This window comes from Xenopus tropicalis, chromosome 2, assembly GCF_000004195.4.
Source record: "Xenopus tropicalis strain Nigerian chromosome 2, UCB_Xtro_10.0, whole genome shotgun sequence".
Classification (NCBI taxonomy): Eukaryota; Metazoa; Chordata; class Amphibia; order Anura; family Pipidae; genus Xenopus; species Xenopus tropicalis.
In genome coordinates this window covers 72,825,116-72,969,294 of record NC_030678.2, presented here as the reverse complement: position 1 = coordinate 72,969,294, position 144,179 = coordinate 72,825,116, and the positions used below count along the sequence as shown (strand labels likewise).

The 144,179-nt window shown below is 39.1% G+C and overlaps 3 protein-coding genes across 14 annotated transcripts in view; 1 reads left to right on the top strand and 2 right to left on the bottom strand.

The window, feature by feature from the left end:
• Positions 1-37,907, bottom strand: part of tmcc2 (transmembrane and coiled-coil domain family 2) — a 39,813-nt gene extending 1,906 nt beyond the window's left edge. Inside the window, exons 1-7 of one of the 5 annotated variants that reach the window (XM_012965585.2) lie at positions 37,844-37,907; positions 37,001-37,177; positions 23,781-24,368; positions 7,798-8,064; positions 2,976-3,667; positions 675-810; positions 1-201 (exon numbers count right to left, since the gene is read on the bottom strand). The exon at positions 1-201 is cut by the window's left edge and continues 1,906 nt beyond it. In XM_012965585.2, the coding sequence (XP_012821039.1) occupies positions 1-201; positions 675-810; positions 2,976-3,667; positions 7,798-8,064; positions 23,781-24,368; positions 37,001-37,111 (1,995 nt within the window). In that variant the 5' untranslated portion in view covers positions 37,112-37,177; positions 37,844-37,907. 5 annotated transcript variants of the gene reach the window in all.
• A 9,196-nt stretch (positions 37,908-47,103) lies between these two features.
• znhit3 (zinc finger, HIT-type containing 3) lies at positions 47,104-52,713 on the bottom strand. Its single transcript, NM_001045581.1, has 5 exons — positions 52,603-52,713; positions 51,705-51,736; positions 50,786-50,863; positions 49,483-49,545; positions 47,104-47,601 (listed from the first exon to the last, which is right to left on the bottom strand). The coding sequence occupies exons 1-5, from the start codon at positions 52,674-52,676 to the stop codon at positions 47,411-47,413; spliced, it is 438 nt and encodes a 145-aa protein (NP_001039046.1). The 5' UTR covers positions 52,677-52,713; the 3' UTR covers positions 47,104-47,410.
• An 11,710-nt stretch (positions 52,714-64,423) lies between these two features.
• Positions 64,424-141,925, top strand: dcaf6 (DDB1 and CUL4 associated factor 6). 8 transcript variants are annotated; one of them, XM_012964206.3, is made up of 21 exons: positions 64,424-64,546; positions 64,967-65,097; positions 73,251-73,312; positions 76,055-76,147; positions 80,514-80,699; positions 88,296-88,409; positions 89,972-90,107; positions 96,562-96,776; positions 99,121-99,214; positions 102,854-102,973; positions 104,391-104,594; positions 109,771-109,827; positions 118,482-118,593; positions 119,271-119,362; positions 120,946-121,159; positions 122,772-122,813; positions 127,174-127,312; positions 134,322-134,478; positions 135,293-135,381; positions 137,111-137,216; positions 140,108-141,925. In XM_012964206.3, the coding sequence occupies exons 2-21, from the start codon at positions 65,007-65,009 to the stop codon at positions 140,164-140,166; spliced, it is 2,382 nt and encodes a 793-aa protein (XP_012819660.1). In that variant the 5' UTR covers positions 64,424-64,546; positions 64,967-65,006; the 3' UTR covers positions 140,167-141,925. The 8 variants fall into 8 exon arrangements, with proteins under 8 accessions (XP_012819660.1, XP_012819667.1, XP_012819655.1 ...); XM_012964213.3 differs by having other exon boundaries at positions 64,424-64,769; positions 104,394-104,594; XM_012964201.3 differs by having other exon boundaries at positions 64,424-64,769.
• Positions 141,926-144,179: the final 2,254 nt, after the last annotated feature.

The following is a 144,179-nucleotide window of genomic DNA, read 5'->3' as shown; positions in this document are numbered from 1 at the left end:
TTTCACCAAGGGGGTAATAAAGCTGGCTGCTGTGGACACAAACACTAGTAACACAGCCATCAGTGCCAGAAGCACATTGATGAACTTGCCAAGGAGAGCCCGAGCATTGGCACTTTCTACTCCCTCCAGCTGAACCACTTGTTGTTGCTGCTGCTGTAGCTCAAGTTTAGTAATTCGGGTGAGACAGGATTCCACTGCTTCCTAATAGTTATAAAGACAGAGAGGTCAGTATATGTTTAAAAATTCAGATAGATAGTGCAGGCTAATAGTACAATTTATTGAAATTATACTTGAAGTCTTTCTGCTTTCAAGAGAATCTGTGCAGAAAGACTTCAGCTCCCAGAAGTTCCCAGAATCTCCCTTCACAATGGAACAAGGTGACGAAAGGTTTGCATTACACTTTGAGCCTAAAGGGAGTGGGAAACTGGTCCCAGAAACACATGGTTTCCTTCATTCTGTAGAATCAGCTATGTCTGTATAAAAAAAAATAATTTATCTTTATTTATGGAAGTTTAGATAATGTTAATGTACCTTTCCATATAAGCCTAGTTAGATAAGGCAAACTGAGGCAAGGGGGGTATAAATTCCCTTTGATGTGACAAAATTGTTTGGCAGAAGAAAAGTAACTCTCGAAGAAATATAAAACTATTTAAGAAATATGATGGATTTCATACCTGAATGTCCCTGGCTCGTTCATATGATTGATAAGCTACTTTTTCCTCCATGCTTGCAAGCTCCTGCTTCAGCAGAGTCATTTCATTCTGGTGAAGCTCTGTCAGGTCATTCAGCTGCTCTTCCAGTCGTTCATACCTTGTGGATAAGTCAACATGATTATGATTTTGTTCAAAGATCAAAATACATTGCACAGTCCCTTTGTACCTAGCACAAATGTTTCTATTAAAAGACTATCTTGGGATGTTGAATCTGTGAAGGACACATGTTGCATGTATTCTCCAGAAATGCATATTACTCCATACACACACACAAATACTGCCATGCTCAGTTTTCCTATTTTGCAAGTCCAGAGTGGCTAGGTCAAACTGCTTGTATGGGACACTGCTGAGCTTGTAATCACTGTGCAAACAAGTAGCAACAAGCCTGGCAATAAAATAAAAAAAAAAAACACCACATATACTAAGCAAATGCAAGTAAAGATAAGACAGTAAGAATCAGAGGAAGAAATAAAATGAATGCAGTAAATAACATAAGAGCTCAAGAGAATTAAATTGAAGTATGATGCAAAGTATAATAACATTAAGGGGGGGGGGGTAAGTGGTAAGTGAATATCAAAAAACAGGGAGATAAAAAAGATCAAAACATAAGAGAAAATGGCAGAATTCAAAGTTGATCTGAAGAAAAAACTGAAAAGCACATGGATCAGGGAAGAAGACAGAAATGAAAATAGAAGTAGAAAGGGGACATGCAAGAGGAAATGGTAACATAAATTAATGACGGAAATAAAAATAAGGAAGAAAGAACAAAAAATAGTGAGAAGGGAGGGCAGATGTGAAAAGTAACATGGGAAAGAAGAGATAATGGAAAAGGAAAATCAAAAGGATGATAGAGACATGAAAAATAGAATAAAAATGAGGAGGCAGAATTGGGAGAACTGAAGAGAAAGGAAAATGGAGATACAGAAAAAATAAAAAGGTTTCTTTGATTATAATAAATCTGAGCTGTGGTGTGAGGGTGTAAGCTTGACATTTGTATATTATTTTAACCCTCAAAATGAATAGTGTCATAGACTCTATTTTCTGTCAAAAAAGATTATGGGAAACATTTTTTAAAGGGTATATAGACCCAAAAAAATAATTGATGTAAAATTACTCATGGTGCTTTTCTGAGCACTTTTGCATTTATATTCTATTTTTAGCAGTTTCTGAGATATTGCTATTTACAGTGTAGCAATATATATACTGCGAATATCAGACTTTTGGCAATTCAAGGGTTTACTGTATACAGTCAAAGAACATGCATAGACAGGGTTGCTAATACTTTGGGCCTTTAAAAACCTGGCACACCTTGCAGTATGTTTGGTATCGGATCTGTTATCCAGAATGCTTGAGACCTAGGGTGTTCCGATAAGGGGTTTTTCCATAATTTGGATCTCCATACATTAAGTCTACTAAAAAATCATTTAAAAATGAAATCAACATATTTTAAAGCCATTAAGATATAATGCACTGTTGCCCTGCACTGATAAAGCTAGGGTGTTGGCTTTAGAAAGTCTACTATAGTTTATATAAATAAGCTGCTGCGTAGCCATGGAGGCAGCCATTTAGTCTGAAAAAGGAGAAACGGCACAGAAAAGTGTGCCACATTCTATTCTACAGAGCTTATCTGCTATATAACCTGTGCCTTTTCCTCTTTCTTCTTAGCTCTGAATTACTTCCCTCATGGCTACACAGCAGCTTATTTATATACACCACAGTATTCTTTATAAAGCAAACACACCAGTTTTACCAGTGCAGGGAAACAGTTCATTATATTTTAACGCCTTTTTAATGTTTGGTGTTACTATTCTTTTAAACTGGATGTAAAAAACAGGTTAGTATTAATATATAATGCAAAATCTAGCATATGCAAAGATAGTTTGTCCACTACAGTTAAGAGCTGAATCGTCAGGTATGCAGGTAAAAACAAAGGAATTTTTTACCCCTGTCTGACGATTAACCACCTTCAAAGGCACCCAATCAAAATTTTCAGTTCTGCCCAATCGACAAGACAACCGATATCCAAGGCTTTTACTAATATTGATCACCTCGTCTCCCACCATACACGCACTGATTATCGCAAGAAACTTTGTTTCATCCGATAATATTGGTGTGTATAAGGCCACCTTTACACATATCAAAAACTATTCAAAACTGATTTTATCACCAATTGTAGGATACTAGATGCTTAAAATATTTGTCCTATCTGAGGATTTATCTAGGTTACACACAGTGGGTTCATGCCAGCTCTGAGTTACTTACCTGTAGCGTTCTTCCTGAAGACACTGTGTCATATAGTTGTAATCCCGCTGCAACTGTGATTTTAAGTCTTCCATTGAGTCCTCTATGTGGCTCTGACCATCTTTGATCTCACATAGCTCCTCAAGTATCGCATCGAATCCCCCATGATGTCCATGATGATGAGCATCCAGAGTATTAGACCTGGGACTCCCAGGCCCTGCTTGTCCTGCCCCAGAGTTACTCCCTCCTCCAGCTGACCCAGAGGTAGCACTAGAACACTCATCATCGCTGCCATATTTGGGGCTAGGTGCTAGTGTGGCACTTCCACTGAGTGCACGGTTTCCACCTTGTCCCTCCCCATCCTCTTCCAGACCATCCTTAAGATGAGGAATGTTGTCAGCACTGCCAAACTTATTGCGGATTAGGCTAGCAAATTCACGGGGCTTTGAAACCACTGCAGTGTGAGTGACTTGAGACAGGCCAGAAAGTCCTCCCTTCACACCCTCCACCACACCTCCCCCAAAGCCACTGATGCCTGCACGCACATTGGCTCCCACATCTTTTAGACCTTGTTGCATATCTCTTAGTACATCTTTGGGCTGACGGGAAATGCCATTCTGCTCAATCTCCTTCAACTTTTTGTGATAATGCTCCAGCTTTTTATGCAGCTGGGCAATAGTTTGAGCAGACTTTTGATTCTTCTTTTCAAAAACCTAAAGGATTAAGAGAAAAAGGAATCTTGTTGGAAAATATGCTTATTTCAAAGCTGAATAATTTATTTGGAAGAAAATGACAGTTTAAGCTATAGCTTAAAGGAGAACTAAACCCTAAAGATGAATATGGCTAAAAATGCAATATTTTATATACTTAACTGACTGCACTAGCTTAAAGTTTCAGCATTTCTTATAACATTTCATATATTAGTAATGATATAGGTCTTTACAGTTGTCACAAGAGCTCTCCATCTTGGATTCCATTAGAACTGTCCAGGGCAGAGCACATGATCAGTGTGCTCTGAGCAGCTGTTGAGAAGCTGAGGTTAGGGGTGTCTCAAATTATAAAGCAGAAAATGAGGCTGGCCTGCCATAAACCAATGCTACAGGTCTGATGCTAATTGCACTATAGAGCTGCCAAGTAATGTGGATCTGAATGAATTACTAATCAGCATTATAATGTTACATTTGTATTTTATATGTATACAGTATATTGTGACATTATATTATATATATATTTAGTATAGAGTGAGTTGGTCCTTAAGCCCAGTAACTGACAGCAGCACAGAGCATGTGCAGTGAATCAGCAGAAAAGAAGATGGGGAGCTACTGTGGCATCTTTGGAGGCACAGATCTTCCCTGCTAAAGGGCTGTGGTTGCCTTGGGCTGGTACAGAAGCACAAACATAGGGACACATGCATCAAAGTACGACACGTCCGATTACTAAAAATTCGTATTTTTTCTAAAGTTTAGAACTCTTGCGTATTTTCTACAATACTTTCGTTAATTTGTACAACTTTTCCGCACTTTGCAACAATTTGTGCAACAAAATCGTATTTGTTGCAATGAGTACGAAAGTTTCTTAATTCATTCAAGCTTCGGTATCATGACTTTCCTTGGGCCAAGTTGGAGCTGCAGAGTGCCATTGAGTCCTATGGGAGGCTTCCAAAAACATGCACTGAAGGTTCAAAGTCAGAAAGTTTTTTGCGCCATTTACGATCGCTTGGATACGAAAATTTCGTAACTTTCAGATCATACCACAATATTTTCGGATCGTAAAGTTCGTAACATTTTCGCACATCAGAAATAATCGTTAACTATACAAATTTTCACAAATCGTACTTTCAAAGAATCTAAATTCGTACAATGATAAATGAGCCCCATAATGTAAAATATTTCTAGCCCTAGTTCTTTCGTTAAGCTTTAGTATCCTTTAAAGAATATAGAATAAAGTAAAGGTCTTTGCCTATTTAGTAAAAACAGAGATTTAGAGGTTAGATGAGTAAGAACAACGTGAAGTTGGAGCTGCAGACCTTTCTTCTTCCTTTGACTCTCTTCATTCACACCTTTCTTCTTCCTTTGACTCTCTTCATTCTAACATCCTAACTGTCTCTTGTCCTAATCAGGCTACCTCTGTCTACTACAGCACACTCACCACTGCCCTCAATGAGCTTGCTCCTGCCAAGACTAAACGCGTGAGGCCCAAACCACTCCAACCCTGGCACACTGCTCATACCAAATCCCTCCAAAAACAGTCACGTGCACTTGAGCGCCGCTGGCGCAAATCAAGGTCAGAGTCAGATTTCTGCAGCTACAAATCTGCTCTGCTCTCCTACAACACCACCCTCTGCCAAGCTAAACAAACCTACTTCACTGCACTTATTAACTCCCTCTCTAAAAAACCTGCACAACTCTTCTTTACCTTTAACTCTCTGCTGTCCCCTCCTCCGCCCCCTCCGTGTGCTTCAGTCACTGTTCAAGCTATTGCTGAGCACTTTAAAAATAAAATTGACACCATCCGAAGTGACATTGCACAACTAAATCCCCATAACCATTCCCCTCCCTCCCTACATGCTACCCAGTCTCTTCTTGGCTCCTTCTCCCCAGTGACTGAAGAGGAAGTCTCAAAACTGCTGTCTTCCTCCCACCTTACTACCTGCCTGCTTGATCCCATTCCTACCAAACTTCTATGCAATGCCAACCCCTGTCTTATCAAAGCCTTAACTCATCTATTCAATCTCTCGCTCTCTACTGGAATCTTTCCCTCCCAACTGAAACATGCAATTGTATCCCCTATTCTGAAAAAACCCTCCCTTGATCCCTCCAATCCTACAAACCTCCGATCTATCTCTCTGCTCCCATTCATCTCCAAACTGCTTGAGCGCCTAGTATACAACCGACTGACGCTATTCCTCTCTGACAATAACCTCCTGGATCCCCTACAATCTGGTTTTAGACAACAACACTCCACCGAAACTGCTCTAACCCGACTAACAAATGACCTTTCGGCTAAAGCCAAAAAACACTACTCGCTACTAATACTTCTCGATCTCTCTGCTGCTTTTGACACTGTGGATCACCCTCTTCTACTCCAGACTCTCCGCTCTCTTGGCCTTCGTGACACTGCCTTATCCTGGTTTTCATCTTATCTCTCAGATCGATCCTTCAGTGTCTCTGAGCCTTCAGGCTCTGTCCTGGGCCCCTTACCATTTTCTCTCCTCACTTGGCAAACTAATCAATTCTTTTGGCTTTCAGTACCACCTCTATGCTGACGATACTTAGATCTATCTTTCCTCTTCTGATCTCAATCCAGAGCTTCTAACTTGCGTCTCTTCCTGCCTGTCTGCTATCTCCACTTGGATGTCCCAACGTTACCTTAAATTAAACCTCTCTAAAACTGAACTGGTTCTCTTTCCCCCATCCAACGCCCACATTGTTCCCGAGGTATCTATAACGGTTAACAATTCTACCATCAACCCATCTTCCCAGGCCCGGTCGGCCTTGGGGTTATCCTTGATTCTGCCCTGTCCTTCACTCCTCATATCCAATCACTTATCAAATCATGTCACTTTCACCTAAGAAATATCTCCAAAATCCGATCATTTATCACCCAAGATGCTGCCAAAATTCTTATTCACTCTCTTATAATATCTCGCCTGGACTACTGTAACTCCCTATTAATTGGCCTTCCCCTCCAAAGACTGTCCCCTCTCCAGTCCATAATGAATACTGCTGCCAGGCTCATACACCTCTCCAACCGCTCCTCCTCTGCCATGCCACTCTGCCAATCCCTGCACTGGCTTCCCCTACCATCCAGGATAAAATTCAAACTAATGACTCTCACATTCAAAGCAGTTCATAACTCTGCCCCCCCCTACATCTCTGAACTTATCTCTAGGTACCATCCAACCCGCTTATTACGCTCCTCTACTGACCTGCTCCTCAACTCCTCTCTCATTCCCTCCTCACACGCTCGCATTCAAGACTTTGCAAGGTCTGCCCCCCTTCTCTGGAATTCGCTCCCACAAACTGTCAGACTTTCTCCCAATCTCTCTGCCTTCAAGAGATCTCTAAAAACACATTTATTCAGAGAAGCTTACCCTAATCTAGTTTAGCAACACCCTGTGCCACACCTCTCACAACTCTGGTAATGCCCATTCCCACACCTTGAGTCTTAACCCTTCTCCTTGTAGATTGCAAGCTCTTTTGGGCAGGGCCCTCTTCACCTCTTGTATCGGTTATTGATTGCTTTATATGTTACTCTGTATGTCCAATGTATGTAACCCACTTATTGTACAGCGCTGCGGAATATGTTGGCGCTTTATAAATAAATGTTAATGTAATGTAATGTAAGAACATCATGCAAGCACTTGGCATTCAGTTGTCACTTGGAAATATGCAGACTTTGTTTCCAAGTGTCAGTCACTTGCACAAGCTTTCATGTGATGCCACATTTTAATACATGCGTTACTTGACCTTAATATTTGTACTAACACAGATTCTTTGAAGGCAGGTAGAATTTTATAAACCCTGCAGCAAAATAAACTTTTAATATGAAAATTCAACTGTACTGAATTCAGTGTTAATGTTATTTTTAATTATTCATAGCATCAAATGTAGCGGAAAGATTGTTTGTATATTTCTCCAAGTCAAGGTTTTAATGGATTAAAATAATTCAATTTAAAGTAAAAAATGCATTCTTTTGGCCTTGTGGTTTACTTTTTCTATTTTATTTTTGTTTGTCAGTCAATACCTTAATGCCCAACATATTTGCCTGCTCCTACTTACATATGCTTCAATGGTGCACAGTTTGATATTGCTTAAAGAGTATGAAGAAGCTTATACTGTACCTGCTTGATGCGAGAGGCCTGTTGGCGGTCTGCGTTATTTGCCAGTTTCAGATATTCAGCCACATTGTCATCTCTTGCTTCCTGCTCAATTTTGATCTGCTCTGTGATTTTTAGGATCTTCTGATGCAGATGATCCATGGCTGCCTTTGTGCGTTGAGGGTCAGGTGCTCCCTCTGGGACTTCCAGGCTGATGTTTCCCTCTGAGCCTCCATGAACTGTGCTGGGGGGCAGCCCTAGGGTGCTCAGATCCCCTTTGTCGAGTTGTTGCTGATTAAAAGAAGGGGCAAGTCAGAAACAAAATACAAGTTACATAAACAATATAAAATAAAATCTATGACAGTTAATACAATTAATATTCCACAGCGATGTGCTAAGAACATACACCTTCGTATTAGCCCCATGCCCAGTAAAATTTACAATATAAATCTCTGTCACATATACACACTATGATCAGGAGCCAATAAACCCTTCTGTATGTTTTTGGGAGAGGAAACTGGAATACCCAGATCAAACCCTCACAAGTACAAAAAAAACATCCAAACTGATTGCAGATAGCTAACTGACATCGAACCACAGTGCTGCAAGGCAGCAGCTCTTAACACTGGACTACTGAGTACATTTAACATCACATCCAGATCCAATAAACAAAGAATGCTTCTGTAATAACTCCTACAGTTGTGCCCGTAGATGCTTGTTGTGCCAGTCCACACTCTGATGCTTTACATTCTGTTAGTGCCCACCCACCACTGGGTCTATGAATGATTGTTAACTTTTATAATGTGATGCTCTCACACTGATATGTTGGGGCAATTAAACTTTCCCTTTAAGTCCTTCCACTATTTTCTACTTTAGTGAAACACTTAATCTGCCAGGTATGCGCCTCATCTCATTACCCATAAGAAGCAGTATTACAGTGCAGATTTGCATATGCATAGTTTTTAATATCCCACTACTTGCAAAACCTGATGCTTACAGAACAGTAAAAGCAGCTGGACTGCTGTGGCATAGCATAAAAACAATGTAAAGGCATATTTAGATTTGAATGCATGTCAAAATGATATAACCTAATAGCCACCTGAATTTTTACAAGTGACAAAAGATTTCAGATAATGTTTTAAAGTGATACCTATTAGGTGAAATTGGAGGGGGTGGCCTGTGGCAGAATGATGAAAAAAATATGTGGTGGTCAAACCTCTTGCAAACCAACAAATTCAAAGCTATCACACTACCTGGCTTAGTGTTTTCTTCATGTGCATGCCACATTTTGTCATTATTCGTCAGATAGCAGCTTTGCAGCGAGGGTGTTTAAGTCAACACTGGGGTTACTGAACTAAAACCATAAGTAATGTGCAGAAAGACAGAAAAACAGTGAGCTGAGGAAATTATTGCAAATTTTAGTGACACTCGGAAATAAGGGCTGATGTTTCTAAACTTCCCCTTTTTGCCCTGTCCTGAACTGAGGAGCATGGATTGGTGAATAACAACCTATATTACCCCCGTCCCTCGTGTAACACAAAAAGCCACAGTCTTGGTTAACTTAAATCTGTTTTTAGCAAATGCCCTATTTTTGTCTAAGAAACCAACCTACAGAATAAAATCAGGCAAGCTTTTATGCAAAAACATAGATTAAACAAATTATTTGCATCCTCCACTATTTCTGTGTTAAACATCGTTTTTTTTTCTTTATTAATAGCAACTGTTCAACAGTCCCTGCACCAGTGGAGCTTACAATCTAAGCTACCTATCACATTCACCAATTTACCTGCCTGTATGTTTCTGTAAACATTCATCCACCCATGGCATGGTTTGAAAAAATACAGGTTACATGCCACATAAACTGATGGCTAATAATAAATAATAGTAATAGATGTGCCAGTTTGTCTACCACTGCCATAGACAAGCACATTACCACATTTAAAGTTTTGACAGAGATTTGCTGTGTTAATCACTGTATAACCTCAAATATACCTTCTATATAAGGTGATAACGTCAAAGATAAATCAATTTTTGCTAAGCCTGTGGCCTGCGCCTCTCCATACTTACACTCACTCCTAGCAGAGTGTTTACAAGTTGCATCCTCCCACTTGCAGGCTCAGTTGGGTAAATTTCAGTTAACTGGACATCTAAAGGGTTGGTACACAGGGCCTGTCCTAGTACCATTACAAAAGGCAACTCATCCTCTCCTTCCCTCATTTTGACATCCGTATCAAGGAAGTAGCAGAGAAATAACAGAATATTGGTGCAGCAGAGTAACAGGAATAGCTGGGAGAGTAAGAGTGGGAGGGAAGTGACTAAGGATATCAGTATAAAGAGAGCTGCAGAGAGAGAGAGAAAGGGAATGATAGACTAAAGGGGGATTAAAAAATAATTAGGGTATACAGTATAGAATAAAGTATGGAGGACATTATGTAGGCACAAAAGAAGCTGTAAGTAATAATAAATACAACAGGAAAGAGGGAACGCAAAGGAAAATGAATGAGAGGACAGGAAAGGAACAAATAGACATAAAACATGGATCAAGCTGACCAAAGCTTAAAGTACAATTTGGTTATGTATGGAATGGCTAAGGGAAAGCTAAAGGAAGAAGGGTGCACCTACAGTAAATGCAGCTGAAAATGACACAGATTGCAATCTAGCATCAGGTCAGCAGCTCTGTGAGAACTACCCCAAGGACAGGGAATGAATACTTATCCCATCATGCCATAGCAACCAATGCTCTCTACAAATCAATAACTTATCAGCCCCAGGGAAACACTGGACTGGACAAACAAAACTAGACTTTAAGATCAGTCAGATATTTATGCCAACAGCAAAACCAGCAAGAAATGTTAAGCCTATTGCAAGCAGACACTGGGAATGGGGATACATGTTCATTTATTGGGTGACAATAAAATAATACTAACAAGCAAGTCATAAAGCCTCCAGACCACATTAAAAAAGTTGGGATGTAAATCACCCTTAGATTGACAGAACATGAATTTTATCACAGGGGAAAAACAAAATTCAGAAACCTCCTTTTTTACAGACACAGGGTTAGTCATTAAATGTTTTTTTACTATTACCTAGTGCTTCTTTGGGTGGGAGGAACAGGTACCAGCAACCTACATGTTGCTCACAGCATTGCCATGTATCTCAAAGAACACTAGGCAAACATCTCATTATCTGTATAGCAAATAATAAAGCAGCCCAGAGAGATATGTCAGACGCTGATACATTTTGCAAGGAAAGCAAAGTTCTTAATGTCTGTGCAGCATAATTTTACAAAAATAGCTTAGAGCACTTTCACAAAGAACAAGGGCATTATATGTCCATAGTAAAGAGAATTTAATAAAACACAAACAGATGGGCTTCTACAAATGTACGTCACATTGCCAAAATTGTAGTCCTTTGTAGTACTATTGTAGTAAAAGTGTCAGAAGTCTGATATCCTTTTGTGTACAGCCACTTTAAGTATGTGAAAATCCTCATTTAAAGTCATGCAGAAATTTTTGCTTGTTGTGCCGTACTGGACTAGGCAATGCAATAAGGGCTATGGAAGGTAAAGGCATTTTGATCAACACCCAAAATGAAGCAATTAAAATGATGGGAATCTTTCCTGGCTGTCATATATCTGAAATGCAGCTCAGTTGTGTCTATACATGAGATTGTAAGCACTGCTTTGTAAGCATTGCTTTTCAACCCATCTACTTGATGGTCCTCTGCATGGTCTGATACTTTATAAATGCTTAATAATACCAGATTACATACATTTTACTACAAAGTATTGTGAATAATTCAAGGCACACACTTATGACACAAAAATGCACCAATGCTATAAAGTGTCTGAAAGTGTACCACCAAACAACACTGGCTAGTTAGCATATAAAAGCCTTCATTTTAGCGTACATTCTGTGCAACTTTGGACTTTTTTATGAATATAAGAGTATTTACATGTGTGTCTGTATGTGCACTTCTGTCTGCCTGTCAGTGAGGGTGAATCTGCATGAGGCTATGTTTATCTGCTGAATATTGGTGGTGGGCATACAAACTGTAATAGCAGATGTAAGGCAGATTAATGTATGTAATCTAAACTTTGATTGAAATCTTTAGCTATCTCAAAAAAAAACAAAACTGGCAGCTGAACATTAAAAATCAGAGCTTTATAATGCAAACAAAAAGTATCTAATAACTTTGAGCCTCATGCTATACAATGATATACATTACCATGTTGCTTGTCAGCATATCAACATAAAGACCATGTTATCAGGAAGTATTTAGTCAGAATTCTGATACTATTTTACCCAACCCTGATGAACAGTCATAATATTCAGTACACATTACACACTGTACATTTTATTCAATTTGTATCAAAGTGTTCAGCTTGGCAGCTTTTTCACCCCTGAATGAGCACGTACAATAATAATGTGTCAGCAGACCACGTGTGAATATTCAGATGTTACTAAACAACCACCGGCTATAGACAGGATCCTGGGAGTTTCAGTTTATCGACAGCTAAAAGCTGCCAGTTAGATATCTTGTATTTACATACATTTTAACCCTTAAACTGGGGCAACAGCCTTCCTGCTCTGCCAGCTAGCCATCCTCCACCACACACACAAAGCTCTGTGACCCTGAATCTGATAAAAACATAACAGCCACTGTCAATATTTAGAATAATCCTGCCTTACAGCATAACAAGCAACAAGAACATGGACAGCCCATGGATGGACAGCATGGACAGCCCAGCAAAGAGCACACCCTAAGCAACACAATACAGAACAGCAATTTATGTCCTAATCTACCAGATAAATACAAAATACAATGTACAGCACACCCTTGCACCCTATCCACCACTGCACTGTAAAAGCCTGCATTCAAAGAATATAAATATACTGTATTGATTCATCTGGACCATGTAGAGAATATGCAAAGCTGTAACAGCTGATAGATGCTTAAAGATTCAAGAATAGGTGAAACTCTATATATGTAGCTAAATTAGATTTATTAATTAACGCTGATTGGACAATCACGCCTATAAGGCAGACCCTTTATTTGCCCATTTCTGGTAGCCTAAACTATATAGTAAAAGGATACTTCTGTTGATAATAGTAGTCACAATAAAACAACCAGCTACAGTGCTTGGTCAGTCTTTCCAGAATAGCCAGTGTGATAGCTATTCAGCATGATATGTCCAGCAGCAGCAGTATCCCTATGACCCTAGCAAGCTTGCTCAGGAGTGGGGGCAGGCAGCAGCTGTAGAATGCTGATAAGTGCCCGTGTTTGAAAGTATTCTTATGCAGAGCTCTGCCTTCAGGATTCATCCTCATCCCAACCACCCCCCCAACAATAATCATTTTTGTTTTCATATGTGCAATATAATCTGACTTATAGCTCTAAATCTTGGATATTCGATTTATATAGATAACCTGTTCACTGCTTGTAGAAGGTAAGACCTGTGATTTACTAAAGCAAAAGAAGCAGGCGATAACCCATTCAGGACAAGATTTAATTCAGAGAGATATTTAGATATAGACTTCAAAGGAGTTTGCAAGTAATAAAACTCATGAGACCAGTTTTTCTTCTTGAATTGAATCTGGTGCATTATATTTTTATTTTTGCAGATTCAATACTTCAGTTTTCCATGTACACCAGTTAAGACTTAATGACATAAATCATTAGATATGTTGTTCTCATCTACTTAAATCTAGCTGATATTTTAATTCATATTTAAAGTAACGTTATAATAGAGAGGAACATAAGAGATGCTGGTTAAACAAATTGTGATGGGATAGTAAATTACCCCTTAAAAGTGAATAGCTATTGTCATGATATAGGCCTGTAAGGGTTAATCAAGCAGGCCAAGGTATCCCAAAATCTTCCAGAAAAGTGCCAGAAAGAGATATATAACAGGCCTCTGGTCACTAGGGTCTGGAACCAGCCATGTGTAAAGGCCTCACATCCTGGAATGCCCAACTCTAATCCCTAGCTGATAAGGGCCATGCCATGTGGGGGAGTGAAAGCCCACATGGGGGTGAATTAGAGTTCACATTGGGACCCATCATAGGTGATGTGGAGGTCACACCATAACCCAAACTCACAAACATTTATTGTCCCAGAACCCATACTATTTATACTAGAGGTACCAAAACCTGAGTATATGTTTCATTTAAGATGGCCTTTTTTACGGGTCCAAACATCGCTGGATTTGGGTTCTTGGTTTGTCAGATAGGAGTATCTGGGCAGGGGCAGGTCACACAGTAGTGATGTTTAGTCTGTATGGGACCGGTGGGATCATTTAGAATTGATGAATCTAATTTCATCTTTCTTGGTATCATTGGACCAGTCCATACACTCAGTCCATACACAGGAGGCCATAAAACTCCCATTGTATCCTGCTAATGGTGACACCCCTTGCATTCCTGAGGGAGGGGGGAGTGTCCAGTTACCTGATCCCCTGCAAACTGGGATAAATAGTCAGCTCTTCTGACTATACTCGGATATTCTGTGGAGGACCAATTTCTATTGGAAGTTTATCCTGTGGTTTCCCCTTGCCTCCAGGACTAGAAGGACTTTGCTTGGTATAGTATAGGACTTCTATATTTTTCCCTTTTATTTTAAAACTGTTTGTACTTGTTTTATCGTATGTCCTTTGTTGTAACATCTTGTTTTAACTTGCACTGTTATACTTTTTATAATATTAAATATAAAATTTAATAAGTTTGTCCTTGATGCTCTAAAACGTACCTAACCTCCGAGTGTGTAACTGTGTTGTGTGCCTTAGCCCTCTGTATGCTGTGTGCTGATTAACCCTTTGACTGCTGGTAAGGAGAGTGTGTGTGTGTCGGTTCTTTACATTAACCCTTTCTCTACCAGTGTGCTTGGCATCTCTCACCGCCAGGGTAAGAAGTATGAGAGTGGTGGCAGCAAGTTGTATATGAGTTTGTGAGCGTTGGTTGGTCTTTGGGGTGCTGTGATGCTAGTCTGACCTGGGTGTCAGGTGTGTGAGACTGAGCAGGGGACCCTCTAGACAGCCACGCCTAAAGTTACGTGCGTCTGAAGTGCCGTAATCGTGACAGCTATATAGTTTTTTTTGGGGTGATATTACTTAAGTTGGGTTGAAAAGACCAAAGTCAATCAAGTTCAACCCTTCCAAGTGAACCCGGCACACACATAGACCCATACCGACCTATCTATACACTCACATACATAAACTATACACACCAACATCATTACTAACTGTAAATTTTAGTATCACAATAGCCTTGGATATTATGCTTGTTCAAGAACAGGCCCCTTTTAAAGGCATTAACAGAATCTGCCATTACAACATCACTCAGAAGTACAACCTCACAACCTCACTGCCCTCACCATGAAAAAAACACCTATGCTTCAAATGAAGGTTTGAAGGTTCCCTTACTCTAATCTAAAGGGGTGGCCTCTGGTGCACTGATCCTTTTATGGGGAAAAAAAAGAACATCCCATATCTGCCTACAATTCCCTCTAATGTACTTGTAAAGAGTAATCTTGTCCAGGGCCGGATTTGTCTTCTGGGCACCTTGAGGCTGCCCCCCCCGCGCGCGCCAGCCGCGAGTGCGCATGCGTAAACCTTTAAGCTCCCATACGGAGCAGCGGGGAGAGGTTCCAACTGCTCCGTATGGGAGCCAAATTTAAAAAATCCGGGCCTGATCATGTCCCCTTTCAAGTGCCTTTTTTTCAGAAAAAACAACCCCAAACTAGTCTAACCTCATAGTGTAAATCTTCTGTTTCCTTTACCAGTTTAGTTGCACGTCTCTGCACTCTCTCCAGCTCATTAGTATCCTTCTTAAGGACTGGAACCCAAAACTACACTGCATACTCAAGGTGAGGCCTTAAGGTGGCCATACACATAACAATGCACTCGCCTGGCAAGGTCGCCAATTAATTAAGGACCTCCCCAACACACTTCCATATAGTGCATAACTCCCATTAAATTATTTCTACCAAAGTGCAAAACTTTTCATTTATAAAGACTGAAGGTAATTTTCCATTTTGCTGCCAAGTTTTCAAATTTAGTCAAATTTTTGTGCAAAGTGGCAGCATCCTGCATGAAACTTATAGTTTTGCACAATATAGTATAATCAGCAAAAACAGAAATATAACTTTTAATGCCCACCTACAGGTTAGTAACAAAAAGTTAAAAAGCAAAGTTCCAAGGACAAACCCCTGTGGTACTCCACTAACAACACTGACCCATTAGAAAATGTTCCATTTATCAGAACCTTTGCAATCTATCCTTCAACTAATTCTCTATCCAAGTAAAATATTATGTTCCAGGCCAATATTCCCTAATTTAAATTAGGGATGTACTGAATCCAGGATTCGGTTTAGGATTCTGCATTTTTCAGCAGGATTGGGATCCATCTGAATCCTTAAAATCATGTGACTTTTTGTCAATTTGGAAGTCAGAAATTTTTTACTGAGAGAGAGAGAGCTGTTCTCTTTAACCTTTCCTTATCATAATTTGCATTTGAAAATTAGGATTTGTACTTGGTTTGTTATTCTTTCGCAAAGGATGTGGGGTTCAGCCAGATCCTAAAATTGTGGATTCGGTGTATCCCTAATTTAAATATTTCTTTACATTTTTCATTAACCTTCTGTGCAGTACTGTATCAAATGCTTTAACAAAGTCCAAGTAACTCACATCCACTGCCATCCTGCTCACCTCATAAAAGATAAATAAATTAGTCTGGCAAGATCTGTTACACACAAAAACCATGCTGGCACAAACTAATAGTATTATAGTATAGTATCTGCAATGTATTTGTGTATTTATGTACCTTATTGCCCCTTCCAGTAGCTTCCCTACCACTGATATCAGACTAACAGACCTATTGTTTTCAGGCTGAGAACGGGACCCCTTTTTGAATAGAGGCACAACATTAGCAATTAGCCAGTCCCTCGGCACCATGCCAGAGCCCAACAAATATTTTAGTGAAGAGGTTTAGCAATCACAGAGCAAAGCTACCTTTACCTTTTTAATATATATAACAGTACTTGCAAAAAGCCAAATTTATATGTGGTAGTTTGGAGAACAGGGTCTACAAGACATTAGAGCAAACATTGGCACAGAAGATCTGACCTAACAGAATAAATTATGTTAGTTCCATTACCAGACTATTCATATTAACTAACAAGCATGCAGACAGGAAGTTCTACAGGTACTGTAAATAACCAGTACAACTATGAAATGAAATGCGTTTGAAGCACCATTTGACAGCAGATGTGGTCCAAGTTGCAAGCGCGCACACGCGGGGATGCCAGTAGTGGAGGGAGCGCTGTGTAGGGAGGGAGTGCTGGGAAATGAAGAGATTCCAGACTAGGGGTGGCACCTGCCTAACACCTCTTCACTGTTGCGCCCTAGACAAGTGCCTCTTCTGCCTACCCCTAGTTCCGGCCCTGTTGAACAGACATGCATATAAGGATTAAATTGAAGTAATTAACTAAAAAACAGAACTTGATATACACATAAACTCTCCTGTCTGAATGCGGCAGGTTATCTCTACAACAATGCTCTCACTTCTGCCTTTCACACACTCACTCCTTCCATCACCTGTCACACTATACTACCCCAGCCTTGGCACACTTAGCTCAACTCAATACCTAAGAAGATGATTTCTATCAGTTTTATGACATGAATAAACCTGGCTACCTCCACTTTAAGTTCATGCTTTCCTTCTACAACTCTCTCTCAATAGTTAAACAACATTACTTCTCTTCCTTAATCTCCTTTCTATCCTGAAAAGCCCCATTTAACTGTGCCCCCACCACCTCCTTCACCCACAACTGTACCTGCTTAAGACCTTGCTCACAAGACATCATTAACACAAAACTAAAATGGAACTCATAATAATTCCACCAACATCATACCTCTAATTTCACTCATAGTCATTACCATCACCTTTCAATCAACGAGTCCACAAGAATGAAAGGCTTCTCACAAGTTTCTACCTGTCTCTGGAACTCCCTGCCATGATCCATCACACTTCTTCCTTCCAAACTGTCAAACTCTCCCCAAAGACCCACCTGTTTAAAGAAGCATATATGAAGCATCCCTATATAATTAGAAATCAACGTATTTAAAGAATCACTAGTTGTTTATATCATCCTTTTGTCTTAAATGTTTTCTGTCCCTAGATTGTAAAATGTTGTGAGCAGGGCCCCCTGACTCTGCTTTTATTCTGTAACTCTTGTTTGTAATTATGGTAAGACACCTGTTTGTTATAAATGATCATAAAACACTGCATGACTTCAGGGTCCTGTCCAGGTACCCTGTGTTGGTTAGTAAAGCTGTGTTCACAGAACAAGTACAAAGCTAACTTATTGCCCTTTTCTGTTGTTTCTGTCACCTTCAGTGGTTGCTGCAGTGTTTGACTGCTAGTATCAGTGGTGTTTCAGTTGGGATGGTATGAAGTATGTATCATCCTGGATCAATCAATCAGTATGACATAACATTACATCTTCTCTTTGCAAGAAGTAGTGGTTAATATTATTCACAAATTAAATAAAACCAAGATTTTCCACAGTGCTTTGTTGTACATGATTTCCATTAGTCCCTGTCCCAGTAGAGCTTAAAGTTCCTATCACATACACTATTGTCAGTTTATCAAAAACCAATTACTCAGACTACAAGAACTGACATAACTTACAAACTTCATTCCCCAAGCATTGCAAGACAGCAGTGCTACCCACTGTGCCAACCTGCAACTCAGGTTTGCCTTGCACCTTATGAATAAGGAGCTGAAACTCTGATCTGAATACCCCAAGAGTGACCACCTCAGCTACTTTGATTTCCTGGTTCCTGTCTCCTTTGAACTGAACCTTCTTGTCATATGTGATTTGTTTAAAGGTGGGTTGGCAAAATATTCACTTAGTTCCACGTGTGTAGCATAATACACATCATTCTTTTACACTATAATTTCCATGGTGCTGCACATTTTTTGTCATGCTTCACACAGACTTCCATGGCACTAACCATGGCAAACATAGTAACAGCTACATTACTCAAAAGTTACCTAAAATGTACAATTTGCTCTGAATAACATTTAAAATCAATCACATTCATATACAAAGTATGGACTTCAATAGCAATACAAGCAGGATATCTGTATGTAATAGGATTTAATGTACCAACATGCCCTACGTAGTACAAATACATTTTTGAGTTTGCCAATAAGGCAATGCCTGCCTCTTACATACAACCAAAATAACAAGAGAGACACCCTACTATTCTTTAAAGTAATAACTAATGTAGAATCACAATCAGACCCCACAATCAGAAGTTTTAAATCCTTCACCAAGGTTGAGGATTAGTGAAACGAGAAGCTTCTGCTTTATATGCTGAACTGCTATAAGGAATTGTAACACAAGAGGGAGCTATAAATCCACAAAAGATGTAACAGTGACCACAAATAATACTGATCAGTTGTTTCCTTCAAAGTACAACGATACAGTGTAGCATGTCATAAGCTAGAAACAAAGCAAGGAAGGTGGGGAGGAGGAAAGGGGGTGCATTTTTGGTGATGGGTAAAATGGGGTGCATTTTTGGTGATGGGTAAAATGGGGTGCATTTTTTGGTGATGGGATGAACCCATTATCAAAAAATGCACATCTGTTCCAGTTTTCTGCCATATTGGGCAGGGAACTTGAACAAATGTGCATTTGTTGGTGATAGTCAAGTTAGGTAGCCAGTGACATCCTTCAGACTGGTCTACATGTACAGTGGTGTGAAAAACTATTTGCCCCCTTCCTGATTTCTTATTCTTTTGCATGTTTGTCACACTTAAATGTTTCTGCTCATCAAAAACCGTTAACTATTAGTCAAAGATAACATAATTGAACACAAAATGCAGTTTTTAAAGGAAGATTTACGTTATTAAGGGAGAAAAAAAACTCCAAATCTACATGGCCCTGTGTGAAAAAGTGATTGCCCCCCTTGTTAAAAAATAACTTAACTGTGGTTTATCACACCCCCAGTTCAATGTCTGTAGTCACCCCCAGGCCTGATTACTGCCACGCCTGTTTCAATCAAGAAATCACTTAAATAGGAGCTACCTGACACAGAGAAGTAGCCCAAAAGCACCTCAAAAGCTAGACATCATGCCAAGATCCAAAGAAATTCAGGAACAAATGAGAACAAAAGTAATTGAGATCTATCAGTCTGGTAAAGGTTATTAAGCCATTTCTAAAGCTTTGGGACTCCAGCGAACCACAGTGAGAGCCATTATCCACAAATGGCAAAAACATGGAACAGTGGTGAACCTTCCCAGGAGTGGCCGGCCGACCAAAATTACCCCAAGAGCGCAGAGACAACTCATCCGAGAGGCCACAAAAGACCCCAGGACAACATCTAAAGAACTGCAGGCCTCGCTTGCCTCAATTAAGGTCAGTGTTCACGACTCCACCATAAGAAAGAGACTAGGCAAAAACGGCCTGCATGGCAGATTTCCAAGGCGCAAACCACTTTTAAGCAAAAAGAACATTAAGGCTCGTCTCAATTTTGCTAAAAAAACATCTCAATGATTGCCAAGACTTTTGGGAAAATACCTTGTGGACCGACGAGACAAAAGTTGAACTTTTTGGAAGGTGCGTGTCCCGTTACATCTGGCGTAAAAGTAACACAGCATTTCAGAAAAAGAACATCATACCAACAGTAAAATATGGTGGTGGTAGTGTGATGGTCTGGGGTAGTGCTGGGCGGTATGACCAAAAATTCATATCACGGTATTTTTCAAAATTATATCGGTATCACGGTATTTGACGGTATTTTTTTTTCCCCATGCATGATTAGGTGACCACCCCAAACACCCGCCACCCGCACCCCCCCGCCACCCCAAACACCCCCCCATCCGCACGCACCCCCCACCCCACCCCACCCCAAACACCCCACCCCAAACACCCCCCCATCCGCACGCACCCCCCCCACCCCCCCATCCGCACACACCCCCCCCACCCCAAACACCCCCCCATCCGCACACACCCCCCCCACCCCACCCCACCCCAAACACCCCCCCATCCGCACACACCCCCCCCCCACCCCAAACACCCCCCCATCCGCACACCCCCCCCCACCCCACCCCACCCCAAACACCCCCCCATCCCCTTCACATAAGTCGGCCTGGCCGACTGATATCTGGCCTGAAATTGGCCAGATATCGATCGCCCAGGTTAGAAAATCCAGTCGGATCGGGGACCACATCGGCTCGTAGATGCGGTCCCCGAACCGACTGCCCCATTGCCGCGTGCAGAATTCAATATGGTGAAGGAAGGAGCAGCAATCACTATGTGATGATCGATTGATCGAGCCTAGCCTTCCTTCTGTATAGGAAGGAGTCAGGCTAGACTCGATCAATCGATCGTCGCATAGTTGATGCCTGCTCCTTCCTTTGCTGTATCTCCTTAGTTCAATTGAAAGGAACCCACAGGAAGCCAAGTTTTAACAGGTATTTTCTTTTAAAGCATTCAAAATATTAAGAAATTTGCAGGATAGGGCAGTTATTGGTGCAGGGAAGAATAGCTTTTTCACTTAAAAAATTTTAGTGTTACTTTTCCTTTAAGGATGGGGTTGTTTACTTGATTAGTAAGCCAATGTTTAAGTTGAGCATATTTTATCTTATATAAAAAAGATTCATGAAATTCTGGGCAAACAGTTGATAATGGAAGTATTTTTTTATTTTCTATTACCCGGTAGCAAGGTAGGTTTACTCTAAATCTGCCGTTTAAAAATATACCTACCTGCCAATATTTTGGTGTTAAAGGTCTAATCCAAGAAATAATACCTGGAGAAAATCTCAGCATATTATCAACTGCTGTTAAATTCTCTGTACAAATCAAGGGTAAAGAAGAAGGATTTGGTCTATGGGTTGGTTGTAATCACCATAAAGCTTGCTTTGGGCTATTAACTAAGGACTGTTCCAGTTGAATCCATTTTTTATTATTATAAAGATGATCCCATTCTAAACTTCTTCTTAATACAATAGCTGTACTGTAATTTCTAAAGTTAGGGAGGCCCACTCCTCCCCTATGCTAAAAGTTTTGTTTTATCCTGGGCTTCGAATTAGACCAAATAAAATTAATTATTATAGTTTTCAGACCTTTCATAAATTATTGTGGTATAGTTTGAAGCAAGTATAACACCCTGGGTAAAATATTCATTTTTGAACAATTAATTCTGCCGAACCAAGCTATGTATAGGAGTTGCCGTTTTTTTAAATCTTGTGTGATCTGAGTATTTTAATATAATTTAACTGAGTAAGATGGGACAAATTAGTAGGGATGTGTATTCCGAGGTGCTTTATTGCATCTGTTTTCCATTTGAAGGGGAAGTTCCTCTGAAGAGATTGCTGTACCTGTATTGTTAAGAAAATATTTAACGCTTCCGATTTATCAAAATTTATCTTAAAATTGCTAAATGTCCTGTATTCTTGAAATTCTTGCATTAATGAAGGCAGTGATACATGAGGTTCTGAAATAAAAACTAATAAGTCATCTGCATATAAAGCGACATGTATTTTTTCTCTAATTTATGCACCAATTTTTTATTGTTATTTTTGAGATTTAACTTTTTACATTAACACCATTATTGCCCTTGAATGATGCATTTTACCTATTTTACCTACACTGGCACTGGTTTCTGTAATGTTTTCTGCAAACTTTTGGGCCGGGCCCTCTTTACCACTTGTATTTCTATTGGTTGCTTTAGTTGGTTTTCTTGTATGTTTAATGTATACACCCATTTATTGTACAGTCTTGTAGAATATGCTGGTGTGTTATAAACACATGTCAATAATATCAATATTAATAATGTTAATATGTTATTTCTAAATAAAATGGAATAAAACAACATAAAATGGCTGTTTGGAGTTATAATGGGGATGTACAATGTAGCCACAGACAACTTGCTCGGGGGTGCTGCTGCTATGAGACGAGCTATTGCGCCCCCGAAAAGGCTAAGTGCGGAAGGGAGCCAGCGGGCGCCATCAAGTTGCCCGCCTCAGGCGGCTAGGACCCATGAGGCAGTGCTGATCTCACAATTTGCTTCCAGAGAGTTTTTGTTCTTTTCATATACAAAATATTTGGCTTATAAAAGCCAAATATATCCCATAGCTCCAAAAACACAAGAAACATATTTATGCCAGTTCTGGACTACCACATTTTTGTTTACTGTATTCTGGCCACAATTAAGCCACAATGTCATGAATATACATTTTCATGTTCTATTAGCAAATTTTCCACAAACAGAAAAGAAACAAATTTCTCTTATAATCTTAATCCAGTTTTTCTTTGCAGAAGCTGCATTTTTTACAACTGGTGATATCTGCTTCTCCAGGTATTTACTAAATATGCTCCAGAAATATCCTAGGTAAGTACAGCTCTGGGTTTTCTCTACTTGGACTAGGTTTTAATTTTTAAGTGTGAATATATACATATTCTGCCGAATGTAAACAATTCCAGTTATTCAGAAATGAGTCATCTGAGTCTGAATCATGTACATTGCACAGCTCAGGGGTGGGCAACTGGCAATTCTACAGCACTTATTGAAATGAAAATGTAATCTCTCTGCTAAAGGCCAGTAACCTACAAGGTGTACCTAAAGCATACAAATGCCCAATGCCAGGCCAATGCATTCATGTGTCCATGGCAGAGTGGGCTTGTCCCCCCCCCTTGCCTGGTGTGTCAGCATACACACTGCTGCTGTGATGCGCAGCAGTGGGAAGGGGTGACACATGTCGGTGTGGAGGAGTGTGGCGTGGGAGAGAAAACAGGGCAGAGATCCCCAGGAACTATGACTTAGGGCGTTGGCAGGCAGAAGTTGTATATGCCTGGTGCCCCCCACTGTTGCACCCTAGGCACATTCCTCTTCTGCCTACCCCTAGTTCCAGCCTTGTAAATGCCTCAGTTAATGTCACAAGATACCCTGTTTCAAATCTATATTTTGTTTAAGTCAAAATACCAATTCAGCTACTCACCTTTTCTGCTGCTCTGTCCTGGTCCTCATGTGCTTGCCCCCCAGCTCCAATTGTGTCACTGGAAGCCAATAAAGCAGCATCAGTGGTGGATGAAGATCTTGGGCGACCCTGGTGATGGTGAAGCACAGCAGCCAGTCCACCATCTAGTGGCGGAGGACGTCTTGGAAGATGGGGGCTCCCTCCTCGCAATGGCGGATGATGTTGATGGTGAGCAGTGTCACCAGGGCCACTTTTGCTCCGTCGACCACCTCCATGCTGTCCAGACCCTCGTTTGACAGAAGGACGGGAGCGTATTTGCTGCAGGACACGGTTGAAGGCAGTGGGTCTAGCAGGGAGATCATGAAGTGATACTGCATATGATACACGGTGCATCTCAGGAGAACGCTCCTTTTCATCAGCAGAATCGTGATCAGATGAGGAGAGTGGGGCGGCTGTTTGAATCTGGGGTGTTGAAGGACCTGGAGTTGAACACAGGACTGGGGGTTCTGATGCAGCCTGGTGATCACGCTCTCTGGATCTTCTTCGGCTGTGGAAAAGATGTTTCAATCCATGCCCAAACATAGAGCCTTCAGAAAGCTGCTGGATCTTCTGTATTATGAAAAATAGTAACAGGTTAATGCAGTGCTAACTTGCTTCAAATGTATATATTTCACATTGAACTGACGCAGAAATAAATACCATAAGACATTAAACACCCTATCATATCCGTTTGTCTCTTCATTAACCTGCACACAATAAGTACAGGAAACAAGATCACTGTATTTTTCCATGTCATTACTACACAACGTATCTACAAGAAATGAACATATGAAACCATACAACCTCAGAAAGCATAGTACTTTGATTCTTCTGCAATAAAAATGGACAACAGATGTATAACATCCTAATACATTTACATACCCACTACACCATGGTGGCTGTACAAAGTACAGGTACGTAATGGCAACAGAAGTGCCAGCAACCACTTTCATATGCCATAGGAGAGCACTACTACAAAAAGAGCTTTCTTCCTCTGGACTTTCAGAATGCACTTTGTTTAACTTTGCATAGCAAAGCTAAACAGCACTGCATAGATAATTATAAAAATTAACAAAAGAAAGAAAAACAACCAGAGCAATCCTTTTACCCCCAAGTCTTTGTGCTCTGAAATCCTGTTATCTGAGAATTCAGAGTGTTTACCACTGCTGTAAGGCAAAAAGAAGATGTCACATCACTTCCATAAAAAATTCACAACCCTTCTCATCAGCTATCAAGTTTCCAGACGAGTTTCTAGTCTGAGAGAAAGAAAGAAGGAGAGTGTGGAACAGAGAAACAAAGCATGTGTCTGGCCAAAAGTGCGTCAAATAACAAGAGACTCGAGTGTGGGATAAAGTAGCAGAAAAAAAGTATTATAAAAAGGGTATGCAACTGACACTGGGGACTGTTTTTTAATAAATGGCAAAAATGCATATTGGAATTTTTTTATAATTGATTGATCTTCAAACAAAAAGGTAGCTTTGTATCATGCTTGCATAGATCCCTTTAACAGCACAACAAAACTGTGAGACTAAAATCCAAGGTTTATACTGTATGTAACTAACATATTTGATAGCAACCTGATTTTAGAGATACTTTCATGTAGCTTCAATTGGACACAGATTCCATAGTTCTGGGGGATTTGTGTCAGATTGTTCAGACCCACACAGTTCTTGTTGTCAAAATCTATAATAGAAAATACTTGTAGCAAAGGCAGTTCTACTTATGAAAGTATCCAAAATCACTTTGTTATGGTAAGTGGCTTTTTAGGCAAGAAAGCCAATTTTTCCCAAATGTAGCCCACTATATAGGCTTTAAATGCTGCAACTATCCAGTCATCATATTCTTTTTAGACCATTGACCAATTCTCTCACATTGCTGAATGATATCATTCACAGGAATTGTTCTGTGATATTTCTATATAGTGCACTAAAACTCAAGATTATTTTAATGTGGCTTTGTTTTATGTAGGAAACATGCATAATAAATATTAAAACAACTGAAACACATTGTTTGAATAAGTATTTAATGGCCACACTTTAAAATTTTATAGAGTCCCTTTCTTCATAGTTACATAGTTAAGTTGGGTTGCAAAAAGACCAAAGTCCATTAAGTTTATTCCTTCCAAGTGAACCCAGCACACAAATAAACCTATACTGGTCTATCTATACTGGTCTCACATACATAGGGGCACATTCATCAATGTATGACTGAGTCCTAATACAAAAAATTTGTATTTTTTCTAAGTTTTAGAACTGTGTGTATTTTCTGAGATTTTTTCGTTAATTTGCCCGACTTTTTCATACTTTGCGACAATTTCAAAATCGTATTTGCTGCAACGAGTACGAAAGTTTTGGATTCATTCAAGCTTCAGTATCGTGACTTTCCTTGGGCCAGGTTGGAGCTGCCATTGAGTCCTATGGGACGCTTCCAAAATCATGCACTGAAGGTTTAAATTTCAGAAAGTTTTTCCCGCCGTTTACGATCATTCGGATACAAAAATTTTGTGACTATTGGATCGCCATTCGCAACCAATTGTTTCAATATGAAAATTTCGGATCTTAAGTATGAAATTTTCGTATTCAAATGAAAAGAATTTTCGTGACATTTGTGATCATCAAAAATGATCGGATTTCGGGATTTGGATTCGTACATTAGTGAATAGGCCCCATAAACTATATATACCAACATCAATACGAACTGTAGATTTTAGTATCACAATAGCCTTGGATATTATGCTTGTTCAAGAAATCCTTCAAGCCCCTCTTAAATGCATTAACAGAATCTGCCATCACAACACCTAGAAAAACCACCTACGCATTAATAGCTTTATGAATTTAAGGTAGGTATGTACCAGCATTACAAATTGTTAAAGAGTTATTTTAAGGAAGATTGCACTGGTTTTGGTTAGTCAGGTCATGCTTCTAAACTTCTAAAGTTTTCCTTAATGTGCATGCTGAAATGCTGAATGTAGCCTGACCTTACCCTGTATGGCAGTGTGCACTCAGTGGCATTTAAACAGAAAAAATTACCCCGTTCTGATATATGGAAAGGTTTTGTGGTCAAAGAGACCAAGAACATTTTTGGACTTTTTGGTTAAAAAAAATGTGGGGCACAACTCTAACAACAGCCAGTCGTGTAAGTAGCCCTATAAGTGCCTCACACTAGTTGGAGGTTTGCATGAGAAGTGAACAGAAAGCTCAGCAGTGGAGAGAGACCAGAGCACTAAAAAGAAAGGTTCCACAGAATCATGCAACACGCGTAGTCAAACAGGTTTGGGTTAGGGTAGGCAGCAGATGTTTAAGTCAAGGTGAGTAAAATAAGCAGGTAACTGTTTAAGGGTGAAGAAACACTGAGCTACTAGTAGCAGCTACTTGTAGTGGCTACTAAAATAGACAATATTGATCATTTACTGATAATTGTCTCCATGTGTATTTTCTGGTGTTTAGTAGCCATGAAAAAGTAGCTGCTACTACTAGCTCTGTGTCTTCACCCTAAAGGAAAACAATACCCCTGAACCATATAGGTTTCTATTACAAAATATATTGCATAAAACAGCTCATATGTAAAGCCCTTCTTCATCTGAATAAACACTTTTCATATAAATATACTTATTTAGCAGTATGTGCCAATGTGCCATTGGGTACTCTTAAACAGAATATTGCCATGTTAAGTAATAAGGGCTGCCCTCTGGGATTATACAATTTATGCCACACATACATGCTAGGTCATATCTGCCAATTAATGAACAAAATTCTGTATTTTACTCTTGCACGTCTTCCTGTTACAGTTAGAGCTGAATTATTTCTGGTCAAGTGCTCTGGGGGAGCACAGAAACTATCACAAAATGGTGGATTGAGGTAAAAGATGTAAAAGGGCAATATTTACTGATACTTAAATCTTTTGATTAAGTATTCATAATGGGGGTTTAGTTTTTCTTTGACAACAAGATACTTGATAGTATATAGGTTAATGGCATTCTTTCAAAGATGGCATTGATACACAGTAGAATTACACAAATCAAAATGACTATGGTGTAAATGCACAGCAGAATGTGTAATGTATTCCTTTGAATAATTATGCCTTGTCTCCAGATAGGAAATGTCTGATTACACAAATTCCTGTAAGGATCTTTACACAATCAAGAAAATACCAGACTTAAACTTTCAATCATACTTCTGTTTTTTAGTGTATCTTGCAGCATTAAAGTGGCTCAAGAACAAAAAGTGTGCAATATGTCCTAATATCACTCCACTTGACACTGTGCCACTATTTTGACAGTGAAGTCTACAAGCAGCATCTGACTAATTTAAGCAAGTTGGAGCAAAGCAATGCCCTGTTCTTTAAAAATTCATCCTCCCTACACTGAGCCATGGCACTGTTATATGCTCTGCAACCAGTTCACTGCATATTGTAAGGTGCTCTGCCAGGCACGCGCCACGCAAGATGGCGACACCCATGGTTTCCCGTTGACCGAACGCCAGTGCATGCCTACGCATGACATTTTCACGTTATGCTTTGGCGCCAAATTCAAAATAAAAGGTCACTCAGTACCCGGGTTCAATGCCCCATCACAGGTCTTTTTTCTGAAAGCTCCTCAGTGTGCCTAAATTGGTATTTCTGGTTGATCTACTGTTTTTGATTCTCTGCTTTGCTCTAGATCTGCTTTGCTCTAGATCTCAACCTGTGGGTCAGGACCCCTTTGGGGGTCGAATGACCCTTTCACCGGGGTTGCCTAAGACCATCGGAAAACACATATTTCCGATGGTTTTAGGAATAATTTTATAGTTGGGGGTCACCACAACATGAGAACCACTGCTCTAGATAATGCTGATTGCTGCCTGCCATGAATTCTTGCTTGAATATGACCTGAGACTTGGTTAACTCCTTGAATACTGCATATTTGACATCCTGAACCCAGCTTTCTCCTGACCTTAAACCCGGAAAAGGCTGTTTGGGACTTGACACGGAAAAGATGGCACCAAGGGCTCAAAGAAGGTGCATTTTTAACATTTACTACAGGCAGGGTGTAAGTGCAAAACATGAAAGAAATCCATGCTTGGCAACCATAAGACTTTATAGTAGAAGTCATCTTAAAATTTAAACCAGAGAGCAACATTTTTTATAATTCAACTTCAAAAATAAAAACAAGTTGCAGTGAATTTACAGGGTCAAGACTACTGTCAGTGTATATCATCACGTTGTGAAACTTCCTACTACCTTGTAACAAAGCAAGTAAGTTTACTGATTGTTAATTTAAGTATCCTGTTGCAAATAATAATCCTAAATGTTAAATTGTTGCAGTCTTAAAACTATCTTCCCCACTAGAAAACAGACTTGCAGGCTGAGCTTAATTCCCATTTTTGAATATTGAGATTAGATGAATTACTCTGGCAAATATAGCAGACTGCTGACCTGCCTTGCTTCATAAAGAAGCTGCCAGTAGTACTGCTTTTCAGCTTTTCAAAAAAAAAGTTACTGTGGGCTTAATATAGTGAACCTTTTCTCCTCATTAATTCCCAGTATTTGCCAGAACAAGCAATTCACTGTTACTTTAACACCACAGTACGCCACATAAAATCTTGTGTATGTCTAAAGCTGCATAATGACTTTATGCAAATGTGTCACAGCAACAGCAAACTTAATTTCTTAAAACCATTAAATAATACCTTCCCTTCTACTTCGGTTTCCTAGCTCAATCTTTATGTGCAAACTTTACATCTAAACATACAGCAATCTACATGCTGCTAACAGTGCATAAAACAAGACTAATACACCAATAATAATTCACATAATTAGATTTTGGCTGAAAATTTGGCTTAGCCAGCACACAAGATGGGATGCACAACACCAATTAAAACAAAAAAATTATATTTCGACTCCATTAAAACCACAGATTTGGCTTGATATGTTTCATGAGAACACACTTTATCAAATGCTGATCTGAAACGCATTCCATTCCCAATTATACAAAATGTCATATCATTATCATTATGCATTACAGTATACTAATTCCATACATCAGAAGTAATTATTAGGTATTTCCAAACACTGTTGCTCATTTACCTAATTAATAACAAATATTTAATATAATATGTGATACAGTTACATATTTTATACATATTTACTGCTGTAACAACACACTTAATACTCTCTACACAAAACAGCTTAAATCAAATGTCAAACTGAGGCCTAGTGGCTGATGAGTGCATAACGTAAAGATCCACTTTACCTTAGTATGCAGCTGCAAATCTGTGACTGTACTTGTGCAGGTTATGAAAGATTGAACCACAAAATATACAATGCACCTTTAGGCTGCATATTTATGCATACCTACTGCATGCAGCCATTTGTCAAGAGGTCACCAAACAAACATATTTTTCTCCAGATATGCAGCAAGCAACACTTCACAATAAGCTATGCAGTCCATGATCAGAAGGGAAAATCAAACCTGCAAATTTGGCCAATTTTCAGCCAGATATTGGTCAGGGAGGCTTGTCAGGGATCCCCATACAAGCTCAGATAAGCTGTAATTGGTCTGAAGGACTCGAATCAGCAGCTTAAATCTTCCATGTTTGGTCACTTTAAAACTACCCAGACTCTGTAGAAAGCAAATAAATGTTGGACATCTAAATGTCCCTTCAACGAGCAAAAAATATAATATCCACCATGAAACTATATAATACAACTGGTCTAGTGGGATGCTTAGTGCCTTGTAGTACATGCATTCCGATTGTTGCCTCAGTTTCTACATGCTGCATGGTTAATGTATTTGGATACCAGCCTTTCCAAAATCCTATTCCAAAAGTAAAGGTATAAATTATGAAGCTATAAAAACCTATACTCTTATGGGAAGGATTTCCACTATATTTTGGAACATTGTTGGATGGATTTGCTTCCATTCAACCACAAGAGCAATGGGGAAATGGCAGATGGAGCCTTTTGCTGCCCATAAGATTCCTAGCTTGTGGGAGGGTACAATGGTACAATATTTCGTATGGGGCTATGTTGTAATAATGCTGACACTGGGCAATCACAAGTCACAGAATCTTTATACAGGTATTGCATCTCTTTTATTTGCTTCTTTTTTCTCTGTAACAATAAAACAGTTCCAAGTACTTGATGGTAACATAAATCTATATTGGTTACCCGAAACCATGGTAAACCCAAAACCATGGGTTTATTTAATGTTTTTCAGAAGCCAAATTACAGATTATTTAGAAAATCCCAGGTCCCAAGCATTTTGGATAATTAAATCCCATATCAGTTACAAAAAAGAAACACAAGATGACTTTTTCTAAACTAATTATGCCTACCATGAGCATTTTTTTTCCACATAGATTTGCTGTGAAATTCCACATTTTGCCATTGGTGAATTTGTTTACAAAACTGCAGCAAAAATTTGGCCATACAAAAATTCACCAAGTGAGAAAGCGTTGTGTCTAATAATTCATGATCACGTCAAAAAAGTTGAAGTCGCTTCAAAAAAGTCACGCGGAAACCGGATTTTGTGAATTCTTCATCAGTTTCGGATATTTTTGGCAAAGTGAAACTGGTCAGATTCGCCCATCACTGATTCATCAATGATGAATGGACTATAACTATATTGGACTATAAAGGACTATAACTATGAATGGACTGGCAGTTAGGAAACACATAGGAATACATATCTCCAGTGAGTTAAATTATTATACAATGCAGTCCATTGTGCAAGCTAAAAACCTAATTTCAGGGTTGGTTGAGGTTAGTACTACCTCTCTGGCTTTATTTGTGCTGGTCGTTTAACAACTATCAGTAGATATTGTGGGGCTTTGAATGGCTGACACTACTGGGAAAACCTCTGTGTACACTGCAAAGCCAACCTGCCAACTCAGTATACCCCATTATGACAATAACCACTACTGTTTGAGCTTATTAAGGTGTAAGATGCTATAAAACTATTGAAAAGCTTTAAGAACATAGAAATGCACCTAAATTCTGTGCCAGCATATCAATACCTGAGTAGATCTAAGTGTGCTGCCAACCCCGTTAGCGAAGACAGAAGAAGCAGGAAAAAGAGGATCGCTCTGTGGTGCTTGCTGGAAGAATCCCAGCCTGTGGTATCAGACAAGTTAATGCAATCACTTGGGGGGGGGTGCCTAAGCTTTGGCACCCTCTAGTGATTGTGGTAAGTAGCAGATTGTGCTATCTTATTTTGTCTAGTACTTGCACCCACCATATTAACTAGAAAGAAGATTGGAGGGGACTATAAATAACTCAGTTTATCAGAGAAAATGATTTGCCTCTATTGACTGTTAAATTAGCAAATAAACCGATCACTGCAAATCTATAAAATTACCAGAGAAAAACAAGATCATTTTTATGTATAACTCATTGTAAGGCTTTCTATTTTGTAGACTTTGTAGCACTTTTACACCTTACATGTGTTGTTCCATAATTCCTCAATTTAACAAAACAATAGTGAACACACATCAAAAAACTTGTTGTTTGGCATCCATATTTCCAAACAACGCAGCTCTCCATCAGCCCACTTCACAGATTTCACACTATAAAAACAGCCAGCAAAACTTTAGTCTCTATCTGTCGTCTCTATGGAAACAGCTACAAAGCCAGATAAGTTCAGCATACTCTGATGCTTTGCAGAGTACTGTTAGTTACCGAGATTCATGATAGAAAGGTGTGGGAATGGGGTATGATCAGATTTGTGTATACTAAGGGGGTTAGGAGTTGTGTGGCTAATGCATCTATGCATTAATTAAAGAGCTTCATAATGTACCCTGTATTATCTACGTACATTAAAGAAAATGTGAATAAAAAGTAACTACAGAACAAGCAGACCCTGCCACTACTGGGAAGCCCAGAAGGTATAGGTGCTTTGTAAGGCACTGATTGATGCTGAGTACTTTTAAACATCCCTATGAGTGTGTTTTGCCCTTTTCCACAGTTCGTTGCTGAATAGGTATTCGATACTATGGAACTGCCCACTGGAGAGATTGCCAAGCAAGTGATTGTGGGGTCACAGATGGCAGATTGAACCCAGGGGCACTGCTGCTATGGGCTAAGCTGAGAAACTCACCTCAGACGGCAGCACCCGTAAGTTACCAGTGGCGGCAAAAGGCAAGGCTGGTAACTTTGGAAATTCTGTTTTTCTAGTGCAAGGAGTGCAATCGTATTTTCTGCACTAGTGATAAAGGCCTCCTTAGATGGAGCTGGAAAGGTAAGTACAGGGGTCAGAAAGGGGAGGCATCGTGAAAGCCACCTCACGTGGCATTAGGGCTACAAAGGCCCCTGTTAGTACCAGCCTTCTTTGGCACAGTGTGCCGCTCAGTTGTTCTCTGATACTATGGGAATTTACAATCAGCTTGGTCAGATGACTGATGCTTAGCACCCTTAAAAAACCCTTGGTGAATGTTTTGTCTTTTGCCACAATGTCTTGCAAAATAGTTTTATGGTACTATTGAATCAGGGGCATAATTATGAAGGAAGCAATCCGCACGGCTGCTGATAGACCCAGGAGTGCAGACAGTCCAGTAAGACCTTAATTAATGAGCAATTTCAATATATCTTGATAGGACTGATCAGTTCAGTCAGATGGGAAAAAACTGCAGTCTTATTCGTCAGATTGGGACAGGATTTGTGGTAAAATAAGGAAAAGATGGGGTCTCAAGATAAGAGGCCATTGATGTCTTAGTGGATGACAGAATGGTACATAAGAAGTTTCTTTGCATTTGGTCACACGTAAAAGCAAATGGTCAGACTTTCTTCTTAATACATAAAAATACCTTGGGTTCTGGCCTTGCCTGAAAATTTGATGGTAAATCACTAAAACAATTGGAAAATTTTAAAAAAAAACTCTCTGTATTGCAAACATTTTCCAGTGGCGCAATGTCATTATTATCAGATATTCAGGCAGGCCTGTATCCAGCATTGGCTGGTAAATTAGACTACTATGTTTACTAGCAAATAGATGGCATAACCAAGCTCAGCACCCTTAATAAAACATCAAACGGTTTCTCCTTTACAACAATGCCCTGTTTGGAGTCATCTCAGCAATTCTTAGAATCCCTCAAACCTATTTACGCGGTTTGTTGTGTTTGGACATAACATATAAAAAGCTGAAATCAGATTGGTCAGTTAGAATAAGGTGAGGGACCACAGTTAATTGTGTTGCTTTTTAATTAATTTAGAACAAAGCCCTATCAAAAGTCCCATGTGATATGGCACCACAAATTTTACCAACATACTTGCTGCATATAACTTAGCACCCACTGAGCTTTATAAAGCTAGTGCCTTCCTTTTATATGGTCTGTTTTTTTTTAATTATACTAAATTGTGCAAAACTACAAGTTTCATGCAAGGTGTTGCTGCTTTGTTGAGACACTTGTCTAAATAAAAGAACTAGGCAGTGGGTTAGCAAATGAAGTTTAAAGTTGATAAATGCATGGTGCACTTCAGTAGAAATAACATGCTAGTACTGTCTTGGATAGAAAAGTGCAATAACTTGATGGATGAAAATAAACACAGGATTTCTGGTCTCTTTTTTTGTAAACATGATGTTCCAGTGTCTGACTTCCTCTCTCAGAAACATTCCTAATTCCCGAGTCTGTGCAGTTCTCTCCTCTCTCACCTCTCCCCTCTCCCCTTCCCACCAGAATGCTAAGAACTCCCTCCCCCCTCCCTTAGGAATGTGTGATCTCAGCAATAACGGCTAGAGCTGCAGGCAGGAAGCTATTAAAATGGCAGCTGCTATCTTAAGCAAAGGGAGAAAGCTTCTAAAGCTGTTTATTCAGGTATGTTAATGGTTTCTGCAGAATAAATATATTGTTCTAGGTGGCACTAATGTGGCAAATCTATTGGCAGTAAAATGCCAAAATGACTTTCCTTCTCCTTTAAGATCTGAGGAACTAAAATGTCGTTGAAGCAAAAACAAAAAGGTACCACACTCCACAGACTTAAAAATAAATATTTTAATAGGCAAGCAAATATATAATTTTGCAATGTTTTAATGATCTTTCTCAGGGAAAAAACTAAGGAACATCGCACACAAATATGATGCAACAGGGGTGATCTGGAGGAGTTGAGCTTGATGGACTATTGCTATTTTTCCAACCCAAATTATCTACATAACTATGTCTTGTATTTGCCAGGCACAATGCAGCACTGGTGTGGGAGTGCCTTCCCATCTGGCTCTGTGCATATGCAAGTCTGGTGCTGCAGTAGGGAACAGTCAAATCTTATATGAAATAGTTGGTAACAACTGGTTACCCTGTGGTACTGCATGTTCACAATACGTGCATTTAAGAAAAGGGGAGGCAGAAATGTACTGACACCTGGTGATATGCCAGCCATTTTTAATCACTCAGTATGAAAAACATGCAATTACTTGAATCTACATTAGACAAAATCTACAGTGAATTGTGTGCATTGTGTCTATACAAAATATATATTATTTTGTGTGAGTGTGATTTGTTTTGTTTACATAGTTAGAACGCTAACATTCCCTAGCAAGTTGCGTGCACTTTTTGGAAACTAGGCTGCACAGCTGCAAAGACAGAGATGATGATGAGCATTAATTGTGCTATTTCAGTATATAAACAGTATTTATTGTTTAACATGAGTGCTGAACATTATATACTGATACTGGGGTACATTTTTTTCTTAAATGGACAGTAAGAAGTAATGAAAAAAAATGAAAAAAAAACATAGATTGTTCATGAAAAAAACAATAGACGAAAAGCAGGTTTAGCACAAGCCCTGAATTTATGTTGAACAAGGGTTCAACATAAATTCAGGGCTTGTGCTAAACCTGCTTTTCGTCTATTGTTTTTTTCATGAACAATCTATGTTTTTTTTTCATTACTTCTTGAATTAAGCAGGATAAACAATTAAACTGAAGCTACTTCATGTTTGGAAATTGTAGAATATAATGGTATTCTGGCCATTTAAGAAATTTTAGCTCAGTATTTGCATATTACAAACTAATAACATTAGTGGTCCTGTTAGCAGGGCCAATTATAATGCCTGTTTCAGAGGCAGGATAGGCGTTTTAATCCATGCTCTACTGAAAATAAAATAAGATTATTTATTTAACTCAGTGTTAGGCCTCGACTGAATAAAATAAAATTACTGGTGGCCACAAACTAAAAACTTAAGAGTATATAAAAGGCAATTAACTATAGCTGGTAAACAATAATTCAGTAGGAAAAATTAAACAAAATAACCATCCTTGTTTCTGTCCCTTTCTCTTCTCCCTCACCTTCTCTATGCATACTCCCATTTACATATTACGGCAATTAGCACAGAGGGGCAGGACTGTGAACTGGCGTCACAGACTATGTGATGAATTCCCACATTCTAGCAGGCTTGTCCAAAAAACTTTTTACAGCCGCTTAACTGAATATTATATAGATGGCAAACAAGTGAAAAAAAATCTCTAAACTTGATAATGTGGAGATCATATAATATACATTTGTTTAAATGTCTTTCTATCTTAACACAGTTTTCCTTGCAATTATATGTACTGCAACCAGAACAGAAGAAAATGGCATGGAAGAGAAAGAACAGATACCTCACAGAGAACGTAAATGCTGGCTGCACTATTATAGCTGTGGCAGAATGTTCAGTATCATAATTTCCAAGTGACAGAAAGGGGAAATATAAAATATCAGTACCTATGCACACTTTACTAGTGTGAATCAGGAAGTGGAATTTACACTTTAAATACACTGTAGGTATATTCTGGAATGAAATGCTTAAAAAACTGCACTTTGTCTAAACTTGTGGTTCCTGCAGACAGGATGTGCTGAAGACAACCCTGTCAGTCTGAAAGGAATTCTTCACTAACAAACCACAAATTATATGAAAATGTTCTAATGCTAACTCACCTAAATATATATTTTGGACTAAAACTCTCAGCACCCCCTAAAATCCTTGGGAGCAAAGAATCATACAAATTGCAAGTCAACAACACCCGAAGGGCTTCAGAATGGACACAAATGTAGTATGTGAAAAATGTCTAGTGCTAGAAGCAATACCATATAGAACAAAGCCAAAGTGTTATAAATATGGATACATCTCACATGTATGTGTAGATGCGGAATAGATGTAGAGAGTAATTAAAATATTAGGACACTATCCATATACATGCCTACAGCATAAAAATACCATCATGACAATCATTAAGAATTGCAGCATATCATATTTACCTTAAGATCTGGTGGCTTGTTGCGGTTGACGGCTGGAGGACCTTGGCTGACAGCTGTGCCAGCAGATCCCAGATCCCCTTGGGCAGGGCTGTCTGTGCCTCGCACCTCCATGGGAGTGAGTGGTTGGGCATCCTGTGCACCCAGTTCCTCAGGATGTAAGTCGTCTGACTTACTACGCTTCATATTTGAAGGGTGAGGATGGTGGGGTCAAAACAAGGGATAAAGAAGCAGGACAAAGGGATGTGGGTAGATAAGGGTGGGATGGTGGGAAGGATGAGAACAGGTAAAGGGCAAGGGAAGAGGGAGAAGGGTATAAGGTCAAATTAAATTAGCTATCACAAAAATGGCATCATTCACAGATAACCTGCTATACACACACACATGAGCTACACACAGGTATATGACTGTTCCTCACAGTGTTCATTTAACAGGACATCACACACTGTCATCCTGCACATTTCCACTCTCACAGGACACACAGAGCAGATACAAATCCTACATGATGAGCCTAATACCTTGATATACACACGCTACACATCCTACACCCAAACCCAGCACAAAGCGGACATACACCCAAACTCTCACATACGCTTACACACACCCGGGGAGAATCCATGACAAGAGCTAATACCTATGCTTTACAATCAACAAACCAGCGCACAATAATGCACCCTTACTCGGGGCGCGTTCCCACACTCATACTAAGCGCGCGCACGCTACAAGCTCGGCCAGGCAAGGCTGGGAGAGTAAGGTTAGTGAAGGGCCCCTCCTTTAATCCATCCTTCACGACAACCCCCTCCCCAGTCTCCCTGCTCCCCGAGGCCCCGGCATCTACGTCCGTACTTCTCCCTGCAGAGACTGGGGTGACCAAGACTCAACCAACCCGTATAACTGAGGGACGCCGCTTGTAACAAATTGCAAGAGCGGATTTTGACAGTTTGAGCCAATCAGACATCGGGGGACGGACCATTAGCCTTTTCAAGGTGGGTTGCAGCGCGGGGAGCTGTCACAGAAGGTGGTGCTGCAGGGGTTGCAATGTGCTGTGCTGAGAAGTGACCCGCAGACCAGCCCGGCTTTGTAACAATAATGCAATCTAGTGCTTCTGAGTAGGGCAGGACCACGCCTTGCTGCTAGGAGCGTGCAATTGCTAGCTATTCATTTGATAACTTTGTAGCAGCTTGGAGAATGAAGAGACACGTGCGCTGTACAGGATATTCAAGTGCTGTTTGTTACATGAAGGCTTTGACCGTCTATTTATTTTAGATGTTCGACATGAGGGCGCAAACTGTTCTTAAAGTCTTGCAGCCCATTTTGCTTTATATTTTCCCTTCCATTCATCTGTAAAGACATCCATTCATTCATCCATCAATAATAAATATAACAAAAGTAGCCGTCAGCTATTAAAAGTTGGTGTGTGAATTGGCAAGGGCAATAATGTTATACTAGGTCTAGAAACCCATAGCAACCATCATATATTTGCCTTCAAAAAGCAGACCAAAATGTTTACTGGTGCATATTCTGCATCAGATATAACCCACAGTATTTATTCCATAGTTCAGCAGCCATGTTCCTTTATATCTTTCTTACATTTATTTTACCCTAGAAAGCACTGTAAGAAGACATTTTACTGCTTCTTGACCCAACATAGTTATTGTGGTTTGCAAGGTAACATAAACTGCTATCAAGGTAACATAAAGCTCTCGCAAGGTATATTTCTCCTGTTTTAATTTCCTGTTTAACTGTAGCTCTGCATATTACAATTTACAACTCTTTCTTTTGGTATCTTTCAGTTATGTAGGCCCTTGCAGCAACAGAAATGTAGCTGGATATTCTAATTTTCTAAATAATTAAAACAATTATTTATAATTAATGAACTTTTCTGCACTTCAGTGTTCAACAATGCATGGTGATGTTGTGGGACCTGCTTGGTCCCAAATAGGTATATTTGTATTCTGCATTTATTACAAAATTACTCTGCAAATGAACCGTTTTTCTCCTAATTAAATAAATTGCATATGGTCAGTTATTTTTGCATGCATTATAGCATAGACCTAAAGCTGACAAAACATTTTGTATGTTTTAGAGAATATAACCACTAAATTGTAACCTTGGTGTATGCTTTGCATGGATTCATTTGGTCAAATTCTGATTCCAAAATAAGTAAGCGTTGTCAATAAATGAATGATGCATAAGTCAGTAGTGCTTGCTCTGATCCATTGCTCTGCATGCACTTTACACTTGGATTCTAATTACTCAAAACTCTTCTTTTTTTGTGTACATGTCCTACTTAAAATTAATCCCGCTGATGTTGGCCAGTGCTGACTCAGAACCAGGGGATCACACAGGGTTTTGGTAAGGGATTTCCATTATTAATTCAACAAAATTAAAATTTTCTCTGTACACATAAATCTCAGCAGGGGAGAATCAGCCAACCAAGAAAATGCAACCATGCCGGGGTTTATCAGCATATATAAAAAAATCTTGACATGGAAATGGTGGCTTAGCAATTTTAAAAATCATTGAATGCACCTGCAGATAATTGATAGCTGATAAAACATGGGACCAATAAATGTGCACTGATAATTTTCTTGTATATTTGCAGAAATTTGTTTCAGATCAGTAGCACTTTTATATACCTAATTCCTGCAACCCCCTTGTATGCTCTGCCACTGTCAGCCTGTACTGTGATTTCATTGGTGCATCAAAGAGTCAGGCAGAAGCTGATTTTCAATGTTTCTGTCTATGGCTTATCCATATACAGGTATGGGATCCCTTATCCAGGAACCCGTTATCCAGAAAGTTCCAAATTACAGAAAGGCCATCTCCATTTTCTATTTCTTTGTAATAATAAAATAGTACTTGATCCCAACTAACATATAATTAATCCTTATTGGAGGCAAAACAATCCTACGGGGTTTATTTTTGGGGTGATTTTTTTTTATATACAACCACACAACAGACCAATAACTTTTATGTTTATTGTTTTTATGTTTATGAAGCCAGTTGCTTGTTGTTTTCTGTGCATTATACATGGGGCCAAACTGTGAACCTCTGCACAAATACTATGTTCCTTCCCAGACATGCTCATTTGCATATGCAAAGTGACTGACACTGAATTCAGAGTTTGTGCTCTCACTATTATACACAGGATGTGTATGAAACCCCCAGTCTGCTCAGCTGACCTTTGCTTTGGTCAGTGTAATGCAAGTGACAGAGAAAGTTGTTTGTAGGATAGAATTCAAAATGTATTTTGGTTGGAAAAAGCCACAATTATCTTCTGAACTGATATTTTGGGGGATGGAGATATGGTAATATTTGGGAGTCTGTTGTAAACAAGTTATGTCTAAATACTAAGCTAAAGCTTGTTTTTATTGATATCCTGTAATATAATTTGTGTATAATAGGGCAGCACTAGTTTATATGTACCAATATCCATAATACACCTGTGTCTCTGTACCAATGGGATAATTCTTTGGTTCTACCTAGTTCTCTATGGAGGTTGAAGAAAAACTTATATGCACAAGAGCATTGACCAATGAGAATGCTAATTAGATTCCCAGCACTATAACAGCCATTTTGATATTATCTTACATATTCTTATTAGCATATTAGCTTCATTATGTTACACAGGAATCAGACATGGGGATAAAGGGACAGACTTGTTCAGTGCTGGGAAACTGTGCTTATTGCTTCCAATTCAAATTGAAGGAACAAAGAACAGGGAACATAATTTACACAGCTGGGATCTCATTGCAGGAGTATTTTGCATATTAATACAGCCTCTGGCTCTGGAGAGCTGGGAAAAGTTTTATTAAACAATGCAAAAAACTTTAAAACCCACATTACATTACATTACATGGCAACACAGAAACCAGTGCAGTCTGCATATTATGATTCTTATTATTAATCAGCTTCTATGGCAGGTATTACCTGACATGCTGTTTTGATTATTTACTACGATCCCTAAGCTTAGCCTTCCAACAGCAGCCCAGAGCAAACTGAGAATGTGCAAGCCCTAAGTCTTAAAAAGATGGTATAACAAAGTAACAAGATGGCGGCCCCCTCTGGACAACTTTAAAAGCATAAATCATTACTTTAATTAGGCGTCTCAACCTTGTGCATAGTTCATAATGTTTATGTTTATGTTCAGTATACAAAATATAGCATTTCTAATGATTTTCAATTTTAGACTTTAGTTCTCATTTAAGGGATCATATACAAAATTATGTTCTGGAGAAATGGTATTATGAGCAGTAATCAGCATGGCTTTATGACAGACAGGTCATGTCAGACCAATTTAATTGCTTTTTATGATGAGGTAAGTAAGAAGCTGGAGTGGGGGTGCAGTAGATGTGATCTATTTGGATTTTGCCAAAGCATTTTATACTTTTTCCTACAAACGACTGCTTTCTAAACTAAGGTCTGTTGGTCTTATTGAAGTTGTTTGCACATGGATAGGAAACTGGCTACAGGATCAGGTACACAGGGTGGTTGTTAATGGTACATTCTATACTTGGAGTAAGGTTCTCAGTGGGGTCACTCAGGGTTCTGTACTGGGTGCCCTTTTGTTTAACTTGTTCATAAAAGACTTTGGGGGAAGGTATGATGTATTAGTGTTTGCAGATGACACTAAACTCTGCAGCCCAGTCATTTCCATCCAGAAAGTAGCATCCTTGCAGCAGGATCTTAAGATTATAAAGATGATTTCGATTTAGGATTTGAAAGAGTTTTTTATTAGGCATTGTTTGTTAGCCATCTTGCAGTGAGGAAGGATTTTTCCTATCTGAGGCAAATTGGAGATTATTACTATATGTTACTATGTAAATGGAATATTCTGCTCTGCTTTCATTATATATGATAATATTTTTCTGCATTTTTCCACAGACATTGTGTATATATTTTTATACTAGAAACATGGCTGAATGTAATGAATGTACATGAAAATGTAGAAATACAGGGGTAAAATTTGTGCCTCCTGCCTTCTAAGCACACTCTTTTGTTTTTCCCACTGCTCCCTTACAGGAAAAATTAAATACTATAGAATCATCATGAAAAGGTTACTGTAAATGCTTTGGGATTAAAACCTAAATAAGACACCCAACTAAGGATGCACCAATTCAACATTGTGCTTGCACTTTTTGCAGGGATTGTGTTTACCCAAATCCAAGGTGATCAGTTGATCTGAATCCCAACCCATTAGGTAAAGCTCTAAGCAACTAAATATAACAGTATTTTGTTTACAATATATATACAATACATAGCAGATGCTGCTGTATATAGCTGTTTTGACAACATATATAGTGATAAAGAAATCTGCCTAACAGTCTTGGGTATCTGATAAGATTAGAAGATGCATTTACAATGTCCCACAGTGTGTGCAAAATGCAAAAAAAGGGACTTGCCCTTGTGCCCCTTAGTGCTCTTGCGCTCACTGGGGTCAAAAATTACCCCTTAGGTTTATTCTATGCACATGTAGACTCCTAAAGGTGGCCATACACGAGCAGATCCGCTCGCTTGGCGATGTCGCCAAGCGAGCGGATCTTCCCCCGATATCCCCACCTACGGGTGGGCGATATCGGGGAGCATTTAGGTTAAAAAAAAATAATCCGATCGTTTGGCATTATGTGGGCGGCAATGGGGCAGTCGGATCGGGGACCGCAACAACGAGCCGATGCGGTCCCCGATCCGACCAGATTTTCTAACCTGGACGATCGAGATCTGGCCAATTTCAGGCCAGATCTCGGTCGGCCAGGCCGCTCTGCTCTCCCCATACACGGGCCGATTAGCTGCCGAATCGGTCCAAGGGACCGATATCGGCAGCTATAGTTGGCCCGTGTATGGGGACCTTTACTCCAGGTAAGGACAAGTCACCAAGATTACAGCATAGGCATTTATATCCTTTAAATATAAAAACATGTCACACCAAAAGTGAAAATGTTTTAATATCTTATCTTGCCCTTGCATATGTCTCAGGCTCTGAGCCAAGAGGTCTTCTGTTTAGATCTGTTAAGAGGACTCTTACAGCACATACATTTAAAATACACACACACACACACACACACACACACATTTAAGAAAAAACACCACTTACATAAAGTAACCACTTACCTCTAATTAGCTTGGCCTATACAATCTACTATTAATCTATACAATTGTTCATTAAGTAAAAAAAGAAAACATTTTTGTATCAATAAAATTTTAACATAGTACCATAATCAACTCAAAATCTCAATCAAATTTCAATGTGTAAACTGAATCTGCCACCATAAAATGACAGCTGTTCATTTCAAATGATAAAAGTAACCACTTCTGTTATAATTTAGTTATCTCAGATCTTAACCATGCAGCATCCCAATTAGAACTATAGTCCAGTTAGCTCAGATACCTATCCACATTACAGTAATAAATGAAATTAAACATTACACATCGTTGGATTACAGTTAGCTTGACTAAAACTATCAAAGTATCCTATCCATTTAATTCCTATACAGCGTTTGATATAGAGAGATCCTTCAGGATCTCATGTAACTCATCTGTCTACTGCACCAGAGAAGGTTTAAGCAAAGTGGTCCTGTTGCAATACACCAGCTTTCACTTACTGTTTAATATCCATAGCATAGACATCCAGTGAAAACACTAAAAGCTTCCTCTGATTGTAGTAAATTGTACATACTTTTAAGCAGTTTCTGTGGCTAGCAAAATATAATAATTCTCTGGGACAAATATTCAAAAATTGTGACACAGAAAAAATGGAATCCAGAACATTCCCAGGCAAATAACACTGCAGAATGTTTCCATCTGTTTCCCGACATTCATTTTCATCCATGAAAGAACACTAAGGAGCATGCCTTACGATGAAAGTAATGAAAATATTGCAGGGCAAGAATGAGGTTCTTTCTTTTGTCTCTATGGAGACAACATGGCCAATGTACATGGCAAAAAGCAGATTGCATGGGGTCCAGCACATCTATGCAGGTGAAGACAGTAATATGAAGACAAAATCTTCCAGGAGTTTAAAGTCTAGCACTAAAAGAGAAACAGGGTGATAGGAAAACATTATGAGTCAAGAATAGGCCTTTAACAGGTTTGTTTCATTAACTAGATATTAAAACCTAGAAAACAGTTGAATATAAGTAAAAATATAAGTAAATTGTTAGGACAGGATTTCTGTGAAATGTCAGACACGGTCACATATGATCAAATGAAATGAAGAATGAGGCTTAGGAAGAGCAGGGTAGTTGATGTCTGCAGGGATGACGCATCTCTACTGTATATGAACAAAAGATTAAATAAAAGGATAGAACAAGAAGGGAATAAGGGTTTTAAAGCAGTGCTTACAGCTGGAAAAAATATATTGATCATAGCCCAATGTTTGTCTTCTGATACACCAAACTAGCTTAGTATTTCACTAAGTTCATTTCTTGAGTTTAGCAATGAGCTAGGTTCACAATTTAACATACAACTTATAAGAGAATATATTGATTTGCATGTTTCCTTATCCCTTTAAGAACTTTTAACATTTCAGAGATATGGCATCAGAAAACCATTACTACTAAAAAGTTGCAGCGGACACTGAGAATGTAGGAGGAGTTCCCATGGCAATGCCCACACTTTGTAATTATTCTGTAGCTTGATGACTCTGATGTCACACAGTGTAAGGTGAAAAAAAAGGACAGATAAAATAGTAAGTAATCATGTTGTCATTTGGATATTTTTGATGAGACTTTATATTAATACCAACTCTTTGAATAATAAGCTGAAACCTGCTTGTATAATATACAAAATGTTTTAGCAGAAAATGAAAGTTCATTTCATACAATATAAAAAATAAGTAGCAGTCTTGCTGGAAAGAATCTGTCCCTCTCAGAAGACACACAGCACCACACTTGGGCAGACTAATTCAGTATAAGTAAATGCAAGATAAACTCATAGGCCTCTGTAGAATCCATGTGCTCTCTCAAAAGCCGCAGCACCTCAGTCCCAAGTCTTTAGGGCAGTTAAGTGTTAAGCCGTGAAGTTATGGAATGCCCTTCTAGTGATGTTGTAATGGCAGATTCTGTTAAAGCCTGGAGGGGCCTGGATGAGTTCTTGAACAGGCATAGTATCCAGGCTATTGTGATACTAATATCTATAGTTAGTATTGATGTTGGTATATATAGTTTATGTATGTGAGTGTATAGATAGGCCAGTATAGGTTTGTGTGTGCTGTGTTTACTTGGAAGAACTGAACATGATGGACTCTGGTCTTTTTTTCAACCCTATGTAACTATATACTAAAAGTTAACTTAAAGTGAACCCTTTAAGTTTTGTTTATCCTTCAAGCCCCTTAAAGGTAAGCATAGAAATGGCATGGAGTTGGCTTATTCACATTAGCTTTTGGCCCCTTTTAGTCAGATCCCCCTGTAAATTCGACCATACACGAATATAATCGTACTAAATGTAGTTTCTTACTAATTTCGGGCCCAGTTATCATCCCGATAATTTTCATACCATGGCGATCAGTCGACTGGACAAGTTAAAAAATTCCAATCAGATAACAATAAAATCTGTATTTTGTATATAACGATTTCTTTGGGGGACCTACAATGCATATTGCACTTTCGTACAATTGGCGTCTGCCCACCATTTCATGTTCAGAACATCCTCCAATTTGTTATTTTTAGAACTTTATCCTACAATTTCATTCTGAATGTTAGATTTAGATTGTTGCATTTAAACATCAAAATCAATATTCGAAAGTTCGTTGTAATGTGTATGGCCACGTTTACCCTGTTAGTTATACTCTAGTTTACAATATATGAGCAGTTTTCCAGACATGAACACACAGAAATTTTATTGTTATGTAATGTTATTTCATAATGTATGGGATTTTTGTAGTCACTGCAGACCCTAAAATGACTGTATGCATAGAAGGGCAGTGATGTTGCAGTCAGTAAAAATGGTGGCCACAATGGAAGGAGAATATGTGGTAATTTAAGTAAAATAATTTAGCAGAGCATAAAACATTCAAAGAAAAAAAAAAAAGTGGTGTTTTAGGAAAGGGGCATTAGAACTATTAAAAACCAACCCAATTAAAATAGATATTCGCCACCCCCACAAAGCTCAAAAAAATGTATAAAAACACAAAGGACACATGCTGGCGTTGCGACAATGACTTAGGAAACCACCTTCACATATGGTATACATGCCCCCAACTGCAAGCATACTGGCATAAGATTCTAGAAACCATAACATACATAACCAAGTTTACAATTAAAAAAGACGAAATCTCTACCATACTACTAAACCTAATTCCCAAGAAAAACTGTGTAATACCTGACATACTTACCCAACACCTACTGAATGCAGCAAGAACCCTTATCCCTAGACACTGGAAAGCCAAAGAACCCCCCACATTCCTAGAGTGGGTATACCTAGTTGAAGAAGTTAGAAAACTCGAGGAGATAACCTTCACACTCCAAAACAACAGCACAATATATAAGAGAGTGTGGCAACCCTGGCTAACATTTATCAACAACTTTCATACACAAACCCGTTGACATAAGACCCTATAGAACCACTACTCTACAAACCAACAAGTCCCTGTTGACATGTTTTATTTTTTATATGCTTTTTCTCAAATGTGTTTAAAATTAAAAGTAAAAACTGTGTGTTACTCCTGACCTCACAACCTGTTTGTAAATGCAGACCATTTCAAATGTCCTTACCCTAATCCCTTCTTTTTTCTGTACCCCATTTTCTCTGAAAAATCAAAAAATAAAGAATATTTTAAAAAAAAAATAGATATTCGCCTTTTGAAAGTTCTAGGGACTTTGCAAAAGAAGAACTTTAATCAATTTAAAAAAAGATGCTTCTTTTAATTAAAATAATATGCTTACTCAGTGACACCCTCCTTCAGAGGGATAGAACATGTTGATGAGGCAGCAAGTAAAGCTAAACAATATTAAGGAAGCATTTTTTTTTTTTTTTTTACAAACTATTATAATATATTCTGCTTGTAGCTTAACGTTTTTTATATTGATCTATAGGAATGGAAACTGAACACATTAAAATGCATGGAATTACCATGCATGGCCAAATTATAATCCGGTAAATAAATACACTTTTTTTTATCACTTTTGTAATCTTATAATGGTAGATTCCCTGTAAGCTTTACAGACAAACAAAGAGCAAACAAAGTGACATTTTGGGTGCAAATAAATTGAGAGGTATTTCTGCAGTAATTAAAATCTTTTACCGTCAATACCAATCCTAACAGAACACTGAACAGTAGAATAATTTGTATTATTTGGTTTCTTCCACAAATATTTAACTAAATGATGCTTATATTCCTTTATATAAAAAGTGAATGCAACAAAAATCCATGCTCCTTTCCAATTTTCAGTTACACCGAAGTCCCTTCTGCTGCCCTCAGTCCGGGAATTTATTTTCTTTCTCTTCAGGTTCTATAATGCTGAGGCATCTGTCCGCAAATTCAACAAACAATGGTTCTTGCATATATTTCTTCACTGTATCCTCTCGTTCTTCCGCCTGATCAAGCTTGATCAGAAGTTCTCGGAGATGCGGATTTAAAAGCAAATGCTTCAATTTTTCAGATTCTCCTGTATGCAACAAAGTGGCATTAACAAATGGAATTATTCCATATTTTAATGCAAAATTAAAATGGATATTGAAGGGGGGGGGGGGAAATTTCCCCATTGCCATAGAAAAGGCTTAAAGTACAATTAAAAGTGCCAATTTACCATTTTACATAGGGTTCAAAATCTTAATATTAAGATATTATCCTGTTTGTGGAAGACCATACACACTATGGTCTGAATTAATTTTGTGGGCACATCCTCATTGTACCACACTTAATTAAATTTGTTTAGTGGATAGCACAACAACTTTTTCTGTTCTAGCTTTTATATAAAGAGCAATAATTTGAAAGTTTTAACCATTGAAAGCAAGTTGCAGGTAAACGTACACCCTATAAATTCCTTATCCAGACACCAATTATCAACAAAGATCCTAATTATCGCAAGGCTATTACCCACAGTCCATTTTAAAAAAATAATTTTAATCTTTAAAAAGAATTTCCCTTTTCACTGTAACAAAAATACGTTGTACTTGATTCTAACTATAGACTATGTGAAATCCTATTGGGTTTATTTAATGTTAAAATTATTTTTAGCAGACAAGGTATGGTGATCTAAATAATGGAAAAATCCCTCATCCCGGAAAGCTCCAAGTCCCAAGTATTCCTGATATTGGATCCTATACATGTAGTCGAATTATTAATAAATGGGATGATTCAAGTGACTGTAGGACAGGACAGATTAAAGGAATACTGTCATGGGAAAACTTTTCTCATTTGGTTTTTTAAAAGAATTTTTTTTTTATTTTTTTTAATATTTAATTGTTACATTTTACTAGCTATGTTCTTAATTTCTCAGGGTGCTACACCCATGTGACTTGTGCTCTGATAAACCAGTCAATCTTTACTACAGCACTGGAGTGACAGCCAATCAGAAAACTATGTGAATGTAACAAGATTGCAGCTACCCAACACCTGTATTACTAAAAGCACTCAACACTAAATAAGTCTAGCTTGTGACTCCTCCAGTCCATTTCCTACAGTTACATGGAAGTAGGACACAATAGGTTATCTGAAAGCAGTTCTTATGTGTAGCACTGGCTCCTGAAAGCTCAGAATCAGGCACAATACACATCAATATTAAAACTAAAAAAAATACATTTGTGGTTCAAGATTAACATTGTAAACAGAATAAAAAGTAGACATAAAAATAATGACAGAACCCCTTTAAGGATGACAGTTGGGCAGCTTGGATATATTGCAATGAAAAAAATTCCTATTTTGTTTAAAGGAGCGACCATTTTTAGTAGCTTTTGCACAAAATGTCAGTGTGCTAATTATATACACACACATATGCGTGTGTGTGTATAAATGCATACGATTTCTTGTCTTTGCCATTTAAAGAAGGCCCTCATTTTGGAGCTTTCGGGGGCAATAGGTTTCCAGATAACTGATCTAAAACCTGTATTAAACAAGATAATCCAGTGATCCAGAGAGCTAGTTGTTAGGCTAATGTCACACAAGGCATAGTCTTGACATTTTTCCTGTGTTCTGATGTGCTTTGCTCAGCTGTGTTTCTATACTGATTGGCAAAGAGGATATTGGTAAGGAAATACAAAACCATGCATTTTTTATGCCAATATGCACTCTGTGCGTCTGCATACAGAATACAATGTGCCTGTCAGTGCAGAGACATGGTGAAGCAGAGGGAGGAGCATTGAGTTCTCTATGTCTGCAGAGATAATGTAGATGGAGCTGTGCCTCATGTGACATAGCCCGAGCTATGTGGGAGTCAAAAAAACAATTGCTGGCCATTATTGTTTTTTGTTTCATTAGAAAAAATGTAGAAGGATGCAAGCAAAAACTGTCCTGCTCCTATGCAGTACATATATGCAGAAAATCTTACCAAGGAGCTTTAGCTTGTGCTGAGGAACTCTATCAGATTCATTATCTTCATCAATCAAATCATCTATTAACAAAAAAAAAAAAAAAGAAGAAAGGAATGCAAGAGTAACAAGATTTTTTGTAAATAAATGATAATCAGCTTCACAGTTAAGCACAGAGGAAGTGGTAATAAATGCTGATGCCCTATCCACTGTCTTATGGCTAATAGTGTCCAAGCTCACTAGCTCAAACAAAGGGGATGCAGATATCTGAATAAAAGGCATATCTTTCCAGAATGTTTTATAAGTCAGAAGCAATGTAAGGAATAACGGGGACAGTACTAAGAAATACAAGTGTAAGAATTAGTGGCTCATCACCTGTGTAAAGTGGGAGGGGCGGAGAGTAGGATTTGTGTTCAAAAACTAGGAACCAGGTGAGTGAGTATGCTTCTTTTTTATTTAGTTTACCAGTGGACCAGTATCTACTCTGGTTTAAGAAGAATGAACTTTAAAGAAGAAAGAAAGGTAAAAACTAAGTAAGCTTTATCGGAAAAGCCTATGTAAATACAGCCATAAGCACTCACAGAAACGCTGCACTGAGTTCTCTGTCAAAAGATTTGTTATGTCTGTTTTCCTCTGCCAGAGACATGCAGCTCTCTCCTCTCTCTCTCTACCCTCTCCTGCTCCCCCTCCCTCAAGAAAGCTAAGAACTCCCTCTCCCCCCTTAGGAATCTGGATCTGAGCCAATCAGCTGGAAGCTTCCTCATAGTCTTACAAACTGAGCATGTACACTGGTCTGGGTCTCTATGCAGGAGCGAGGCATTATGGGAACTTTCTTTACACAGCTCAGCGTTTTTTCTTCCTGTTTGGCTTCTGATCATCTGAACAGGTGAAATATGGGGAGACTTAAGGGCACTATTGAGACAACTGAAGGTATGCCTGCAGCTTGAGATTAACTCTTTATTAGCCTTTCCTTCTCCTTTAAAAGTTGCTTGTTACAAAAAGTAACAAGAAACAGGATAGGTCTGGAACCCAAAAAGAAAAGAATCCAGCCTACCCGTAAATATCTCATCAATAAAAAGATGCAAGACACAAAAATTGGTTACCAAGTTTATTTTATGAAACCATGCTGTAATACAATCCTTTTAATATACTGTATCTCTGTATATATTGTAAATATTGTAATAAAAGTTTTAAAACTTGGGAAAAAAAAAGTTGCTTGTTACATATTCTCTGTAAAATTGATAAAGTATTGTGTTTTGTGTAAAATACTGCTGTGCATCAAGTAGGTATCATAGTGGATTTGCACAATATATACGCACATACCTTCTCTAGGCAGCAATTTCTCTCCTCTGTCAATCTGTGTTATAGTATCAGCTGGGGTTGATTTCAGAGTACATTCCTCTAAAGAAATAAAAACATTATTGTAGTTTGACAACTTTGATAAGATCGTTTTATATTTATGTTGGAAGACAGTGATAACTGCTTCAGTTAGCAACCAATGAAGAAATAAATATTTACATTACATTGGCATAGAACTACAGAAGGGTAGTCAGGTTAGGACAGAACTGACTTTTATGTAACCAACTTTAAGAAAGTCATGGGAACAATAGAAATCCTGTTAGCTGCTGATCATACTTTTGTAGAGTGGCACTTCATATGAACATATGTCCATTTATGTACAGCACCGCTCCCACTAAATAGGGACACTTACAAGAAACATTATGTAAAGCTGTTTGAAAAATCTCTGCCTACCCACATGTTATGTGCACAAATCATTTTTCATTAGTATCTCTAGTTATAGTGGAAAATTGGGACATGGAGACCATAAATGTACTGTCCATTTCTTCCCTTACAATTTAATACAATGGGTCTCATTTACAAATGTAAAAAAGATGCAAACTCCATATTTATTATTATTTAACTATACCCCACAGTATGGGGGCCACACATACATGTGGAGGCAATGAACTACTGCGGGGGGCGGGGGAGGCACACATACATGTGGAGGCAATGATCTACTGCAGGGGGGAGGGTATTTGCTGTTTAGGCTAGTGCCACATGGATCAGATTCTCAGCTTGCAGATAAATGTGGCACTTTTAACAAACAAAGTAAAAAAGTAGCCACATGAATATATACTTAAAGATTTTAAGTGCAGAGAACTTTTTCTATATCTTTACACACAATGGACAATTAAATAGACAATTAAATGGTACAATAACTGGCAAAATCCAATATATTTACCTTTATGCCTCTTGCAACAGGACACAGAACAACTGTAACAAGAATTAAAAACAAACACAATAAACATACAGACTAGTACTATTCTAAAAAGGACCAAATATGCAATATTTATTTAAAAAAATAGTGTGTGGCTATGCAAAACTAAAAGTGATCAATTAAAGGGGAACTGCAGCTTCTGAATCAAAATTTCTTAAAGAGCCCCACACAACACAGAGACCCCTAATATGCCTTTAACTGTAATATGTTCCTTCAAAAAGTATGAACAAATAACATTTTTTATGCTGAAATCCAGCTGCAAACAGTTCTTCTCTGTCTGCATCATTTGAAATTGTCAGGGAAGGAGGGCCTAAAACACTGATGTTACAAATTGTAACAACTTCTCTACGGCTTACAGACAGCATGCAAGTACTACATAACCCACAATGCATTTTACTGTTCTGTCTCTTTCCTAATTGGCATCGCGTGTACAGGCAAAAGTGGGATTTGGAGGATGCAGGCTGAGGACAGTCAACTACTGTTACATTTTATTTGAGCCAAGTGAGCAGGAGAACAGGGGCCGGGGATTAAAAATCATGAAAAGGCTGCATATTTTTTTCAATTCAAGTATTTTGCAAAGTTGCTTGAAACTGTGTTTACTTTTCAAAAAAAAGTTGTGTTTGGGTGGGAAAAATGTACATAAAACAATAAAATAGTCATTTTCAGTAACTCCTGTGGTTGTCATGTAAAGACTTTTTTATTGTAAATAATATTCATACAGCTCTGGCTGAAAGGCTAATAATGCAATGTTTACAGGATGGGAGTAATGATCACCACAAAACACCTATACATTTTAAAAACAAAATGCCCATCTATAGGAGCTAACGCCGCCACAACACTAAGCAGGCGAATGGGAACTTACTATCTTGCTCTGCAGCCAGGACATCGGTACTTCGGCGTCACAGAATAACACACACAGCATGGCTTCAGAGGCATTGCTGTTGCTTGAGTGCAACAGAACGCAGGATCCCGGAACTTGTCCTCCACGTTAGATACTCAAACGTAGCGTCAAGTCCGGAGGAAGTCGTATTCCTGATCATGTGACCAAAATATAGGCGGGGCAACGTAATGTTACTTTGGGCTCAGATTACGTTTCTTGTTAAGGGATTTTCTGTAGCAGAGCGGTATAGCCTAGAAAAAAGTATTTATCAGTGGAGAAAAATTGGCTAATTCACCGTGACGATGAAAAGAAAAGTGTTCATCACTTCTCACCTCTCTGCCAGCTCCACATGAGTACCTAGGTTTTATTTTCCTACCCCCTGTTAATGGTGATTTTATGTTTTTTTAATATATATATATATATATATACACACACATATATATATATATATACACACACACATATATATACACACACATATATATATATATATATATATATATATATATATATTTATGTATATATATGCACACCGTAAGGGGCGCTGGTCTCCTTGAAATAAAAAGCACATGTTAAAACAAATTCATGTATATACTTAAGCCAGTGAAAGCAACTAAGGAAACTTATATACAGGCAGGCCTGGACTGGCAATCTGCAGATTTTAAAAGAAAGGTTATATGGTGCATTTGGATTGCCTGTATGAAAAATATGAGTAAATAAAGTTGAGGAAAACAGTTGGTGAAAAAGTGCAAATGTCAGTAAATATAGTTTGTCTCACAACTAAAACATCAGCTTGTGGGTTGTAGGAAATAAACAATACATTAACTAAAGAGTGAGTCAAAGTATAGGTAGCAGTGAGGTAATTATTTGGATAAAACTATATCTTTTATTAGAACATATAAAGCCTAACACGTTTCATGCCTAATGGGCGCTTACTTATGGGCTAAAGATCACATCCCCTGCACAGACTTTTTTTTTTAAAGTTGTTTATTTCAAAAGTACACAGACAATACACATGTACAACCTAACTTAAGGTGGCCATCAAATCAAATTAGGGATCAAATTATGACGATGGGTATAGGCATCCGTAGGTTCGGGGACCACATCAACGAGCCAATGTGGTACCCGGTCCGACTACATTTCAAACCTGCCCGATTGAGATCTGGCTAATTTTAGGCCAGATGTTATTCGGGCAGGCCCATTGCTAGTGCCCATACACGGGCCGATAAGCTGCTGAAGACCAGCTAGAATCAGCCCGTGCATGGCCACCTTTACAGTGGCAATCCAGGTTTTGTGAAATTAACCTCATAACACATTACTTTGTATAGAGTAGAAAAATTACAGTGGGAAAACACTTTCGCACGCATTATCATATGGTTCTCATGCCTAAATATTCAGCAATTATGGGGTTGTTCTAAAAAGTCACCAAGCATTAAGTTGTACTGTAAGGTTTTTTGGCTTGTCTAATGTCCAGTTGGCACCCAACCATACAGTGTCAAATTTTGATGGTGCACCTCTGGCAAGAATTTGTTAACAAGTGCCAGCCAGTTGGGCAAACCAGGGGAGGTAGGACGTATCCACTTCACGATTATAACTTTCTTAGCATATTACAGTATTGCTCTCCTTAAATTTCGAGAACATGCCTGGGTTACTACATTGTCCACGATTTCCAGAAGACACACCTCTGGGGATTTGACACTAGGTAAGGTAAGTTGTTCTGCTAGGTACTATTTGATATCAGACCATATTTGTCTATATGGACACATGTCCAGACAATATGTATAAAACCTGAGTTTATGTTGCTTAAGGGGGTAATGTATACTTGGTGGAGGAACTTAAATTGGATGAATCTTTCTCTGGTGGCAATTAAGAAATCATAGAAGTGGTTACTTTATCTCAATGTTTATCATCCAGTTGAGGGAGTATGCCATTCCATTTATTTTTATCCCTGTTAAAGGGGGAAAAGGATACTTTGAGTATCTCTTTATATTATTGTGAAAGTAGCTTCTTGGGTTTAGGGTCCCAAAGTCTATTTTCTAGTGTTAAAGGGGACCCGTCACCCTTTTCTATCAGGTTAGTCAAGCATTATAAACTTGATTGTGACATTTTGCTAGTAAGGAAAGCTTTGCATCATGCCGTAATCTTGTTTATGTGCCAAAATGGGGGACTTGATGCACAAGCCCATGCACTGGCTACACAATTAGATGGTTGGGATGGAGGGGAAAATTGAGGGGTATAGTGACATCTAAGAAGCACAATATATGATTGACAGTTGAGATTTTAAAATGCCTTTATAATGGGTATGGATGTGTTAATAAAAGAAGGAACTTGGGTTTCATGTTTAATTTATTATACAGCTTTTTAGTGACAGGTCCCCTTTAAGTTTTGGGACCCAGTGAGAGAGGCTTTCACAGCTGCTGGCAGAGAAGACAGAGAACTAATCTGGTATCTTTGTTCACCACCACCCTTTTAGGGCTTCAGACAAACCAGCAGAGATACAGACCACCTTAAAAAACCAGAATGACAAGCATCAGAAGTACCAAATATGTATCCAGAAATATATTTAGAAACATTTAACTGCCTCCTAGTTATCTCTTTATGGATGAACCAATGCGACTTCAAACTTTTAACAGTTCTACTGATATATGACCAATAAATGCTTTTAATCTGGCATTAGGAATATATTTGACCAGTCCCTATCCTTCTCTAATCATATTAATGCTACTGCAAAAACCCGCTTCTTTTTCCTTTATATTATTGCAAAGATAGGCCCCATTCTGTCACATGTAAATGCTAAAACATTAATCCCTGCCCTTATCCTATCCTGCTTAGACTAATGCAACCTCTTACTAACTAGTCTCCCAGACTTCTACCACACATGGTGGATACTCAGCTGTTGATAAACACAGGCTGATAAACTGCCCCTAGACTTAAAAATCTTACTGATGTGCCTGCACCCGGGGCCATTGCGTTTGCCTGGGTGCAGACACACAGAACAGATTTCATCATGAAACTGCATACTCAAGCATCCGCCCTGTATAACGGTGAAAGATCTAAAAGAAGATTTTCAGTGTTCCTGTAGTTGACAGTGTGCTCCAAAAGTAATGCCAGTTACACACAAATTCAGTAAGAATAACATGTAGCAGTTTGCTAGATTTATGTATGGATTTTTTAAAATAGTTACCATTATTTATCAGATGTCTGCTATTCTGTTTTTTCACATTGCTCTTGTATTTGTAAATGAGTGAGTACAAATAAAGTTTCTCTTTATTCCACAAGGGGACAGCAGAGAATAGTATTTTAGAATACAATTCATAGAACCAATGGTTCAAAACGTTCCGTTCTGTAAAGCATTTTTGTTATATACTGCATAAAGATCTTTGTATGAACTATGCTCATGAGACAAAAAAAACATAACTGATACTTCAAATATTCAGCTTTAAATAATGTTTTAAAGTTAAGGAGTGCATTAACTTATAACAATACGTATTTCCCAAATTCCAGCCAAAACTGTCTGATCTGCTTAGATGTACCAAGTGCATTTTGCTGCCATAGCTCTACAGTAGTATGCAGTCTTCTATATATTTGGTGTCTGCTGAACCCAAAGAGGTAATAGTATAATTAAAGAATAATAATAATCTCTTAGTAAGCACAACCCATAGCTTGGGTTGTCATATGACCAGTAAAAATAATGTGTGACCCCTATTTGGCTATGAAATAGTTAAATCCCAGGCTAGTATGGTTTAGAGCATGGGGTACATGCGACTTTCTTAGATAGGATGGGCCTTCGCTATATGGAAGAGACCATGGGAGAATACTCCCAGAAATAACTCTCCTTTGTTGGGGCTATTAAACTGCCCTTGCTTACTAGAGCTCACTATTTCACTTTTCTAGAAAGTGCTATGACAGACCTGCTGTGCTTACTAAATCTCATACACGGGGCCCTGTCCCCAACTTCTCCAGAGTGGATGGTGTCACTCTGGGGTAAAATGGCTTTTGGGGCCCATGTTCTGCTCCCAGGCTCAATGTAGCTTTGCACTGGAAGAGAGAAGGCAGCCAAACTAACCAATAGGGTATAAAGGATAGTGCAAAATTGATACACAGGACTCTGCCTAGTAACAATAGAATATGTAAAAAGGTAGGGTTTAAAGCCATAGGGGAGCTAAACCCTATGGGTCCCTACAAATGAATGACACCAAAGTTATTAATAGGGAAAAAAGCTAAACACAGACAATAAGACAACCAATGCTTTTGGTAGCAATAACATTTGCAAAGATATATGCGGAGGTAACTTTTTGTTAAACCCATAAGCTAAAATATGTTTAGCTCTGTTCATTTAAATTGACTTGTGATATTCTGCCCCTCTACTAGATATTAAAACATGCCCTAATTTAAGAATATTGGGGGATACATTTTTTTAAACTCAGAGAAGTTGCCAATGGCTAAAGTTGGAGTTAGCTGGCTAGCCATGAATTCAATTGAGGTGACAGTAGTAAAAGAGATTACACTTTTCTTCTTAATTGACAGAAATATAGGTCATGTAAATCAGTTGTTTTGGCTGTTCACCTTGTCACATATTAAAACCTGCCAGATTATTATGTTGGTTTGAAAAACCTAACATACTGTTCTTCGACTTCTGCTTATTCTTCCGCTGTTTCTTTTTATTATTATTCTTACACCCCCCATTTCTAAACGCTACTCCTCCTACACACTTCTTTGTTCTATAGTGGAGCAGGTTAGAACAGTGGGCAGAGCCAACAACAGCCAATCAAATTTTACCTATAGACTTTCATTAGTTTACATTTAAATGGCTGCCATTCTTTAAATCAGCGTTTTTCAACCACTGTTCCGGGGCACTGCTCTTGGCACCAATGTACTAGGGGGGCACTGCTGCTGGGCACCAATGTACTAGGGGGGCACTGCTCTTGGCACCAATGTACTAGGGGGCACTGCTGCTGGGCACCAATGTACTAGGGGGGCACTGCTGCTGGGCACAGAGTTAAATTTTTTAACATTTTCTAATGGTGGTGTGCCTCGTGATTTTTTTCATGAAACAAGTGTGCCTTTGCCCAAAAAAGGTTGGAAAACACTGCTTTAAATATTAATACTAAGGTCCCCAAACTTTGCAAAGTTAGTCACCAGGTAACTGCAGTTCAAGGTTAGGAAAAGTGGGTGGTGCCACCAACATGGGGAAATTCAACCTGCTGCCATTCTCATAGTATTAATACCAGGGTACCCAAACTCTTCACAGGGGACTGCACTTTTAGGTTTGAAAAAGTGGGTGGAGCCATTAACAGCCAATCAGATTTAATCTATTAAATTTTTTTTTGTTGAAATTTAAAATGCTGCCACTCTTACACTATTTACTCCAGGGTCCCCAAAATTAGTCACTGGATGACAATAATTCAAGATTTGAAAAAAGTGGGTGGAGCTACAGAACTTTAAAGTGCTTTCATTCTCACACGTTTAACGCCAGTGTCTACAAGCTTTTTACAGTTGGCCACTGGGGGATTAAGGTTAAAGTTAGAAAAAGTTGGTAGAGCCACCAACAGCCAATCAGATTTCACCAATTGAATTTCATTGGTTTATATTTATACTGCTGCCTTTCTCACATTATTTATGCCAGGGTTCCCAAACTTTGCAGCCAGTCACAGGTTGACTACGTTTTCAAGGTTATAAAATGTGGGCAGAGCCACCAATAGCCAATCACATTTCTTTAAAGGACATGTCAACCCCCCAACCAAAAATTTTAGCAGAGAAAAGCCTCACAGCACTGTTTAAATAACTGCCATTCCTGTCCCTCAGAAGCAAACTCCCCCTCCCCCCTCCCTTCAGAATCTCCTTGTCTGCCTGGCGTGGTGCACATGCCCAGTTCCAAGCCGTTTTAATGAGCATGCTCACTTGAGATCAATCTTTTCTCTACACAGCAGACGATTGAACTCTTTAACCACGCCCACAGCCAATCCTCCAATCAGCCGATCGCATAGGCAGTTGCTATACTAACTCTGCCTTTGTAAACAAGAGCTCTCTGCTCCCTCTCTTGGAACACGTTCTTCTGACTGCAGGCAGGAAAGTTTAACCTTTTCACCGCTGAATCTGATCTGCAAGTGAGTCTTGAAAGCTTAAACATTTGCTGAAATACTTAAAGGGACAGTAACACCAAAAAATTAAAGTGTATAAAAGTAATTACTATATAATGTAATGCTGCCCTGCACTGGTACAACTGGTGTGTTTTCCTTAGAAAGACTACTATAGTTTATATAATAAAGCTTCTGTGTAGCCAGGGGGGCAGCCATTTACAGGAGAAAAGGCACAGGTTACTTAGCAGATAACAGATAAAACCCCATTATATTCTACAAAATTTATCTGTTATCTGCTATGTGCCTGTGCCTTTTCTCCTTTTTCTCAGCTTCAATGGCTGCCCCTGTGTTGACATAGCAGTTCATTTATATAAACTATAGTAGCATTTCTGTTGCAAACTTACCAGTTTTACCAGCACAGGGCAACTGAACATTATATTTTAATTACTTTAAAACACTTTCATTTTTTGGTGTTACTGTTCCTTTAAGCAATCTACACTTCATTCCTGTTTAATTTTATTGTTGTTAAATGCCCTAACAGTTTCATTTTAAGGAAAAAGCTGTCTGTACAGCTTTGTTTAAAAAAGCAGATGCTTGAAGAGGTCAGGCACGCGCTCTCAATGATGTCACCCGGCAAAATGGCCGCCGGGTGACATGCAAAACGGAGCAGAAAAGAATGCGGTGGTGCAGGCTGTAGGAGGAGATTGAGGGAGCGGTTTAAGTGGTGGTAAAGTGCCCTATCCATTAGAAGTGAAATTAAAATTAGGGTTGACATCTCCTTTAATTGATTTCAGTGGGGAATTTTTAACTGCTGCCATTCTCACATGTTTAATGCCAGTGTCCCCAAACTTTTCATAGTTTGTCACTGGGGGACTAAGGTTAAAGGGTAGGAAAAGTTGGTGGAGACACCAACAGCCAATCACATTTCACCTATTTACTTTCAATGGTGAAATGTAAAATGGTGTCAGTCCCACAATTTTTATGTCCCGAAACTTTGCAGTGTTGGTCACTGGGGGACTGCAATTCAAAAATAGGAAAAGTGGGTTGGGCCACTAACAGATTTCATCCACTAAATTTCAATGGTTTAAAGTTAAAAAAAAGTACAAAAAGTTAAAAAGTATAAATGGTGGAGATATTCCCTATAGGAGCTTAATGTCTTAACAATTGCCTATCTTTCTTTTGAGAAAACCGCTGGCAAAACATGCATCAGGGCAGAGCTTGGTGCGGGTATTATTGCCTATAATAAGTCCCACTTGGGAGTTGGAATTGCAATTTATATATTTTTAATGTGAATTGTTCCCCTTGATTTTATTCCCATATCTGTTTTCCCTCTAAGGACCTGTGAGTTTGTGGTTTTGTTAGGAAAATGAGTTCTCTTAATTTAGTATAGGGAAGGTAAAAATTGAGACCGCAGCTCCAGAGTTCCTGCCTTATCTTCGCTTGTGGTATTCCCAGGGCTTAGGCCTATTAGCCAATTGTTACGACAGTAAGCTCCTATAGGGAATATCTCCACCATCTATACTTCTAACTTTTATCAAGATGGGAATTGCAGGGTGTGTTTTTTAAGCAGAGATGTTGTACTCTAATTTTCTATTTATTAAGTGATCAATTTTCTACAAGCACTTGTCACTTTATATTTATTGTAATTATGAACTAGGTATACTCAGAAGGTGATTTTTCAAATTCACTATTTTGAAAAATTAAGACAATTGTACATTGTCTCAGAATATAACGTCTACATCATACTAAAAGTTAATTGAAAGGTAAAGCTTTAATTTTTTTTGCAACTGTTCTATCTCAGCCCTACCTGCAATTCTAAATAAATCAATGTGGTCATGGCTACTCTGTCTTGTTAGAACATAAGGAGTATATTATAAGCTAGTTTATGCTGTGTCATGTATACTTTCTTCCATTTGGCTTCGGCTGCACAGAGTGCAGCTGGAGACCAATTTCATTTTCATTTAAACCCTACCGTCAGTCTGGACTGATCAGTGACTTGTACTCTTTAAGGTAAGATAAACTGACCAGCCAGATTAAAGACACTGTTATGGAAATTTGTCCCTGAAAATTATAGGTATTTATAATTATAAATCCTGGATATTACATCCAGGTCAATCCTGCAGTATCTTTTATACTAGTGAATAAGGTCATGTCAGAGCATGCAAACACCAGCCATGCAGGTCCATGGAATTACAGATAACAGATTCTATACCTGTACTTCCATGTCAATAGCTTAGATTCTGCAATCTACCAAAAGGGTCTTTCTTTACATTGTTCCTGTTTGTATGTCAGGTGCTTAAAAAGCGATAGACTAGAGAAGTGGATTAGGAAATTGGCTGAATCCATGCCTCTGGGCAAAACAAATCTGAATCCATAAAATCATGTGACTTTTTTTTCTGGATGAAAACAATTGGGCTGCATAGTTTTGTTTTACTTGCAAACACTGATATATTACTTAAAGGAGATGGAAAGGTAAAAACTAAGTAAGATTTATCAGAACAGTCTATGTAAATATAGCCATAAGCTCTGTCTCTGTTCTCTGTCAAAAGAAACAGGATTTGTTGTCTCTTTGTTTCCTGTGCCAGAGACACGCAGCTCTCTCCTCTCTCCTGCTCCCTTAAGAATGCTAAGAACTCCCTCCCCCCCTCAGGAATGTGTGATCTGAGCCAATCAGCAAGAAGCTTCCTCATAGTCTTACAAACTGAGCATGTACACCGATCTTGGTCTTAGTGCAGGAGTGAGGCATTATGGGAACTTTCTTTACAGAGCTCAGCGGTTTTTTTTCCCTATGAGGCTTCTGATAATCTGAACGGGAGAAATATGGGGAGACTTAAGGGCACTATTGAGAGAACTGAAGCCTGCAGCTTGAGATTAACTCAAACACTTTGGCAAAATCCAAATAGATCACATTTTCTTTAACCCCACTGTCCAACGTCTTACTACCCTCATCATAAAAATCAATCAAATTTGTCTGACATGACCTGTCTGTCACGATCAGTATCCCAAAACTCAGAACAGACTCCAAGGGTCCGGGCTCGGCTCATGCTTCTGCCTATAACCGCTGCCTTTCATGTCGGGAGGAGCCCTTCGCTACTCGGGTGCCGCCAGGACTTGTTGTGAGAGACCCAAGGAGAGAGTTCTGAGCAGGCACAGGAAGGTGGGGAACACTTTAGCGTAGTCAGGACGGGCCAGGGTCAGCAGTGATCGGGCAATGCAGTACAGGGTCAGGATCCAATAGAATAGTCGCTCAGGCAATGGTCGGTCCAGGCAGCAGGCAAGAATAGTCAGGAACAGGCAAGGTCAATACAGGCAGCAAACAAGAGAAGGTCAGGTACAGGCTAAGGTCAAACACGGCAGGAACAGCAAGAGAAACACACCCAGGAACTCACAGGAAGCAGAACCTACATTGGGCAAGGATTTAAAGCTAGAAGGGCCTTAAATATTTGAATTTGGCGCCATAGTGATGTCATATGCGTGCGCCGAACGTAGACGCTAGCGCGCATGCGCACGAAGGCACCGGAGTTTAAAGGGCCGCGCACCTAGGAAGAGCAGGCAGGCGTCCCCGCAACGGAGGAGGCAGCGGGCATCCCCGCCGCCCCAATAGACCACCAGGTACCTTTACACTGTCCTTCATAAAGCCATACTGATTACTGCTCATAATACCATTCTCCCGAATATAATTTTGAATGTGATCCCTTAACAAGCCTTTAAATAACTTGCTCACCACAGATGTCAAACTTACTGGTCTATAATTGCCAGGCTAAGATAATCCCTTTGTAAATGTGCTTTGGGTGTAGGATCCACTTCACTCATTGTTTTATATAATAGTGATACCGTTGCCTCCTGGTCATAAATGTCTTAACATGAGTCTCCCAAAGCACCAGTGCCTTGTCTTGTTTGGAATCAACAATTTAAGCAGATACATGCACAGAAGCTGCCTACTATGTTCCTCCACATGATTTATAATAAAGCAGTGGGCTAGTGGCACAGAGCTGTGCTTGGTGGTGGCAAGAGTTTTAAAATTGTAAAGAAAAAAGCTCCCTCTTTTTACAAAATGATATCATGAAAAACATTTCAACACATCAAAACATGTAAGGGTTGATTCACTAAAGGTTGATATTTCGAGCGCTATTTATAGCATGCATTAAAAATTTTATCGTGTCTAATTTTTCGTGTCTTAACGCACAATTCACTAAAAGTATATTTGCGTTAATTTAGACGCGATGCTGTTTGCGTTATTTAAGTTGCGAAGACTATTTTCGTGCGGTATTTGACGCAACGCGCGCTAATTAACGCAGCGTGCTACTTGTCGCGAGTGCTAATTCATGCACGTGTGCTACGTATCACGCGCACGCCAAATTAGCCATACACACCATTACATTCGTAAAAGTACTTTTTTTTTAAAATGACCATTTCCCTGCAAACTGGAGGATGCATCACTCTAGGGCCAACACATATTTGAATAAATCGCACTGCAAACTCCATATTGTGTTGCCAAAAGCTCATGAACTGTAGGTGTTAATTTTTGCATAGAGTAATGCGATATTTAGCGTGTCTAAGGGGCATTTACCAAAGCACAAATTCGAATCCCGAATAGCAAAAATTCGGATTGGAAACGAAAATTTCATGACTTCTTCATCGCCGTCGCAACTTTTTCCTATTTTTCGCGACTTTTTTGTCGCCGTCGTGACTTTATCGTATTGAACGATCGTAAACGGCGGAAAAAACCTTTCCGACTTTGCATGATTTTGGAAGCCTCACAGAGGAATAAATGGCACTCTGCAGCTCCAACCTGGCCAAAGGAAAGTCAAAATACTGAAGCTTGAATGAATCCGAAACTTTGGTACTTGGCGCAACAATACGTTTTTTGCGACGGCGACGAAATAGTCGCAAAAATACCGATCATTGCGAAAAAAACAGATTCGGACGCATTCAAAGCGTTCGTGCCTTAGTAAATCTCCCCCTAAGTGTTTGTGAATCATGCATTAGTATTATTTCTGCGAGCTAATTAACGCAATGCTTACCGCATTGCGTTAATTAGCTCGCAGAAATAATACTAATGCATGCGCTTGCGCGCTATTTAACGCATACGATATGCGACTTAATGCATGCGATAATACTTTAGCGAATCGCACGTTTTTTGCACATCAATTTTAACACAAAAAGCATGTGAGAAGCGTTATCGCACTTTAGTGAATCAACCCTGTAGTGTCCAATAAAGACAAATATTGCAGCATTATATCATTGCAGTTCTAGTCTGCTTCCATTAACATTTATACCTAAAACAAAAAACCCTTATTAAGCAAGAAGCCCTATAATGAGACTTCACTGGGAACCAAGGAGAAGTGTAGATGTGACAGCTTTTACCATCCAGCACATTTTAAGAAGGGAAAATGCACTCCTAGCAACACTTGTGCGTGGTTCCTATACAAATTAAAGCGAACAATGTGTAGAATTTGCTACATCTGTCATTATCTTTTATGTCATGGCCATCGTATTGCCAATTATAGCCTCACAAAGGAAAATAAGAACCCTCCCGCGTTTATGAAAGTCGCAAAAGTAAAAGGAGCTATATCCCACAATTTACTAAAAAATCTCTTGTGCTTTGGTTGCAACCAAATACAAACAGCCCGAACTCGAGCAATATTTTCTCCAACTAACTCTGCAGCTCCCCCACCCATTCAGATTCTGTAACTCCTCCTATATTACAGGTCATGGTGACGTATTGAGCTGAGCAATTCCATTTCCATCCTAGGCTCTTTTCTATTTCTGTCACTGCTACAGCTGCTGCCACTCATCACCTCCACCACAAACAAACAAACACGGTTCGCTGGTCGGAGAAGTGGGTAAGATACATGGCTGTCAGAGCGTCCTTTACCGCTTCCGGCCCTGTGTATTGCTCGCACTGAGCGCCTGACAGAACTTTACAGCGGGAGCCTGTAACAGGCAGAGTGGCCGCCTTCCTTTAAGCTGTAGTCGTGCACAGTTTTTCCCGATGAAGTCAAGCATCTGCGCTTTTGTTTAGTCACGAGTCGCTATTACCTTGCGCTAAGAAATCCGATTGCCATTGTAAGTAAACCAATCAGGAAGCAGAAACATAAGTGAATGGCGTACCACATCTCAGGCGCTACATAAGCTGTTTAACAAATGACACTGTCGTGCCATGCATTATTTGTATTATGGATACAGGCTAGTGCTAAACATGATTGGAGATCCATAACAGATAAAACAAGTAACTTTTTTTGTTTTTTTTAAATCCTCTCTAGTTGGACAAGCCAGCCTGAAAGGATATACAGGAACTGGACTATGTCACGGTGCTATTCTGGTCTAATATGGGATGTACGGAAACGCTCTCTTGGATTGAGTGAGCCCGATGTGGTCCGTAGCAACTATTTGGGTGAGTGTTTTTGCCAGGAGAAACAAAGGTCACACGCTAACGACTTATATAGGTATAACAACAACCCATGTTGAACCATATTTATCCAGACAAAATTGAAGAAGTTCCATATTTTGCCTGCAAATGCTTAGGGGGCAATTCACAAACAGTCAGATTTTTTTTCTGATTTGGATTTTTTTTTGTGCTAAAAGTCAAAGAATAAGAGTTTACTATGCGTCAAAACGGCTAAATAACTGAATCTGACAATTTGCCAAATAAAACCTGACAATATCATGTAGAAGTCTATGGCAGATGTCCCTTTTTTCCCTGGAGGATCCTTCATTTGGTTCAAAACTTTAGAGGTTTTGGATTTTTGTGCAAAAAAAGTAGAGGTTTTTATGTGACAATTAGAAAAGATTGCAGTTTTGCAACTTTTCTACAACTTTTTCCTGCACAGACTTTTTCAGTTCAGACTTTTAAGTATATTCGTGGAAATTAGTTTATTTAAATTTTTAAAAAGAAAAAAAATGAGGTTAGAGTTTTAGTAAATCTGCCCGTTAGTGTAATTGTTTCCTTGATAAAAGATTAAGCCATTGACTTTGGTTTAATCCTGCAAGTGCCAGCAGAATTTATAATTTCATTCACTCTCTTTTTTTGAGCATTTTGTTTTCTTTCTCTCTTCAGGGGCATTTAGCTTTATCAAGGAAAACTAGAAATAATGTTTTTAGAACAACCTAAGCTTTCTAAATCTCTTTGTGGTTTTGTGTAATTCAACTTCCAAAACAAGAAGCCTCTAAATGCCAATAATTTACCAATGAGGACACTCAGTAAATTGTCAAACTGGGAAAAAAAAAGATAATAGAAAAAAAAATGTAATAACAATGTAACACCATCTAGGTACAATCTAATAAAACATGTCACACAATTGTATGGGGTATCTGGTTGCTGTAGAGCGACAGGAACTGAAAGAGAGTCATGGCCAGGCTGCAGGTCCAGAGACCGTACTATAAAAACATTACACATATCATTAAAAAATTGTATACGTGTGCATGTGTGTGTACACTAACTGTGAGTGTCTGCAAACTCAGGCCCAAACCAGAATGCCCCCACCACGATGTTTCACAGATGGGATAAGGTTCTAATGCTGGAATGTAGAGTTTTTTCTTCGGCGTCATCCATCCACAAAACATTCTTCCAGTATACTATAATATATATATATATATATATATATATATATATATATATATATATATATATAATAAATAAAATAATATTTTTGGGGGGGTGGCAGTGGCTTTCTCCTTTCTACCTTGCCATACACACCATTGTTGTTCAGTGTTGTCCTAATGGTGGACGCATGAACACCAACATTTGCAAATGTGAGACAGGCCCTCAGTTGTTTAGAGGTCCCTTTGTAACCTCTCAGACTATTAGATACTTTGCAGTTGGATTTATTTTTGATGTTTAGTCACTTCTGGGAAGGGTAACAATGGTCTAATTACCCCCATTTGTACGTAATCTGTCTGACTGTTGATTGGTCCAAACTCTTTAGAGGTAGTCTTGTAACCTTTTCCAGCTTTATGAGCATCAATAATTTTTTTTCTAAAGTCTTCAGACATGTCTTTTGTTCAAACCATGATACACATCCACAAATGTGTTTGTGTGATCAGTCTTTGATGGATTCCCGTTTTTGAAATTCACACCAGATTGTCGTCACACGAATGAAAACACCAGACTTCGATTTCACCTTCAAATTATGATAATCCTAAGGATTCACTTACTTTTGCCACATGCATATATCTTAAGGGATAATTTTTTTCAATAAATACATGACCAAATATAAGACTTTTTGTTTCAATTTTTTTAGCCAAATTTTCTTCATCTACTTTTAGGACTTGTTTGAAAATCAGATGATGTTTTAGTTTATGATGTTTTAGTATAAAAATATAGAAAATTTTAAATTGTTCACAAACCTTTTTTTTTTTTTTAAGCAAACTTTCATGTAAATGATTAAATAGCTTGAAAATCCAGAATACCGCTATCCTCATAGTACTTTTTATGTTACATTTGCCTTAAAAAAATTGTATTAACACTATATAGGTATATTTACCTGGGTTTTACATACAGTAAAAGTTTTTAACATTAAAATGGATTTATACCAGCTTAGTTAACTTTTAGTTCAAGGCAATGTCTTATTACACAGAAAATGCAAATTAGACATCAACAAAAGATTTTTTTTTCTTTTTAATTAAAAAAAACACTTTTGGGAAATAGCAGTGCTGCATTTTGTAGCTTTTATAATAATGGTTTTCCAGGCAATAGACCCTTATATACAAGGGTTGGATTGGCCTGCAAGAGTACAATGGAATCTTGTTGTTGGCCCCACTTTTGTACAGTCTACCTTAGAGGCAATTTACATCAGTACCATTTAGCATATTTTATATCTAACAGTCTTTAGAATGGCCCCTGGATGTCAGCTTTCTGTTGGGTCCTTAGAAGCTCAGTCTTGAGAACTGACCTTTTTAAATATCTGCAGGGCTGTTTTTTCAGAAAGGACAGCCCTAGGCCCATGAACCAGCCATCATCTTCATACTCAGCCCTTGGTGAGCTTGTTTGTTTTGAAGCATCTAGGGTTTACATGAGATTTAAAAAAAAGAAAAAAAAAAAAGTGAAAATGTCCTGCGCGTCCAGTCCCCAGCGCTCCGGAACAAACAAGCAACTGCAGATGCAGCCTTGCTACAAATACTAGCCTGTGCATCTGTAATGTTTGCTGAGACCTCATTGTACTTTGAGATTAGTGATCAGTATCAGAACAGGTAAGAGAGTTTGTTTTAATATTAATTTGTTACAATTTAGGTGGGGAAAACTGTAAAAGAAGACTTGCATAGTCAAGATGGTATTACACTGCATAAGTCCTTTCAGAACTGACATCTGGACAGCAGGAATATTTTCTGTTAGCAAAGATATTTTCTAGTTCTTTAGTTCTGGTGTATTTGTGCTTGAAAATAGACTGTCATCTTGAAAAAAGTTAGATTTATGTGTGGGAAACCACGTTAATGGAGTAGTTTATATCCTTGTAGTTCTCTGACTGTATCTTTTCCTGTTAAAAATGAATTGCTCCCTGTGGAGGCAACCTCAGAATTACTATCAATATGTGCATAAACCATATAGAAATAAACAAGGGAATTTTGCACAGCTGGTACCTCAAAGACTTGCACATATATTTACAAGCATGTCTTTGCTTGGGTGGAGACATTATGTACATAGATGTATTCATAAAGGAAAATATACTCCCTTTGACATGATCCTATTTAGCTGGGGTTTTGTAGAAAAGATGCACTTTTCCACAAAACTACCTAAACTTGCAAATATAAATTTCCCAGAATTCATAATTTTACAATGGGACAAGATGAGGGAGGGGCTTGATCAGTGTGAGCCCAAGGCGGTGGAAAAAATTGTCCCTACAGGCAAAGACAGATTTTTATGGTTTCCTTTCAGTCTATAAATTAGGTATATCTGTGTCAAAAAAAAGAAAAACTAATATATTTTTTTTTGGAAGTAGTATTGTTTGTAATGTAGTGTTAAAGACCACTGAAAGTCAAAATAAGTGGGATATATTTCCCCTTTACAGATCTATTATGTAGATCTATTATATATCTAATATTTCTTTGAATATAAAGGTCTGGTCTGTAGTCTATTACATAGGCAACTTCACAGAAGACACAGCCGGCTCCTGCTCTGGAAATAGAATCAGTATCAATTTAAGATTTGTCTCTTGTAATGCTGTTAGCTTATAGAAATTCCCCATCCATGGACAGTATAATACCAACAATAATTACCAACAATACAAGGCATACTAACTAGGTAGTTCTATAGAAAAAGTATTGCACATGCAGGGCCGTATTTAATGTATAGGTACTTGAGGGGACAGCTTTCGCGGGGTGGCCCTCAGGTGCTTATACGGGTAAAAAAAAAAACCTGCCACCGCATATTTGCCTATTCTTTTGGCAAAGCTATGGGAATGGTCCTTAAGGTTCAAGTTGCTTCATTCTCAGTACCACACTTTCACTGTTTGGGTTGGGGTGGCACGAGGTGAGCATGCTGAGGGCTATTCCTAGGTCGGCACTGGGCCAGTTCATATGCAACTTACATAAATCTGCGGACAGATCCCTTTGTCTTTTTTTATATCAGTTCCCATTTCTTTAAAAGTAGATAAGGTTCAAGCAAAACAAAAAAGGAAGTAAGCAAAAAATAGTAGGGTTGCAAAATGTCAAGTTTTGAACCACACAGACCTTTGGTCTGTCCTGTTAAAAACTACCCAGCTCTGAAATCCAGACAAATCTCTGTGGACAGTCAATCCCCTTCCTGACTTGCCAAATACCTGACCCTTTATAGCATCATAGCTATAATAGCATATAACATCATAATCACCTCACCCTTGTGACATCACCCTGCCTTCATCTGTGTGTTTAGAAAACCAAAAAGGTGGCAACCCTACTCATGGTTTGTGACTGGAATTCTAGCTATCATAAAAGTAGATTTGTTATACTTTTAGAGATTCAGAATTTCAATTACATGTACAATTGTTGCTTAAAGGGCACTAAATAAAATAAGTAGTAGATTGGGTCAGATAAAGCTACATTTAGGGCTCTGGCACACGGGGGAGATTAGGCGCCCGCGATTAACTCCCTGTTCGCGGGCGACTAATCTCCCCGAGTTGCCTACCCCTGCCATCCCACCGGCGAACATGTAAGTCGCCGGCGGGATGGCAGACGCGGCGGGGCGATTTCCGGAAATCGCCGAAAAAGACTTGCGAGCTGATGCTTTTACAATAGATAATTATCAGAAAATTGCATTTCTTAAGCAACAAAGAGGTGCACTTCATAAGAAATTATTTTAGTTTTTGCTGTTATGTGATTCCACTAACAATAATACATTTAAATTCATTGCAATACAAATATACTTTTAGGCTATAAAACACCCCTAAATGTCATTATCCTATAACAGTTTTAGTAGACTGCCTGAATTAAGCTGGCCATACATGGGCAGATTTTAGCTGCCAATTATGGTCTTTCAGGCCGATTAGGCAGCTTATCTGCCCAAATAAGCCTACCGAATCGAGGACTGCTGGCTTGGACTGTTTGGCTCATTGATGTGGTCCTCTGTACGACAGCCCATATACCCGCTGTTTGAATTTTAATTCTAGGGCCAAACAATTGTATTAGCCCGATATTGCTCACCATAGTTTGCTTTTGAATCTGATGTTGGTGGGACCACAAAAATGGTGTAAAATGCAAAACAAACCGTAAAATCAGGGTATGTAAATTAAAGTTCTACTGTAACTGTTTATGCAGCTTTTCTTCATAAGCCCAAGAGAATTAGCCAATGTCAAAAGGGGGTATATTTTGCCTTAATATTCTGTGTCATGAAGCAAGCTATGGCTGTATATTGTACTACTCATCAATGTGTCGGACTCATTAAAAGTTGCTGGTTAACCATATTATACAGCAGTGTGTGTATCAGAAGCATGATATATTTATCTTTCTTGTTGTCATGTTGCAGGGTGTGCCTGGAGTGTTTTATAGTAACTGGCCCAGTCTCACTAAACGTTTATTGATATGATTTGTTTATAAAATTCAGTGCTGTCAAGTTTTGCGGCCAATACAAACAAGCAAAGTCTAAAAACAGTTTATATTCAAAGCAGGAAATTTGGGCAGAGGCCCCTTATAAACTAGGGGTTTGTTGCACAAAAATACTTAGGTTGGTTTATAGCAGTGAACCTAAAGCTCTCTATTGAAATGTATAGAATCGTCACCTAATCGCCTACCTAAGTCCTACAATATTGTCCGAAGCTGGAGTGGCAGGGGTGGAACTAGGTGGGAGTAGAGCAAGTGTGTGAAAGGCACACAGAATATGCTCTCAGATCACTTTGGATTTGAGTTAACATTTTTGTGTGAGTCTTTATTAAGTGGTTCATGGAGTGAACTAATATGTTTTAAAGTGGACCTGTCACCCAGGCATAAAAAGCTGTATAATAAAAGTCCTTTTCAAATTAAACATAAAACCCATACTCATTTTTTTATTAACACATCCAAACCCATTATAAAAGCATTTAAAAATCCCAGCTGTCAATCACATATTGCCTGAGGCATAGAGGCAGACAGTTACTTTCACTTTGAATTCAGAACTTCTTAGATGTTGCTGCACTCCTCACATTCCCCCTACCTTCTCCCCATCTAATTTTGTAACCAGTACATCAGGTCCCCCCATACTGGCACAGAAACAAGATTTTGGTAAGATACAAAGCTTGCCTTAATAACACTATCCACAAAATGGCAACTGTCTTCTCGCTGCAATTGTGAATTCCAAGGCTAAAGAAAATAAGATTAAAATAATTTTTATAGTGTAAGTGAAGGTTATTTTACTTGAAAACACAATAGAAAACAATTTGGAATTATTTCTTAGGGTGACAGGTCCTCTTTAAATTATAAAAAATAAAAAAATAAAAAAAAGGCTCTTTAGATAAGGCAAAGGCAGGGATGCAAGAAATAATGAAACCAAGGGGAAACGTGTTTATAGAGTAGGTGGGTTCAAGGTTTCAACCTTGATGATTAGTTGAACTGAAGAAAGGCCTGATAAGGAGACACCAAATATGCTGTTTGCACTAAAAAATAGGAAATTTGGGGGAAAAAATCCAACTGTTTGTAAATGGCCTCCCTAGGGCACTCTACTTAGAATATCTTGACAATCATAGGTTTGCTATTTATTTTTTATTTTGATGCCGTGATTGTTAATTTTTTATGAATTAATGAACTGTAGATTTATTCAGATGATAACTTGTATAAAAACTCAAGTTTGGAGAATAGATAATGTATTGATGATTTCTGGCAAATTACTTGCACATTTGCACAATTTTGTGCAACAAAACAAATTAAAAATGTATAGAAAGCATGATTTTATTTTTTCTGTACTTAAAGGACATGGAAAGGCAAAGTCACTTGGGGGTGCTAAAATATACGGCACCCCCAGGTGACTTAAATTGCCTACCTTTTACCCCTGCAGCACTTCCTGCTTCCGTGTGTGCGCAAGCGCAGTAGAGTGAAAAGGCCGAACTTTAACAGAGAAGTCAGCTTTTCACTCTACTGCGCATGTGCCTATCGTATAGTCGCAGCTAAACGAAGAAGGAAGGAGGAAGCGCATCGCTCCAGGTAACCCGGGCTGGTGCTGTTTTCTACTAACAGGGGCACCAGCCCGGGGTACAAGGTAAGGGATTAAAGTTACTTGGGGGTGCCTAACATTTTGGCACCCCCAAGTGACTTAGCCTTTCCTTGTCCTTTATAGTAATAAAGATATGGTAAATTATAGCTTTTTTTAGTGGGCCAAACCATGCCTAGCATGTTAAAGGAACAGTAACACCAAAAAATGAAAGTGTATAAAAGTAACTAAAATATAATGTGCTGCTGCCCTGCACTGGTAAAAGGTGTGTGTTTACTTCAGAAAGTCTACTATAATTTATATAAATAAGCTGCTATGTAGCCATGGAGGCAGCCATTCAAAGGAGAAAAGGCACAGGCACATAGCAGATAACAGATAAAACACTATTGTATTCTACAGAACTTATCTGTTATCTGCTATGTAACCTGTGCCTTTTCTCCTTTTTTCCAGCTTGAATGGCTGCCCCCGTGGCTACACAGCAGCTTATTATATAAATTATAGTAGTATTACTGTAGCAAACACACCAGTTTTACCAGTGCAGGGCAACAGTGCATTATATTTTTATTACTTTAAAGCTTTTTCATTTTTTGGTGTTACTATTCCTTTAAGAAGTGCAAAGGCATTTGAATTTATGCTTTGAAAGCATAAGTTCAATTTCAATTTCAGCAAATAGTCTTGACTATAGTATTGCTCAGAAAAAAAAAAAGCTTGTGTGCAGAAACAGTCCTGAGGTTTCAGTGGTTCAGCTATATTTAAATTATATACATTTCTTCCTGCAATAAGTCAGAAGCAGTATTTCAAAAGTTTTTTCTAAATGGGCACTGCTTCCTGTGCTTTTCTGGTTCTTTATTTATATTGTTCTGTATTTCAGTTGTTTTAGTGGCAATATAACAGGTGTGCTATTTGTTCCTTTTTGTCTTTATAGTTTTGTAACATGATATGCATTTTTTTTAATGTAGGAAGAAGAGAGTTTGTGCAAAGACTTAAATTGGAAGCAACATTAAACATTCATGATGGTTGTGTAAGTAACACTTACCTAGTACCACTATTTGCTATGGAATTCTTAAATATAATAATACAATGCATCAAAGTAATGCATCCTTATTTGTTCCTTCCATCATTTCTTAATATTTAAAACTGAGAGGATTTGATGTTATTGACGGGTGAAGAGAAACAGTTGTTACAGGGTGATTTTATGCACTTCTTTCAGAGTATGCTTCTCTATTTTAGAGCTCAAACTTTCATTTAGCATGGGTAATCTTCAACCAGACCTATGACAAATAGCAGTTATGGATTGTAGAATATAACTTTATCATAAACTGTCTGTAAAATAATATACTACAAGGTATCTTTCTTGGTCTAATCTTTTGCCTTAAAGGGCACCTATCACCCCAATATTGTTTCCCTTCTGGTGCGGGTAGCCCAGCGCTGGCAGGGTAGTTTTTTCCCTCTATATGGAGTGTGGGTTCTATTAGCCTGCACCTCTGGTGGGGGAATAATATAGGGGTGATAGATGCCCTTTAAAGACTCAAACACACCTCCTAGTTCTTACTACAAACTTCTGTGATTTCACAGTTATTTTATTCTGCTGTGCATGCTTAAATGTTAAGACAGCACTTGGAAAGCATGGAAATGGTAAGAAAAGTGGTGCTGTGAAGCTGAGTTAATTTCTCCCAAGCTCCTTTTTGCTAAAAAGAGTACCAACCCAGGGAAAAATAAATTAGACATTGGAATTTACTGAGGGTGTTTTACACATTCCATCAGTGAATCTTTCTTTTCTTGTCCTTTAAAAGTATTAAATCTGATACTAGAAAATTATTTATTTTACTCTTATAGTGTCTTTAGCAAAGACTAAACCCTAACTAAAGAAGTAGGGCAGAAATGTTGCATCTTCTTTTCTGCTGATTCATTGCACATGCTCTTCCTTCTCTCCGTTACTAATTTTAGGGACCAACTCACAATACTTTATTTATAAAATATAGTGCCACAATATAAGGTTGAATAGTAAATAATTCAGATTCGCATTACATAGCAGCTCTGAAACCAATGGAGTTAGCATCATATTTGAATAATTAGCCCTGTAGCATCAACTTATATGGCAGGCAAACCTCATTTTCTGCTTGATAACTACTATGCTTAAAGCGCAGGATTTGTTATATGGGCGCCCCGAGGCCACCCCCCGCACATGCACATTCGCTTGTCAATTTAAACTCACATACGGAGCAGTGGGGAGAAGTCCCTTTTTCTCTGTATGTGCGGCTTGGGCGGCATCGCTGACCCCAAATTTGTGCCGCCTTGGCCCAGACCTTTGTGGCCTCGCCACAAATCCGGGCCTGTATGCTTAGCTTCTCAACAGCTACGAGCGAGTGTCGCAGGCACTCCAAGATGGGGAGCTTCTGTGATAAGTTTGAAGTTCAAGATCATTGCTACTACTGAAATGCTGAAACTTTGGGGTGGTACATTAAGTACAGTATATAAAATATGGTATTTTAGCCATACTTCTTACAAGGGTTTAGTTCTCCTTTAAAGTAAAACAATTAGAATCAACTAGAGATAAAAAATAACTGTTAAAGTGCTCATGTGAACATAAAATGTTGTAGATCAGAGCTGTCCAGCTTCATTCCTGTTGACTAGATGAAGTCCATCCTTCCTGTTGGCTTCATAAACTTATTTATTTGCCATCAACATTTAAATATAATATGTACCAATATGAATTTTAAATAATTTCTACACTTTTGAAACAGCAATGTTCTAGATAAGTGCTGTCCAAGTAGCGGCCCGCGGCCCCCTCTGTGTGGCCCTCCACCTGTCTGGCTGCTGTGACTGCTTACCTTTGTGTAAACTTTAAATGGTATCAGTAATGAGATTAACTTGGCCCCAGCATGGTTTACACCTCAGGCTCTAAACCCCTGTATTGTTTAAACATGTAATCCCCTGTGTACTGTTCACACCCTCTAATCCCTGTATTGTTCATCCCCTGCATTGTTCACACCTCAGATCTGACTGTAAACTCCCACATTGTTCACCTGTTCACACCTCAGACTATAGGAGCAGTGCCAGCATTGTGTCACTGTATGCTTCCTGTGTGTGCCATACTATGCCTGCCCTATGCTGCCTGTGTGTGCCATACTCTGCCTGCCATATGCTGCTTGTGTGTGCCATACTCTGCCTGCCCTATGCTGCCTGTGGGAGTTGAACCTGGCAGGGGTTTGTTCTGAAAGTTTATTTGCATTTGGAATTATAATTATATGGTCCCTAAGGTATGTAATTATATGCTGGGTATGGTCTTAAAAGCTCTTGTGATAACATGGGTGTGGTTTGAAGTGGGTGCAGTTTTAACAAGGGAGTGGTCAAAACTGACTTCCATTAGCGGCCCTCCACCATGTAGGCCAGAAAAATTCTAGCCTTCAGTACCACAAAAGTTGGACTGCACTGTTCTAGATGATGACTATTAACTAAAGCTGTTACACAGAAAATGTAATATTATGCACAAAATTACATATTTTTTCATTGTCCATTTTTTTCCATTCCTGGTTTAATTGATCTGAAGTGTCCTTTGCGTACATGGGGTAAATTGTTTTCGCTGCTGTCCATTAAAATTAATCAAGTTAAACATTTTATAGATCTTAGTTTCTCTTAGTATTCCCACAAGCTTTGGTAATCTTTACAATCAAAATTTAAAAATAATACCTTTTGTGAGAAATGTGTGAGGCATATATTTGGGAGTGCTAATATATTTTTTCTTTTTTTGTTCTTGATACAGGTAAACTCAATTTCTTGGGGTAGTACAGGAGAATACATTTTATCTGGTTCTGATGATACCACTTTGGTTATCACTAACCCGTACAATAAAAAAGTAAGTTGATGGTGTTTATTTAGTGCCTTCTATATAAGTATGTTGTTACAATATTGGTGTGTTTTTTATTTATTTTTTTGTCTGTATCCTTGTATATTTTTTATATCAGTTTGTTCCAGCTGAGCATGAAGAAATGTACAGTACATGTACCTTAAAATATAGGCTAGCCACCACTGATTTTGTAGGTTACTAGTGGCTAAAATACCATCCACGCAATACAGCTTCTGAACTTGTTTCAGCAATCTGTGCCCTTGCAGTTTGCCTGGTGGCTCATACTTTTCATTGTAGTCATGCATAGGGCATGTACCAAGTAATAAATGTGTTATGTTGTAAAAAAGAGAATAGTTTGGTCCCAGGTTTGTTAAGATGACATATAAAAGATGTCTGCCGGCTTCAGAGCTGAAAGCAAACACAGTACAACAAAATGATGTAATTGCGTTTTAAGAAATCGTTTTTAGACAATATTGAAAGAAATGGCATGCTCAGATAAATAATGCATAATGACAATAGAAGAGGTGCAAATCAAAATATTTAGTAAAGTGCTTAGTGAAGGATATATACGATGAATAAAAGAAAAACTTGTTAAATTTGCCTAATGTAGGGCTGCATGTATTTAAAGGAATTCTAGTAATTGTATTATAAGACATACAACTTGAATGGCACACAGCCATAACAACATTCTTTTATTACGGTATTTGAAAATTCAACTTAAAATTAGAAAGGAAACTAGGAAAAAGTTTAAAATGATATGAAAATTCAACTACCCGATTATGCCTATCTATTGGCTAAATTGTTTAAATCAAAACGGTAACACTATGCATTAGAGCTGGGCGGTATGACCAAAAATTTATATCACGGTATTTTCAAAATTATATCGGTATCACGGTATTTGACGGTATATAAATAAAAAAATAAATAATAAATATTGGTGGCCCCCCCCAACACCAACCCCAGCCCCCCCCAACCCCAGCCCCCCCCAACCCCCCCAGCCCCCCCCGCCCCCCCAACCACAACCCCCCCGCCCCCCCAACCACAACCCCCCCAACCGCAGCCACAACCCCCCCAACCACAACCCCCCCAGCCCCCCCAACCACAACCCCCCAGCAGAACTTACCCAACTTGTAGTTCCTCCAGCTCCAGCGATGCGTCCTAGCGTGTGCGCTGACGTCACATGCGCGCCGACGTCACGTACGCACGGGCGCAACCCGGAAGTAACAGGAGAAAAAAAGCAGGAGGCGCGCATACCGGTATAGCGGTATGTTTAAAACTTATACCGTTTTTTTTTTTAAAACCGGTATACCGGTTAAACCGGTATACCGCCCAGCACTACTATGCATGACTGGGTCGATCCTTATGTTATAGAGATTTTATATATATATATATATATATATATATATATATATATATATATATATATATATATATATATATATATATATATATATATACCATAAATTTTTACAATGCACTAAACCATGTAAAATAGAAGGAAGTGCTTTTATTTTAATCTCTTTGGATTCAAATATGTCCATAACTGCTTGAAAACTGCGCTCTACCCAGACCTTATGCCAGCTTCCGGTTTAGACTCTTTAGTATGGGGCTGGGGCCGCCGGCCCTGATAGACTTTAGCACAGTGCAGTGAATATGCGGGGCTTAGCGATGTCACAGGCAGTCCCTTCCTGCTCTACTCTCTACCCCCCCCCCCCACTGGCAGCAGCACAAGCAGAGACACAGAAGAAGGAAACTGGGAGGGGTTTTCTGTTTTACTGTAAAGCCTGAGTAAAGCCTGTCAGTCTGTGACCACTTCCTGTGGGAGACTGAAGCGACACTCCCATCTTTCATTTTGCTGTGGCATTTTGCTGAGGTTGTGTATGCAGCTCTCATATAATGTCAGTTTTAGGAGCTAAAATGCTTTCAAAACATCTTTCTTTTTGCATTATTTCACATTTTGAGGGAGGATGAATATTTTAACTGAATATGAACTTTATATAAAATGTCTCCTTTAAAGGAATTCTGTTTTTCTGATTTTCATGGTGTACTTTTCATCTATAAATGACACTTTTACTATTTAAAATGTTATTCTTCAACCAGCAAATATATATATTTTAAGTTGTAATATTAGTGTGTTGGCAGCAATCTCAGGTCATTTTGCCTGAGCTATTGTCTCTCCTACTCCCACTGGAGGAGTCATGAGTAGGACTTGGATTTTTTACTATTGAGTGCTATCTTGCTACCTTCCCATTGTTCTGCTGATCAGTTTCTGGGAGGAAAGGGAAGGGAGTGACATCATTCCAACTTTGTATTGTATCAGCCAGCTGAAAAGCACTTGTGATCGCTTTTTTTGGCTTTTATTTACTTGAATTGGGAGCACAGATGTCCTTTTTATCCTGAAATACTGAGAGTGGATCTGTGGGAAAACTATCAATAATCAAGAGTAACTTGATTATTTAAAAACCGGTAAACAAGTGATGTTTGAATTGGAATAGTTCCGGTTAAAAATATTTATAATATTTATATTATTATATTATTTATTTTTTTTTTTTAAACTGACAATTTTTATTGGTTTTGTTTGTCATATTGCATTACAACTTTGGCAGACTGCCCCAGTGCAGTGATCTGCGCCCTCAAGACAGTTATTAGGTGAAATCATGAGTAATGATATGGATATGAAAACAAAAAGAAAAAAAAGGGAAATAAGGTAAATGAAATACAGTAACAAATAATGAAAAACAGTGTTGTAGCTGCTGGGACCTATTATTTTGGTAGAGTGGTGGCATATACATCTTTTGCTTTTTGCCAGTTTCTATGGTTGGGGGTATGCTACAATCTTTAGGCCCGTATAGCCATGAATAATTGGGGGTCGTTTTCACAGAGTAGCCAGGGTAGCCAGATTTTATCATAGGCTTCCATATCATTCTGTAGTGTATATGAAAGCTTTTCATTAGAGGCTATGCTGATTATTTTTGCTTTTAGAAGAATAAGTAAACCTTAGAGTAATTCTACTGATAGAAAAAAAATAAACAGCCTCCAGAATTACCTACCTTTGTCCCAGCATTCTGTCTGACCTGGTTCCTCAGTTGGAAGTTAATCCTTTCCTTTGCTTCCTTGTGCAGAGTGAAGGCCCGCCCCCACTTCCTGTTCAGGTCTCTCATAAAAAAAACAAAAAAAAACCCTGCTAATGCACAGACTGGCTCCTGCTGCCTCCACGCATGCCCAGAAGGCTCCCCAGGTCTACTAGAGTAGTCAAATTGAAGAGAGAACTCAACAAGAAGTGGGGGCGGGTCTTCACTCTGCACAAGGAAGCAAAGGAAAGGATTAACTTCTAACTGAGGAACCAGGTCAAAAAGAATGCTAGGACAACGGTAGGTATTTCTGGAGGCTGTTTAGAGTAATTCTACTGAAAGAAAAAAATAAGGTTAACTTATTCTTTAATTTCTGGCCTTACATGTTTTATCAGTTTGACAAATATGAACAAGGTTACTTTGGATTTTTACTCTGATGATTATGAAGCAAAATCCACTTGTTAGGGGAGTTAATTCAGCCCAACCCCATCAGCCACTGATCACATTCATGGTCTGCTATGGTGCTTATAAGTTAGATGAGGGAATCTGACATGAATGACTATATGTAACATTTTATTTTTCCCTGGGGACGGCATCAGAACGGTGTAAATTCTGGGAAAACATAAAATCGGGGTTTTTCTGTATTAAAATAATAAACCAATCCTATAAAATTATCTTAATCCTGATTAACACTTTCTAAAATCAGACAGAATATAATAGCTGAATGTGGTGCAACTTATAAAGCTGTGTATTTTTATTTACTTTTCGAATTTACACCATTATTTTGCTTCACCTTAGACTTCAGGCTGGGAAGATTCCTCTGACCTGGCCACACATCTGGATGGCCAGAACAGGCCCAGTTGGCAGTGTTTATTGGCCAGTGTATGACCTGCTTGTGTCACTCCAGTCCACTGGACAACAGAAGGAAAATATGAATTAATTAATGAGTAAAATGCTGTGTAGAACGCAGGGTAGTTAGCAGGAAAAACTCACGCCCTTTCTACTCAAGAATTTTACACTTTCGTGAACATGGATTTTCATAATGTAATACAGGGTTTAAGTGGTGATTTGTGCTCTATTCTCACAGGACTTTTTTTTACACACCATTTATAAGTATAACTCCTATAGTAGTTTAAAACATTTGGTAATTATTCTTTATAGTATATGAAATTATGATAATTCAGGGTGCATCAAATAGGCTTCTTTAACATTTAATAGTTTTCCATTATTCTGTGCGTCTTATGTGAAATTGTGAAATATTATTTTTATTGTAACACTAATACTTTTTTTTAATTTCTTTTAAGGTCCTGACAAGAATTCGATCAGGTCACAGAGCCAATATTTTTAGTGCAAAGTTCCTGCCTCTTACCAATGACAAGCAGATTATATCCTGCTCCGGAGATGGAGTTATATTTTTTACAGATATTGAGAAAGATGCAGACACAAACAGGCAATGTCAATTTACATGTCATTATGGAACCGCATATGAGGTGAGATGTATTAAAATATCTTCAGAGTTTGTTTATCTGTCTGCAAAGAAAGCTGAAGTACCTGTAACAGACCATGAAACAAAAACACAGTGCTGTCTACACATTATTTAACAACCATTTTAAAAAATAAAATTGAATTAGATACCCTGACTAGTATATAAAAGGCAGTGAAAAAGCATTGGATCTAATTATGGTACAAGTATGGGATCCCTTATCCGGAAACCCATTATCCAGAAAGTTCTGAATTACGGAAAGGCCATATCCCAAAGACTCCATTATAAGCAAATAATTCTAATTTTTAAAAATGATTTCCTTTCCTCTGTAATAATAAACAGTACCTTGTACTTGATCCCAACTAAGATATAATTAATCCTTATTAGAGGCAGAACAGCCCTTTTGGGTTTATTCAATATTTAAATGATTTTTAACAGACTTTCCAAATTACGAAAAGATCCTTTATCAGGAAAACCCCAGGTCCCAAGCATTCTGGATAACAGGTCCCATACCTGTACCATGTTTCTGGGTATGCCCCTGTGAGTAGTAGACTGGGAGGGATGAAAATTGGTTATACACATTCACTGAAACAAACTTTATGGTAGTGCTAGTTTTGGGACCTTGATTAAATAGCAAAGTCCAACTAGAAAGGGAAATTTGAGAACAAACTTCATGTTGGGTTGAAAAACATCAAGTCAAGTCACTGAATGAAATCTGATCTGTTGATGGCTCTGCCACTTTTTCTAAACTTGGACCACAGTTATATAGTAAAAACCACTGTGCAACGTTTGGGGACCCTGGTTTTAATTGTGTCTGAATGGCAGCAATTTAGATTTCACCTCTGAAAGTCAACGAGTGACATCTGATTGGTAGTTGGTGGCTCCGCCCACTTTTTCTAATTTGGAACTGCAGTTACCCAGTGACTAACTCTGCAAAGTTTAGGGGCCCTAGGATTAATAGTTAAAGAACGACAGCAGTTTAAACTTAAACCAATAAAAGTCAATAGGTAAATTGTGATTGGTGGTTGGTGGTGGTGCCCACTTTTTCTAACCTCGAGTTGAAGTCACCCAGTGAGACTGACAGCGTTTTACACTTCACCATTCTAAGTAAGTAGGTGAAATTTGATTGGCTATTGGTGGCTCCGCCCACTTTTTTCTAACTTTGAACGGCAAATACCCAGTGACTAACTCTGGAAAGTATACACAACCCTGGACTTAATATTTAAATAATGGCATCAAATAAACCAATGAAATTTAACAAAATGGCCTGACCCCCCCTCCAAAAAAAATGGTACGGTCCAACCCCCCCAACAAAATGGTACGATCCAACCCCCTTCCAATAAAATGGTACGGCCTAACCCCCTTCCAATAAAATGGTACGGCCTAACCCCCGCCCTCTAATAAAATGGTACGGTCCGAACCCCTCCAACAAAATGGTATGGTCTGATTTCCCCCTCCAACAAAATGGTACGGTCCAACCCCCCTTCCAACAAAATGGTACGGCCTGACCCCCCCTCCAATAAAATGGTACGTCCAACTCCAGTTTGTTGCCAGGGTTCCCAGTCAGTCAGTGGGTGACTACATACTCAATCCCATTTCTTTCATTGTATAGACTTCATATGTTTAAATTTAAACTGCTGCCATTCTTTAAATACCCAGTGACTAACTTTGTAAAGTTTAACAACGCTGGAATTAATACTTAAATAATGGCATCAGTTTAAATATTAACTAATTAAATTTAATGGGTGGAAATGGATTGGCTCTGCTTTGCAAAGTTTGGGGACCTTAGTATTAATATTTAAAGAAAGCAGTTTAAGTTTTACCATAAAAGTCAATAGGTAAAATCTGATTGGCTGTTCACAGCTCCGCCCACATTTTGGCATCCAACAATCATCATATTTTCATTCAGGCTGACCCCATGACTATGTGATTCAAGTTTGGGAATGTAGCCTCAAAGATCGGCAGCAGTTTCAATTTCCCCATAAAAGTCAATGGGTGAAATTTGATTGGCTGTTGGCCCCTCCCACTTTGGGGGTCATCCAACAAATGTCACTGTTTCATTTGGGGTGACCCCATGAATATGTTATTCAAGTTTGGGGGGTGTAGCTTTAAAGCTGTAAGTGTGGCAGCAGTTTAAAAATCTTCCCTGTCAAAGTCAATGGGAAAATTGGGGTGTTCGGAGCGGCTCCCCAAAAAGACGGGGGGGGGGCGGGATCGCTTAGAAAAACACAAGCAACCTGCTCCGCTATACGGTGAAGAAGTGTGGAGAATCTGGGTGTTGTACCCCTAAAACTGTAGGAGGAGTAGCGTTTAGAAAATGGGGGGCGCTAAGAAGAAGAAGAAAAAGCTGAAGTCGAAGAATAGTCTGTGGGTTTTTCAACCCAACATAATGATATGGTTTCATGACAGCCACTGTAACTAAAGATGGGACCGTACCATTTTATTGTTGGGGGGGTCGGACTGTACCATTTTATTGGAGGGGGGTTTCTGACCGTACCATTCTGTTGGAGAGGGGGGGTTGGACCGTACCATTATATTGGAGGGGGGTGTCGGACCGTACCATTTTGTCGGGGGGGTTTTGGACCGTATCATTTTGTTGGGGGGGGGTTGGACCGTACCATTTTGTGTGTGGGGGGGTTTTGGACCGTACCATTATATTGGAGGGGGGTGTCGGACCGTACCATTTTGTCGGGGGGGGGTTTGGACCGTATCATTTTGTTGGGGGGGGTTGGACCGTACCATTTTGTTGGGGGGGTGTCTGACCATACCATTTTGTTGGAGGGGGGTCGGATCATACCATTTTGTTGGAGGGGGGTTGGGCCGTACCATTTTGTTGGAGGGGGGGGTTGGGCCGCACCATTTTGTTGGAGGGGGGGGTTGGGCCGCACCATTTTGTTGGAGGGGGGGGGGTTGGGCCGTACCATTTTGTTGGAGGGGGGGGTTGGGCCGTACCATTTTGTTGGAGGGGGGGGGGGGTTGGGCCGTACCATTTTGTTGGAGGGGGGGGGGTTGGGCCGTACCATTTTGTTGGAGGGGGGGTTGGGCCGTACCATTTTGTTGGAGGGGGGGGGTTGGGCCGTACCATTTTGTTGGAGGGGGGGGGGTTGGGCCGTACCATTTTGTTGGAGGGGGGGGGGGTTGGGCCGTACCATTTTGTTGGAGGGGGGGGGGTTGGGCCGTACCATTTTGTTGGAGGGGGGGGTTGGGTCGTACCATTTTGTTGGAGGGGGGGGTTGGGCCGTACCATAGCATTTTGTTGGAGGGGGTGTCGGATTGTACCATTTTATTGGAGGGGGTTCGGACCGTACCATTTTATTGGAGGGGGTTCGGACAAAACCATTTTGTTAGAGGGGGGGGTCGGACTGTACCATTTTGTTGGAGGGGGGGTCGGATTATACCATTTTGTTGGAGGGGGTTGTTTGGACCACACCATCTTGTTGGAAGGGGGGGTTGGGCGGTACCCTTTTGTTGGAGGGGGAGTGTCGGGCGGTACCCTTTTGTTGGAGGGGGGGTGGTGTCGGACTGTACTATTTTGTTGGAGGGGGTGGTGGTGTCGGACTGTACCATTTTGTTGGAGGGGGGTTGGGCCGTACCATTTTGTTGGAGGGGGGGGGGGTTGGGCCGTACCATTTTGTTGGAGGGGGGGGGGTTGGGCCGTACCATTTTGTTGGAGGGGGGGGGGTTGGGCCGTACCATTTTGTTGGAGGGGGGGGGGTTGGGCCGTACCATTTTGTTGGAGGGGGAGTCAAGCCATACCATTTTATTGAAGGGGGGTCGGACCATACCATTTTGTTGGAGGGGGGGTCGGGCCGTACCATTTAATTGGAGGGAAGGGTTGGGCTGTACCATTTTGTTGGAAGGAGGTTGGGCATACAATTTTATTGGGGGGGGCGGACCGTACCATTTAGTTGAAAGGGGATTGGGCCGTACCATTTTATTGGAGGGGGGTTAAGCCGTACCATTTTGTTGGAGGGGGTTTCAGACTGTACCATTTTGTTGGAAGGGGGTTGCACCGTACCATTTTGTTGGATGGGGGGTTGGACCGTACCATTTTGTTGGATGGGGGGTTGGACCGTACCATTTTGTTGGATGGGGGGTTGGACTGTACCATTTTGTTGGAGGGGGTGTTGGACTGTACCATTTTGTTGGAGGGGGGTGTTGGACTGTACCATTGTGTTGGTGGGGGGGGTTGGGCCGCACCATTTTTTTTGGATGGAGAGGGGGTCGGAGTGTACCATTTTGTTGGTGGGGAGGGGGGGTTTGACCGTACAATTTTGTTTGGGGGGGGGGGTCGGACGGTACCACTTTAGGGGGATGGGGGGATGATAATGATACAGTTTCCTGACCCTCTGTAACTAAAGATTGGAACATTAGCAGTTCACGGTTATTCACTTTCCCCTCCAGACTCACCCTGGCATCAAACCAATAAAATTCTATAGGTGAAATATGATTGGCTGTTTGTGGCTCTGCCCACTTTTCAAAACTAAAACTGCAGTCCCCTAGTGACCAACTGTGAAAAGTTTGGGGACCCTGGGGTTAATACTGTGAGAATGGCAGCAGGTTAAATTTCCCTATTGAAAGTCAATAGGTAAAATCTAATTGGCTGTTGTTGGCTCCACCCACTTTTTCTAACCTTGAAACGCAGTTACCTTGTGCCTAACCCTGCAAAGTTTGGGGACCCCGGCGTTATTTCTGTGAGAATGGCAGCAGGTTGGATTTTCGCCAAGTCAATAGATAAAATCTGATTGGCTGTTCACAGCTCTGCCCACTTTTGGGCATCCAACAATCCTCTTTCATTCGGGCTGACCCCATGACTATGTGATTCAAGTTTGGGGAGTGTGGCCGCAAAGCTGTAAGATTGGCAGCAGTTTCAATTTCCCCATGAAAGTCAATGGCTGAAATTTGATTGGCTGTTGTTGGCCCCACTTTAGGGTCATCCAACAAATGTCGCTGTTTCATTCGAGGTGACCCCATTATTATGTTATTCCAGTGTGTGGGGTGTAGCTTCAAAGCTGTAAGTCTGTCAAAGTCAATGGAAAAATTGGGGTGTTCGGAGGGGCGCCACAAAAAGACGGGGGGCCGGATCGCTTAGAAAAGCACAAGCAACCTGCTCCGCTATAGGGCGAAGAAGTGTGGAGAGTTTGGGTGGTGTACCCCTAAAACTGTAGGAGGAGTAGCGTTTAGAAAATAGGGGGGGGGAAGAAGAAGCAGAAGAAGAATATGAGTATGTTGGGGTTTTCAACCCAACACAATGAAGTAGATTTAAATTTGTCTTTGTTTCTCTGAGATTGACCAGCAGAAATGACTGACCAATTGAAGGAGAACTAAACCCTAAAAATGAATATGGCTAGAAATGCCATATTTTATATACTGAACTTATTTCACCAGCCTAAAGGGTTATTATCTCTGTATCAGCAATGATCCAGGCCTCCAAAGTTCTCACATCTTGAATTTTGTATCTGCAAAACTCACATGCTCAGTGTTCTATGAGCAGCTATGTATATAGCATATCGTGTGTGGGTCAGTCCCTATGCTCAGGTAACTGAAAGCAGCACAAAGCATGTTCAGTGAATCAGCAGAAATACCAAAATATAATGTATAACATTTCTGCTCTATTTCTTAGTTAAGCTTTAGTTCTCCTTTAACTCATGCAGTGCTCTAAGAACTACTGCAAGTGTTCTGCACTGCAAACATGTTTTTGTTGGAAGAATAATTCATGTTATAGTTTTCTTAATATTGAACTCAAAATACATAGGGTAAAGTGCTTGTTAAGTGCTGTTTTCTCAATTGCTGTCTGTAATTGGTAGAAGGTCAGAAGTGCAGCTAATACAGTGGCACTACAAATTAGATGCCTTTGGGGGAATGATTTTTCTGATTGTATGATAGAACAACTGGCAATTATTATATATACATAAGTTCACATGTGGTGTGTTTTGTGTCCAACATTTCAGTATTATGCATCAGCATATTCTGCACAGATATACTATGGGGCTGATTTACTTACCCACGAACGGGTCGAATGGAGTCCGATTGCGTTTTTTTCGTAATGATCGGTACTTTGCGATTTTTTCGTATGTTTTGCGATTTTTTCGGATTCTGTACGAATTTTTCGGATCCAATACGATTTTTGCGTAAAAACGCGAGTTTTCCTATCCATTACGAAAGTTGCGTAAAAAGTTGCGCATTTTGCGTAGCGTTAAAACTTACGCGAAAAGTTGCGCATTTTTCACGTAAGTTTTAATGCTACGCAAAATGCGCAACTTTTTACGCAACTTTCGTAATGGATACGAAAAACTCGCGTTTTTACGCAAAAATCGTATTGGATCCGAAAAATTCGTACAGAATCCGAAAAAATCGCAAAACATACGAAAAAGTCGCAAAATATTCGTTTTCAAGTCGGAACTTTTCCAATTCGGGTCGGATTCGTGGGTTAGTAAATCAGCCCCTATGTGTATTAGTAAAACATTTTTGTATGCACAATGAACTAGATATTGGACATTTTGACACTCTTTATTTAGTTACTTTATTCAGAGAGTGTGTTAATGTTCAGGACAGTGGATGCCCATCAGTGTTTGTTGCTTGCTGATCCAGTAATATGTATAGAATTACCCACTGCTCAATAACTGTTAAGAACTAGCTTGTTTGGGTAAACATCTGAAATGTGGACTGACCACCCTGCCTTTTTACACAAATCAAGTAAAAACGATTCCACATTTTGGCAGTGCTAAAAAAAATCTAAAATATTATTTTCTATTGGTATAGAAAGGGTCAGTAATAAATTCCTCATTTTAGTATTATTTTCTTACAGCTGAGTAGTAAGAAAAGTAGTTCTCAAGGTGCAATTTCAGAAATGTTAAGGTACATGGTGTTACGTGAGAGAAAACAAATCTGTTTTTGCATTTGCTTTTTTATTTGTGGCTCCCTGGTTATCTTATTCAGCCTTTGAAAGACCAAGCCCAGTGCTAAGAAATGTGATAGGCTAATAGGTCCCTGTATCTAATTACTCCTTGTCCTTGTCATGGTGTTGAAATTGTTTCAAGGCCTGTCAGTAAACTTTACCTACTGAAACTTTAGCCACTGAAACATACATCTGCCAGCTCAGTTGTCAACTCATGAATATTTGGTCTGACGTAGAATGAGTATACACAGAAGTATGCTATACAAAGTGAAGAAATTCTGATTTAGTTGAAGGCTTGCATTAAATTGTTCCTAACTCGTGATTTTTAGCTTAATCTTAGGTTAAATTAAATTTGGAATCTGAGCACACAGACCTTGGTTTACCCAGTGCTTTAATTGGGGTGAAGAAAAGTGGAGGGATACTATGTGTACCACGTGGAATGCCACAAATAAGCTTTAATATAATATGTTAATATGTTATAATAAGCCTCACCCACAAATACTTTGTTTTCGCCCACTTTAAAGCAAAGCCATTTTGCTATTTCATGGTTGTGCTTTATGTGATATTAGCCTTAATGTGGTATGACGCATGCATTTTAATAAGGGAGCTGTAAACTTATTTTCATATCAAAATAAATCAAATTTGTAATTTTACATTTGGACATACAGTTGATTACACAAATAGTACAAAACATGTTGTTAACAGATCATGACAGTACCCAATGATCCCTACACATTTTTGTCCTGTGGTGAAGATGGAACGGTTAGATGGTTTGATACCAGGACGAAGACCAGCTGTACTAAAGAAGACTGCAAAGATGTAAGACTAACATTTTTAATGAATATTTTTAGGGGTATTTACTTAGAATAATTCCAGTGCAACTGGTTTATAAAATGATCACTAGAAAGAAACATCACCAAAAATGATATACAATATTTATGGCGCTGGTGCTAAAACATCCTCTATGAAGTGGCCTAATGACTTTAGGATTTGTGGTCCGTAGTGAATCACTAGCAGAATCATAATAATTTTAACCATATAGTCATGGAAAAGGTCAGAAATAGCAAAAATGCAGCATAGTGCCACAGGTCTGCGTTTTATAACTCAAATGCTAGTTTTAAATGGTAAAGCAGTACTGACTTAGGATGTGTATGCTCGTGTTTAATAGAGCAAGGGAAAAGTGGGGCAGCAACGTCCTAACAGCTAAAATGTCAGGTGCTATCTTAAACAAACAGAGGGTGCTTGTAGGGCTGTTTACTCAGGTATTGCTAAAGCTTTCTGCTGAATAAATATTGCGTTCTAGCTTGCACTAATGTGGTTAATCTGTTGGTACAGGTATCAAACCCATTATCCGAATTACGGAAAGATCATCTCCCATAGACTCCATTTTAATCAAATAATTCACATTTTTAAAATAGAACCTGGTACTTGATCCCAACTAAGATAGAATTAATCCTTATTGGAGCCAAAACAAACCTATTGGGTTTAATTTGTGTTTAAATATTTTTTTTTTAGCATATTTAAGGTAGGAGATCCGAATTACGGAAAGACCCCTTATCTGGAAAACCCCAGGTCCCAAGCATTCTTAATAACTGGTCCCATACCTGTAGTAAAATGCCAAAATGCCTTTCCTTCTCCTTTAAGAGATACAATGTTACTGTCACTGTGAAGGAAGGTGTTCCCATGTTTCAAATACTTTTTATTAGACTACAGTAAATTGGTCTAAAAAATTTGTTGACAGTTTAATTTCAAATTTTAGTGGCCATGACTTTTGGGGTGCTTATTACAGTGCACCAGTTCTTAATGGAAATGTGCATTTTCCTACCATGTGTATAAGTTGGCCATATCTCTCCCACCAGAACCACATAATTTCAACTGCATACTGCTCCTCTCCATTCGCCAGCACCATCACATTTTCTTACAAAAAATAGCAGCTTTTACCCGGCAGACATTTTCCAAATGACATCATCAGCAGCAATTTTTATTGATCCTGCTTGGATTGAGCACTGTGGTTAAGATGAGCTCAGAACAGAAGGTTAGGAATAAAAAAAAAACATCTTTTTCCAGCAGAGTGCAGCTACAGCAAAGTTTATATGGAAACCAGTTCCAGCTCTTTATTGGCTGCTAGACTGGAGGGCATGTTTGGTAATCTGTGTTGAGAAGAACTGTGCTCGGTTAGCCACGGGCCAAAGTAAATTCCTGAGTGGGTTAAAGGAGGAGAAGCAATTCTAAGTGATTATGGTATTTAAATATTTAAAAGAGGCTATTGCCATAGACAAATTACATAGGGAGGTAGTGAGGGAACTTTTTGCTCTGTGTTATAACATATTTTTAATATTAGTAGATTTACCTGTACAGCAGCCCTGTTTTATTTTTTTCAGGATATTCTAATAAACTGCAGACGAGCTGCTACCTCAATTGCAATTTGTCCAACGGCACCATACTATCTTGCAGTTGGATGTTCGGACAGCTCAGTGAGAATATATGATCGCCGTATGCTTGGAACTAGAGCAACGAGTAAGTAATGACCAGTGTGTGTGTGCAAGGTTAGTAATTTTAGCAATATTTGTAACTGCCATCTAAAGAATACAGTTTTGTACATATTACTGCTAATCCATGTAGAAGAATTAGTAGAGCGCAGAAATCTTAACAAGCTATACCTGAACTTAGAAACATTGTTTCTCACATTTAATTAAATAAGCAGCTTTTGGCAGAGAGCCCAGAAAGTTAACTAGGAACACCTGCACTTAGATTGTAATTACAACCAGAAAGGGAAGGTTGAGAACAAACTTCATGTTGGGTTGTAAAATGTGTAAGAGTTCCCATACACGTTGAGATCCTCTCGCCTGGCGAGGTCCCCAAGCGAGCGGATCTTCTCCCTATATACTCACCTACGGGTGGGCAATATCAGGTGAATAAAGTCTAATTTGGTCGTTTGGCACCTGGCCCCAACCCAATTTCCCTATTTTTGAACTTCAGTCCCCCAGTGGCCAACTTTGCAAAGTTTGGGGACTCAGGCATAAAAAATGTGGGACTGACAGCATTTTACACTTCACCATTGAAAGTAAATAGATGAAATGTGATTGGCTATTGGTGGCTCGCCCACTTTTTCTAACTTTGAACAGCAAATACCCAGTGACTAACTTTGGATAGTTTAACAACCCTGAAATTAATATTAAATAATGGCATCAGTTTAAATATAAACCCATAAAATTTAATGGGTGGAAATGGATTGGTTGTTGGTGGCTCTGTGCACTTTAACTAACCCTGAATACGAATATGCAAGGTTTGGGAACCCTGAGTGTGAGAAAGGCAGCATTTTAAATTTAAACCAAAAAAATTCAATAGGTAAAGTCTGACTGACTGTTGGTGACCCCTCCCACCTTTTCTAACTCTGAACCATAGTTACTTGGTGACTAGCTCTGCAAAGTTTGGGGACATAAGTATTAATATTTAAAGAATGGCAGCAGTTTAAATGTAAACATATAAAGTCTACAGGTGAAATCTGATTGGCTGTTGGTGGCTCCGCCCACTTTTTCAAAACTAAAACTGAAGTCCCCTAGTGACCAACTGTGAAAAGTTTGGTGACCCTGGTGTTAATACTGGGAGAATGGCAGCAGGTTGGATTTCCCCATTGAAAGTCAATAGGTAAAATCTGACTGTTCTGATCTGGCTGTTTTTCTAACCTTGAACTGCAGTTACCTGGTACATAACTCTGCAAAGTTTGGGGACCCTGATGTTATTACTGTGAGAATGGCAGCAGGTTGAATTTCTGCCAAGTCAATAGGTAAAATCTCATTGGCTGTTCACAGCTCTGTCAACTTTTAGGCATCCAATAATCGTCATATTTTCATTCAGGCTGACCCCATGACTATGCGATTCAAGTTTGGGGAGTGTAGCCTCAAAGCTGCAAGATGGGCAGCAGTTTCAATTTCCCCCAAGTCTTGGAGGAACTGAGACTTGCAGCTTTAAGGGAAAAACTGTAATAACACATAAAACGACCCCAAAACCCCCAGAAATGTGTCCAAACTTCAAATAACCTGCCAAATGTAGTAAAATAGGAGTGGTTTTTAGGGGTGTGGTTGCAAAAATGGGCAGGGTCATAAGAAATTTGCTGTGCTATGTGCACCATTTCGTTTTTCCCTCTTTCCATTTTTCAAATGTTGGGAGGTATGCAATAGAGTGAAAAACTGTACTTTAAAAGGTAGAAAAATCCACCATTCCAATCTACTGCACCTGCATACCAGGATCAGAGAGAAGATCTAATAAGATTGCAATGTTATTCTCCCCTGATGTTCCCCTTGACTTGTGCAGTTTTAAGTTTGCAGGAGCACCAACCTAGGGTACCTGAGGGGGGTGTGCCTAACATGTGACACCCCTTAATGATAATAACATTTCTTATTCTATAAAAACAGGAAATAACCTTCAAAGTTGCCCATAACCGCTCTTCACCTTACGGAGGTTTGGAGATGGAAAAACCCCACAGCAAGAATCTACTCCTGCCACTCACTTACCCACAAGTCCCTATCTAGAATTGATCTGGCATTCGCCCCAGCAGATTTATTGCCCACGGTCGACACAATACAATATCTACCCCAAGCCTTGTCAGATCACTCCCCACTTAGCCTCTCTCTCCGCTGGAACCCATCCCCGGTAGACAGGTTATGGAGATTAAGTCCTCTATGGCTTAAAAATGAAATAGTTGCAAGTCAAAATCAAAAAGCATATACAGAATTCTGGGAATTAAACAATAATTCTGCTTCACCATTAATGCTTTGGGACGCCTCTAAGGCAGTCATGAGGGGTGAATTAACAGCTGTAATATCCCAAGCGAGAAATGAGAAAAAAGAACAGTTAAATGAGGCGGAAAAAACCTTTATAACAGCAGAAACTACACACACCCAGAACCCTACAGAAAACACATATGAACAGCTCCTATCTGCAAGGAACTCCCTTAGCCGGGCTACTATCTCATTAACAAGGAAAGCAGTACTATACCAAAATCAGCGCATATTTGAGCAAGGGGACAAGAATAGCAAGCTACTAGCCTACCTCTCCAAACCCCAAAACAACTCTACAGCGATACCCCATATTTGCCAAGATGACGGCACACTCACCACAGAACCCAAGAACATTGCACAACAGTTTGCTTCCTACTACAAAAATTTGTACAAAACCACAACTACCTACTCTAAGACACAGCTAACACAGTACCTAGCAAGCATACCCATCCCAAAAATAGCCCCAACAGAAAAGGCATATTTAGATGCCCCACTCACAAAACAAGAAGTTGCCGATGCCATTGCCACCCTCCCCTCTAATAAGACACCAGGTCCGGATGGACTACCATCTAATTGGTATAAGGCACTAGCTGAACACATCCCCACTAAGCTGCTAGAAACGTTACAATATGCCTATGACAACCAAGCACTACCTGTATCCTTTGCTGAGGCACTAATAGTGGTCATCCCGAAGCCGGGCAAAGATCCATCCCTCTGCTCCTCATACCGCCCCATCTCTCTAATTAACACTGATGCCAAAATTTTGGCCAAAATTCTAGCGACAATGCTCCAACGGGTGGTCCCTGACCTTGTACACCCGGATCAGTCAGGCTTCATGCCCGGGAGATCCACTGACATTAACTTAAGAAGACTCTTCACCAATCTGCAAATCCCTCACTTAGAGACCGATACCAGAGTTGTTGCCTCCCTAGATTCAGCCAAAGCCTTTGACTCAATTGAATGGGGATACTTATGGGAGGTCTTGTCCGGCTTCGGCTTTGGCCAAACATTTTTAAAGTGGATCAAACTATTATACCAGCATCCCACAGCAAGAGTCAGAGTAAATGGGATTACATCTCCTGCATTTTCCCTGGAGAGAGGGACTCGCCAAGGCTGTCCGCTCTCACCAATATTATTTGCCCTAGCCATAGAGCCTTTAGCCATACTGATCAGGAACTCCCCAGATATTAGAGGCCTTACATATGGTAATATCCAAGAAAAATTATCACTATACGCAGATGATCTACTAATATACCTGGCAGATTCAAGTGCTTCGCTGACCTCTCTGCTGCAACAGGTGGACAAATTTGGACACTACTCCGGTCTGCGAATCAACTGGGATAAATCAATCCTCTGCCCTATAGATCCTCTCCAACCACAACCAATAATACCCAATATACCTTTAAAATGGGCCAATCAATTTAAATATTTAGGAGTCTGGATAACCGCAGATCCTACCAAATACATACTACTTAACCTAGACCCCTTGCTGTCAGATCTCAAAACCCGACTGATTCAATGGTCCAAGTTACCACTTTCACTCTGGGGCCGCATAAATATAATAAAAATGATATACCTCCCCAAATTTTTATACATACTACAAAATGCCCCAATTTTTATCCCTAAAACTTTCTTTAAGAAGCTTAACCAGATTATCCTACCATTTATTTGGAACAATCGCCTGGCCTGGACAAAACTATGCGCTCCACTAATGGAGGGAGGCCTAGCCTTCCCCCACTTTTTTCAATACTTCTTAGCCTCACAAATACATTACCTACACTGGTGCTTCATTCATGACCGCTACAATCCAAATCTACAGCTTCAGGCAACAATACTCGGCTCCCTGGAAGGATTACGCAACTTTCCTTACCGGCATCTTAAAGATACAGCCCCACTGCCAACAACTCTAACTACTCCACATAAAGCCTGGACCACAGCACTTATACTACTCAAACACCCGCCACCCTTACTTACATCTAGACTTCCACTATGGGGCAACAAATATCTACCACAATTTAGGACACTACAAAATTTCATTTATTGGCCTCGCCATAATATTAAATACCTGGGAGATCTTATGGAACACTCAACCTTCCCAACATACCTGCAGATCCGAGAGAAAGCACAGCAACCTACTCTCCCCTTTTACAAATATTTACAGTTGCGATCAGTGTTCAGGGACCAATTTGCCACTCTCACCCCCCAACTCATTTATTTACCAGTGGAGGCTACTTTACAATCTAGTAACCCAGTAAAGCTCACCTCAAATCTATATCAAAATCTACTTTCAACAGGTCCAAAACCCTTCCACTCTGCACAAGTGTGGTGGACTTCCCAAATACCAGCACTCACCCAAGACGATTGGGAAGAGGCAACAGACGCAATGTACAACTGTCTTATATCTACCAGAGACAGACTTATACAGTATAAAACCTTCCATCACCTGTATATCACACCACTAAGATTGCACCAGATGGGCCGTACCCCAACAAATCACTGCCCTAGATGTGCAGCAAGCTCTGCCAACTTTTTTCACATGATCTGGTCATGCCCCCATATCGCTAAATTCTGGTTAGCAGTGACCAAATATCCATCAAACAACTTAGCCTTCCCCACTGTGACCGCTCCTGAAACCTGCTTGCTAGGAGTCCTAGACACTATAATTGCCCAAAATAGCTCCCGGCTACGCTACAGAATATTGCTGTTCTATGCCAAAAAAACAATTGCAATGCACTGGATGGGCACTACCCTCCCCACTGTCACAGCCTGGAAGAATCGAGTGAACGCTGTTGTCCCTCTTTACAAACTTAGATATGAGAACAGGGGCGTGTCCGATAAATTCGATAAAGTTTGGGGTCCTTGGTGTGATCTGGAGGGAAACTGAAGGACTCTACTCCCATTCACAGGGTAAAATCCCCGGCGTTTCCCCACTTCTCTCTACCACATCCTGAGCACTTAGCTCAGTAGGTTGATGTACCCAATACTAGGTAACTGCCGCCAGATCCACCCTTAAACTTTGTATTGTTACACTTTCCCCCTTGATGTTTGTAACAAACCTTAAAGACAGACCTGAAAAGAAAGACTAGCATATTCTATTTACTGTAATGTTAAATGTGTTATTTTATGTTTTTGTTTGTATAAAAAGCAATAAAACATACCTTTCAAAAAAAAAAGTTGCCCATAACATCTCCATATGTTCTGATCTTGTTAGGGTGCAAGTCTTCAAAACATTAAAAGAAATTTAGTTTATAACTCACTGGAAAGTGAGTTCATACCTCATTAAAGGAGATGGAAAGACAAAAATCACTGGGGGTGCCAAATGTTGGGCACCCCCAGTGATTGTAATCGCTTACTTTTTTACCTCAGGCTAGTGCTTCTGTTAGAATAAAATCGCAGAAGTCAGGAGTAGCTGCAAGCAAATGTTTTCTCATGTGCAGTAGAGTGAAGAAGCCGGCTTTTTTTTGTTAAAAGTTCGGCTTTTCACTCTACTGCGCGTGCAAAAGCGGCACAAAGACAGAAGAAGGAAGAGGAGACACTGGCTGGCAGCTACCCTGGGCTGGTGCAGTTTTTAGCACCCAGGGTAAAAGTTAAGTGATTAAAATCACTGGGGGGTGCCTAAAATTTTGGCACCCCCCAGTGACGTAGCCTTTCCTTCTCCTTTAAAGAAACAGATGCTTGTTGGCTTATAAATTTTTATGCAGAATGCACTGCTTTCTGTGCTGCCATTTAGAGTGAGTGGATAACTAATCGGCTTTGCATTATGGATTTGTATTTTATATAAACTTTATAACTGACAAAAGCCCAGAGCAGGTACTCTAAATCATCAAAAAAGGGGGAGATACTGTAGGCATCTTTGGAGGCATATGTATTTAATGCTAGTTTTCTTTAGTTTCTATTCAAATTGTATATATGTATATCTGTTTCTGAACAAAATACCATATTTGCTTTACATTACAAGAATCCCAACAAAAACTAAAAGGTATGCTAGTTCAGTATATAATTTGTATATACTGGTATGTTTTATTTGTGCTTCATAAATTGTGCTTACCCAGTAAGGAAAGACAAAATGAGGCATTACTTGAAAAAATCCATATATGTTTGCCTAAAATAAAGGGTTATGCATGTAAGTGATTCCAAAAAACAGAAGCCTGAATGATGTGCTGAAATGTAATTTATTATTTGTTTCTTAGACAATTATTCAAATCGTGGAACTACAGGAATGTGTGTCCGCTTTGTTCCCTCACATCTTACCAACAAATCCTGCAGAGTGACCTCTTTATGCTATAGTGAAGATGGGCAAGAGGTTCTAGTGAGCTACTCCTCTGACTACATTTACCTATTTGATCCTAAAAATGACCAAGCAAAAGAGCTCAAATTGCCATCATCTGATCAGAAAAGGGAGGAGGTAAATGTCAGCAAAACTCTTTATTAAGGTGCTAAAAAAAGGCAAAAAAAGTTGTTTTCATAAATAATGTTTCAGCTGGCTGTAAGCAAAAGGGAAATACTAAAAGTCTTACAGTGCAGGTGCCATATCGATGACACATCCTTAAGGATCATTTAGCAAATTACTAATTTGGTGTTGTCTTTTTTAGAATCTATATATTCTGACAGGAATTCTGTTATGATTTTTATGGTAAAGTTTTTATTACTATATTACACTATTCATATTGCAAATAATCAATTCTACCATTTAAAATTGTATTTTTGAACCAATAAATGTATCTTTTTAATTGTAAAATTGGTGTGTAGGCAGCCATCTCCGTGCATTGTGCCTGATACTGAACTTTCAGAAGGAGCCAGCGCTACACATTAAAACTGCTTTCAGATAATCTATAAAGGCGGAGTGAGCAGATGTCTAACATAATAGCCAGAACTCATCAGCTCTCTAAGCTGTTAGTTAGTCAGCGACTTTAGGGGGGGCCACATGGGATATAACTGTTCAGTTAGTTTGTGAGCACGCAGGTCAGATTCAAATGCAAACTGAAAGCCATTGTGGAAAGCCCTTTGCATTGCTTCGGTAAGTCATGCAAATTTTCCTCCTGCAGGCAACTTTGTGGAACTTAGGGAAACTAAGCGATGCAAAGGGCTTTCCACCGGCAACTCCTGTTGTTGGAGGTAGAAAGCCATTTTGGAGTGGTTAGTTACCAGTGATAGCAGAGATCTATCACGACCAACTGAACCGCTCCATGGGTTCTTACCTTAAGGGCTCCAGGAAAATACCTGGAAAGGTACAGTAATTGTTTGACCTGTTAGGGTAATGTCCCACAGGGTGATTAGTCACCGGTAATAAACCTCTGCTACCATGGCCGACTATTCTCCCCAAAAAGCCTTTCAACCTGCAATAAAGGGAATCACTGGTGGAAAGGCGCATGTGTGGCTTTGGAAAACTGAAGCGATGCGTAGCCTTTCCATCGGCAATTCCCTTTATCGCCGGTGGAAAGGCTTTTCTGGGAGATTCACTCCATGGGACATTACACTTATTTTGCTTTATTGCCATGAATCCCAGTATGGGGCCAGTACTATTGCAGGATTCTGATCCTGTGTTTAATTAGTGACCACAGTAGCAAAGGTTTTATTATATAGGGTTTTTGTTTGCCTGAAATTGTCACAAAAGTGGACATTTTCTGCGCACTACTAATATGAATAATTGGCTGCCAACATCTCTACTTCTTGAGATACACATTTAAGTACTGTGCAAAATCTTTATGCCCATAGAACCACGCACTTTGGCAGGTTATCTGAAACAACTAAAGCCAAAGGCAATTTAGTTTCAAGCTTTACCTGCAAAAATCACTTTCCAACAGCCTTCTGTAAATTTCAGAAGACAGTAGTCAGCACACTTGTAGAAAAATCCAGTTTAGTTTTGTCCTTAGAGTGCCAAGAATGCAATATAACCTGATTACATGAAATTTTGACATGCTATTAAAGTATTTCAATTCTCACCAGAGAATGAACAAGACATGCATTTAGATGTCATTATTTTAAAATGGTTACTTATAGACAGATACTTAAAAGATTCCAGATTTGACACTAAGCACCATTAAAGGAACAGTAACACCAAAAAATGAAAATGTAGTGTGTTTTCTTCAGAAAGACTACTATAGTTTAAAAAAAATACCGTGCTGTTTAGCCATGGGGACAGCCATTCAAAAGGAGAAACCTTTAGACCAATTCGGCAGCTTATCTGTCCGTGTGTGGGCACCCCCCGATGGGTACCTGAACGAGATCTGGTCTAAAACCTCGATCGGACAGGTATGATTTCAGATCAGGGACTGCATTGACTCGTTGATTCAGTTTTCAGTCCGACTATGCCTATCCCCGCTGGTTTAATTTGATCATTTGGCCCCACCTTAGATGACCACCCAAGGGGCATCAGTCTGCGCCATCACACCAACCTGAAAAAGAATGAAAAATGGCAAATAACAAAATTGGCAATTTGCTGTCCCACAGGGCAGTGTATAGAAAGCAATGAATGACATTTGATCCTTTCATTACTGAAGTACTAAAGTCTTTGTATTCCAGATTGTTTATCTGTTATTTTCAATGCAGACCAGCCTCTGCTGCTGCAAACAAGCTTATTGTATATAAATGGTAATGCAGAGTAACAGTTCATTGAATTCAGAAAGTAGCTCTTTATTTTTGGTCATACTGCCCTTTTAAGTGCTTTTCAGATTTCTATTTGAGGAAAAAAATATTGGTATTAGTTAATAGTGTAGCCCTTGAATATAAAATTGATTTTGTTTTAATAGGTAAGGCAACCCCCTGTTAAGCGCCTAAGACTCCGAGGAGATTGGTCTGATACAGGTCCAAGGGCAAGACCTGAAAGTGAACGAGAAAGAGATGGTATGTTCTTATTTGATCATGTTATTTGTACTGCCTATAAACAATAGGGATGGTTAATCCATAGTCTTTTGATATGGACAGATATTTTGTGGCAACAAAAGAGAGTGCCACTAGTAACCACTGTAGATCAACTCACCAAATCAAATAAGTCCAGGTGCACCAACCCCAGTCCCTCAGCTCAGGAAGTGGGAAAGAGCCAGCAATAGAAACACAAGGGGGCTTCCAGGGACTTCAGGAAATCCACAGGACCAATCCAGATTCACAGGCCCTCTTTTGTTCATATTGCTGACAGATATTTTGTGGATCTTTTCGTATTTGGCAAAACTCAAAAATTATCGAAACAAATCCAAACCCTTCTGTGCATGGTCAACTGAACAAAATAAAAAAGCACTGAAATTTTTGTTACATGACATGAGGCAGTGTTATCAGTCTTTCAGTCTAAGCCCTGCTTGGATTACAGTCCTAGGAAAACATTGCATCAGTCATACATCCATGGTTCCAAAAATATCTAGAACATTGCATTAGTACACCACAAATCTTGCTAATTGACCTTCAAGATGTGCTGTTGTGTGTGTGTATATACGAGACAAAATAGTAATTCACCCCAAATTTAACCCTAAATGTTCTTCAGGCAGAGCCCCACCTTCCACTGGTCCAAACACCCCCAAAATGGGAACAATACAATAATAGCATATAATATATGTCTGTATCTATTTGCAATATATACAAAGGGATTCTGTCATGATTTTTATGGTGTAAATTTTTATTGCTAAATTACACTATTTAAATAGCAAATAGTTCACTCTACCATTTACAATTTTATTCTGGAACCAACAAATGTATTTTTTAAATTGAAATATTGGTGTATAGGCAGCTATCTTCGAATATAGCTAGCCCCACATTAAATTTAAAAATTAAATATAAAAAAAAAATCTGTTTGTACTGTTTATATATTACATTTATTGTGTGCACTTTACATTGCTTCTGCAATAGAATAGCATTATTTGTTTCTAACTAGTTCAAGTTTGTGAAGCTGGAATATATGCAAGGTAAGCTACATTTTGAAATAGGGTTTCATATGTCATTTGTTTGCATTTGTCATGCAAGTAACTGATGATCAGTCTTTTTCTTTAAACCTTTCTTGTAGCCATATAAGTGTTTGGCACCATAGGGTGTCACCCACCAAGTTTAAAATTTTCTTATAAAAAAAAAAGTCATGCCTTCTGGATAGAATATATCTGTTGAGATTCATGCTTTAAAAAGCATCTGAATATGGTTGGCACACATGAACACTTTTCATATTTGTGTTGCTTCCCAACTCTCTTTACATTTGAGTGTGGCTCACAGGTAAAAAAAGATTGGGGATCCCTGCTATAGAGAATTGAGACAATTTGCAGTTGGTCTTCATTTTTTAATTGTGATTTCCAAATTATTAGCTTTTTGTGCAGCGGCTCTCCAATATAGCTTTTCAGCAGCTGCCTGGATGATAGGGTCCAATTTCACCTAGCAACCAGGCAGTGGTTTAAAAGAGAGACAGGAGTATGAATGTAGAAGGGTCTAGCTAGAAAGATAATTAATTAAATATAACAATAGCGATTAAAACCTCACAAGGCAATGTTTTTTTGGCTCTGGGGTCATTGACCAACTTTTAAAAATTAGAAAGTCAGAAGAGGAAGGCAGTTCAAAAACAATCAAAATAAAAAATGAAGGCCTATTAAAAAGTTGCTTAGAGTAGGCCATCCTATAACCTGAAGGTAAACTGTTCAAAAAGGAACAGTAACACCTTAAACTGAAAATGTATTAAAGCAATTAAAATATAATATACAGTTGCCTGCAGTGGTAACTGTGTTTTCTTTAAAAAGAATGCTATAGGTTATATAAATAACTTGCTGTGAAGTCATGGGGGCAGTTGTTCTAGCTGGAAAAGAAGAGAAAGGCACAGGTTACATAGCTGATAACCAATAAAACACCATTGTATACTACAAAGCTTATCCTTTATTTGCAATGTAACCTGTGCCTTTTCTCCTTTTTACCAGCTTAAAGTGGACCCGTCACCCAGACATAAAAAGCTGTATAATAAAAGTCCTTTTCAAATTAAACATGAAACCCCAAATCATTTTTTTATTACCACATCTATACCCATTATAAAGGCATTTAAAAATCCCACCTGTCAGTCATATATTGCCTGCCCCGCCTCTATGCCTTAGGCATAGAGGTGTGGCAGACAGTTACTTTCACTTTCAATTCAGAACTTTTTAGATGTTGCTGCTCTCCTCACATTCCCCCTCCCTCCTCACCATGTAATTATGTAGCCAGTGCATGGATATGAGCATCAGTTCCCCCCATACTGGCACAGAAACAAGATACTGGCAGGATGCAATGCCTGCTTTGATAACAGTATCCACAAAATGGCACCTGCCTGCTTGCTGCAATTGTGAATTCCAAGGCTGAAGAAAATAAGATTAAAATAATTTATATAGTGTAAGTAAAGTTTATTTTGCTTGACAAACACAATAGAAAACAATTTGGAATTATTTCTTAAGGTGACAGGTCCCCTTTAAGTGGCTGCCCCTGTGGCTACACAGCACCTTTTTTTTATATAATCTATAGTAGTTTTTCTGAAGAGCACACAACTATTTCAAAAACACCATTCTTGCCAGTGCAGGGCAACAGTACATGATATTTTCATTACACTGCTACATTTTAATTTCTTGGTGTTACTGTTCCTTTAAGGGTTTAAAATGCAGTGGAATCCCCTACTACTAAAAGCTAATGTTGCTTGGATAAGTGATGAAAAGTTTTTAAGAATGCTCAAAAGTCCAATTGCTTTAGAGTTATTTCTACAAGATATTATAAATTAAAACCTTCATAGACATACTTTTAAATTAGTTACTCTATCATTAAAGGAACAGTAACACCAAAAACTGAAAGTGTATAAAAGTAATTACAATATAATGTACTGTTGCCCTGCAATGGTGCAACTGGCATGTTTGCCTCCAAAGGACTACTGTAGGTTAAATAAACAAAGCTGCTGTGTAGCCATGGGGACAGCCATTCAAAGGAGAAAAGGCACAGGTTACTTAGCAGATAGCAGATAAAACCCCATTATATTCTACAGAACTTATCTGTTATCTTCTATATTTCTCCTTTCTTCCAGCTTGAATGGCTGCCCCCATGGATACCAGCAGCTTTGTTTATAAAAACTATAGTGGCGTTTCTGTAGCAAACGCACCAGTTTTAACCGTGCACGGCAACAGTACATTATATTTTAATTACTTTAAAACAATTTTATTTTTTGGTGTTACTGTTCCTTTAAATCATCAGCTAGTTATTTGCTTTTTAAATCCCCAGCTAATATCTGTATTTTTGTTATTGTAATATTTAGGCTGTCTATAAGGGATATTGTCTGAAATGTACCTCTGTTATTTATATTTTTTTAAAACATAAATTAGAGACACAAGCGGGGGCCAAATAAGACCTGTGATAGCAGTTTATATAGAGAGTTTAAGTTCCACAATCATTGAACCTTATAGTTTTAAAAGCTTGAAAAATGTAAGGTAATATATTTTGCCCTATTAAAATCAAAATGTGTTCAATTGTCAAATGTTAACAAAGTAAAAGTGTATGTGTATCTTTTAGGAGATCAAAGCACCAATGCATCACTAATGCAAAGAATGTCTGACATGCTCTCAAGGTGGTTTGAAGAGGCTAGTGAAGTTGCACAGAGCAGCAGAAGACGAAACAGACTGCAAAATAGAGGTATGGGTAAGCTTGACATTTAATGGACATTAAAACTGAACATTATGTTCTTTATATCTGCAGTTGTATCTAGCACACATTTACTTTACAATGGGGGGGCAAGTGCTAGAGTGGTAGACTGCCCTCCTTAGTGCTTGCTTAGCAAGCACTTTGCTCTGGGGTAAGCTGCACTCTGATGTCATGCTGTGTGAAGAGCAGCGCAGTGTTAGGAGGTGAAAGTGAGCCTTATCTGGGTCCCATTGTGGACTGCGCTTCCAGTCGCTCATCTGTGAATGATGTGCAAGTTAGAGGGCTGGTGGGGGGATGCCTACATGCCTCACCAATACAGGGCTGACTAAGGGTGAAGACACACACTAGCACAGGGGTGTCAAACTCAATCACATAAGGGGGCCAAAATCTAAAACACAGGCTAAGTCGCCGGCTAGATTTTTTATTAAGATACTGTACGGTTAAGCACAGTCACAGTGTAGTCAGGCGATTGGTGCTGCACGGTCAGGCACAGTCACCAGGGGCCATATAAAACAGCCAGAAGGGCCGTATTCGGCCCGCGGGCCTTGTGTTTGACACATGTGCACTAGAAAATACCCTGCCATAGACAATACTGAGAATTGCCTCTGCTAAAACACATGTTGAGACAATTATCAGTAAATGATCAGCATTGTCTATTTTAGTAGCAGTGACAAGTAGCTGTTACTAGTAGCTCCTTGTGTCTTCACCCTAATAGTCAGCAATATATCCAAGGGTAAGCAGCAGGTCTCTGTACTGCCAACTGCGGCTGTTTTTGCGTACTGCATTTTGGTTTGTCATTGACACCTATAGTCTTTCTCTTAGACTTCCATGGCAACCTCACCTTAGCTACATTCACAAACCTTTCTGAGGATGACCTTTTTCGAAGTCACTGAGTTCTCTTAGCAATGACAAGCCCTGCATGGCAGAATTACACTTTGCTCTTTTACATTATGACATGTTTTGGCCACCTATGTGCCTTTCAAATGTGTAACAAACAGAAAACTGTGAACTTTAAAACCATTCAAGCCCACCTCCATTGTCTTTGATGAGGTCAAGCTTTACATTGGGTAGGTGTAAAGTCCATCACAATAGTCCATTTAAATGCAAAGTCCATATAGCCATCATCTGATTGTGCCTGTAAATTAATGTATAATATATACCATAACTTGTACAAACAGGATAACGTGGTCTAATATAATTAACAAAATTATAAGAAAGTGGTGTAAAGGTGACACCATTAATGGCTGAGAGGATAATCACAGCAAGCTTTCAGAAAACATAAGTTTATTTTCCAAAGCTAATCAACAAGCTGAGATGCAGTGTAAACTTTCCCTGGGCATTATATTATCAAATGATTAATAAATATAATAAATATACTCTTAAAACTTACATTTTCCACATTTTAAAGCAGGAACTTCACAGCCTATTTCATCAGCTTCACTGTCTACAAGCCATACAGAGACCCAGGCATCAGAAACTTTTCCAGAGGTGGCTGCCTCCTCAGAACAGCCATCTTCCTCATCAAATGTTGAAGAAAGTCACTCAATGACGTCTATAGCTACTGAACAACTAGAAACTTTTGCTTCATCAGATGGAGGCTCCAACCCTGCTGGTAAGTTTGCATTATCTTACTTCCCTGACTTTCAACAAGGCTTTTTTTTAATCTGTTTGTACTAAGTTGGAATAATAAAATCAAATGTTGTGTGTATGTGTATGCATTAGTGTTACAGGGCATGTATGCACCACTGGAATGGGGATTGTGGTAAACTACTGGAAATTCTTTAAATATATGGGGCCCGATTCACTAAAGTCCGAAATAAGGAGTGCTATTTATAGCATGCGTTAAAAATCTTATCACTTCTTATTTTTCGCTCGATTCGCTAAAAGGACACTTGTCATAATTAAGAAGCGATGTTCTTGGCGTTATTTATCTTGCGACGACATATTTTCAAGCAATATATTACGCAGCGCACAACATATTACGCAGCACGTTGCTTGAAAATATGTAGTCGCAAGATAAATAACGCCAAGAACATCGCTTCTTAATTATGATAAGTGTCCTTTTAGTGAATCGAGTGAAAAATAAGAAGTGATAAGATTTTTAACGCATGCTATAAATAGCACTCCTTATTTCGGACTTTAGTGAATCGGGCCCCATGGTGTTTTAAGCTTAAACTATTTATTGACCAATTTGCGAGTGCTGACCAGACCAAATCAATTTTTTGTTATGCTAGTCTGGCGCCTTGCTGTAGAAATATGTTCATCAACATAATAACTGGAGCTAATGCATGTGCTAAGCTGGGGCACAAAACATATCACTCTCTCATGAGACTGATTGAAGTCATCAAGTATTTATAGCCATTATAGCCTCATAGTTAAGTCACCAGCCAATAGCCCTGGTAAATTATTATCCATCATTCAGGCCCATTTCCATATTGCAGTGTAAGCACCAGCACCCAAAAACAACTAAGTTATGTGTAACTTATATTGGTACTTTGTTAATATATGGTGTTTTAAGACTTTTTAGGAGAGTGTGTATTTAAAATGTATTAAACAGTTAGTAGTAATTCATCCAGAAAGGAATATAATTGCTATTTCGGGGTCAGAATTGGCAACTGCTGGAGGCTCTGTGTGTCATTTCCTGAATCAGTTTTGTAGAGTAGTTAGGAGGAATTGAACTTTATGGGCGTTTCCAACCTTCCTTTATATTAAAACGTTATATACAAACTCTCCACAAACAAATGCTCACTTTAAGTGTAAAATGGTATAACAAGTATGAAAGGCATAACTCCCCTTTCCCTGCAATTAAGTTTCCAGGACTAGTCACACCAGTCTAAATATGCATGTGTATCATTTGGCAAGTCTGCTTAAAATCATTTAAATATTGAATGATTAATTATATCTTAGTTGGGATCAAGTACAAGGTACATTAAAGCAAAAGCTAAAAGCTTTTTCCAGGCCGACCGTTGATCCGCTCTGTGTGTGCACACTCCGGCTGTTGCCATAGGTTTTAGGTGTATCCGCTTCTCTCATCCAGGCAGAAAGCGCAGGGCTGAGAAAAGCAGATTAACACATTGTCTGCCCTCGCCCTAAGACTTTCCATACACTTTACCAGCTTAGTTGCCCTTCTCTGTACCCTCTCTAAATGAATAATGCCGTTTGAGCACTGGTGCCCAAAATGAACAGCATATTCTAGATGGAGCCTGCGCTCTTTAAAGTGGAAGGATAACCCCCTCCTCCAGCAAATCTATGCCTCTTTTAATACAATTCAAAACCTTGTTTGCTCTTGCAGCTGCTGCCTGGCATTGCTTGCTACAGCCACATTTATTATCTACAAGGACTCCAAGGTCCTTCTCCATTATGGATTTGCCATTAAGGGTATAAGTGGCTTGCATATTTTTACTGTGCATACTAGAGAGTGAAATGCATTACATTATGTTCCCAAGTAAAAGTCTATATAAACCCTGTGATTTCATTGTTCCATTCCAGCAATAATAAATCGAAGTAAAAAATACTGTAGACTCCTATAAAAGATTTCAGTGAGATAAATTCAAAGTGAGATTAGGACGTGCGTACGCACGCGCACTTTCAATCCCCCAAGCCAAGCACATGCATACATAGCTCAACAGACCAACAGGAAAGTCATGTCAGACCAAGCTACAATGGCAACTGCTATCTTAAATAGAGAGAGCTTCTAGGGGTGTTTATTCAAGTACGCTAAAGCATTTTACAGAGTAAATAAGGTGTTCTAGCTTGTACTATTGTGACTAATTTATTGGCAGTAAACTGCCTCTGTAGCTTTCCTTCGCCTTTAACATGTGACTTGGTTTTTGCACTAGTCCTAATGAGAACTCAATTAACAAATGAGTCAAAAACATTTATACTTTTTGTTTATTTTTTTGAGGAAAATAATCCAAAGTTACACATCCGTGATTGGCAGAAGTATGTAAAGCTCTAGGATTCTCGGTTGATTTTAAGGGCTGTTTCAGTCAGTGGGATGATGATCAGGTGTAGGAGGGCCTACCTTATTCTCAAAGTCCGGTTTTAACAACACAGTTTTGTGGAAGTGTGTTATGGCTTAAACAAAGGAGATTTCTGAGGACATCCGAAAAACAATTATTGATGCTTGCAAGGCTGGAAAAGGTTACAAAACTATTTCTAAAGTGTTAGGACTCCACCAATCCACTGACATAAACAAATGAAGGCAATTCGACACAAATGTTACCCACCTTGGGAGCATTTAAACAAGAAACATCACCCAAAGATCTTGGATTTGCAAATGTTAGTGGTTTCCTAATGGTGTTCTCTCAAACACTGTGTATGGAAGGGTGTGTAAAAACCACCACTACCCAAAAAGAACATTGTTAACCACATGGATAAGTCCAAGGCAATTGAAAGAATGTTGTATGGATGAGACATTTAGACCTATTTAGTGTGGATGAAAAATGATCAAAAAGGATAAGAAAAAAAAAATACACGGTGAACTTAAAAATTGAAAAATAAAAAAAATGTGAACCAAATGAAAATATTGTTATAGAGTTAGGCAAAGAGGCTCCACAGGGCCTGCAGTTTATGCAGTGGTGATAATTTTGTGCATTTGAATTTGTGTATTTTTATAGGTTTCTGGTTTTTCAATTTGAGTGAAAACAACATTTTTGGCAGACTGGTTATGTAGACACCAGCCGAGAGAAAATCTGCTCCTTTGCCTTCTGTGAATCGGTCCATCAGCGCACACACAGAGTGCGTTTTGGTGCGAAAGTGCTTCAGAAAAGTTTGCTACTGACCTAAATGGTAGACACATAAAAATTAGAGAAATCATGGAGTGGTTTCATAATAAAGAAAGCTTATAGGAGACTGTACCAATTGCCACAGCAGACCTGGCGATCTACTAACCCTAGTAACTAAGTTTACTAACTGTAGCTACAACAGGAGATGATTACAGCTTATATAAACAGTCTGGAGAACAAATAATGTGTCCCATTCAATCAAATTATTAACCCACCAGTAGCAGAGTATACAGCCACTCACTTGTAACACACATTGGAAACGTAAAGTATGCAGCCAATTATTAATCTCTTTGCATACTTAGATCAATCACTCTGCATACTCAGGACAGTATCTTAGTTGATATCACCATAGAAGATTTTCTGAGTAGCAGATATGTTTTAAGTCAGCACCATTGTATGTATGTATGTATGTATGTATAACTTTATTTATAAAGCGCCACAAGGGTACGCAGGGCTGTACAGTCTTACAGAATACAAAATTACACACAGGGAGGACAAGTGATATAATAAATAAATACAATATATATATATATAAGTGCCATGTGGTATGAGACACAGTAGGAAGGAGGTCCCTGCCCCATAGAGCTTACAATCTAAGTGGTTGGGTAACATACAGGCATAAACTGGAAGGTAAGAGTGCACCAGGTATGGGCATTTGCCCTTAAGCGCAGGACTGGGCAAAATAATGTTTTAGTGCTCCAGAAGGTAACAGCTGAGCTTTTTCTTAAAGAGAGTGGGTGAGTGTTTCCTATTGTCAGTTGAAGTTGTGCCAACTATTGTGAAACTACAACTCTTTGTGCTACATAAGTCTGCATGATTGAGTGAGATGTCTGGATAAACAGGGTCAAGAGGATTCCAAAGCTCACAGAAGCAAAAACTATGCAGTAGGATTAGGTTTAATAAACTAATGGATTGTATATACATTTATATCATGACTGGGTAATTTCCATTCATTCTTAAAGGACATGTAAACCCCCACACAAAAATGTAATTAGTGAACAGCCTCTTTGAAATCTTTCAATACCTGCCACACTGTTTGTCCAGAGGTTAATAGTAAGGCTGCAACATCCCCTTAATCACTTAGATTTCCTTATTCTCCTGTAACCCACTCAGCCTCCTCCCTCAGGAATTTGCTTTGGCTGTAGGCTTGTGGGCATGCTCAGTTGTTCTAAGCTCAGATTACTAAACACGCCCCCAGTCTAGCAGCCAGTAAAAAGATGGCATTGCTGGTTCCCATAGAAACTCCTTCAATTTTTTTCTCCTAACCTCCTCTCCTGAGCTCAGCTCAAACAAAGCAGATCTTTTATCAGAGACAGTTCTGCCTGTGTGAGCCTGCATACTTGATGAAATGTATGCTGAATAAGGGTCTATGTGTGCGTATGCTGTATGCAGATTTAAATGTATCCGATTATGTATCAGAGGGAAAATGGCCACCAGGTGAAAGCTGCTATTTGCTTTAGGAAAATGTGATGGTGCTGGCAAGCAGAGGTGATATATGCAGTACAAATGATGCTATTTGGGTAGGGGAGACGTGCCCAACTGATATACCGTATATACTCGAGGATAAGCCGATCCGAATATAAGCTGAGGTACCTAATTTTACCTAAGAAAACTGGAAAAACTTACTGACTCGAGTATAAGCCTAGGGTGGGAAATGCAGAAGCTACTGCTAAGTTTCAATAATCAAATAATTAAAGGACACTCAGCATGACCCCCTGTGAACTCTTCATAAATATATAATGTTGGCAGCTGTAGATTAGGGAAAGGTGGATGGAGGACCCCAGGCCTGGATTTGTGGAGAGGCCACAAAGGCCCGGGCCTAGGCCGGCAGAAATTTATGTTCGTATGTTGTGAGTGATAAAAGATGCGGTTTTATTATTTCAACAGTCATTAGTTTTTATAACACACTATCACGTGAATTAAGTTTCCTTTTTTTTCACTGTCGGAAGTAATCTAGGAATTACTCTTTGTTTACAAGTTGAAATCTAATTCTTGTTTCAGATTCACCTTCTGTGATTAGCAAACAGCTCGGATCCATGTCACTTGATGAACCACAGGGTGCGTGTCAACACACAGTTAGCAGTGTTCTCTATGTGTGATTTTGAGTGTTGCTTTAGTGTAGTGTTTAGAGAACAGCTTCACATTGTTTGATAAAACTTTGTCTTTAGTAAAATAACCTTAAAAACCAATACAACTTTACTTAATGCTGCAGTTATTGTTTGGGGCTCAACAGTACGTTTACAGCACATTTGCTGATCTTCCAGTGATAAACTCATACCTAGAGCACTCCTGCAAATATATATATATCTGCTATTCCTGCTCATTCTGCCTGTTTCCTTTTAAAAACATATCTAGATGTGAACCTGGTGCCTAGTTTGGACAGAAATACATGCTCTGATCATTTTACCCACTCTTTCAGTGACCGTATACTACAAAATAAATTTTACAGGTAAACAAAAAACCTAAAACAATTTGTCACCTTTCCACAAACAGGAACTGCCGCTGATGTAGTTTAAAGCAGTTTTTATACAGACATAGCTATGTAAGATCCACCCAAACTGAATTCTAATAAACATTGTGTAACTAATGCAAAGAAGCATGGCTTGGAATCCTGTCTGAGCCCAATGTAGTGTGATGCTGACTGTAATGTATTACTTGACCAAGTATGTGCAAAAACGTTTTGTTTGTGTTCTTCAAAATAAATAGTAGCAGGCCAAAATGAATGTTTGAATTCTGAAAATTTGGTGCATGCTCTAAAGTAGATATGTTATGCAGGAACATTATCCCTTACCCTTAGCATTTTTACACTGACACAAATAACTGCCAGGAACAAATAATTAATCTCTCTTAATTATATGATATAATTGTGCTTCTTCCAACGTTAGCTACGCCATTGTGCCTTTAAGTGATTCTTCCTAATGTTACCTTGGTAACCCAAACATTCCTTCGCTTGCCCTTCTGCTGTATAATGTTTTGGTGTTTTGTTTTTTTTTAAATGGAGATCAAAGCAAGGTCTTACAAATTATTTTTAATACATTTTGCATAAATATTTTTTTAAATGTATTTTTTTATGTTGAAAGCATTGCATTCAATTATGAAGGCAGGCTGTTAATTCAGAATTCCTTTTCTTTGCCAGGATTTGAAAAAAAATTATATTTTGGTTTTGATGCAATAATCTGTTACATATTTTTATTATACATCTCTTTTTGACAAATATTTGTAGATTTTTCTGTAGCGCACAAATGGCACTAAAGCACAAACATACCAATTTCCTTTGATATGTAGTGTCAAATATTGTGCTGAGGCCTAAACATATAAGCTTTAAAACATTTTTCTCCACTGTATTCCTGAATAGCATGTCTTTATGTACATACGTTATGAAATACTTCTTACAAATGATGCAAGGATTGATTGGTCTGTAATCTTTAGCTTGTTCATAATTGTTCCTTTTTTAACATTGGTGCCATGTCAACTTTATTTGTCTGCTCTAACCTAAACAGAAATATAAATATCAAATATAAAAATATATATATCAAATAAAGTTGAACTCCTAAAGTATGTGTGGAAGGATGCCATTTGTGCCAGGTACAATGCACAGATGAGAAGATACTATACTTGTTGTAGCAACTGGACCTTATCTAGAAAGGGCTTCTGCTGTTAACTTGCTCTCTTTCTTATTGACGGCCACAACGGAGCCATCTGCACTATGGTCCAAAAGTCATCCTTCTTCCTATGGCCTGCTTGCTCTGGCACTGCCAAAAAGGTAACTGCTTGCCATTGTGAGCCTTGGTGTCTGTCCTTCGTCTGGGTACTGCTTCTGTCCCACTGAATTTTCTGCTCCTTAGCAGCAACTATATTTACCAGAGGGGACTATATTTCAAATTCTAATCGGATGCTGAGACTTCACAATGAACCATAGAGCCAATAAAGGGGAAACCTTCAAGAAAATCTATTTTTGAAACCTATCCAAAGGAGCTGTACAGGCATAGGCCTCTGTTCCTCTGGCTGAACCATGCCATTCTTTCATCCCTGACTGGCTTAAAGACTTTCATGCATCCTTTCTCAGAATGACAGCCACCTTTGAAAAACTATTGACAGAAGCTGTGCTAAAACTAAACCAGAAAAGAAAACAATCTGATCCTTGGTGGTAATAATTAATCATCAGAGCAAAACTTTTCTGGCATGAGTAATTACAACTGACTCTGAACCTGATCAGATGTGAATGAAGATTCCAAATTGACACTGTTTTCTTCCTGTATATCCCATGTGAAAAAAGACGTGAAGAACCCAAAAAAGCTCTATTAAGAAAACACAGGACTTTTCTGGGCAACATTATTAAAAAGGAATAGAAAACACCAGACAAAAAATACTATTAAGATAAGTGGCTAGAATCTATACCCATTCAAGGAATTAAATCATCAAAATCTATGCCGGGCTGGCAAGTTGCACTACTGGAAGATGGCACATATTCAGAGATCCCATTGACCAAACAGCAGTCCTCTCGGGAATATATTTGCTTCCTTCATACCTTTGTAGATGGTGAGAACATGTCTCCAACAATTCAAAGGACAGGATACAGGATTGAGTCTGTTGCCTGGAAAATATGTGATGTTCAGTCAGTCAGTCTCAAATCATAACTACAGATGCCAGCCTCTTTGACTGGTAAGGCAATCTTTTAAGAACTATGCAGGAATGATGGTCAGCAGCAGAAGCTGAATTTCCTATAAAAATAGTTGCGTTTCCTCCAATATATTAATATCAGGGCATGGGCAGGTTACAGGAATTACAATTTATAGTAGATGATTATAATGCCCTTTCTTCTCTGATCATATAAACAAAGATGTCAACTCTAAAGTTATGGGGCTGGGAGATCTTCGGTGCACAAAAAGCTTGCTACCACCGTGTGTGTATGTAAAGGTAGAAGGTATAAATGGGTGCATTTTGTACAGAAAATTCTTGTGTGACTTTTCTGGTAAAAATCCACCCTGTGTGCACAGTGACAAGGAATATCCTATTCATGCCTGTTATTACACTCCAGGAGCGACAGTGGGCCATATTGCAATTGAAATACACTGCATGTGAAATTAGCAAAAAGGTTTTGCAGTCATGTTTTAATTGAGCCATGTGTCATTTGGCATATGTCATCTTGAGACATACAAAAGACTCTTAGATCGCCGAGCAGCACTTTGGCTGCTGCAAAATCTGCACGTATCATGCATTTTATTTGAGTCCCCAAGGCTACAGCCACATTGGCCAAGAATTGGGTGATCCGCTGGCTCCTGTGATGCACTGCATTGTGTGGTGCAGACACATAGAACAGATTTGTGTGCGCCGCGTATGCCATCCCACCGGTGATTTACATTCTCACCGGTGGGATGGCATTTCGGGGAGATTAGTCACCCTTGTCGCGGGCAACTAGTCTCTTCATGTGCCAGAGCCCTTAGGGCTGTGGCAGATGGGGAGATTAGTTGCCACGCGACAAATCTCCCTTGTTTTCCTCGCGTATGCCATCCCACCGGCAAATTACATTCTAGCCGGCAGGGTGGCATATCAGGGAGATTATTCGCCCGCGACAAGGGAGATTTGTCGTGCGGTGACTAATCTCCTCGTCTGTCACAACCCTTAGAGTAGCAGCATTTAACAACTGTGCTGTCATGTCTTCCTCCTGTTGCTAATATTTTATGTACTTGAACACGTATCCTGTTCATTGTAATAAATATACTTTAATTTTATATGAAATATTACGAGCCTGAAGATTATTATCATACCCTTAGACACAAGTCAGTCGGCACTTGTATTAGTAGTTGTATACTGCTAAATCTGTAAGCAGTAGCAAACACTTCTGGCACTATGCATGAGCATGCACACAGCTAAAAGTGGCCATACACAGATTTTAGTCGTCTTCCAACAAACATTCGGATGTTGGTCGTATGTTTAGATGCAACGATCTGAAACTAACATTCAGGCTGAAATTTAAAATACAAATCAGAGGAAGTTCTGAACATAAAATAGTTGGCAGACACCAATCATATGAAAGTGACTTCCATTGTAGGTCCCCCAAGGATATTGTCCCATACATAATACATGCGCAGATTTTTCCAATAGCTGACAGAAATTTTCTAACCTGGCCAATCAACTAAACACCCGATCGCCATGTTATGAAAATTGTTGGGACAATAATTCAGAGACATGGTCTGAAAACTGCACAAAACTAGGTTTCCTACAATTTTTTCAGTATGTGTATGGTCAACTTTAGCCGAAACATTAATGCTCAGACACAGATGATTATTCTTAAAGGGAAACGAAAGGTAAAGTCACTTGGGGGTGCCAAAATGTTAGGCACCCCCAAGTGACTTTAACCGCTTACCTCGTACCCCGGGCTGGTGCCCCTGTTGGGAGAAAACAGCACCAGCCCGGGGCACCTGGAGCGCAGCGCTTCCGTGTTCTGGCTTCCTCTTCCTGAATGCCAGCGGTGGGCGCATGCGCAGTAGAGTGAAAAGCCGACTTTAATGTTTAAGTTCGGCTTTTCTCTCTACTGCGCATGCGCGCGCAGCGAAACAAGAGGAAGGAAGCGCCGGCAGCTACCCCGGGCTGGTGCTGTTCCCTCCTCACAGGGGCACCAGCCCGGGGTAAAAGGTAGGTGGTCAAAGTCACTTGGGGGTGCCTAACATTTTGGCACCCCCAAGTGACTTTGACTTTCTTTTCCCTTTAACCATTTCAAGACAATAGCTGCTGTAACAGAAATGGTGTGTTGTGACTCAAGGAATAGTGTTTATAGATGTTCTTAGTTATTGCATAGGATACAATACAATAACCATACTTATTTATTCTGCTCTTCCCTTTCCCTTTAAGTAGGAAATGCAAACTGATATAGTGATTTGCAAACGTATTAATCTCCTTGACAAAAATTTTACTGAAACTACGTGATCATATTTTTGTTTCACTGTATTGAAACTCATTTAGTTTTTTTTATGTTATGTGCTTTAACTGAAATAGGATGTCTGCAAAAGTATTCAGCCCCGCCCCATACTTTAGAGCCAAGTTATTCAAGTTGTATTAGTAGTTTTCCAATTGTCCCACAAATTCTCAGTTTGGCATACAGTATCTAGTAGAATTAAGTCTAAAACAACTGGACTTTTCTGAGTTTTTCTTGAAAACGTTTCAGCACTCATCCGAGTGGCTTCTTCAGTTCAAATGACTGGTAGGGAATTCCCCGGTATTTAAACTCTTGATGGTAGTAGAGTCACAGACATCCAATCACAATGGTTCCATTGAACTTGTTCAGTTAGGTGCTAGCTGAAACTGACAGGTGTAAGAAGGTATGATCCAATCACAATGGTACCAAGATTCTCATTCTCAACACCCAAGCACATGAAAAGTAATGTGGTCTATGCTGTCCAGTGTAGTGAAGAGTGCTCAGACTTATACATTGGGGAGACAAAACAACCTCTCTGTAAGAGAATGGCCCAACATAGGCGGGCAAACTCCTCAGGACAAGACTCAGCGGTCTATCTTCACCTCAAAGAAAAAGGTCACTCTTTTGAGGACAGTAACGTGCATATTTTGGACCGAGAGGACAGATGGTTTGAAAGAGGTGTGAAAGAGGCCATTTATGCCAACCTGGAAAAACCATCCCTGAACAGAGGAGGGGGCCTGAGACACCGCTTGTCACCAACATACAATGGCGCGTTGACATCCTTACCCCGGCAGTTTCACAACAGTTCACACTTCCAGTCATGTACTTTGAAGGATTAACACCTTCATCAATGAGAATCTTGGTACCATTGTGATTGGATCATACCTTCTTACACCTGTCAGTTTCAGCTAACACCTAACTGAACAAGTTCATGGAACCATTGTGATTGGATGTCTGTGACTCTACTACCATCAAGAGTTTAAATACCGGGGAATTCCCTACCAGTCATTTGAACTGAAGAAGCCACTCGGATGAGTGGTGAAACGTTTTCAAGAAAAACTCAGAAAAGTCCAGTTGTTTTAGACTTAATTCTACTAGATACTGTATATCATGACCTGGATGAATGAGAATCTTCATAGTCAGTTTGGCATATTTGTTCTACTAAAACAGTGCTGTCCAACTGGTGGCCCACGACACCCCCCTGTGTGGCCCCCCACCTGTCTGGCTGCTTTGATGGCATACCTTTGTGTAAGCTTTAAATGGTATCAGTACTGGCCCCCTGCATGGTTAACACCTCAGATTCAGGCTGCAAACCCCCTGTATTGTTTAAAAATGTAATCCACTGTGTTGTTCACACCTTTTAATCCCTGCATTATTCAGCCCCTGCAGTGTTCACACCTCAGGCTCAGGCTGTAATCACCCCCATTGTTCAACTGTTCGCACCGCAGCAGTAGAAACCCACAAATAAACCATGCACACCATAAAAAGAACATATACTGTGGTGGTACTGCAATTAAAACATTTTTTAATATATAGTTATTGTGCAGACTGTAGGAGCAGAGCCAGCATTGCGTCACCGTAGGCTGCCCGAGTGTGCCATACTCTGCCTGCCTTTGCTGCCTGTATGTGCCATACACACAGGCAGCAAAGGACAGGCAGAGTATGGCACACACAGGCAGGGTAGGGAAGGCAGAGTATGGCACACACAGGCAGGGTAGGAAAGGCAGAGTATGGCACACACAGGCAGGGTATGGCACACACAGGCAGGATAGGGCAGGCAGAGAATGGCACACACAGGCAGGGTATGGAAGGCAGAGTATGGCACACACAGGCAGGTTAGGGAAGGCAGATTATGGCACACACAGGCAGGGTAGGGCAGGCAGAGTATGGCACACACAGGCAGGGTAGGGCAGGCAGAGTATGGCACACACAGGCAGGGTAGGGAAGGGAGAGTATGGCACACAGGCAGGGTAGGAAAGGCAAAGTATGGCAGGTTTTTGCTGTACTACCATTATTAATATGGCTATGGTCATGCGATAACATGGGTGTGGTTTCAAGTAGGTGTGGTTTTAAAAAGGGGAGTGGTCAAAACTAGCTTCCATTATTGGCCCTCCACCACGGAGGCCGGAAAAATTCCGGCCCTCGGTACCACAGAAGTTGGACAGCACTGTACTAAAAGATTAACTTTGTCCCAAAAGCAGCCCAGCAGTATCATGCTAAAGCCCCATACTGTAGATGAGCCATATCAGGAGCACTAAACACTGTCCTGTAAAGTAGGGTGGTACAAATAAGGATAAGTCCATAGAAATTTATTATGCAAATCTGTCACTGCACACACCTCATAAACAAACAAAAAAAAACATTCACAGTGAAGTATGGTAGTGGTTGCATGATGCCATTGAGTGGATTTTCATCCATCTAAAAACTCAGGTGCACAAGTGTAAAATTTGACTAAAAGAATTGATTTTTTTTTTTTTTTTTTGCTGCGAACTACAGCTGTAAATTCTGTCCCAAAATTTAATAAATCAGCCAGTAAGTGTTGAACTTTGTTTTAGTATTACATCTTCACCTTTTTACCGTACCATTTAATATTGGGTTGTATTGTGCACTGCATTAATATTATATGAAAATAAGATAATATTCAAGTATTCAATCTCCCTCTTTATATACTTGACAGATCTATTATTCACATATCTTTCATTTGTATGTACAGTTTTGTGAGGATAATCTGTGATTTTTATGGAACAGGTAGATTTTAGGTTTGCTCAAACTAACTTGATAATCCACTAAATGAACCATTTTTTTTACATACTTGGTGTTTTATGTTTCTTAACAGTAAAATATATTTCTGTGTGTATATCTACAATTGATATTTTAACAATCATATTTTTCTAAGACCAGTTTATCATCCAGTAGGGATGCACGGAATCTACTATTTTGGGATTCGACCGAAAGTGGAATCCTTCATGAAAGTTTCAGCCGAATGCCAAACAGAATCCTAATTTGCATATGCAAATAAGGCCACGGAAGGGTTAAAGAAAACAATTGAATGAAACATTTTTAAGGATGCAAACACAGTTTTAGGGGTGATCACTATTTTTCATGTGTATAATAAATCTTACCCATAGTAAGGATGGGTCCGGGTGCTCATGCCCCAGACCTTTCAGCTTAGGGAGCCATCATAGGAAAATCGAAGAATAAAGCAGGCAGGCACTCCGGATTTTGAGGAAGTTGTAGAGAAAAACAGCTAAAAAGGAGTTTAAAGTAAACGCGTTTCGTACCAGAGGGTACTTAATCATAGGCTCCCATAGGGCTTTCCCTGTTTTTACATATGGATTAAATAAAATTTATACTTTTTTACTTTAAACTCCTTTTTGGCTGTTTTTCTCTACAACTTCCTGAATATCCGGAGTGCCTGCCTGCTTTATTCTTCGATTTTCCCATGAAACATTTTCAACTTCCGTATTTGTGACAAAAAAGTCATGTGATTTTAAGGATGCTGTTTGGCCAGGCACGTGGAGTTGCCTGAATCCAAATACTGCTGGAAAAGCCCAAATCCTGGATTTAGTGCATCTCTATCATATAGTTAAGTAGATCAAGGTACTGGGCATAATTAAACACCATTTTATTTACTGTATTTTTAACCTGACTTTTCTAGAGGAGAAGTTTACTTACATTCTGGTTTGTTTGTTTTTTTTTAAAAAAAGCAGTGACAAATTGATTGCATTTATAAATAATAGGGCGTCTTGTTGTTTTTTTTTTTTAAATTTATTTAAGTCCTTGTCTCATACTACAGAGAGAGCTAAAGTAACCTCAGAGAGAGAGAAAAATGAGCCGGTACTGCAATTACATTATAGCACTGAAGGAACAACAACAAGTACAATAAAGCTGGACTTCACAGATGAATGGTGAGATGATGTTTGAATATCATTTTGTATTTGATGTGTTACATTGGCAGTGTACAACATAAATTGATCACTTAAATGTAAGTAGCTATAAAACAGCAAATCCCTTAAAAAAAGATGTTTTCAGACATGTGTAAGAAGAGGTCTTAAACTGAATTATTTATTTACAGACTACTTTGCCTGATTTTGTTGGAACTTTATGAATATTTACACTCTGTGAAAGTTTAGAAATATCTAAAATATAGTCATAGCAGCCACCAAGCTATAGTATAGAATACTGTCTACATCTAAATGAATGTTTATTTCAATGTAAACTATTTGGATAACACCCTTTAAAGTTGATAGAGACGCCACTGCCCTCCCAAACTGTATACCCATGAGCATGAACTGCTGTTGAGACCACTTAGCAATCTGTCCCTCTTCATTTTTTCTTCATTCTCTCTTCATGACGGAGATGAAGTTAGGTTCGGAGTGACAGTTAAAATACATCATTGATGTGTGCTCCATTTGCCTAGACAATATATTAGAGCTAACTGCCTTCAGTTTATGTCAATCCAAATCTGATTTTGATTCCTGTATGTAGAGGAACAATGAATATATAATGCAGGGGGTTGCACAGTGTAATTATTTGTTTGGTCATGCATTTTATTTTAAAAAGAAATTGGTCTTTTTCATGCCAGGAGCAATAGATCTTCAAGTTCTGTAGCTGTGAAAGTCGGGAACAATGAAAGTACTGCAACTACTGAACTGACACAACCAAGTGAAATGGAAGGTATTATCAAGCAATCAATTTTTATTTCTGTTTGAGAGACGATCATTTCTTATTTGTTTTTATAATTTTTAAGTTTATTTAAAGAAAAACTATATACCCAGAATGAATAATTAACCAACAGTTTATATCTATCAGTAAATATTGTCCTTATACTTTACCTTGAGCCACCATTTTGTGGTTTGCCCCCTTAAAGCGGACCTGTCGCCTCCCACAATTATTTATAAAAGCATATCAATGCAATCCACAGCTTACATGGACTTCTAATCCCCCTCTGCTACCTCCGTTAGATAAGCAATTACGCCATGAATCCCCCGTTTCTTCTGAGGTACGGAAGACGAAGACGCCATTTTTTATCCTCCATCTTCTGCCTTCTTAATCTCGCGCATGCTCAGTAGATGAAATCGCGCGCGCATAGCGTTCTACAGAAAACAGTGCGAGATTAACTAGCGATGGGGGAGAAAGTAGAGGTGATGCTTAGTATTAGAAGACAACTCTATGCCTTAGGCATAGAGGCGGAGCTGATTGGATTTGATTGACAGCGCTCAGAAATGAGTAGCTGTATCTTTGAAAATACTCAACAAAATGAAAAAAACAAAAAAAACAAACAAGGGTTTACTGGAATGTGAATTCTAGCAGTAGGAGATTTTTAAGGTAAGGGTGACAGGTCGCACGCATGCGAATTTGCACAACTCATACGGAGCCCTAGGCCCCGGCCTTTGTGGCTCGCCACAAATCCAGGCCTGACTGTAAAGTAAGCATAGATTAGGATCTGCTAGGCAAAAACATATTTTAATGGTGTATCACATACCTTAAGCATGCCTCCCTGTGAAATTAAACAGTTAAGTTTTACCCACTGAAATACAAATTACACACAAACACATCCGAATCCTTAAAATCATGTGACTTTTGGTCACATAAAAACGAAAGTAAAACTTTACATGTTTTTCTTCGTGTGCACTTCTATTTAAACATTCTATAGTCTAGTTTCCATGTGCAAATTTGGATTCAGATTCAGTATGGTATTCAGCCGAATCTTTTACAAAGAATTCAGGGTTTGGCCAAACCCAAAAATATTGAATTCAGTGCATCCCTTATAGTTTATGGAAGAGTTGGGACACCTCAGCAGAGGTTTTCAGACTTTGAGACTTTTTTTGGGGCTCAGTCCTCCCATAAGGTTTCAAATATAAAAGTAACTAAACAATTTTAGGAATATTTAAGGCTGCATTAAAGCTTGGCTTCAAACTGCCTACTATTTGGCCTTTAGTCCAGATGACCTTTTTTTTTGTATCTCTTTTTGGACCAGTCTTAGCAGATTTGGTAGCCTCTGCCGTAGTAATGATAGTACTCAAAGCATATTAGCATTGGTATGGAGAGAGAGAGGGAAGCCGATTCACTGGTGTGCCTTAATATCCATCATCTGCAAGACAAAAACTTATTATGCTGGCTGTTAAATATTAACTCTCGCATTTGTCTGCTAAATGACTTTAGGGTATATATTTATGCAGATTGTATCAGTAGGTGGGGTGACACCTGGTCAAATGGACATGGAACAAAACATATGGGTGCTCTTACTATGATTACAGACACATCTGAAAGTACAGAGCAGCATGTAGAGACAACATGCAGTGACCCTGGAATGGAACAAGAAAGCCCTGGAAAATCCAACAGAAGCTCAAATAATGAAGGACTTCCAGATACATCTGTGACTGCAGCAACATCTGTAAGCTCTACGCACCAGGAGACTGACAGTGATGATGACACTGTTCGAGTCCCATCCAGAACCCAATCACAAAATAGGTTAGTCTGCTTCAGTTGCATGAAAGAATTGCAAAGTTTGAGACTCCTTATCTGGCCATGACATTTGTTTAGTGTGCAAAACCTTAAACAAAATAACTACAATACAAATTTAAAGCTGTCACAATCCTTAAAATTTATGGCAGAATTATAATTCTCCAGTGCCACCAAGGAACAGCAATATTTGGTATTTAACCCTAGAATTACATTCAGCCTTGACATTGCTTAGTTTTAGCCTTAGCTGCTTGTCTCTTTAGGTTCAGCTTACTTGTGCAAAGTGAATAGAATACTATTTCTGTTATTGATAGTGTGCATTGACCACATGCATTGGCATGCTGGAAATGACACCATCCCACTATTAAAAATGGGTGGTGCAACTTGTCCACAAGGAGGCTAATTTTTGTCAAAAAAATAGCAGTAGGTACCCACAATGACACTGAATTTCTATGAAAAAAATCTGCATTGGGGGTAAAACTTTATCAAAATTGTTACCTTTGCACACTGCAATAAGCCAGTAAGAAATGAATGATCATTATCAGTCATATTGGTATGAAAGGAGGACTAAAAACAATGAAAAAAAGAGAACCAAAAGGCTACTCTATTGCTCTGCTACATGTTAAATATTATTAGTTATTATGTCAGTGTCATAATTAAATGTCTGTAGGTTACCATACATTAATGGGAATGACTATATTTGGGAATAGCAAATTTGCAGTACAGGGCAGTAGATCACTTCGCATGCCCCTTCACCTTATTGCAAATCAATGCCGATCTCATCTGGGATTAAAACTCCATAAGGCAAGTCTCATCGATGACAACGTGAGTAGTCATCAATGAGAAACAATGCCTTCCTGTTACCACCTGTGTCTGCCATTGGAATAACATTGCATATACAGCTACCACTTGCCCCCCTGCACACTTCCCATTCACTTGAATAGAAATCCTACAAAATGCTAACACCTACTCCCACTGGTAGTAACAGGTGACTGGCAATCTGCAGCATATCGCATTCAACTGAACTGGGAGTACATTTGGATGGCAATCAAAATGTCTCATGTGCTATATACAAAGCAAACAACAACTGCAAAAAAAATTCTTTATTAAAGAAGCCATCTGAATATTGCAATATACAGTGACTTGCAAAAGTATTCAGTTTTCTCATATTGCTAAATAACAACATCCAAATAACCTCAACAAAATGGAGCAAATCTGCCTTAGATAATGGGCCAGAATTACTACTGAATCATTTGCAAAGCTATTACATATTTACCTGGAAAGCCTTACAGTTGTCATTGCAGCAAAAGGTGACTCTAGAAGGAATTTAGTTTAAATGACTAAATAAACATTTCTTTTGTTATTTTTTATGTTTAACCTTAAATATGTTACATATAAAAACTAACTTTAAGTTTTATTATAAATAAAAATCACAGAACAATAATAGTTTTATTTAATTAGTTAAGAGAAACAAAATTGTCAAGGGTCTGGATACTTTTCCAAGGCACTGTAACATATTGAAAAATTCGGTATGTTTTTTTTAGCTTTCCTTCACTTCTTATGCTGAAAAGATACTGTGGTCTAGCAAACAACCATCTGACTGACTGTTTCACTTTGCCAGATTAAGTGTCGGAGGACCTTCAGTTAGTACTAGATTAACAAGGTAACTACAAAGTGCATTTCTCACTGGCAGTTTTTTTACTAATTGGTTAATGTGGCGTTTTTGTGACACAAACTGCAACACCTCACCAGTATTTTATCTTACCAATAACCAATATGCCCTGCGTACTAAACATTGCATCTAATGGCTTTACTTTAGTACCCAGGCTTTTTCAAATATGCCACGGGCAACAATATACATTCTCAGATCATTTAACTGCATGCCACCCTGCATGCTAAATCTTAATTGGCAGCTGTAGCTAGTTCTTCACTGGATCTAGTTACATGCGAGAAAGTCACACTGGCTAATTATCCATGTGGCTTTAGCAGTACTTTAGCCAGTACTTTAGAATATCCTTTGAAATCTGTGAGTAGCATAAACTTCAAATCACCTGATTTTTTTTCCCCCTAGGCTTTCAGCCTGCATAGCATGCCTAACACATTAATAAGTTACCTTGTCATAGTGTTGCTTCATACACATTAGTAATTAAAGATAACCTTACTTTAGTGTTACTAGTTTTAATTATATTTTCATTTTATAGTGTTACTGTATAGTTAAATGAAATCACTTGTACAACTTTTTTATATTCTATTCTGTTATTACAGAATAGTATTTTTGTTTTGTTATATATTCCCTTACGGCAGCACCTTCTATTTCTTTAAGTGTCAGCAGAATTCACATTTTATTGGCATTCAGTGCCAACTGTATTTTCTGGGTGGGGGGGGGGACTTTTAGTTTACTATTTATTTTTATATTGTTTTTGTTTTTCAGGTCCTAAGCTTTCAAAAGAATCATTTTGTTATTGAACTTATGTATATTCACAAAAATATGCATAAAAAATATACATAAAAATACAGTTAAATGACTGTGTTTATTTGGAGATTTCTGACCATATTGTATAACTTCCTAGCAGTATACTACCGAACTGTAAGGCTTTGTTCAAGTTAGTTCTTTATGAAATTTGTTAAAATTGCCTTAAAGGTTGCAATATACAGCATCTAATTTCCCACATATCCTTTTATACAATGAGAAAACATCATAAATATAAATGCCAGGGGGGTTCTGAACAGTTTGTTTTCATTTTGCATAACATAGCCAATGTATCTAGGGTGTAACAACTAAATACTACTTACTAAATACTGCATACACATTTTTTATGGCTTTCGATGTTCACTTCAGTTACTTTAGTTAGACCTATATAAAATATATATATATTTATGTAAGTACACATTCTGCAAAATCCAAAATGGTAAAGCATGTCCTTCTTCTCCAAACTATCAAACTTAAAGCTAAGGTACATTTTTATGAAATTTCTGAGACTTGCCTCAAAGGGTACAATTTACAGCATCTTTTCTCTTACGTGTCATAGGAATCAGTGTAAATATGAATGGCAGATGTCTTTTGGAAAGTTTAATGCGCAATATACATAGGGTTACCAAAGTAAAGTATGTGACTTTTAGAGACCACAATATAAAAGTAATGTACACAAAGTTTATGTTGGTCACTTCAGTTACTGCAAATAAGCACCATGCGTTTTATGTGTCATAATAGCCCATCAGAGAAAGCAGACCCCACGTTGCAATTTTACAGCATTATATTTCCCACTGTGTCTTATATACATGTGTACTTTGGAAAGTACACATTCTGTCTAATTTAAATGGGTACATTTTTTTCAACTTCAAATTACCAAACTGCAAAACTTTGTATTAGTTGGCAGTTTATGACATTTCTAAAAAGAACCTCAAAACTTGCACTCTAGAACATCTTATATCCCATTTATATGTATGTACAAAGATAAATCATCCCACATGAATACCAAAGGTGTTTTGAACAGTTTCAGTAGTATCACTGCACTACAGGCACAAACAAGCAATCAACAGTAAAATTGCCAGAATAAAAAACAGACGTTATTAGTGCATTTATCAATCTCACTGGCACTAAACATTTTTAGGGCAATACTTGTGGCAAACTTTGTATGTGTGTATGTATGCTATGCATGTGCAACAACTGCCCATCCCCCCCCAAAGAAAAGTGTGTGTAAGTGTAAGTTGGTGTTAGTTTAAAACTTTTTATCCACAGAACATATGTTCTACATTCTGTGTCAGTTGAAGGGCAAAAACTTGCCCATTAAATTTAAGTACCATTGTTTTTAATTTAGGTTAAAGGAAAAGTAACACTAAAATTTTCAAATACGGCGATCCAGAAGATGCAGAATCCACTATACGATGATCAACATCTCCTCCTAGCCCGACTCCTTCTTGTACAGAAGGAAGGCTAGGAGGAGATGTCGATCGTAGCATAGTGGATTCTGCATCTTCTGGATCGCCGTATTGCGGTATTTGAAATGACCGGGTGCAACGTTTTTACAAGGTATTTTCTAATAAAGCATTTAAAATAATAAATGCTGGGAAGGATAGGGAAATTATTGGAGGAGGGTAGAATAGATTTTTTACTTAAAAAATTTCAGTGTTACTTTTCCTTTAAGATACTGATGCAGTGTCAATAAAAGTCTTAACAGTACTTTAAGGAAGTCATACTTCCTAGAAGCCTTTGGCTATATTCATCAAAAGATGAAAAGGAATTCAGCTATACCTAATTTTATTTAATATAGAATTTTTCCTTTGATTTTTTTTCCTTTGTAAAAGACACACATGGGTCCATCTAGCCCAATTCCAGCTGAGGGTTAGTAGCTCAACCACACTTTCCTTATGAACAGTTAAGCAGGGAATAACAAAAGCAAGCAGAGTTCACACTTAACCATTATGTGGGTTAGGACGAAATCTATAGAAGCATTTCTCATACTTGACTCCAAAGCTTCTGTCTTTGCATTCCATGTTTTTTGGTTATAAATTTTTTCATGGAGGCAGTGTACTAAAACCGTTTACAGGTGCACATAAGCCTAACTTAGGGTTAGGTAAAGAGGGTTCCAAAAAGAACTGTTACGTGAAGAACTTCACTGTTATGTGAAGTTGGGGGTCCCTAAGGACCCCATAACTTACACCCATTGCAGAGACATCTGTCACACCCCTCACAAGCAAATTATGTGCACCCTATCTTGACCCATGCTCTCTTTGGGGAAAGGGGGAATAATAAAAAAAAAAAATTGTACCTCATCACTACACAATGACATATACACCATTAGTTTATTTGCAGTGCTTTCCCTAAAAAATATATATAAATTAAATATGTTCAGGTATGTTCTGAATCTAGGGGTAAAAGTAGTCAAATGATTTCTAGCTCTTTTGCATGATCCGGCCATATATTTAGTGTTTCGGCAAATAGGATCTCTAAATGATCTCTTCATGGAGGAATCCAACATTTGGCTGAATCAAAAGAATTTGCTGTTTTGTGGTGTAAAAGCCACTGCTATGTCTTTGCTTATGACCCTTTACCCCTAGGAATCCCAAGGAAATATTTATTTTCTTTATCTTTATATGAATATTATTTAACCACTATTATTTTCAACAGTTTTTCAGTTTGGCTGGTCACATATAAGACATACTGGGCTATGCAAGGATTTCAGGAGTTAGTCTATGATTGCATCTAGACACTGGTGAAACCTCTTGTTGATATGTATACAGGTCAACCAGTTATTTATACTGGTCCATTAGGATGTAAACTAAATTTTCTCTTCCAGAGCATGCATATAAGGGGTTAAATGATTGTATTTTTGGGGCACATAAGCAAAAACAAAAATGTGTTTAAGCTTTTGTGTGTCAATGTTTCTTGTCTTTGTTGTATATGCAGTAGCAATGAAAATATAATTTTCTAGTATACTTTGGAGCAGAGAAAGCATGGTATGTCCTTTATTTAATGCATGTTTGATCTGGTGCTAACAGTTCTGAGGTAAGGAAATGATAATTAAATGTAAAGAAAAAGCTAATGGCTTGTGAATATTTTATGTTTGTTAAATATATTATTCATGTAAATGTAATGCATGGGATATTTATATTAGATTTATATTAGTCCAAATCAAAAAGGTGCTTAATAATTGTTGGTTACATTTGCATCTGAATTTACCATTAAAGTTTGGTTACTTCTTGTGTATATCCCCAGTTATCCAAAATGGAAATGTTTCAGGTCAAAATGATAAAACGGGAGCATAGAGCACAACAAATAGGTGAATTATACTAACATGCATTGCTTACCTGATCAACACACCACCTTCTTTGCAAGTTTCAATGGGGGTACATGCTCCCTTTCCACAGAGTGAAAGATGATAAGACAAAGTTCAGTTACTCTATATACTTGTTATAATCCAAATTGCTCTTAATATATTCCTCACCTTTAGATTTAAAAAATGGATGCATCATATGATAACATAAGCCTTGCTCCTCTTTGTATTATTTTCATAAATTACAAGGAGAACTGCAGCAGCTCGTATCCAGGAGCTCTTTAGAAGAAGAAAAGAAAGAAAAGAGCTAGAAGAGATGGACATGCAAAATGTACATCAGCCCTCCTCAAAAATAGTGTACAAAGGTCACCGGAATTCACGAACAATGGTAAGGAATGTTTATGTTCTTACAAAGTGCAATAAAATTTGAAATATTAAAAAAAAATTGCTGTTTTTAAAGCTACTGTTAATTGCATTTGAAACCAGTATTGCCTTTTCTTTGCAATCCTGCTTCTGACTTTATCAGCTGGCTTTTTCTACATTGTTTCAGGAGTCAGACTAGCAGTGGGGAGAGAATATATATTACAGATACTGCTTTCAATAGAAATTACATTTACAGATAACTTTTAAATAGTTTAAAATAATTGATTAATCAATAGGAAAGTTGCTTAGTATTACATTCTGCTGCTGACACATTCCAGTTTTTCACAGGAATGCATCAGTATCACTTTAAATCCCAGAAGTAATACTAAGCTAGGAACATGCATGCATTTGGAATGCTCAAATACCTGTTCCTGGCCTTATGTGGAGAGAATATTTTAGCAGCTTTTTACAAGGGTCCTGTATATTTCTGAGCACTTAGTAGTTTAAATTAAGTCAACAGCTCAGCAACGTTGCAAGTGACCAAGGTTCGCAACTGCCTTATCCAAAGATCTCCCTTACAGAATAATTGCAACTCTTACCTCAGCATCTGTTGCAGTTCCATGTTTTGTATATGGTACATTGCAACTGCTTAGTCTGTATTACTTCTAAAGGGTGACAAAATACAATACCTACTGACAAAAAGTATTCTCTTAGTTTTATTTCATCCCTCTATTTTAGCTCTTTTGAAAAACCCCTTACTCTAATTTTTTCCTCCATGATTCTTGCAAGGTAGGTAACTAGAATATCAGTGATAAGAAGTAGTTCTGCCTTGCAAGAACCTTTTTCCTTTTGTCGTGTTTATATCAAGATATTATAAAAACCCAAGATTTTTCATGATTGACCTCTTATGTTCATTCCAAGCTCTGTTTATTGAAATAATTTGAACAAGATGATATACTACCGCTTTAAAAGATCCAAGATGATATACTACCGCTTTAAAAGATCTCTAACACAATCTCAGTTTTAATGGTGAAATGTATTGAAAGAATAAGGATCTTTGTAGAAGGGGGGAATTTAAAAGAGGTGGTGAAAAATTGGAGTGCTAAATGTTATAGTAGGAGAATACCCTTTGTCAGTAGTTAAGTGTTTGAAAGATATCTAAGCAAGGGTACCCCTGGAATAGGGACAAAAATAAGTAAATGATAATTGCCGCTAAGTGGCCTTTGCTGTCAGTGTAAGTATCTTTCAAACACTCGTAATGATGCGTTTTTGAGCAATGTCTGTCTGTCCGTTAACATCACAAGCTATTTTGTGGTGATTCCCATTTACTTTGAATGGGAGTGATTGTGAGCATTTTTTAATGGCACAAAATTCTTAGAAAGCAAAAGGCTTGAAATCGCCCTATCTGCTTTTACCTCTCAAATATGTCTTTCACGGGGGCGACTTTTTTTTTTTTTTTTTTAATTGCACAACTTCTTTTTTGCAGCCATTGGAGTGTTTTTTCGTTTTCATTGGAGTGTTTTTTTTGTGGCAAAAATGTCACTCATCAGTTCTGCTTACTGTCAGAGGTTCTGTGACAAGATGCTCTCTTAGAAATATATATATATATATATATATAATATATATATATATATATATATAGAACAGAGATCCCCAACATACTTGAGACCCACACACAGATGTAAAAAAGTGGTGGTGAACCACACAAACATGAAAAGTTTTTTGGGAATGCTAAATATGGCAGTGATTGGCTGTTTGGTAGCCCCATGTGGACTGCTAGTCTGCAGGAGGCTCTTCTTGCATTAAAACTGTGTCTCTGTGATTTCAAAACTTGCCACCAAGCAAGGCACATAAAAAAGGACACATGGTCTGAGGCCACTGATAGCAACATCAAAAGGGGTGGTAAGTAACATGTCCCACACGAGCCACTTCTTAGCACCGACACTCTGCATTGGCTGCTGATGCAGACCGCTCCTAGAAGTGCCTAGGAACATATCTCCCATATTCTTATAAATGTGCCTGCCAGAGTCAGAGAAGATCGAGGATTACAGGGTAATAATTCACTCACTATTATTTCTGTTATGTCTAGGGGGACACAGGAACAGTGGGGTGAAGGGCCCCTGCTACCAGGAGGCAGGAAACTGCAGTGATGTCAGAACTGTTGCTCCTCCCTCTATCCTTTTACCCCCTTGCTTAGCCAACAGGGCTCAGCTTTTCAAGTGTCCTCGTCACAGGAGGTTAGGACTAGCCTCTAGAGAGGCTCTGCACAAGGACCACATCGGTCAGCGAATAGCTCTGACAACAGGGGTGAGACCAGATCCAGTAACTCTTCTGTGCTTTAAGTGTCAGCCCCCTCCGTGGGACTTCCCACTTTGCGCAACCACTAGCTTGGGTGTTACCGAACGCCTGTTTAGGCAGTTCCCTTGGGGCAGAACTGGGTACCCCTGACAGCCGAGGAGACAAGTGCCCTGCACAAGTTCTCCTCCATGAGGTAAGCGGCCTTCTCCCTAGCTCCACTGCCTTTAGCCATTACATGCGACACGGGTAATCGCACGCGCGCGAGCACACACCTATGACGTCATGAATCCACGCCTAACTGGTGCGCACTCATGTCGGAGGGGGAGGGACCGCCTTACTGACGCGCGTCACTGGGGTTACGGCTGCTCTCCTTGGCGCGCTCTGCACCACAGCCATCCACACAGCCTGAGGCAAATTTAGTGACCTCTCACCAGGGGCTAAGATCCTAGGTGGCAAGTATACCTTCTCTATCTACAGACATGGCTGAAGGCAGAGGGGATTTATTTTCTAAGGGAGGCAGGAAAAATTCACCCATGGTGTCCTTTTTTGTCTGCACTAAGTGCCTTACCAAGTTTAAGGAGGGCCAATCCAGCCCACTTTGCCCTGACTGCAGCTCACACCAGGCTTCAGTCTCCCTTGAGAGTCCCTCGCTGGGCTCCACTGATCAACCCATTGCAGGGCCTTCCCCTGCAGGGGCCCCAATCGCACAGGCCTCCTCTGATGCACTAGCATGGGCCGTCTCATTATCTAATTCCCTATCAGGTCTACAATGTATACCTCAACTGGCTTCCACAATTGATAAAATGTTGTAAAGATTGTCCGATATTCCAGCACCCTTGGCTAAGCGCAAGTGTGATATTGGTAGATTGGACCCGGCCCTGAGGGTTTTTACTTCTAGCCCCTCCCTATCTGAGGATGAGGCTAGCAAAGGAGAAGTGTTCTGATCAGCACACTCTGACTCTAAAGGGGCAGAGAGTACCCCTAACACTTCCTCTAATGTTAACCACCTAATTCGGGCGACACTGGAGGTATTACAAATTGAAGGAGAAGATTCTGCCCCAGGTAAGACTAAGAGTCTCTTCAAGAAACACCACAAGGCTTCAGGTTTCAGGTCACCAGACGCTTTATTAGGCAGTACCCCTTTCCTAAGGAATTAATTGACAAATGGAGCGTAGCTCCAGTTGTCGACGCCCCAGTGTCCAGGCTATCTAAGGCCACTAGCCTTCCGGTACCTGATGCTTCGACCCTACCGACAAAAAGCTTGAGGCTTTCCTCAAGGCCGCTTTTTCAGCCTCAGGCTGAGCCCTTCTTCCTATCCTAGCATCCGCCTGGGTCAGTCGGGCCATTGAGGCGTGGGCTAATTCCTTTCTAGAATGGACACAGGACGCCTCCTCTCCTGCGCAAGTCTCCCAGTTTCCAACATTTTAGAGGCTAATGCTTTTGTGGGCGAGGCGGCACTGGATGCTGCCAAACTAATGGCACGTTCCTCAGCACTTTCAGTCGCGGCTCGCAGATCCCTTTGGCTGAAAATGTGGCCTGTCAACCTCAGTTCCAAAAAGTCTTTGATTTCCATTCCCTTTAAGGGATCCAGACTCTTTGGAGAAGAAATGGAAAAAATTATATCTCAGGCCCCGGGGGGTAGTCCTGTAAACCCCAATCCAAACCTACAGGGGACAAGGCCGCCTCTTTCTGACTATGTACCGATTATACAGGGGTCCAAAAGCCTAGGGGGCAGGCTTCGTTTTCACGGGTTCTACTCAAACCTCTTTATTGTGCCCAAGAAGGACGGATCCTTCCGGCCAATCTTAGATCTGAAGAAGCTGAACAAGTGGATTACCTACCACCGGTTCAAAATGGAATCACTTCACTCAGTTATTCGCGCCATGGAACCTGCAGAGTTCTTGGCATCCCTGGACATCAGGGATACCTCCCTGCATGTTCCTATTCATCCTCAGCACCACCAGTTCCTGCGGTTCGCCTTCCAGAACCAACACTATCAGTTTGTTGCTCTACCCTTCGGCCTCTCATCGGCCCCAAGGGTATTTACGAAGGTCATGTCTTTAATGGCAGCACACCTCCGTGTCCGCAGTGTATCTATTATTCCGTACTTTGACGACCTTCTCATCAAGGGTGGCTCAAATGAACTGGCCGAACACCACGTTCAGCTCACCATCCAGACCCTTCAGGAATTTGGGTGGACCATAAACTTTCTGAAGTCCTCCCTTACACCCAGCCAACGGATGACCTTCCTGGGTCTCCATTTCGACACCTACCAGAGGAGAAACAGCTCAAATTGTAGAGTTTCATCCGTCAACTCAAGACAACGGCAAAACCGACAGTACAGTCTTGCATGAGAGTCCTGGTACTGATGGTATCGGCCATCGAGGCAGTCCCATTTGCCCAGTTTCACCTTTGCCCACTTCAGACACTAATTCTCAGGAAGTGGCGCAGACTATCCCTGCACCAACGGATCTCCCTACCGTCAGGCACAAAGAGATCACTATCTTGGTGGCTTCTCCCCCACCGATTATCTCAAGATCGGACATTCACCGAACCGACTTGGCAGGTGGTCACTACAGATGCCAGTCTCCAGGGACGGGGAGCGACCTTTCAGGGGAGATCAGCTCAGGGATACTGGTCTCGGCAGGAATCCCAACTGCTGATCAACCTTCTGGAGATCAGAGCCGTTCGCCTTGCGCTCCAGTCATGGCAGGACCTTGTCAGGCACAAACCGGTGCGCATTCAGACGGACACGCCACCGCCGTTGCTTAAATCAATCGACAGGGGGGCACGCGAAGCAAGGCGGTCAACAGGGAAGTAACTCCCATCCTGATCTGGGCGGAACACAATATTGCTCACTTGTCCACCATACACATCCCAGGGGTGTCAAACCTGGAGGCGGATTTCCTAAGCAGACATTGAGTAGATCCCGGGGAGTGGGAAGTCCACCCAGACGCGTTTTACCTTCTAGTGGACCAGTGGGGCATGCCGCAAATCGACTTGATGGCCACAAGGCACAACCGAAAAAGGTCCCCGCCTTCCTCGCAAGGTGCCAGGACCCTCTGGGGGCCGGAATAGATGCAATGACCATTCCATGGCACTTTCGGCTGGCCTATGTCTTTCCGCCCCTTCCCATGCTCCCACGGGTACTCAAAAAGATAAGCAGAGAGACAGCCACAGTCATCCTAGTCGCCCCGTGCTGGCCCAGGAGATCCTGGTACTCAGACCTACTGGCCCTTTCCCTGGAACCTCCAGTACCATTACCACTGCGAGACGACCTTCTCAGTCAGGGCCCGATCTGGCACCACAACTCTTTGCCTTAACGGGTTGGCTCTTGAGGCCTCTATCCTGAGGGAAAAAGGTTTTTCAGAGACCATCATTCAAACTATGATCAGTGCTCGAAAACCTTCCATCTCCAAGATTTACCATAGAACATGGAACTGTTACTGGGCTTGGTGTGACCAGCGCAATCTTACGTTTCGGGATTTCAACATTCCGACAGGGCTCTGTCTTGGATCATTAAAATCCCAGATTTTCGCTCTCTCGATTCTGTTCCAGGAACGCATAGCCCTCCATGACGATATACGCACCTTTCTACAGGGGGTTTCCAGGATCAAGCCCCCCCTTCAGACACCCGGTTCCCCCATGGGACCTAAACCTTGTCCTCAATGCCCTCATCGAGCCTCCATTTGAAACCCTGACCTTTGGGTTTTATTCTGGAAGACAGCCTTTCTCGTAGTCATATCCTCCATACGGCATGTTTCGGAGCTGAAAATTATACCGCATACCGGCCTGGGTTTCTTCCCAAGGTAGTCTCCCCCTTCCACATTAACACAGATATCAGCCTCCCCCATTTTGCAACAATCCACGCAACGAGAAGGAGGCTAAGCTGCACCGCCTAGATGTAGTCAGAGCACTAAGAACCTATGTCTCTCGTACCAAATTCTTTAGAAGGTCAGATGCCCCGTTCGTGCTCCCTTCGGGCCCCAAAAAGGGTCTACCCGCTACCAAGACCACACTTGCCCACTGGATTACGGAAGCAATTAGACGGTCTTACCTGGCAAAAAGGAGGACTCCTCCCTCGCGACTGCGGGAGCATTACGAGCCTCCTGGACTCACAGACATATGGCATCTGCTGATCAGGTTTGCAAAGCGGCTACTTGGGCCTCCTTACACACCTTCACAAAATTTTACCAATTCAACACCTACCTGTCCACAGAGGCGGCCCTTGGCCGAAAAATCCTCCAAGCAACAGTGTCTACCTAAGTTCCTCCCTCCCTTACTCCAGGGGCATCTTTGGTATGTCCCACTGTTCCTGTGTCCCCCTAGACGTAAGAGAAAGGAAGATTTATCTACTTACTGTTAAATCTTTTTCTCTATAGTCGTCAGGGGGACACAGGACTTCCCTCCCAGAACTTCTTCTTGAGTTGTTTTCAACCATGTGTGTAAGTTAGTTATATACAAGTTATGCATTTCCTGTTTGAGAATCTTTGAAAGCCCTGAGCCCTGTTGGATAAGCAAGGGGGTAAAAGGAGAGAGGAAGGAGCAACAGTTCTGACATCACTGCAGTGTCCTGTCTCCTGGTAGGAGGGGCCCTTTACCCCACTGTTCCTGTGTCCCCCTGACGACTATAGAGAAAAGGATTTAACGGCAAGTACATAAATCTTCCTTTCTCAGTTAAAGTTCAGTATTGTTAGTCACTGTTCATTGTTTATACTCTTGCAATTTTTTTACAGATTAAAGAGGCTGCATTTTGGGGCAAAAACTTTGTCATGAGTGGATCTGATTGTGGTCACATCTTCATCTGGGATCGGCATACAGCAAATCATTTAATGCTTTTAGAAGCTGATAATCATGTGGTAAACTGTCTGCAGCCACACCCATATGACCCAAGTAAGAGATGTTTTAAGTTTTATTTTGGTAATTTGTGTATTTCTCTTCATTGTGAATTAAACTGTACTGGAAGACCTAGATGTTTAGTGTCCTCACTAGCTGAAATTGCAAATATTTAATTGGATACCACAAAGAGGTGGGGCTTTATAAAATATATTTTTAATTTAATCTGCAACAAAAGGTTAAAAAACACATTTATGTCAATAAATACACCTCCCTATTGTGATAAACAAAGGTCTAACCAATGTGTCTTATCTGCTGTTATTAAATGATAGTACTACATTTTTCCTGAGCTAGACTATAGCATAATAGTCACAATTTTACAGGTTTGTAAGACATTGTTATATTTCACAGGGCAAGATAATTATACTTTTATTAAGACATTTATAACACCCCAACATATTTCTCAGCGCTCTATAAGATGTTTATTTTGTGCAAACTGACAAGTAAACGTGTGCATGTGCTTCATCTTTCTAGTACTGTACTGTTTAGTATATTAAGTTCATTATGACAGAAGGGCCCATATATTACAGTTACAGGGGCTCATTAGACAAAATTGTCTTTTGATGGTAAACTTGTTCTACAGAATAATTTGTTAAACAATTAACAAATAAAATTATGTAAATATTATTTGCAATAATACATTCTTAATTATAGGTTAATGCTTAGAAGGTTTGCTCATTCACCTTAGTTTAATATCAGCTTTGTTATCAAATATATTTTCTTAAATCAGATCTCTTACATGATACAGTTTTATCATTGCTATGTCATAAAGAACTGATTATTAATGAACCTGCTCATCCTTTTTCTTTAGTTTTAGCATCATCTGGAATAGACTACAATATTAAGATATGGTCTCCTCTTGAACAAGACAAATGCTTTAACTGGAGACTTGCTGAAGAGGTAATACTGATTGCTAAAACGAATATATTATAATACAGACCTATTTGTACAGTCATATATATTTAACATGATATACAGATACTTATACTAAACTAACCGATCATCTCAATATCACTATAACTTTGGATAATATGCCTGTCCAAGAAATCATCAAAGCCACTCTTAAAGGAGAAGGAAAGGTAAAAACTAAGTAAGCTTTATCAGAAAGGTCTATGTAAATACAGCCATAAGCACTCACAGAAACACTGCACTGAGTCCTCTATCAAAAGAAACACGGGATTTCTTGTCTCCTTTTTTTTTGTAAACATGTTGTTAGGGGATCTGACTTCTCTCTCAGAAAAATCCTTCATTTCCAGAGTCTGTGCAGTTCTTTCCTCTCTCCCTTCTCCTGCTCTCCCCTCCCATAAGAATTCATAAAACTCACTCCCCCCACCCTTAGGAATGTGTGATCTGAGCTATAATGGCTAGACTGCAAACAGGAAGCTATGAACACCAAGCTAAAATGACAGCTGCAATTAGAGAAAGTTTCTAGGGCTCTTTACTCCAGTATGATAAAGTTTTCTGGCCAATAAATATAGCATTCTAAGTGGCACTAATGTGCCAAATATATTGGCAGTAAAATGCCAAAATGACTTTCCTTCTCCTTTTAAAGGCTTTAATAGAATCTGACAACACTACATCACCAGCAGGAAATTACACAACCTCACTGTGAAGAACCATTTTCACTGCTTCAAATGAAAGGTTCATACTTTATACTATTATAATTTCTAGCTTGGTACCAAATTACAATTCAATGAGCTTAATCTGTTGCAAATAAAGAAGCAAAGAAATCAGACATGTAGGAAAAAATGAAAATAATGCCATTTATAGCAATTAAGGCAATTGTGGAAAATATATGGTGCTGGTTTAACTCTGGGCAAAAAATCTATCTGTAAAAATGGCCCCTTTATTGAAGCTCTGTATTGATCTGCTTAGGTCCCTGTGTTTCAAATGTCTGTTGGGAATGCCCTAACTGCACAGTAGGAGGGGGATAGCAAATCACAGCCCTGCAGTCACACAAGGAAAGAACAGATTAAGTTCCCTATTGGATCAGCCTAGCTGCTGACTGGCTCCTATCCTACAGTGCAGTGTGCTAAGTGCTGCTGGCCCTCCTGCACAGCCTGAAAAAAGGAAGCAACAGGAATTGGAAGATATTGGTGGGATTAGTGGGGTTTTAAGAGAATTTTTCAATAAATCAGCCTGAAACACTACTTTTTTAAGCACAATCCTTCTATATTTAGAGGAGTACAATTCTTTGGCACAATGTTGTTTTTTACACAATATATCCCCTTTAAATGAGAATTTTTCTAACTATAATCAAATAAAACTTCTGTACAGTTTTTCAGCAAATTCTCTACATGCAGCTTTGTGTAAGAATAGGCTATTTTGAAACATAGGTCAAATGCTTTGGAGTGTTTTCTGTCTTTACCCAGGGCTGTGGAGTGAGTACATAATTTTTTCAACTCCAATGGATAGCTTATTGTTTTGTATTACATAATTAGAGTAATTTTAGTGAAATATATATAGCCCTATATTTTACAACAGGGGGTGCATTATTATCACTATATAATAAATATATATATTACCAGTGCAGCAGCAAGCCCTATTGCATCTATAGCTTTCTATGCTTGAATTTATGTCCTGTGGATTAGAATTTTAAATTTTTATTTCATATTTTCTTTATGACCAGGTGATTTCACGGAATGAGTTAATGCTGGAAGAAACAAGAAACACTATTACAGTCCCAGCATCTTTCATGCTAAGAATGTTGGCTTCACTCAACCATATACGGGCAGGTACGAAAAAAATTATGACACTGGTAACAGGCATTGCAGGCCGCAGAGAGTCTAAAGAATTTGCAATTCAAAGAACTTCAGTTTATTTTTTTGGGTGACAGTAATATAAATGGACTGTGGAGTCTCTACATAAATCCTTCAACTGCAACAGGTACCTAAAATTGCTTCCGACTCCACAACCCTGTATAAATTAAAATTGAATTTGCTGGTTAGAGTTGATGAACAAAATAAGTAGAGTAAAAGTATTGTCAAAAGAGAAGAATTACAAAACACATAACTGTTCTATAAAGTTTCATAAATATAAGGTTATAGGTGAAACACACCTAAGAAATAAAAAAAAAAAGTGGCAATAAAATACAACATTTAACCTGTCACAAAAATATTATCTGTTAAAACTACTTCAAGGCCTGGCTTAAAAATCTGACTTGTGTACAATATGTATGTTACATAGTTACATAGGGTTGAAAAAAGAGTCCATCAAGTTCAACCCATCCAAGTAAACCTAGCACACACAACCTATACTTACCAATCTATACACTCACATACATAAACTATATATACAACCATTAATACTAACTGTAGATATTAGTATCACAATAGCCTTGGATATTCTGCTTGTTCAAAAGCTTATCCAGGCCCCTCTTAAAGGCATTAACAGAATCTGCCATTACCACATCTCTAGGAAGGGCATTCAACAACCTCACTGCCCTTACCGTGAAAAACCACCTGCTTTAGTAGCCACAGAATGACACTGCCTTGAATTAGACAACTTGTTATCTACAAAAACCCCTAGATCCATCTCCATTAAGGATACCCTCAACACATTACCATTCAGTAGATAGTTCACGTTTATATTATTTCTACCAAATTGCATAACTTTGCACTTGTCAACATTGAGCCTCATTTTCCAGTTTGCTGCCCAGTTTTCCAATTTTCGCTCTGCAAAGTGGCAGCATCCTGCATGGAACTTATAGTTTTGCACAATTTAGTGTCGTCAGCAAAAATAGATACAATACTCTCTATGCCCACCTCCAGGTCATTAATAAGCAAGTTAAAAAGTAAAGGACCAAGGACTGACCCCTGCGGTACTCCACTAACCACACTGGTCCAATTAGAAAATGTTCCATTTACCACCACTCTTTGTACTCTATCCTTCAGCCAGTTCTCTATCCAATTACAAATATTATGTTCTAGGCCAATATTTCCTCAATTTGATCATTAACCTTCTGTGAGGTACAGTATCAAATGCTTTAGCAAAGTCCAAGTAGATGACATCAACTGCCATTCCAGCATCGAGGTTCCTACTCACCTCCTCATAAAAGGCGACTAAATTAGTCTGGCAAGATCTGTTACGCATAAAACCATGCTGGCACAAACTTATAGTATTGTGAACTGCAATGTATTCAAGTACCCTATCCCTTATTACCCCTTCCAAAATCTTTCCTACTGCTGACGTCAGACTAACAGGCCTATAGTAGACCAGTTGATCTCAATTTATTCTCAACTTATTAGTTAATGAAGCATGTACTGCAGTTACATTTAAGGTTAGAGGTGTCCACTGTTAGTGGCACATCTGGGTTTGCTGCCTCCTCTCACTTTAAATGCACTTCCCCATGTCTCCCTAAGGTGCCAATACCAAATATGCAGATTAAGTCAGATTTCTGACTTAATCAAAAACTCGCACCATTAAACACCCAAATTTGTTATCACTTCTCCAGATATGGTCATACTTTAGACTGAAAGGCCGAAAATTCCACTAACAGTAGGTTTTTCCAGGAAACCATATATTTTTGGAAAGTGCACATTGTGATAAATCTGGAATGGGTAAATGTCTTTATGCTACCAAACTGAAAATAGCATTTTTTTTATAACTATTTTTTAAAAATCCTAAATATATCACCTCCACACTTGCAGCATATTTTCAACCTGAATACCATAAATATAAATAGTTACATAGTTGCATAGGGTTGAAAAAAGACCAGAGTCCATCAAGTTCAACCCATCCAAATAAACCCATCTCTAGGAAGGGCATTCCACAACCTCACTGCCCCCACCGTGAAAAACCATCTACGCTGCTTCAAATGGAAGCTCCGTTCCTCTAATCTAAAGGGGTGACCTGGTGCGTTGAATTTTTTTATGGGAAAAAAGAACATCCCCTATCTGCCTATAATCCCCCCTAATGTACTTGTACAGAGTAATCATGTCCCCTTGCAAGCTCCTTTTTTCCAGAGAAAACAACCCCAACCTCTTCAGAAATATGTAAAATAGAACATGCCATAAAATCACCAAAATACAGTATTTTGTGGTATTATAGTATTTAATATCTTAAATCAAAGACAAGCATGCAAACAAACCTCAGAATAAAAGGCCTTGCCTTTTAGCAACACTGGTATTTCAGTAATTCAGTGATGTGAAAAATGATTTGTTCCTTCTTAAGTTTTCCTATTATTGCATATTTGTAACAGTATATGGTTTCTGATCTTTAAACAAAATAAAAAGAGCAAGTTGTAGAATTTTGCCCTTTAAATAAAAGCAGTAAATTAAAAACTGTAAACTATATTTAAGTTTTCCTCTTCAAATATTACATTTTGTATAAAGATCAGATACTATTGTATGTGAGAACTTTGTACAGATTAATAGCACATTTAATGCAGTGAGCTTGACCTATGCTTCTTTATCCAGCTTTTCCCCTTCCGTGTTTATTTGGACTTAGTGTTCAGTTACAGTCATAATAGAAATGACCAGGAAGGAAACATCGGCAACTATTAGAGGGTCGGGAGAAAATTGCGGCATTAAACAAAATAATTTTTTTGTGTGATAGCTCATACATCATGTAAACATGTACATAATGAAATGCACAGAAAAAATATATATTTGTTGTTCACTTATAGATCGAGGAGAAGACCGACCTGAAGGAGCCGGACAGGATAACTCCAATGAAGATGAATGATTGTACTTCTCTTATGAGGATTTAAGCATATTGCATTATGTAAAAGCAATTTATTATCATTTTCCTAAATGGATTTGGCAAATTTTATTTTATAATATGAAAGTTTTGTATTGTGACTGAATGAAGAGCCTACAAAATATTGCCAGCTTCTACTCAAGATTGAATATATATATATATCTATATATATATCCTGATAGGAAAAATTGTTTGGGTGTGACATGTAAATAAACTCTGGTAACTTATTGTTTTAAATTTAAAATGAAAAAAAAAAAACATTTTTAAATATAGACACATAATAAACTTTGGCATGGCTTTTGGTCAGTGGAATTGACCTTAATTCTAAACTATATCTTCAGTTATTTACATTCTTTGTTTTAAACAAGTTAACATTTTGGAATATTGCTCTTTGAAACTGAAGCAAACCTAGTCATTTGCACAGCCCAGACTGGTATAGAAGTGTACCAAGTGCACCCTGAAGCTCTGTTTGTCTTTGTCTAAAGTCTGGAGCCTCCGCTTTTTCTAGGAGGTATTTTGTTATAAATATAGGACAATATAGATGAAGTCTCTCAAACTTTGGAACAATTTACATGTTTAGGATTAGCTAAAATTTTGTAAAATCTTTTAGATAAACTGAAATTGCTATACAAGCAGGTGCTTGACATTTATCATTAAGGTTCTGTTGGTGCACACGTAACAACCTTAAATAAGTAAACTGCTTTGCTTATGTCACTTTGTGTGATTTTACACAAGAATGTACACACGCACATACCACAGATAGGCACTGTTCAGATATTGTATTATACTGATTTTCCAGTGGCTGATATGTTCCTGATAGGCCCTTTAAATAAAGCTAATTAACTACAGGATTTATTGTAAAGCAGAAATTGCTACCAGTCCAAACTCTGTTCAGATGGTATTTGTTTCAATGCATGACCCTCTATACTTGCAACAAATTGCAGGTTTAATTTACTTAGCTAATTAAGGTCTAAATTTAGGTCCACTTTTGTAAGTCATAGATAAGCTGCAATGCTTTCTGGTGTCGGCAATTACAATGAAAAATTGAGAAATAATGCAAAAATAACGAGAAACGTGGCAAATTACAGAAGAACTTTTCACCCACTTTGTAAATAAGCCCTCATATCCTCTAGCAAAAACTGGACTGAAAAAAAATGGTAAAAAGTAAGATGTCAATACACCAGTGTTCAAAATCCATTTCAGTGTTTGGTTCCTTTAAGGTAGGTTACTGTATACATTAACTTCTGTATTTGTGTATTAGAAACAATGATGGCTATATAATATATGCGACTCAAGTCTCCTGCAAATTATTCTTGCTAATTACTGTGGTGTGACATTTGAAAATATCCCAAGGAAGTGCTTTGCTTAACCTCATTCAGTTCTTGATGCTGCGTTAGAGTTCAGTGGGGATTGGGTGCTTGTTTTGACCCATGACCCAGCAACAATGGTTTTAGAGAGGAACATAGAAGGGTGAGCAAAAGTATTTTGTCTGAGAATAACCATTTGTTAAAAGGTAGTGGTCAACAAATACTTATGCCCACATAATATTCTGCTGTTTTAGCCTGGTCATTGCAAAAGCCAACTTAGGCTCCAACAAAGTTAATGTAATCTATCCTGCATTTACATGCACTTCTTGGTAGCTGAAGTACTGTAAGAGCAAATAATAGAGTTAGATAAATAAATCTTTTTTAAAAACTGATGTGTATTAAAGGTGCAGTATCTAATAAACGACATGTAAAACCCACACACGAAAATTTAATCAGTGAACAGCCTCTGTGAAATCTTTCAGTACCTGCCACTCTGGCTGTCCAGAGGTTAATAGTAAGGCTTCAGCACCTCCTTAATCACTTAGATTTCCTTCTCCTCCTGTAAACCACCCCCTTGGGTATTTGCTTTGATTTCTGGCTTGCCAAACATGCTCAGTTGTTCTAAGCTCAAATTACTAAACATGCCCTCCAGTCTAGCAGCCAGTAAAGAGATGGCATTGCTGGTTCCCATAGAAACAGTTTTTTCAGAAACAGTTTTGCCTGTGTGAGACTGCATTCTTGATGAAATGTATGCTGAATAAGGGTCTTTGTATGCTGCTTGCAGATTTAAATGTATCTGATTATGTATCAGAGGAAAAATGGCCGCCGGGTGAAAGCTGCTATTTGCTTTAGGAAAATGTGATGCTGCTGGCAAAAGGAGGAGATATATGCAGTACAAATAATGCCATTTGGGTGGGGGAGGCATGCCCATCTGATATACATTGTAGGCAGATGTAGGCTTTACATGTCCTTTAAAAGACATGGAAAGGCAAAGTCACTTGGGGGTGCCAAAATGTTAGGCACCCCCAAGTGACTTTAATTGCCTACCTTTTACCCCGGGCTGGTGCCCTTGTTGGGAGAGAACAGCACCAACCTGGTTCGCGAGTGCGCGCATGCGCAGTAGAGTGAAAAGTTTAACAGAGAAGTCAGCTCTTTACTCTACTGCGCATGCGCCTACCGCATAGTCGCAGCTAAATGAAGGAGGAAGCGCATCGCTCCAGGTACCCCGGGCTGGTGCTGTTCTCTCCTAACAGGGGCACCAGCCCAGGGTACAAGGTAAGGGATTCAAGTCACTTGGGGGTGCCTAACATTTTGGCACCCCCAAGTGACTTTGCCTTTCCTTGTCCTTTAAATTAATTGTGAATACCCATGCAGTTCTCAGCTCGTATGCTATGCATATAGTTTTGCATCACCTATATAAAAAATACCTCTGAAAAGCTGAAATATATCAAGGTCCAAATTAGACATTTTATACATTTCCTCTTTCATGGATCTGGTATATACCTACTAATTTAAACAGTACACTATTAATTCAATTTATCTGGACTGGCCTAAAGGTAGGAGTGTTTAGGGTAGGGGTGAAAGCTCTTACAATTTTTACATAAATACCTTTTAGTTGTAAAGGACAATACACCAACTTGTTCAGCAAGAGCTTAGTGAATACAGATTGTGCTTACATTATCTTCCCTCTTTTTTTTTCTTGTAATAAATAAGGCATACAGTACATTTATTTTCCAGCCTCCTGGTTCTTTTGAAAGAGAAAGAAGGCTGTTATTTACCCATCCTAGTTTAACCCTCATAAATAATGATTTCCTCCTTATCTGTAAACCTGAGATAGGCTGCAGCTAGAGGTAGGTAATAGTCTGTTAATAAAGAGCTCATTATCTTTATTTAAGCAAACTTTCCTCATTGCAGGGGAGAAAAGGGAAATAGTTCACTTTCAACTTAAATCCAATATTTTTGTTTTAAAGGACAATGAAAGGTTAATATAAATTAAAAGTAAGTCTAAAGGCATTCTTTTTAAGTACTTACTGCATATCTAAATTCCCAGATCCCTGCTTGCTTCTCTGAGATATGGTGCTAGCAGCCTACAGCAGTGTGAAGACTCCAGTGACATCACTGAAATCTCTCTCCCCTTCCTGTAGGTGCCAGCGGCAGCCTTCCTATTCTCTGAGCATGTGTGTAACTTGATCCTGTCTCCTGTTCTGAGCTACACATGCCCACCAGCCAATCAGAAGCGGGTCTGGCAGAGGGGAGGGGGGGAGGGAATGAAACACGTGCAGTATGAAGCAAGGAGGGAAAGGAAGGGAGAATACCTTTTAAGAGATGGCTGCCTGTTCTAGAAAATGTGAAGTAAGTGTGACTGAGTAAATATTTGATTAGGTGAGCCAAAAGTGTGGCGTTTTTACTAAACAATAGGAGCTAGGTGCATACAAGGGCTTTGCCTCCCCTTTTCTTTGCTTGTGTTTTGTCCACAGGTGGGAGAAAGCCAATACACAATAGTGGCGCAAAAGGCCAAATCCTGGATTCTGTGCATCCCTAGTATCCCTCATTCCAATGTTAAATTACAGTGTAGTTTCAGCAAGCAAAAATTGTATATTAACCCCAGTCTCTTGTGTTGAATAATGGAGAAATTTTGTGCATTTGCAACTAACCTGTGTCTACTTTGGACAGTTAGGGGAAGCAACCATT

What these genes read in the sequence shown, in the direction of transcription:
- znhit3 (NM_001045581.1), bottom strand. Translation starts at nt 52,676, where the DNA reads ATGCCTCTGAAGCCATGCTGTGTGTGTTATTCTGTGACGCCGAAGTAC. An exon ending in CCTGGCTGCAGAGCAAGATA is followed by an intron (nt 51,737 to 52,602) that starts GTAAGTTCCCAT and finishes TTCTTGTTACAG; the next exon opens with TTGTTCTGTGTCCTGTTGCA. An exon ending in GCACAAGCTAAAGCTCCTTG is followed by an intron (nt 47,602 to 49,482) that starts GTAAGATTTTCT and finishes TGTTGCATACAG; the next exon opens with GAGAATCTGAAAAATTGAAG.
- dcaf6 (XM_012964206.3), top strand. Translation starts at nt 65,007, where the DNA reads ATGTCACGGTGCTATTCTGGTCTAATATGGGATGTACGGAAACGCTCT. An exon ending in TAAACATTCATGATGGTTGT is followed by an intron (nt 73,313 to 76,054) that starts GTAAGTAACACT and finishes TTCTTGATACAG; the next exon opens with GTAAACTCAATTTCTTGGGG. An exon ending in AAACAGACTGCAAAATAGAG is followed by an intron (nt 102,974 to 104,390) that starts GTATGGGTAAGC and finishes CACATTTTAAAG; the next exon opens with CAGGAACTTCACAGCCTATT.